At 43.4% G+C, this 121351-nt stretch overlaps 5 protein-coding genes across 7 annotated transcripts in view; all 5 read right to left on the reverse strand.

Annotated features, from left to right (window-relative positions):
• The window catches only part of STK40 (serine/threonine kinase 40), a 19736-nt gene extending 8097 nt beyond the window's left edge, over positions 1-11639 (reverse strand). The window contains exons 1-6 of the mRNA XM_032227445.1: positions 11566-11639; positions 7668-7781; positions 6962-7047; positions 2697-2840; positions 1944-2171; positions 1607-1659 (exon numbers count right to left, since the gene is read on the reverse strand). Of these exons, the coding sequence (XP_032083336.1) occupies positions 1607-1659; positions 1944-2171; positions 2697-2840; positions 6962-7047; positions 7668-7781; positions 11566-11569 (629 nt within the window). The 5' untranslated portion in view covers positions 11570-11639. The remainder of the gene's footprint in view (positions 1-1606; positions 1660-1943; positions 2172-2696; positions 2841-6961; positions 7048-7667; positions 7782-11565) is intronic.
• An 8066-nt stretch (positions 11640-19705) lies between these two features.
• On the reverse strand, positions 19706-21352 carry LSM10 (LSM10, U7 small nuclear RNA associated). The gene has a single exon (XM_032228027.1). The coding sequence runs from the start codon at positions 20464-20466 to the stop codon at positions 20089-20091; it is 378 nt and encodes a 125-aa protein (XP_032083918.1). The 5' UTR covers positions 20467-21352; the 3' UTR covers positions 19706-20088.
• A 2516-nt stretch (positions 21353-23868) lies between these two features.
• On the reverse strand, positions 23869-60974 carry OSCP1 (organic solute carrier partner 1). Of its 3 annotated transcripts, none has more exons than XM_032228134.1 (10): positions 60726-60974; positions 35301-35455; positions 31231-31398; positions 30274-30354; positions 29814-29917; positions 29339-29467; positions 29181-29250; positions 28605-28744; positions 28374-28437; positions 23869-24203 (listed from the first exon to the last, which is right to left on the reverse strand). In XM_032228134.1, the coding sequence occupies exons 1-10, from the start codon at positions 60835-60837 to the stop codon at positions 24087-24089; spliced, it is 1140 nt and encodes a 379-aa protein (XP_032084025.1). In that variant the 5' UTR covers positions 60838-60974; the 3' UTR covers positions 23869-24086. The 3 variants fall into 3 exon arrangements, 2 of the variants coding, with proteins under 2 accessions (XP_032084025.1, XP_032084024.1); XM_032228133.1 differs by lacking the exon at positions 60726-60974 and adding an exon at positions 38013-38151; XR_004256281.1 differs by lacking the exon at positions 60726-60974 and adding an exon at positions 38013-38152 and having other exon boundaries at positions 24177-24203; positions 28583-28744.
• Positions 60975-77386: 16412 nt separating this feature from the next.
• MRPS15 (mitochondrial ribosomal protein S15) lies at positions 77387-92447 on the reverse strand. Its single transcript, XM_032227801.1, has 8 exons — positions 92287-92447; positions 91475-91537; positions 90692-90767; positions 90361-90409; positions 88973-89057; positions 85130-85188; positions 78166-78357; positions 77387-77579 (listed from the first exon to the last, which is right to left on the reverse strand). The coding sequence occupies exons 1-8, from the start codon at positions 92381-92383 to the stop codon at positions 77469-77471; spliced, it is 732 nt and encodes a 243-aa protein (XP_032083692.1). The 5' UTR covers positions 92384-92447; the 3' UTR covers positions 77387-77468.
• Positions 92448-96595: 4148 nt separating this feature from the next.
• LOC116515666 (ras-related GTP-binding protein C) lies at positions 96596-117908 on the reverse strand. The gene is made up of 7 exons (XM_032227811.1): positions 117570-117908; positions 117265-117468; positions 116831-117030; positions 115899-116013; positions 115332-115474; positions 114563-114711; positions 96596-97865 (listed from the first exon to the last, which is right to left on the reverse strand). Exons 1-7 carry the CDS (start codon positions 117867-117869, stop codon positions 97717-97719), a joined length of 1260 nt encoding a protein of 419 aa, XP_032083702.1. The 5' UTR covers positions 117870-117908; the 3' UTR covers positions 96596-97716.
• Between the last annotated feature and the right edge of the window lie 3443 nt (positions 117909-121351).

The following is a 121351-nucleotide window of genomic DNA, read 5'->3' on the forward strand; positions in this document are numbered from 1 at the left end:
AGCTGCAGGATGAAAACCAAGAAAAGAGCCATAATTACTGCAGAGAACAGGGGACTCGTGGCAGCCAAACAATCAAATGCACCAAACCAAATTTCTGCAATCCAAGACTAGGTACGAATTCAGCCACAAAGAGCTTCCAAATTTCATGGGCTGCCAGAAAGGGGCCCTTTCCATGGAATTGTAGAGTTGGAAGAGATCTCCAGAGGCCAACCCAACCTTGTGCTCCCCCTCCCCACAGCAACAGAGGTTCACCCCCTCCTCCTCGCCTTTCAGCTGTCCCAAGACAGTGGCAGGGGTCCTTCCCCTCAAGCTAAACATGGCCGGTTGCTTTCATCATTCCTCAGAGCCTCGGTTTCCATTCCCTCCTTCCTTTTGGTACGCGTTCTCTGGAGATGCTGAACTTTGTCCATGTTGTTTTAGACTGTGGTGTCCAGAAGCAGACACGAAGTCCAGATTTCTCAGGATCCAGCCCTTATCCAGGTCAGCGCATAAAAGAAATTACAACTGAACTCAGAGGGAAGGAGCTGCCCTTCAGGCTCCCTGATCTCAAACTACTTGAAGCCATCAATTCTGCTCAGAATGTTCAAATCTACGAGGCCTAGTCAAAACCTCAGCAGCTCCTTGTTCCAAACAGCTTTCTCACAGACCACCCTGTAGCCCCTTGACCTGGAAACAGCCAAAATATGGGTCAAAAGGGTGAGGTTAGGAAAAGCTGTAGGTGGCAGAAGCCAAAGTAAGTTTGCCTGAGCTTCTCTTTCTGAATGAAGAGTATCCCTAGAGCAGAGAGCTTTTGAGCCCTGCTTCCCCACATAAGGGGTGAATTTCAGCCTCTAAGTAAGAGCTCCTTTTTCCTCCAAAGCCTTTCAGACGAAGCCCAAACCAAGCCGACTCGGCCTCCTTTCCAAGGCCAGAGAGCTGCAGGCATACAGGAATTCTCACAATCTGGCTGGAGGCTTCTGGATCAGTTCTTCCCGCCCAGAGTCTGGACAGGACTTTCCCCATGAGGGAAGGAGAGCAGGCCAGAGGGTTCCTGCCGAAGCCTTAAAACGCTGCTTTTGCTGCCAAGATACATGCCTCGGTCTGCCTGGGCCTAATGAAGAGATGAAGTGGGCAGCCTCTTGGATCTAGGCTCTCTGGAAGACAACTAGCCAGCCTGGTCTCCCTGGTGACTGGCAGAGTAGCTACACCAAGGGCCATCGTCCTCAAATGGTTGCTAATACTTGTTGTTAAGGGATACTTTTGTGCCATTCGCTTTAATGAAGGCAGTTTCCCTGGTCATGGCTGAAACAAACTTTCTGTCTGCTTCATCAAGGACGAGAGCCCCCACAGGGCCAGACTCCCAACTCCTGACTGACTCTTCCAGCGCTACCAACTGCCCCTGATGAAGCGTCGCCCATTCTTGGACCTTTGCCCAGCAGAGAACAAAAAGAGGGGCATGCAGGAGAGATGCCATCTGCCCTGGACATGACATAGCAGTTGGAACTTTTCAGGGGGTCTCTGCAGAAAACCTGCTACCCACTTCCCCAGCTGTGTGCAAAGGACAAGTAAAGACCCTCTGGGAACCCTCAACCATCCCCTGGCCGAGCAATTTGCAGAAGGAACACACCTTTTGTTTAGCACCATGTTCCCCAGTTTCAAGTCTCTGTGCACAATGTTCTTCTGCAAAAATAAAACAATCCTGCAATTAGAAGAACTGAGGTTATTCTGCCCAATGCAGAAGACCCAAACGAAGCCCCCGGTGGAATCCCCTGAGAAAAGTGCCCAGCTCACTTCCGACTTCTGTTCTTTTGCTCCTGCCAAGGCAGGTGACAAATGGCTCTCAGTAAAATTTAGGGTTGGTGCCCTGACCGCAACGTTCTTCTAGCCGTGCAGGATTCTGGGCTGGTGTGTACTCCGTAACACGGCTGCTCTCGTACTGTGGGATAAGTGCAGAAACATGGTACCTTGTGCAAGGCTTCCACCACCCGTACAACATCATAGAAGATGACAACGGTCTCTCGTTCACTGAGCCGCTTCTCTTTGATGACGTAGTGCTGGAGATTGATGAGATCAGCCGTCTTGTCACTGAAGTCATGGGCACAGAGGCAGTCCAACACTAAACAAATACGTTTCTTCATTTTTCGGACCATCCGACTGGACTCCAGATCTTCCACCAGCTCGCAGGTTCGGTCCTGCATAGACCAAGTCACAGGGACCAGAGTTAATTGTGCAGGGAGACGCCCATCCTACCCACTGATTAGACATAGGCCCGCTCTATGCTGCTTCTCCACGAGGGCTACAACTGCAGGTTTTGGACCTGTGCAAAATGATTGCTCTTTACAACCATTAATGAAATTCTCAGAGATTTGGGGAAGGACTGGGTGGGTGCAGAAATGGTTGGTCTTACCAGAAGCGTCACATTTTTCCCAGCAATCATGTCCCAGATTTGCCAAAGGTTCTCTGAGAACAGTCTCTCCCCTTGCTTAAGCAATTGTGAGTAAACTGGCACTTGCTTAAGCAATTGTGAGTAAACTTGATGGGCAGAGCCTAACAGACAGAGAAGCTGGACTGGGACTGTGAGCAGCACATGACATCAAAACCACAATGTCCCCAAAACCGATGAACATGGGCTGCGCTACTGGGAGGATCGAGAAAGCCTCTCGAGGCTCCACCAGGTCAGTGCTGAGAGGCCAGTAAGTAATGGGCTCAGCTCCTACCTGGAAAAGGCCATGATGATGGACCACCCCATCCTGATTGTGCAGGAGGGAGAGGAGGGAGAACTCGGTATGCAGCAGCATTTTGCCCTGACGTTCCTCTTGGGTTTCTGTGCCATGGTCCTTCTTGTCCTCCAAGGTGAGGATCTTTGGGAATAAGAGAAAGGAAGAGCAGCTCAAGACAGGACCTTTTTTGTAGGGAAACCAGAAAGCGCAAGTCTCAAGTGCAAGGTGAGCAAAATCACAGCAGGGCACAGATCACTTTGGAGCACAAAGTTGGCATCTTAAAGAAAGGAGGCCCTACTTTCCTTTTTGGTCTGGCTCAAGCCAAGGGGGTACATCTTTCCCCAATACTCCTCCTATGCCCTGTTGCTATGCCTGGGGCACGGACTTGGAGGTTAAAGAGCTCTAGGGCATGTAACAGTTTTCACATCTTAATCTTGTATCAGCCCCAGCCCCAGCCCCAGCAAGCAACTCAGTGAAGGTGTAAAAAAGGCCTCTCTCTACCTGAGCCCTCTGGAAAAGCATCAGCACGTCAAAGGGGCTGCTGTGGCTTTGGTAATGGGACAGCTGCAAAAGGCATCGCTCCTCGAAAGGGTTGAGTATCACTTGAGGAGAACCACCCAGGTTTTGATTGTGGTGTCCCCTACTGCACATTGACCTTCCACAGAAGATCAACCAGGTCTTGCCTACCACACTCTCTTCTTACCTAGTAGTATTCAGAGGACCCAGATGGTTGAGGGCCATAGGCTGACTGTACGCGGCTTAGAGAGGGCTATAAAGCACTATGAAGTGGTATGTAAGTCTAAGCGCTATTGTTATTTAGCAATAGCACTTAGGGTGCTCTGGGTGTTTATAGTGTCAAAGCATTATTTGCATATTTCCCCCAACAATTTGATCTTCATTTTCCTGACTACAGAAGGTTGGACTTCCAGTGGGCGGAGCCTGACAGGGGGTTGTTATTTTTAACAGCTCTGGAATCTTGGTGTCGTTAAACTATCTAAAAAGCAATCTATCAAGCTGTTTAGCAATTTATTTACCCTATCTTCGGGCTTAGAAGAGAGGGGTGAGAAGCTATGCATCAGAAGCTCTCCAACTAGCCCTTTCAGCCTAAACGCTGGGAGGAAGGGGGAGGGCACCGGCTGCAGCATGGCAGCTCTGAGCCAGGATTCATTCTGCCTTTTGTTGTAGAACGAAGGTTTTCGCTCATTCTCAGCACAAATGATTTATTGTGGTCTTCAAGCCGAGCTGAACCAATATTGGTGAACATCTAATTGTATGTATAAATCCTTAGCTCCATCTGCAAAGAATTCTTTCTGCTAATTACTTGTTGAAAGTTCTATGAAAAATGGCGCCGAGCTGTGTAGGAGGGGCGTGACTCAGACAGAATTTTTGCGAAGCCTAAAAGTGATGTATTACCAAGAAGTGATTTATTATCAAACCAAATAGCAATTACTGCATAATTGGACTGCTTGGACTTTTTAACTGACTAAAGAAGATTAAACTTGAGATGGCTTCTAAGCAAAAATTCCCCCCCTCCTCCCCCCGCATCGAAAAGTGCCGGAAATTACCAGCGCCTTCTGCTAAATTACAATCATTACTCCCTTCTACTTCTGCAGGGGACCCCCTGACAATGGAAATTCTGCAGAAGGAATTAATCGATGTGTTAAAAAATCATGCTGTTACGATGGAAGCAAAACTTAAGGAAGAATAGCTGCTTCTAACAAACAGATGTCTGAAGAACTTAGGACATGTAACCAAATGATTAGGGGGACTTTCTGATGGCTCTGAATTCGCTAGCTGGTTATGCATTTGGACTTGAAAAAAAGTTAGAAGATCTTAGTGACTCTAATACGAACTTAGTAATGAAGATGGAGGCGGTCCAGCAAAAGGTCAGCGATGCAGAAAATGAAATCATAATGCTACAGTATAGGCAAATGGAATTTGCTTTAAGGATAAGGGGCCTCCCTGAAAATACACAAGAGAACCTGAAACAGACTCTCTCCGAAGCCTTCGACCTGATGGCGGGAAGGTCAGGAGGGAATCTTGATTGGCAAATCGAAAAGGTTTACCGCGTTAATTCCGGGCTGGCAAAACAAAAACAATTACCAAGAGATATAGTGGTCTACTTCGCCACTAGAGATGTGAGAAACATGATATTGCAGGAATCCTACAAAAGTAAGCTTCAAATTCGGGGTCGGGAGGTGACTGTCTTGAAGGAGATACCACCTAAAATGCTGAGATCTAGGAAAGACTATGCCTTTTTAGTTGAAGAGCTTAAAAATCGCCAGATACAGTTTAGATGGGACGCACCAGCCGGCATCACGTTTAGCTACCTTGGAAAAAGACATCACCTCAATACAGTAGGGAAGGCACAAGATTTCTACACCAACGTACTGAAGGGTGGACAACCCCCTTCCTCTAGATCTAGACAAAGAGAACAAGAAGGATATGATGGAAAGCAAACAACTCAAGTATTAACAAGGGGGGATCAACTTGTTCTCTCAGAGGTACAAGAAGCTAAAGAACAAAGACAAGACCGTGTGGTTACTAGACGAATGGAACAGGAATTAAGAAAGCAACATACACAAGCCACCATTCAGGAGCATACAGGTGTTACATCAGAAGCAGTGGGAGGAGCTAGGCCAAAGGTTAAATTCCAAGATGTTCAGATGGCTCTTAAAAAGTTTCAGGGGGCTAATGATGGTAACTAAATCTCTAATATGGAATGTTAAGCGATTGGATCAATTTAACAGAGGATAGAATAATATTGAAGGGTATGATTTGGTATATGGTTGCTTATTTGCTATATAATAAAAAGGTGGATAAGAATTTTAAAAGTCATATTCTAAGGAATGCCTTACTGTGGGTTGGGAAAAAACACCAATATAAATTAAATGACATGGTAGACTTATAAAAAGGTTAAGGTATTCTGGACAAAAATATGATGGATTATGTAAAATGTTCTAAAAAAAAAAAAGGATAAAGTTTATCCCCCACCTATTTTTTGCTATGTATAATTACTGACTGTACAGCAGTAGAGATTAACTTGACTTTGCATTTGTTAACTGCAGCTAGATTGTTGGTGGCGCAATACTGGAAGAAGGAAGATTTGTCTACTATCCAAGAATGGACATTGAAAATCACAAACTTAGCAGAGATGGCTAAAATATTTGCATATCTCAAGGATAATTCAAACGAGAGATATAAACGAGACTGGGAAAAATGGATTGACTATATTCAAAATAAATATGGGTTTAGGAAATTTCAGATAGCTTATGATTAAGATCAGAAATGATACAAATTGTTTATAGTTAGCCTAGCAAGGAAGAGCTAAGCTCAATTCAAAGACGTTATTAACTCTCTACTTTCTCTTTAAGTATATTGTAAACTGTTTTTGTTAAAGATTTATACCTTGTATTGGTTCTGGGAAGTCAGGGTGGGGGAAGGTTGGGGGGTTGGGGGGAGGGTGGGAGGGAGTGGAGCTTACTAGGTTGGAGGGGGGGTGTTGGATGATTGTACATGTATACTGCTATTTTTTCTTTTTTATGTATATTGAAATGGAATTATAAATACCATCAACACAAAAGGGAGTTTGCTCAGAAGCTGAAACACACCAAGTGAATTAGAAGAAGAGTGGGAAGCAGAGGAGAGAAGAAAGATAGGAAGAGAGGGATAGGAGACAGGGTGAAGGGGGAAGATGAGGTGTATAAGGAGGAGTGGTAAGGGGAGAGAGGAGGAGAAAGGAAGGGGAAGTAGAGTAGAAAATGATGGAGGGAAGACAGGATGTAGAAAGGGGGAAGAGAGAGGAGGAAGAAAGTGTCAGATAAGGTATAAATATGGTGTATGGAGAGCAGAAGAGCCAATAACTGGGTTTTTCTTTTTTTTTTCCTTTGGTAGTTGATGGTAAGATGAATTGATGTAATTACTTAATAATACAACATGATATTGACTATGTAATAGTATACATGTGATTATATGCTATGAAAATGGAAAATAAAAACTTTCTATGTAAAAAAAAAAAAAGAGAAAAAAAAGAAGGCTGGAAGGCCGAGTCAACCTGAAGCCCCATTAGGATCTGCCCTCCTGGCTGTGGGCAGAATTTGTCTGCAATACTGCAGTTGAACCACTGCACCGCCAGGGCTCCTGTTCCTATTCACTGCATTCGATCCACCTTTAAAGATTCTGCAGTTGAGCAGATCTTTAGGTTTAAACACTTTTTCGTATCAGTTATTTTGGGGAAATGACTTGTGTAAATTGCTCCTTACCTTCAGCTGATAGAAGTCATCTGTCCCATCCTTTCTTGCCAAGCACTGCACAATGCTAGGCACTGGGGAGTTGCCCAAACGTGGGCCTGGGAACATAAAAATAGAACACCTGCCCCATTAGCCTCTCTGCCCAGCAAGATGTCTTTTCCCTTAAGCCACAGAGATGGCCAATAGGAAGCTGAAATGGTGATGGCTCAGCATAAGAGCAGGAGAATGTCATGGCCATCTGCTCTGGAACCAGAGCCAGAAGTGTCACACACAAACAAAAGTGTAAACCCTGTACTGTGTTGCCCTCTTTTCTGAGAAAGTGCAACTCAAGATGAATTTGGTAGTTTCAACATTTGTGGCCCACCTTTTCTTGATGAGCAAGTCACACTGGGGTACTAGGGACAATTATGCTGGCAGTGACCACAGCAGAAAGGGATTCAAAACCTTTATTCACAAATGCTGCAATTAGAGACAGGATGTGCTCCGATCCTCATCCCATCTGGTGATGAAAAGAGGCTGTGACACCTTTGAGGAGTTCTGCAGTGCTGCAGCCTGGCTGAATAGATTGTCTGTTTGTCGGGGACCAGGAATGTCATCCTGTTTGATGGAAGAACTCATCAGGCAAAGGAAGAGCCCTGCACACCTCATGATCTTACAGCACTGAATACGTGCAAGTCAGTGACAGTATCCCTGGGGGCAAGAATTCCTTCTTACTCACCAAGAATGAACGGCCCGGCTCTTTTTGTGTTACTGCTGGAAATCCCTGGGCAGAGGACCTTGGTGGATGTTTCCCCACCGCCTCTATCGGAGGTTCGTCGCTTCATCCTGAGTTCTGCAAAGGAAAGGCAGACGCTCCTTTAAGCCCAATTCGTTTTCTCAAAGGAGATTTCCTATCATAACTACCACACACAAGAAATTCATAGATCCGGACACCGTTTCTTGCTCATGGATGACCTTGGGGGAGGAGGGGGAGACCTGCTGCCTAGGAAGCAACCAGAGAGAGAAACTTAGGAAGGACCCACTGCATTAGGTCTCCCTCCCCTCCCTGCATTCCAAGGATGATTTCAGCAAAGGGACTGTGAACTACTTCAGTCCTCTGGCACCAGGGCTGCCCACCCATGGCAGAAGCACCAAGAGGAACAGGGTAAGTACAAGAGAGGTTCCTGCACTACTAAAGCCATTTAATGTGCGGAACTGATGAACTCCTCCTTTTGGGAGACTTCAGCTGGTCTCAGCAAACTTGAAACACCAGCTGCAACTGATGCTGCTACAGCCAATAGAAATTGAGACCACCAGCCCTAATGGCAAGGGGCTGAAGGAATCTCCCCAAAGGGTGTGGTACTTCAACAAAGAGGACCATGAGCTCATGGAAGATCCTGCCCGTCTCCCTACGAAAGATGACTGGGGAGAGTCAAGGAATGCTTTGGCTTTGAAAGAACACAGGGCAGCCACATATGCTAATCTGCCAGTCTGAGATCACTGGCGCACAAAAAGAATGTGTCCACCTGTTGCCTGTTGTGTATCTAAGGACTTCATTGAGGCAACAAAATGTACCAGGCAGAGCACAAAAACATCATCTGCAGAAAAGCGACAGAGAGGTCCACATATGCACAATGAACCCTACAATACAAAGATCACTATCCTAGGAATACTCAATTTAATACAGTTGTGTTTTTGAGGCCCAGCGAAACAGAAGAACTTGCAGGCAACAACGGCTCTGATCACTGCTCCAAAGTCACCAAGGAGAGGCCAGTCTGCCCCGATCCATAGTTGCCACTTTTCTCTTGGCTCTGTCCTGCAAAGGTCTCTTGCCAGAGTTAGGTTCCTGAAATGAAGGCCACTGAGCCAAGGGCTTTCATCAGATCCAGTACACAGTCTGGTCCAAATGGGTGTGTCAGCAATGCAAACCAATGGATGGACGTAAAGGCAAAGAACTTAAGTCACGATTGAGCCTTGGGGACGGCTTCCATGCAGTTTGTCACCATCTACTTCTCTGATTGTCAACGGCCCTGGAATTCCCAACCAGACGTGACCCTAAATAACCAGACCTGGTTCAGCTTTGCTTTTGGGATCAACCGAGACGAAGTTCTGACACGAGCAAAAGCAGATCTTGTGTAGTGAATAAGTCTCCTTGCCCAATTGAGTCTAAGTCATATGCACTCTGAAAGCTTTAAAGCAGGGCAGTCAAACTCCCATTCTGTGGGCCAGATGGGTCACGCACTGGCCACACCCAGGCCCGGTTTAGTGAAGGGTAAAGAAGTCCCGATAGATCACATGATGCCGCCATGATGACGTGTTTGACACCCCTGCTTTAAAGTAGGCTTTCCCTCCATTTGATTTTGACTTCATCCACACACATGGAATTTCAGCTAGATCAAATCTCCAAATTCTTTTTGGAGTTTTTTTTTAACATGTTAGTCTTAAGAGATTGGAAATTTCCTAGCAATCTGCTATCTAAATGTCAACCTTGCTTAATTTCTGAGCCCTGATTAGGTTAGCATGAACTAGAGTCAACTTATTTTTTTTACTTTTAATTGGTCAGAAAAGCAGTCCAGGTTGGGGGAGCCTTATCTTGTTAGATTTTAGCTTCAGCTTTGTGTCATGCTAACAGCAATGTTCCCAAGGACAAAAGAAAAACAGCCATATTTCATCAGGAAGTAGAACTCTGAATACACAATTATTACAATGTGCTGCCTTCCTGATGACAGCATGCCAGCTAGAGCCACACTGCTGACTAACCAACCCAACCCAACCCACATTTTGATCAAGTTTCACTCACAGGTTGGTGAAAATTCTGGATGGCCTTGGGATTAAAATATTCGCCAGAAAGAAAAGCAGAACTGTGCTGGTTCTCAAGAACTTTCACCATATTCTTATAAAAGTCCTTCTTAAACTAACATTGGCATCATTTTACACAATTGTATGTAGAAGATGAATTTATATTTGTATTTTGCCACGCGTCTGTACTGATCTGCTATCAGCTAAGAAGGAATAAAGGAATATATTTATCAAGCAATAAATCCTCATTGATTCAATGGGACAATTCTGAAAAATATACGAAAGTGCATACTAGGATGCAAGGCAAGAAATTCTGCTGAGCTATCAAATCCTTGAACAACAGACATAAGTTTGATTCCTATTTATCTACCTTGACACAATACAAATATGTTAAAATCTTCATGGGACAGTAGAAAATTTGCTCCTGTTCATTTTAATATTAAACAAGATGCAAAAGATCAGTTTTCTAAGCATGCAGCTCATTTATTAGGCCATTTCCAGGCAATCTTAGTTTAGAGCTGCTTGCTGGTGGATGGTATGTGAACTATGTGGTCTTGGTAAACTTAGCTCAAAGTTGCAAGATCGAATCTTGGTCAGTCACTGGGATGAGTTTTTGAACATACTTCATTCGTTTACTCAAAGTAACCGTAAGGGTTCCCTTTCAATCCCAATTGTGGGCAGGAAGACCAAGTGAGTAAAAGAAAGCTATGCAGCTTCAAAAGAGCAGCAGCCATTCTGTAACCCTAAAGTTCTAGCAACCTAGACCTAGGGAGAGAATTCCTAACCGTGAGAACAATTAACCTGCATTTCTTCAATTTTGGGAGAATCCAGACTGAAAGGAAGCCTTCTTTCTACCCAGATGTATGAAAGGCTTGCTCTCCAAGTCCTGGCTTGGCATGGAGGTCTCCTATCTTATAGGGAAGGGAGGGAGGAAGAAGATTGGCAACTTTCTTCTGATCAGCCCTGGGAAGCTTCAGGGATAGTATGATCTGCAGACACACACAGGAGGCTCCCCCCCCCTCGCAGGCTGTTGGGAAAGGGACAGACTACAGCTAACCCCCCCCCCGTCCCCCCTCGGTGGTCCCCAAAGCCTGCCTGCTTCCCCCCTCCCCGGCCTTCTCAATCCCCAGAAGGGCCGAAAGGAGGCCTAGCCTTCCTTCGGCTCCCTCTCCTTGCATCGCCCCCCACCCAGGCAGACTTCGGCTCTTCCCCCACAGCGTCTCTTTCGAAGCGGCCCGGGGGGCTCCTGCACGTGCAACGGACTCGCCCAACGCAGCCCGGGCCGACTTCGGCTGGCCTAGCACATCAGGAGTTCTCCCCGCGGCGCCCTGGGACGAGTCGACGGGCCCCGCATGGCTGCCGGCTCGCGTTTCCAAAAGCCGGGCAGCTCCACGCCGGACTTTTGGTTTCCCGAGCAGGCGGCGGAGGGTTGGCTAAGCGGGGCCCCGGGGCAGAGGCTGCACGAGCCGGCCCTTCGCTCGCCCTCCCGGGGCCTCCGAGGGGATCCGCGGCGGCTTCCCTTCTCAGCCTCCAGGGCTGTCCAGCCCCGCAGAGGGAGAGAAGTGGAGACCGCGCCGCCAAGCCGGCCCAAGGACCGCGGAGAGGAGCTGCCCCAAACCTCCGGGCTTCTTCGCCGCTTCCAGGAGCGGTCTCTCCGCGGCCCCTCCCGCAGAACCGCCGCTCGGCTCCTTTTCCGGGAGAGCGCCGGGCGCCTTAGACCCAGGGAAGAGTCCGGTGCGACGGAAGTGCCCGCCCCCCTCAGGCCTCCGCGGGGGGGGGAGGAAAACTGCCGAGGACGAGCCCCCTGCCCCGCCGGGCCCCCTGGCCGCGCCCCTCACCCATCACCGCCGCCTCCGGGCCCGGCCCCGCCGGCCCCGCTCGCCAGGCCGCCTCCCGTTCGGCCGCCCGCCTCGGCCCCTCACGGCGGACGTGACGCAAGGGGACGTCGCGACGCCGCCCCCGCCCCCGGATTGGCCGGGCGAGCAAGCGAGAGAGCACGTGGACGCCTCCCCCGCCCTCTTGCCGCGGGGGGTGGGGCCGCCTTCCCCGCCCTTCGCTTGTCACCGCGGGGCGGGGCGGGGCGAGCGAGGCGTCCTCCGGCAGTGCCCTGCGGAACTCCCCGTCACAAGCCCTGACGGGAAAAGAGGAAGGAGCGCCTCCTCGGCTCAAGACTGATCCTCGGTCCCAGCGGCGGAAACGGGCACGGCCGTCGCTTCCGGACTGTGGAGCGTTTTCGCCGGAGGGCCCGTCGGTGGCTTCACGGTGTGCAGAGTTTCACCCGCAAATTCCCCCGTTCTTCCTGTCCAGCGCAGCCTTCGGTGGAAAGGGCAGCCGCATCCGGACAGCGGATGATTTCTCCACTCCTGCCATCACCCTGGAGTTCTCCGGCTTGGCAGAGCAGCTTGGCCTCCAGACACAGGATATTTACCATATTTTTCAGAGTATAAGACGCACCTTTATCCCCAGAAAAGAGGGTGAAAATCTGGTGCATCTTATACTCCGAATGTAGCTTCACCCATCTACTCGCATTTTCGGGTGGTTCCATGCGGCGGGGATCCTCACTTTCACATGGAGCCTCATTCCCAGCAGCCCAGGGAATTGCATTCAAAGCCTTTTCAGCGAAAGCATTTTTGGGTGGCAGCACCATAATTCCCTCCCCATTCCACCAAAGGCCCATGCAGAGGCCAAAAAAGTGCATCGTCTTTGAGGTGGCAGGCGGTTCCAGCACGTGCCACCTGAAAATGCTTTCCTTCCCAGTTCCCTGGTGCACATCGCAGAGCCATGCGCCCTCCTCCCCCTGTACAGTCTCACCTTCTCCTGGCCAGCACCATCAGCCGAGGGAGGCAGGGAAAAAAGCCAGAGGGCAGTGCGGTTGGGCAAGGGTGTAGGAGTCGGGTGCGGACAGTGTTGGGGCATTCACAACTTCTGGAGGCAAGCCGTTCCACTGATTAATTGTTCTAACTGTCAGGAAATTTCTCCTCAGTTCTAAGTTGCTTCTCTCCTTGATTAGTTTCCACCCATTCCTTCTTGTTCTACCCTCAGGTGCCTTGGAAAATAGCTTGACTCCCTCTTCTTTGTGGCAACCCCTGAGATATTGGAACATTGCTATCATGTCTCCCCTGGTCCTTCTTTCTATTAAACTAGACATACCCAGTTCCTGCAACCGTTCTTCAACATCCTTATACATCCTTACGCGCTCCTAATTTGTGGTTCTTTAAGTCTCAGTAGTTTTCCATTGTAAATATATTCCATGTTCCCTCTCTATTTTTCCGTATCTTGGATTAGATTACCCTTAAATTGTCTATAAGTGACAAACTTCAGTGTTCAATGTTCATTACAATTCCCTTAATCTATTATATAAAATGACAAGAAGTAAACATCTCACTTTGAGCATCGTTTTAAAAGTTCTATATATATATCCATGTTTCATATATTTTAATCCATGTTTGGTTATCCTTTTGTTGTCATTTTCCGTCAATTGGCAACTCAATTATGTATAAAAGTGAAACACAAACCTCTGCTTTACAGCCTCCCCATATCAGTTTCATATTTATCTATATTCCATATATTTTTGTCTTTTTTCGTTATCTTTCCATTATTGCGTTCAACCATTTAGCAACTCCATTTTATTGTCATATTTAGGAATAAAACCCTTATTTTGCTTTATATTTTCCCATATCTAGGTGTCTGATTTTTCCCTAGTAAGTCTTTTGTCCCACTTATCTGTTCCTGTCTTTTCCCTTTTCTTTATTTTTATTTTAACACCTCCATTCCCATCAGTTTTCTCCCAGCCACCCTTACAAGTGTATTTTAAATTTCTTTTTGTTGGGGCATTGTCTTCTAGTTCAATTTTCCTTATACTACTAACAACCTTCAAAACCACTTTTGTCTGCTTTTTATTCCCTTTTGATGGGACACCTCCTCTTTTTACTGTTTTCCCTATACCGCTGCAAAGGCTGATGGAGCTTTTTGTCTGCTTTTTACTTCCCTCCGTTTCTCCCCCTTCATTGCCTTGTCCCCCTTCTTCTTTGAATTCTTCTTTAGATCTCTGCTTCCCTGGGTTCAGGATTCTATTTAGGCTTGATTTTAATGATTTATGCAGATTTTTTAAAATTTCACATAGTTCTTCTAATTCCCAGTTTTCCATGATGTCCAGTTCCAAAGTTATAGTTAATTATACAATTTTTGTTTCAGAGTTCTAATCCACCTTAAGTTTATTTACTTCAACTGCTATGGAGAGACGCAATGGGAGCCATCTTATTCCTTAATATCCAGTTCCAAGATTGCAGTTAATTATACAAGTCTTATTTCAAAATTTAGTTAATCCAAGTAATTTGAAACAGGAAGAGAAGCTGATGCCATCTTAATCTTTTGCAGAAGAGAGAGAAAAAAGAGAAGAAAAAAGAAACCTTCCTATTTCCCTGTTATTGAGTGCGATGTTTTATTCTTTCCTTTAATAACTGCTCAAAATAAATCACTTGTAGCAAGCTTGTAATCAGCCAAGAGTTTCTCTTGCCTCCTTCTAATTTATGGCAGTTGGTTAATGAAAACTTCCCACACGGTCAAGGTTAAGATTCCGTTATCAGTAAGAAGACTTTTTTTCTTGTTTATATTAGCTGGGAGGAATTCAAACAAAATAAATGTAAAACCCTTCTGTATCCAAAACCAAATTTAAAGTTTTTAATTACGTGGATTTGCCACCTCTTTGCTTTCTATCCTGTCTGAAAGCATTACAAACAATCAGTTTCTGTGGGGGCTGGTGTTACAATCCTCCACCTTCCTTTTTCCTTTTCTTTTGAAGAAATAAAGTCCCAATCTGACCATCAATATTATTTATGTTCTCAAAATTTCTTTGCCTTTTCCAGGTTTAATTTATAAATGTGGGTTAAATAAATTTCCTTGCCCAGCCTTTCATCTCTTCCATTCCCCTCCTGCCGCCCTGACTCCCACGAGGAATCTGTTGCTTCCCCCAGGGTCTGATGAGATGCTGCCCTTCTTTGCCCCCACCTCCAGTGTGGGTTCTGATTCAAAAGAATTTCTGAGATGGTTTATCAGACAGGGTTCATGTGAGACTCTTAAAATCCCACACCCCACACATCTGTCCAGCTGGAGAACTTCCTGTTGAGTCCCCTTGCCACAGTTGTTAAGTGAATCATTGCAGTTGATAAGTTAGTAACCCGGTTGTTAAGTGAACCTGGCTTCCCCACTGAGTTTGCTTGTCGTAGGTTGCAAAAGCTGATTGCATGACCTTGAGACACAACAATGGTCATAAGTATGAACCAGCTGCCAAGCCTCTAAATTCTGGTGACATGATCATCGGGATGCTACAAAGGTGAGTGTGAAAAATGGTCATGTCACTTTTTTCAGTGCCATTGTAAATTTGAATAGTCACTAAATGAACTGTTATAAGAAGTCAAGTACTACCTGTTTATTTCTACAGAAATACAGCAGAACAATGACAAATACCATTTTGAATGCATTTGGGTCAATATAAAAAGAAAAAAGAATGAGTGTCAAAATGACACTACAGGCCACTCACCCAACCAGAGGAAATAAACGTTTTGCTAGTCAACTAAGGCATGTAGGAAGAATACCACAATAGTAATAGGGGACTTTAACTACCCTAACTGGGAGACAAACTCTGCACCTAGTGGAAGATCAAACAGATTGTCAACTCTGAAGCGAACCTGGCTGAAGCCATCTTGCGCTGCCTCATAGTTGCCTTGAAACCTGAGAGGGGGAAGGGAGAGGGGAAGTAGGTAGCCAGGCTCCAGTCAAAACAAAATGCTTTCCTGTGGGAACCAAGGTCATTGAAACAGGTGGCTGTTGAAAGTGGAGAAGAGCCTGCCTTCCATCTTTATTGAACAATGTGACAGCTGGGAGGAGGGAGTTTGATTATTTAATTATGTGGAAACTGCAGAGCTGTTAGAATTGGTGTTCACCAGCTGTGCCGATATGATGTATCCAATAAACATATCCTTTGAGGATATACCTGCCTCGGAGTTATGTTTTTAATGGGTGCATTACTCGGAATGCTGACACAGATTCCTTACAAACATAGCAGACAACTTTTTCTCCCAAAAGATATTCATAGAGATAACTGAACATGTATTTCTCCAGTGCTCATATTAGATATATTTGTAGTAGCCTCAAATCATCATTACTGCATAAATATCCAGGACAGTTTGTTTTTACGTTTTTAAGCTTTTCTAATACATAATTTTATTTTTTGTATTTATGCTTTTTAATTCCTTATGTCACACCCTCTTTCTGCTGGTCTTTGACTATGATAAAGGTTTGATTTGATGGTTTACGGCTTAATACCATGGGTGAACCTTATTTGACTGCATTGCTTCCTGTTTATCAACCCTATACGCTCTTACACTCCAAATATTACTTCCATTAAATGAATATAGTATCTGTCCTTTTGACCTAGTTATTTCACATCAACTCTTAAAACACATTCATCATACCCAATTTCAGTCGTGGAAGGAATATGAAGTCTGACCCCTCTGAAGAAAAAATGCTCACCCAATTCCTCGTGCAATACATATGAATCAAATGTACTTGGTATGAGTAATAGGTGGGTGAGTCACGTCGACACAAGGTTACTGTTAGCGAATTTATTCACAGTAATTAACTCACAGACAAGACTTTGGCAGCAACCCAGACTCCCACAGATAAGAAATATACACAAGAGCTTCTCCAGCTTTAGTATAACGGTTGTGTCCTGCAAAAGGTCTCCTCCCAAAGACTCTTCTTATATACTCTCTTGGGAGGAACATAATCACAACCACCTGGGCCTGATTATCTTCTATGTCTCTTTAATTGCTGCCGACGCTTATCTGCCCGTCTTTGCCTGGCATCCGGGACCAACTCCCTTTGTTCCTCCCCACTGCTCCAGGGCCTGATGTCTTCACTACTGCTCCAGGGCCTGACGTCAGGGACAAACTCCCTTTGGCTTTCACCGCTGCTCCATGCTTCAGGCGCCTTCTGGTGGCCAACCAGCCTCTCTGGTCCCTGCTCAGAGTCTGAACCCTGCCCAAGGTCCTCCATATGCGACTCATAGGGTCCCTCGCTATCGGAGTCTGTTGGCAGCTCCAATGGCTCCTGCTGGGCCACAACAGGTGGGGGTATATTAATCCCTGTGAGATTAATTATCCAAGTAGGGAACACTCAGTCAATCTAAAGGAAATTTTACCTGACTGTCCTTTGGAGCTGAAGCTCAAATACTTTGGCCGGACCCTGATTTCCCAACATCAGGTATTCCAACAAGGGAATACCTGATATTGGGAAATATGGAAGGCAAAAGGTGATGGCAGAGGATGAGGTGGTTTAGATCAGGGGTAGTCAACCTTTTTATACCTACCACCCACTTTTTTATGTTAGTAGTAAAATTTTCTAACCGCCCACCGGTTCCACAGTAATGGTGATTTATAAAGTAGTGAAGTAACTTTACTTTATAAAATTTATAAAGCAGTTACAGCAAATCCCTACCGCTCACCATGAAAGCTAGTGGGTGGTAGAAACCAGGTTGACTACCACTGGTTTAAATGGTGTCATTGACACAATGGGCATGAATTTGGGCAGACTCTGTGAGACCGTGGAGGACGGGGGACTAGCGTCTGTGGTCCATGGGGCTGTGAAGAGTCAGACATAACTTAGCGACTGAACAACAAGGGAATACCATGAGTGAGGGAATGACTTGAAGGATGCCCCAAATAATGCTAGCTTTCACTCTAGGAAGGCCATAAAACTACAATTTTCATTCCAAGAATAATCTATATTTCCATGCCAGCAACTTACCATATTTTTCAGAGTATAAGACACACCTTTTTTCCTCAAAAGAGGCTGAAAATCTGGGTGCGTCATACACCGAATACAGCATTTTTTGCCTCCTGAAACCCCGCCCCTTCACCAAAATGGCCATGCATAGCCTTTAGGAGGCTTTCCTGGGGGCTGGGGAGGGCAGAAATGAGGAAGAAATGGGCCAGTTTTTGCCCCCCCAGCCCCCGGGAGCATCCTATAAGCTTCTTAATGCCCCCTTTTTTGACAAAAAACTGGCCTGTTTTCACCAAAATGGGCCATTTTTTGCTTGTTTTTGACCCCCACAGCCCCAGAAACACTACAAAAAGGGCTATTCATGCCCCTTTTCTTGAAAAAAATGGGCCTGTTTTCACGAAAAATGGGCCGTTTTGGGGAGGTTTGCAGAGTGCAAAACCTTTTTAAAAACTTGCCTCTTCAAAACCTTGAACTTATACTCTGAAAAATATGGTATATCTATTTGCATACCCACAATTCTGTAAACTTCCATTTCCTGATTAATCAATTCAGTAAAAATTTTCATATTTAAAGCTGATTTTGCAAAGCCATTTTCAGGCCCACATACATATCAATACCACCATCATAAAAATCTTAGCTTTTAAAAAATTAATGGAGATTTAGAGCCAGATCCCCTATTGGCTATGCTTTCAGTTGCTTAGCAATTATGAAAGGAACACATTATGCAGCAGCCTGCCTATACAATATACAATGCCAGACTTAGCTAAATATGACTACAGGAGTCAACTTAATTTTTAGATTAGGTGCAAGAAGAGGAAAAAAGGAATGGCTGAAGAAATGAAGGTATCTGGCATTTTGGGAGAAATGACCTTGCTATTGTTGAATTTGTGAAATTCAGAAGAGGAGAAATTTCTTCTAACTTGTATAATTGGAAAAGTGGATTTGATACATTATGAGAAAAGACAGGTTGGGTCCAATAGTATCCAGGAAGGATGAAAAATCTTACAAAACGAGACATTGAAGTAATCCATGTTTTTGCTCCCAAGAGGTTGCAGGGAGGCCTACTAGACCCAAAATGGGATGCGGGGGTGGGGGGATGCCGCCCATGCATGCGCAGGGTGCACGGGGGGGGGGGGAGTTGAACACACGTTGCATTATGGGTGCAGGTGTGTGCTGTTGCACACACGCTGTTGCACACACGTGCTGTTGTACATGCGAGCACTTTCGGCATGTGATGACAAAAAGGTTAGCCATCACTGGCACAGGGTTAGACTAGAACAAGGCTGTCAAACACATGCATCTGTTTGGGGACAGGTGCATAGATGTTCCATTTATATTTCTGCAAATGTAATGTTCTGGCTGGTGGGTGCTCAAATAGCAAAGAACAGGAAGATGGATCTAACTCTGCTCACTCCAGGAGTTTGATTCTGAGCGGCTTAAGGTTGATCCAGTCTTCCAGCCTTCTGAGGTCAGTAAAATGACAATCCAGATTGTTGGGGGCAATATGCTGATTCTGTAAACCGCTATGAAGCGGTATAGAAGTCTAAATGCTATTGCCATCAGCCAATGAGCACTCAGGATACGCACCTCTTCAAAATATGCAGCTGGGATTTGGGAGGTGTGCACAATGCAGCCATCTGCAACCTATGCTTAGCCATCAACCCCTTTGCAGTGTAGGTATGCAGGGGCACCTAGGCACTGTTGCAGGCAGTTCTAAACCAAGCAAGTTTCAATAACTCATAGTTTGCAAGCAAAATTTTCACCCCCGTATTTCCTCCAGCAACCTACTATGCTGTTTAGTTGACAAAATGTAACAAAGCGTAACTCAGGTTAACAAAATATAATAGTCTAACAAATTATGGCCTAATAGAATGGTATTCATATAACAATTACAGTCACCCACTACCATCCGTTTTTGCCAGGACTAGTGTGTTGCATAACCCAGCCTTCACATATTATGCAGGAACAAGGGCATGGTTTTGTTGACAGAGCCACATTATTTTTAGGCAGTTTTCCACAAGCCAGGAACCATAAAGGGGATTAGAAGTAATGTGAAGAACAACCAGCCTTGGAATCCAGGGCTGTTTCATTTTTGTGCGTCTGGGTTTTCCCCAGATAAAAGAGACATTTTGCTTACCATCCTTTACTTATTTTGTAAACTGAACAAATACAAAAAACTCCAGGAATTCCAACCTATTAGGTGCAAAATAAATTTTTATTTCTGACTAGATTACTGTAATCCAAAATCATCAACCATACGGAGCCGGGATCCCAAAGAGTACACCCTACTTCAACAGGCAGTCTGGATTTTAAAGCTTCAAAGTTTATCCTTGGGGAGGGGGAAGCAGTTCAGGGTGGAGACAAACTATGACGAGAAAAGCCCCTGAAAATAGGGTCCTTGGGGGTAGGCAGGGGTCTATATTCCGGCAAAGGAACGTCCTCATCCGATTCCTCTGTGAACCGCCGAGCGGGGGAAGCAGCCACGGCCTTCCCAAGCGAGCGACGGGTCTTACCGGACACATTTCTCCGGAAGCGAGCAGATTTCCAGCTCTAGCTTCACCGCGTGCCCGCCGGAACGGTCACTTGGCCGCTGGCTTCGGCCAAAGGAACTCGGTCCTGCCCTTGCCTCGGCCGCCGAAGGTGCGGACACGGTGGATGAGCTGCAGCTGCTGCTCGATGGTGGCCCGGATGTCCACCTCGTCGGGAATGTGGACGTAGCGGACGTTCCTGCCGGTGATGAAGAGGTCCTGCAGCCGGCAGGCGCGGCCGTGGCGGTCGGTGAAGGTGGCCTCGCCCAGGCGGACGTTCATGAAGGCGTCCACGTTGACAATGCGGCCCACGGCCACGCTCTCGTCACGCAGCTCCACGGTGGTGACGCGGCTGTGCAAGCCCTGCAAGAGCAGCACCAGGCTGTTCTCCGCGATTGTGCGCTCCTTCACCGAGTGGCTGATCTCCATGGCGGCCCGGAACGCGGCTCATCCGGAAGACCCCGGGGCCGCATCCAACGCTCCTCCGGCGGACGGCCGCGCCTACCTGCCCCGCTCGCCTCGGAAGGCAGACCCGCGACGGCCCGGCCGGCTTCGCCTCAGCGACGATAGAGAGTTTGGTCGCCCGCGCAGCGAGGCCCCGCCTCCAAAGCTGCCAATGCCATTGGCCGGCCAGAGCCCGCCCGCCCGTGTTGGAGCGATGCCATTAGCTCGCTGCGTGGAGCGAGCACCAATGGCTTCACCGGATGTTCCGCCCCGGAAGCGGAGTTTGCCGCCTCCGGCTCCCCCCCCCCTTCATCCTCCTCGCGGCAGCCTAGCTCAGCCGCTGGCGGCCGTTTCACCGCGAATGCGCCGACTGAACTATTCCTTCCGGGTCACGTGCAGGATGGATGAGGCAGGGCCGATCAGTGATTTCTGAAGTGGCTTCAGACGCAGCGAAATGCAGTTCGGGAGCGAGGAAAGGAAGGGACGGAGAACCAGATGCTCAGGGACGGATTAGGTGGCGCCTGGCTCAACTGCGAGAAGGATTTTGTCCTGATGCAGCCTTTCCCGGTTGGCGGCACTGTGTGTATGTGGAGGTTGTGCGAGGGAGGGGCGCGGGCACCCATCGCTCGCGCCGCCCGGTTCGGAATGGGCTGGGATTGGGGACCCCCGTCCTAATGGACAGCCACTTAAATGCGAGGCAGGGGTGGTTTTACCTGCCAAAAAGGCCAGCACGGTCCTAGGCTGCATGATGAGAGGAGGGATAGCTTCAAGATCATGAGAAATGTTAGCACAGGTACTCCTCGATTTATGACCACAAGTTGCTAAGATTGTTGTGTTTTGCCCCATTTTGCCATCTTTCTTGCCAGTTGTTAAGTGAATCATTGCAGTTGTTAAGTTTAATAACATGATTGTTAAGTTAATCTGGCTTCCCCATTGACTTTGCTTGTCAGAAGATCACAAAAGGGGATCAAATTACCCTGGGATACTGCAACTGTCATAAATACAAGTCAGCTGCTAAGCATCTGAATTTTGATCAAGGAGATGGTGCAGTGGTCATAAGTGTGAAAACAGGTCACTTTTTTCGGTGCTGTTATAACTTTGAAGTCATTAAATGTACTGTTGTGAGTTGAGGACTACCTGTACTGCTTTTTATACCACACTGGTAAGATCACACTTGGAATACAGGTAGTCCTCAAGTTGTGAATGTAATGGAACCTGCCCATTCCATTCGTAACCTGAGGATACCTGGGAGTGAATCTTATATCTTGAACGGAATCACTCCCTCCTTTAGCCCACACATTTGCTAATTGAACGTGAGGCTCATTAAGTGCACAAGGTATTTTAGGGTGAGGAAGGCCATGGGGACCTGCAGATGTCCTCCCCCACACCAGCCTGCCATGCAGGGCATGTCAGGGCATCACATATCGAGGCGAGGCCAGCCATCACGTGTTGAGGCAAGTGGCTAGAAGTGTTGAGGCAAGGCTGGGTGTGTCAGGGTGAGCAGCCAGGAGTGTTGAGGCAAGGCTGGGCAAGGAGAGCAGGTGGGCAAGGTGAAAAAAAGGAATGGCGGGAGGGGAGGGGCAAAGCGGGGCCGGGCATATGAGGCCAGGCCTGGCAAGGCAGGCAAATGTGCCATGCATGCCCAGAGGGAGCACCCAGCTGGGCCAGGATGAGGTACCAAGGGCCAGCCTAAGGACCTTGAGTTTGACTGCGACACCCCTCTGTATTGGATTGAAATGGACACTATTCAGCCGGTTTACTGAATCCGTGCAAACTGATTGAACCCCACCACTGGGAGAGAACAGAGGGGAGGAACAGAAATGGAAAGTTAACTCGGAAACCTTTGGGTGCAAACTTTCAGATCTGGCTTTGTTGTACTGTAACTACTTGGCTTTTAGTAAAAGTATTCCTTTCACACAAATGGAGTCAATGGTTTTTCTTTCCTAAGAACCCAAGTTGGGGCAGGTGTGACACTGTCACAAAAGAAAGGAAGTCACCTATTCTCCAAAACACTGGAGGGCAGGAGAAGCAGCAATGGATAGAAGCTCATCAAAGGGAAATTCAACTTGGAAATGAGAAATTTCTTGAAGTTAAAACTATTTACCAATGGAATGACTTCCCTCCTGAAGTTGTGAGTGTTCCATCACTGCAGGTTTTCAATAAGAGATTAGACAACCATTTGTCTGAAATGATATAGGGTCTCCTGCCTTGAGCAATGGGTTGGACTAGAAGACCTCCAACATCCCTTCCAACTCTTATTCTGTTATTTCTGCTCTGGCCCTTCTGTTGGCACCCAGAGCATTTATCCATTCATGCTGACTGAGCCGCAAGCAGTCTCCCTTGCACCCATATAAATGTAAACATGGAGGAAGGCTCTGCCTATCTTCTGGCCTACTTATGCAACAACCTTCCCCCCTCCCCCCAACTGTATTATGTATAGGGCGACATAGATGGAACTGGTTTTCAGAGGAGCAGTGCATATTGGTGTGCACAGCGGACAGCTTTGGGTGATGATTGCAGAAGCTGGCTTTTAGTCTTTTCTGTGACTCAGCAGCATTGCAAAACACAGGCAGAATCCATGGCCAGATAGATGGAGCTGATGCACAGCTGATCGGCTGGATCACCTTGGATCAAAGTAGGCAGCCCTACCTTACCCGTCGTCCTGGAGACCAAGATTGCCTGCATGGGATGTCTTAGGCCAGCATTAGGCCAGTAAGAGCCGCAGTGGTTAGAGTGCGATACTGCAGGCTAATTCTGCTGAACATTGGCTGCCAGCAGTTTGGCAGACTGAATCTCACCAGGCGCAGGACTCAGATTGTTGGGGGCAATATGTTGACTCTAAAGCGCTTAAGAGAAGCACTGTAAAATGGTATATAAGTCTAAGTGCTATTGCTATTACATGAAAACACCACTTACACCCTGGGACACTTAAAGCCATTTTTGAGTCCCTTTAGTAGTGAACTAATGATGTCCTTGGCAGAGTAACTTTGTACCCTGGCACGGTGGCCATTTTATGTGTTTTCTTCCCATCTTCTGAATTAGCATGAACGCTTATGTAAATTGTACTGAGCTTTACTGCACCTCACAAAGAGGGTAGGCAGCCAGGTTTTAAATGTGGGTCAATTTCAGGGCAACGAGTGGTGGATTCTCTGCCCTTTTTTCCCCTTCTACCCTCAGTTATCCACTGGCAAGAAAAGCAGCCACCAGTCACTCCTAAATTTGGAGTGGAGTTTGGGGGGAGGCTCAGATTTTGTTTTTTGTTGTGGGACCACAGATTATTTTTGGTACTGATGATCGTGTGAAACACAACCATAACTTCATTTGCCTGAAATGCCTTGGGTGTAACAGCTGAAAAAAATAAGGCTGTCCTAGAGTTTATTATGGGGCTCCAATATAATTTTAGTTTTGGTTTATTATATTATGTGAACTCTAACCAACTATATGATACCAAGATGAAATATACATCTAGGAGAGTCAAGTGTCCTAACAAAAAATGGATAACTTAAGAATCCATTCTGTTCTATCTGACTGACATCTTCTAACATCACGTTGGGTGTCCTAACATTCCTTTGCATTAAAGCTGTATGGCTCTTCAAAGCTGAGGGTTAGAGTTTATCCATCATCGCCAACAAGTCACATTCTTTGCTGTTTGTCTCATTGTGCTGTTCCGACATCTCAAATTCCCCCATGATACGATCTAGCTCCTCGTTCCGTTGCTGGTCCTGTTTCAATAAATGTTGCAAGTAAGTATTCATGTAAGAACAGAAGTGTAGACAAAATATAATATTACCCTAAGACAGTATGAATGGAAGTGTATGAATTCAAAACATCTCATTTGAACAAAACAGCTCTTTAAAAAATCAATCCACTCTTAAGAACCACAGTGGTGCAGTGGTTAGAGTACAGTACTGCAGACTACTTCTGCTGACTGCCGGCTGCCTGCAATTTGGCAGATCGAATCTCACAAGGGGTTGACTCAGCTTTTCGTCCTTCCGAGGACCGTAAAATGAGGACCCAGATTGTTGGGGGCAATGTGCTGACTCTTATAAACAGCTTAGCAAAGGCTGTAAAGCACTGAAGCAGTATATGTCTAAATGCTATTGCTAATGCTATTAAGCTGATACTTATATTCAGTCTTATTAATTTTCAGCCTTAATTTCCTTTAATTTCAAGCTGTTAATATTTATCTCTATTTTCAGCTGAGGATTTTCCTCTATTCACAATACCCTTCTATTTACAGTATTGGTGAAGAATAATGTAAGATTAGTGTATTTTGATAGTTTCAAGATGTTCTCTATAAAATATGGCCTAGAAGATTAATTAGATGCATTCACACTTGGCTGAATGATCATATCCAGAGAGCTCACTATTTTTGGCTAAAAACAACAGTTATATGATAATCTGTGAAATAAGCTGTAGAAAATCCTGCACTGAGCACTTAAGCTAACCTTTAAGAATTTTTCCAACTTTATACTATAACCGTGATGGTGAACCTATGGCACATGGAGCCATATTTGTCCGCATGGCAGCCCTCAGTTCTGGTGTGAATCAGCCAGCTGATTTTTGGCTGTTTTCACCCTCCCCAGGCTTCAGGAAAGCCTCCAGAACCTGGGGAGGGTGAAAATCCCCCCTCCCCCATGCAGGAGGGTCATGTGCATGTGGGGGGGGGGGTCACCTGCCTACACAGTTGCATGGGTACGTGTGCACACGGGCACAATTTTTAGAAAAAGGTTTACCATCACTGTACTATAACATTTCGTCTTTTCTTTTGTCAGCTAAATACAGTTTCTTTAGCCATTCCTCACAACATTTGTTTCCAGATTCCTTTAATCCTGGAAGCTTTTTCTAAATTCATGCTTGTTTCCTAAAGCCCAGAACAGAATCCAAGTCTCCCAAGTAAGATCTAAACTGTCAATGTTAGGGGATTATTATGACCTGGCTGCAACATTTGCGAATTCAGTTCAAGACCTTTTTAGCTGTTGCATCGCTCTGTTTGTTAATGTTGAATTAGCCAGAAACAGTTTGTCACATATCCATACATTCTGTGTAGGAGATTATCTGAATTATTATCACCTATCTTGATATAATTTACAAATCTGGTAAGCTTCCATTCCATCCCCTAGGCCACAAAAGAGCCATTTGGACCCGTTTCCCACAGAAAAAGAGAGAGAGAAATGAAAGAGAAAATGAGAAAGGGAAAAGAGAGGGAAACAAATCAGAGAGAGAAGGGGGAGAGAAAGGAAGAGAAAGGAAGGGAAAGAAAGGAAGGAAGGGAAAGAAAGAAAGAAAGAAAGAAAGAAACTTTCTCAGACCTATGACAAAAACAATGGCAAGCTAGATCTCTTGCCAAAAAAACTGCAGTTTGCCAGAAGGCACAAATTGAATCCAAGTCTGATTTTTTTAAGAAAGTAACAGAGATGGCAAAAAATGCATCTGAAAATAATATTATTTATCATTTTGGATAATGTATTATATTGTCAAACTCAACAGAAATCAAAATATATATGCTATAGCTGTTAGTACAAACTTGCCAGCTTCTATCAACTTAAAGTTCACTATGAAAAGGTTACAGAGAAGCAATTTCCCGCCATTAATAACTTTATTTTGGATTTGCTATTGTATTCAATGAGAAAGAAAGAAAAAGAAAGGAGGAACGGGAAGAAAGGTTAGGTTAGGTTTATTGGACTTATATGCCGCCCTTCTCCCAAAGGACTCAGGGTGGCGTACAACATAAAAACACATATTACAAAAGTTGAAAGATTAAATAGAATATCCAAAAAACCCTATAGACATTTACAAAGCGAAGGTTGGAGACCGGACAATAGTTGGCTAAAGAGGCTGGGTCCAGGGAAGGCTTCTTAAGGAGGGGCCTCACCACTGCCTCCTTCAAGGTGGGAAAGAACCCCTCTCTCAATGAAGCGTTGGTAATCACCTGGAGCCAGCCTCATGTCACCTCCCGGGAAGCCAAAACTAATCAAGAGGGACACGGGTCCAGCACACAAGTGGCAGCACTGAGTCTCCCCATAATCCTGTCCATGCCCTCGGGGGTCACAGGGTCAAACTCATCCCAGATACACTCCACAAGATTCATCCCCGTCGACTCGCCCGAATCTACCCAGTCAGAGTCCAAGCCTGTCCGAATCTGAGCAATTTTATCCTGCAGATACTGAGCAAATTCCTCAGCCCTACCCTGCAAGAGGTCTTCCCCAGTTCCTTGATTAAGTAAGGAGCAGGTCACCCTAAAGAGGGCAGCTGGGCAGTTATCTGAGGACGCAATAAGAGCGGAAAAATGTTGCCGTTTTGCCGCTTTATCGCCAGTAAGATTTAATATGAATTCTTATTGAAGGAAGGAAAGGAAGAAAGAAAGGAAGAAAGAAAAAGGAAAGGAAAGAAGAAGAGAGAGGGAGAGGAAAGAGAAAAACAGACATGAGAGGGGTGGGTGGAGGGAGAGAGAAAGACCCATTTCCCACAGAAAACACCGAGAGCCATGAAACCTGGGTAGGTGTGGCTGGGGGGGTGTCATGTGACTGGGTGGGAGTGATGCTGAGTTGACATGTGCACTCATATTTTCAGCGAACTGGTGGAATTATTTGAAACCCACCACTGATTATATCCACAGCAATCTCTTAGCCTAAGGGACTGGTCTTCTGCTACCTCCTTCCAGCACCTCAGGATGCAACTTGTCAGGAATGTGTTATGACATCACATAAATTCTTCTGTATTTACAGTATGTCAGACATCAGAATGTACATGTGGATGTGGATATTTTGGCATTGCTGTGGCTTGCTATGAATGCTGGTCAGTTCCTGAAGACTAAAGATTTGTTTAGGAAACAAGGTCAATCTTTTTCTATGTCAGGGGTGTCAAACTCAAGGCTTGCGGGCCGGATCCAGCCTGCAGGGTGCTTAGATCTGGCCTGTGGGGCCACCCAAGAAAGAGCAAAGGACTGGCCCACGGTGCCTCTGCCAGTGAAAATGGAGCTCAGGAGGGCCGCATGCATTCTTCCCGAGTTCCATTTTTGCTGGCAGAGGGCTGTAGGAGGCCATCGTAGCCGAAAACAGGGCCTCGATGAGTGACACTGAGCTGGCCAGGCCACCCCAGCTCCCCCAGGGTCAAACATAACCCTGATGCAGCCCTCAATGAAATCAAATTTGACACCCCTGCTCTATGTCTTTATCAATCTGGAGCTACACTTCCTACCCCCATTTCCTTGATTGTTTTAGGAGTCTTTACTTCCATTTCCTCTATGTCTTCTTTGTGCTTTTCCAATTCATCCATAATGGATTCTTAACACTTCTCATTTTCCTTTTCACAGAAATGGATTATTTGTGTGTGTGCTTTTAATATTTTGTTTTTCATGATCTATTCCAGACCTATTAATCTGATAGGATTTTGAGCCATGGTCTGCTACCTTCCTTTAATCTGCCTTATTATTAAAACAAGCTTCTGGAAGTCCTAGCTACATGACTGACCTCCCTCAGTTTTTCCTCTCCCACTTTTCTTAAAAGCCATGGAGAAGGTGGCTCCATGACTATGAGTTATAATGACTTATTTTGTTTGGAAACAATGTTATATTTCGTTGAATGTTGGTCACAGGAACAACCAATCAGGACTGGCTTTGGTCTGCATATGGGTCCATGGAAGCTTCTAACTATTTTGCACAGAAAATATTTGTTCAGACTAATCCGCAAATAACAGTAGAGTATTTCTTATGAATGTGTTCTGTCTAAAAATCATCTTGTTTTTGTATATTTATTAACTGGAACAAAAACATTAAGAGGGATATGTCACTTAAAAGCTTACATATGCAAATTGAAGTTGGTCCAGTTAAAAGAAAACCTGTGTTACTCATTTTTTTAAAGAAATAATAAGATGCAGCAACAAATGTCTACCTGGTCTGCATGGATATTGAGAACTTGATAGGATAACTCCTCTGGATGAGTCAGGGCAGCGTGTCTTAAGAGATCAGAATAAATACAATTGATTAATCTCCATGTATTGACTTTTTATCACTAACTCACATACTCAGGAGAATGACCCCTGATATTTCAAAGGCCAAGGGTAACTGGATATATGGAAGACCCACCACCATTGTTACTACCATTTAAAGCCAAGTATCATACTCTTCCTCCTCATCAGTGGTGAAAAGATTCAGATGAAAACCACCCTCTTTGACTAGGGGCTTCTTGATCTCCAAGCCACCCATCAGCCTGGCTAATAAATCCAGCTCTTCTTTAGCAAGAGGGTTGGGAGCAGTGTTCTCCTGCATTGACAACAAAATTTCTAAGAGTTATGGAAAGAAACACGTAAGTTACACAATCTGATCTAATGTGAAATGTTATTGGTGCTAATTATTGGTTTCCCAATTTCTCCTATCTGGAAACCAGTAGGCTTGAAATACCACTCTCCCCCCACCCCCCTTTCATTTAGTAAGTAGCCCTGGAGCAAAGCAGAATCCATTTTAACAGTAGTTGCAATGGATATAGTCAGATCCCAACAGAAGGAAAGAAACATGAAATCAAACTTTAAACAGTTCTGCAGAATACGCTGAACAAATAGCTTCTACACAGAGTGTCTGTTCCAGTGTAGTAACCCAGGGATTTAGGATATTAATCCTGAAACAAACAAATGAACAAAATGAAATGGGAAGCAAACAGATCCTTGTTCTGTGTTTCTGAGGGTAAATCAAAGACACTGACCTTAACACGAGATGCCAAGTTTTTGGTGGCCCCTGATACATCTGTCTCTACAGGCCGGCTGATGCTGTATCTAGAGATTAATTTAATTTAGGTACATAAGAGCCATAGAGGAAAGTTGCTGAAACTCCCAAACTGAAATGCTGCCTACCATGACTTACATGTTTGTTCCCAGTCTAATGACTCTGTCTCCATGAAGGTCAAAAGAGCCTTCCCGATACGGAAGAACATAATTTCCTCCACTGCTGAACTCGATCCTCTGAATTTCATCTTCTTTATTGTTATAAAGTCTGTAACATTGTAAAATGTAAATACCATTTCCTTTTTTCTTTAGATTTTTTTTTTTTAGATTTAAAGTTTATTTATATGCCGACCTTTTCCCTGGGGGGACTCAGGGCGGCTTACAACTTAAAAGGGGGGGGGAGACAAACTTTTAACATATAAGACATTCTTGTACAATAGATAGGAAAGTTTGGGGACTAAAAAATTCACTCATCAACCCAACCTTGTAAAGACCTGTTATCCCCAAAAGACACCTTGTAGTATGAAGCTGGGGATCCACATCCATTTGGACTGGTGATCAGCACCTGATCCAGTGAAGGAAAGTTTAGGAAAAAGGCAAGTCAAAGGATTCACCTGATGAGTCCAGGGATCTCTGTCCCCCAAGGAACTGAACTTGAGGTTGGCAGCACAAAATGGCCATTGGAATTCTGCACTTTATCTTTTAAGAGAATGGAAACCTATAAAGAAATACCAAGACTTGTCAATAAAGCTGTTTCACTTGGAAATCACCTATGGTAAACATTTTAGCAATAGCAATAGAATAATATAGACATATATACCACTTCATAGTGCTTTTACAGCCTTCTCTAAGCAGTTTAAAGAGTCAGCATATTGCCCCCAACAATCTGGGTCCTCATTTTACCCACCTCGGAAGGATGGAAGGCTGAGTCAACCTTGAGCCGGTGAGATTTGAACTGCCGAATTGCAGCTAGCAGTCAGCTGAAGTAGCCTGCAGTTCTGTACTCTAACCATTGTGCCACCTCGGCTCTTTTTACCATTATCACCCCATAGAAGTAATGTGTAACATGCCAACCCTGATATGTATATCCTGGAAAAAGATGAGCAGCGTTTGGCGGATGAGCTGAAGTTCCCCAGCAGAGAGCAAGACGTAGGTCTAGGGAAAAGAATCAGAAGCGACATCTGATGAGTTCTCAGTTCTTCTTGCCCATTTTCAAGCCAAGTATTTTATATGGCTGCATATCTGTCACCAGATTATTATCATATTTATTTTGGTGATAGGTTGTAGGATCCCACTTTTAAGCCAAATCTCTCCGTTCCAATGATCAGATGAAAATCTAGATGCAGGTGCATCATGCTTATACGGTTTAGAATTAATTTCATAATTCAGTGGTGGGTTCCAGAGCGCGCACATGGATCATACTGTCCAGCGATGCCTCCGCAATGCTCCAGCTGTTCGCAGAGCGTCACGTAGGCACTGTACGCGCCATGCGCGGAAGCACTGATGACTTTAAAGGACAGGTAAGGAGCTCGGACGGGTGGGTGGGCCCTCCGGGCAGGCTCCAGTACCCCTGTACCAGGGTGTACTGCCTGCAACCACCACTATCACAATCCATTTAAAAGATATGATGGACCTGTTTGATCTTTCACTGATGGTGTATCACTGAACCATCACTGTTCATTCTATGCCCTGGCTCTCATACAATATATTTAACTACAGTATAGTTAACTAAAATATAGTAATTTATTTAATTTTCCGAGACTTTTGGATGGGCATGAGAGACTAAAGCATAAACAAACTGTATCATATAGGTATGCATAATGGGCAAGGTTAAAACTGTAGATGGTTACTTAGGAATTTTAGGATGTCATGAATGCAGCTCATCTGCAGTTCACTTGTTCCTTCCATTAATTTTATTCCCAGAAAGCTAAATCTACTGTTGATAAAGCTATAATTCTTTCTATAATTTACTTTGCCTTTTATTCTTTTATACTTTTTCTGTACAAAAGATAGAAGGTACAGCATTCATACATCAATGAACTTGCGCATGGTAACATCAATTTGGTTCAGAATTTTGTGTGATTCATAGACAAAATCCTTAATTGCATCCAGATGGTTGAAAGTGATGAGCAGAAGGTCCTTGGGTCGAGGGCAGAGGAGAACTTGGTACTTGAAAGCCATAGTCATTAGATCATAAAGCTACAGAAGAACCAAGAGATATCAGTTAATCATAGAGGCCAGATCAGCGTGGCAGCATTTATAAAGTTACTTATGTTTTGCTAGAACACAATAACTGACTTAGCATCTCATTTTAATACAGCTAGCAGGATTTTACTTGAAGAATATCAATGATCCTGGTTAGCTTTCAGTGCAATGTTTGTTAAAATGCAGGAAATACATTCATGCCCAGGACCTACCAACAATATATTGCACATTATTTACTTAAATGTACATGGTGATGGTTAGAATTAAAAATATTAAGATATACAGATAGTCCTTGACTTACAACAGTTCATTTAGTGACTATTCAAAATTACGACGACATTGAAAAAAGTGACATGACCATTTTACATATGAGCGTTGCAGCATTCCCATGCTCACATGATCAAAATTTGGATACTTGGCAACTGGCATGAATTTATGACAGCTGCAGTGCAGTGGTGGGTTCTGTGTGGTATGGCCTGGTACGAGCCGTACTGGAATGATGTTTTGGTGGGGCCACCCACCCGCGTTCCTTATCTCTTTTTGAGGGAAATGGGCCAACTGCAAATGTGAGCACAGCGTACTGCGCCTGCGCAACCTTGCTGAGAAGCTGGGGCATCACAGGGTGATGGCGTGTGCAGCGTGCATGGCCGAGGTGGACGTCCAGCCCTGTCGCAGCGTACTGGTTGCGACAGGATCTGGAACCCACCACTGCTGCAGTGTCCCAGGATCCTGCGATCACCTTTTGAGACCTTCTGACAAGCAAAATCAATGGGGAAGCCAGATTCGCTTAACAACCATGTTACCACAAGTGGGATTCAACCGTCTCTCACCGGTTCTCCTGAACCATTAGTTAATTGCTTATGCAGTTTGGAGAACCGTATAAAAGTAAAGTGCAAGAGAGGGTTTTTTTCCCCTCCCCCTTCAGTTAATAACTCCACTTAACCGTTGCAGCTGGAATGCAGCCCATACACACTGAATCAGGTCAATTAACAACAGAAACTGAAAGGGTTAGGGCAAGGAAACCCATCAATCACCCATCTAAGGATGGGATTAACCCCTTCCCTTCAGGAAGGACAAGATTACAAACATTTTGATTATAAAGAGTATTAAGTAACACTTCTGTGATGAGCTGATACTCCCTGGAGTTTCCCAAGACCTTTTATAGCTGCTGCAGTGTTGGCTACTTCTTGTTTCTTCCTGGGGGAAAAGATACAGGAGGGGACAAGGATGCAGCTTGATCATACAGGGCGTGAATTTAGTGCATGTGTCGTCCAACCAGCTGTATTGCTTCTGCTGTGAAGCACCCAATTTAGAACATAGAGAACATAGAATAATAGTTAATGGCTTTAGTTAAGGGTTAATGGCTTTTGCCAGCACACCCAGGCTTTCAATTAGCTTGAGCAGCTGCTCTTAGTTTCCCTTTCAGCTGCTGCATTTGCTTTGGGTTGACTTTTTTAAAAAAGGGGAATGGCTGTTTTAAGTTTTCTGCATTGTTTTAGTGGTGCCAGCACTGTTCTTTTGGGGTGTACTTCCCTCACTCTTTTTGAAAGCCTCTAGTCATGGAGCACCCACAACTTCTTTTTTTTTTTTTAATATAATTTTTATTAAACATTATTACCTTTAAAAAACAGAAAAAAACAATACAGCGACATAAATACAACAACATAAGCAAGACAAATCATACATAAAACATACAGATACAAATGCCATTTTAGACATACAACCCCCCCTCCCCCTCCCACGGTGACAGTCATTCACAGCCCAGTTTTTCTTTCTTTCCTCATTATTAGATCTCTAAGCCACATCTTCTCATTGCAAGATTCAGGGATCTATTACAGTACCTATGTTAACTTTCCCCATTTTAAGTCCCTGCTGTTCTCCTAGTCGCCCACATATACCATAGGTTCCAGCTAAGATAATGTTCTGTTTCTCCTTTGTCCCTCAGCCAACCCGTCATTCTGTCCATTTCTGCACATTCGTAGATCTTTTTAATTAATGCATCTTCTGGCGGTATAGTGGTGGATTTCCAAAATTGTGCATAGGTTATTCTTGCGGCCACAATTATATGCAGGCTCAAATGCCATATTGAACTGCTTATGTTATCTGGTTTGATGCTTAGTAACAGGTTCTCAGGTCTCCATTCAATGTTTGCCCCGGTAACCTCTTTTAACCATTTTTTAATCCTTTTCCAATATTTCGTGGCCTCAGTACAGGACCACCAAATATGGTAGAATGTGCCATCCTTTCTTCCACATTTCCAACACAATGGAGATAACCCAGGAAACATCTTAGCTAACCTCGTTGGGGGGAAGTGCCACCTATAAACCACAACTTCTGAAGACAAGCTATTCCATTCGTTGATTGATCTCACCCTTAGGAAATTTCTCCTTAGTCCTAGGTTGCTTCTCTCTTTGGTTAGTTTCCATCCATTGTTTCTTGATGTGCTTTCGGTGATTTGGAAAATAGACTGACTCCCTCATTTTTGTAGGAGTCCCTCAAATTTCCTGACAGAACAATTAATCAATGGAACAATGTTCCTCCAGAAGTTGTAAATGCTTCAACACTGGAAGTTTTTAAGAAGAGATTGGACAATCATTTGTCTAAAGTGGTGTAGCGAGGTTTCCTGCCTAAGCAGAGGGTTGGACTAGAAGACCTCCAAGGTCCTTTCCAACTCTGTTATTCTATTCTATTCTATTCTATTCTATTCTATTCTATTCTATTCTATTCTATTCTATTCTAAATATTGGAACAGTGCTGTTTTATTGTGCTTTTTTATTGTGAGTTGGACTAAGGAGAAATTTCCTAAAGGTGAGACCAATCAAGTTGTCATGCCCACTCAGTCACGCGACCCATTTCCCACAGAAAACACAGGGAGCCACAAAACCAGATTAGGTGTGGCTGGGTTTTTTTTCATGTGACTGGGTGGGAGTGATATTGAGTTGGCCACACCCACCCACTCACATGGCCACCAAGCCACGCCCACAGAGCTGATAGTAAAAAAATTGAATCCTACCACTTCATGTTACTAATTAAACAACTGCAGCGATTCACTTAATTGTAAAAAAAAATTGTAAGAAGGGCAAAATTCATTTAACAACTCTTGCTTTGCAATAGAAATTTGGGGCTCAATTGTAGTCGTAAGTCAAGGACTTCCTGTAATAAACAGTGAAAAAGAACAGTATGAAATTAATTGAAAGCCCTCAGCTGATAAAGCAAATGATTTGAAATATCTCAGCAGCAAACTTACTAGACATTATCACACCTTCATTCAGATATGTATCTAAACATAAATCTTAAATGTATATGTATACTTTATATAATATAAAGTAAATAGGTAAGTATTCACTTACCACATAGTTTCTTGAAAAAGATTATAAATAGTTCATTGAAGAATACACATGTAAATGCATTAATTCAGATGCTTTCCCTAGCAATGAAAATCTTGGTAGCTATTTTGCTCAAAAAGAGTATTGAAGAAAAGTGATACGAATGGAAATCAGCAAATGAGAACTGAACATACAAATGAGTGAAGCTGAAGCTGAGCGTTCAGATTGCCATTTTGGAAGGCTGATGAGGACAAGCTATGGGATGGACAAGTCCAGGGAGGACGTGTTTCAAGGGCTAAGCTCACTTGTTGGTTAAGAAAGCAGAAAAAGACAGGTAGACATTTCATAAGACTACATGACACCATATTTTGTCCTTAGCTATAAAGTCAGTAGCATTGATGTGATTAAATACATGCACTGAAAATCAGTATTTCAGATCATTTCTCCCCTTCCATGTGCATCTATGTTTCAAGTTGTGTGAACTTAACAATGGCTTTTTTTGATTTAAAAAAAAAGGGTTACCCAGATTCATAAGAAGACATCTAGAGAAAAAGAAAGGTTTGACCTTACCTTATCCATACTGGGGGCATTTAGTCTCATGATGGAGGCATGAACCAACCGCTCAAAAACTGCCCTTAGGGCTTTCCTGGAATAGAGTTCCTGTGGCTTAAACAGCTCATCCATAAAATTTTTATTGAAGATGCCCCCAATGATGTCATTCATCACTGAAAAGATAAAATAATAATAATTGTTAGAAATCAATTGTTTTAGTTTCCTCAGGAAAAAGCAGGTGTTTTGCAATTTAGAAGACTTGCTGGCAAGGCTGCTTTTTCACTTGAGCTTCCTTGCCCCCAGAATATCCCTCCTTTGAACAAGAGGCATGCAGAAGATTATTTCCTGATTTCTTGCTGGGGATTTCACTAGACTGATAGCAATGCAAGAATTGGAAAACATTTTCTTATATTTGGAAAGGAGATGGTCAAAACTGCTTCACCATTGTTCCTACAGCAGGTAATTCCTTCTTTCAACAAGGAATTGAAAGGAAATGTTTGCAAAATCCAAGAGGCATATTTTTTACCTTCAGCAGTTATAATTTGCAACATTAGTTTTTGCATTTCCATACTGCTTCAGTTCTGCTTCTTGCAGTTGTGACAAAAACATTTTAAATATGATGTAATTTATTATGAAAAATTATTATATCTCAATTTTAAGATTCTGCAATTAGTTGGGCTAATCTCCTCAGTCATTAAAGATCCCTTTTTCTTATGAAAGTCACATTTTAGGCATAGTAGTTTAATTATCAATATTTGGATGCCCTACTTGCCAGGAGAAATATTCACAGTGGCATTCAGTAGTATTACTTAAACATATGTTTTTTTGTTTGTTTGTATCCTGTCCATCTCATAGTTTGAGGCAACTCTGGATGGAGTTGTTTTTCCTGCCCCATGAGATCCATAATCTGGATCTCCTGGCTTTGAAGAACTCTCTACTCCATGAATTACCAGGCGTTAATGACCTTCAACACTGAAGTTACTGACTTTCTAACTGTGATTGTGTATGGGAGGGTCAGATATCAAACAGGTTGGAAATTATCAGCACTGCATCATCAGGTCTAAAATCAGATTCAAATTTATTACAGAAGAGTTGGTGGTCCTTGAAGTTGATGAAGACACTGTTAAGTATTATCCAATATTGTCATTTTCCCTTTCCATGGTGGAGGGAGACAAAAATTGAATTTCTTCAGTTCTCCGCACAACTGTCAAATCAATTGTGACCCCACAACACACTTAACTAGACCTGTTGCAAATGTATTGGCTGCCTTTGCACAGCTTACTCTTAAACTGAGGTGTGGGGTTTTTTTAGAGATTCATATGAATATACTTTAACCTAGCTGACATGATTGAGTGAATTATGCAAAACCAGAAAATGGATTAAGGGCATTGTATTCACAACAATGCCTTTTCTATCTGTCATTTTTATTTTTTCCCTATATTCAGCCTAGCATCCAATTGATGTTGCTAATCATAGAATCTACAGAAACAGATATGCAGCACAATTCCCTCTGGACAAACTTTGAAACATAAAATATCTATACAAAAGCCTTCATCACTATTGTTTGTGTGTTGACGAGACTCCAAATTAGAAAACCTGTTAGCCATTCAGTACTGACCCAGTGGAAGAGCCTTTTGCATTGTGCTACCTCCACCACACAAGCCATATTCAGAGGGTAGGGGGTAGGTGCTTAATGCCTCATTTTTAACTGGGCATTCCTGAATTGTTTCAGGACCTGTAGCAGAAGCTTGCTGCAATTTGCACTTGGAGTGCCCTGAGACTGAACCCCCCAAGAAAACGATTACAAGACAGGAAAGCTACACAGCCACTGCATTGTACATTTACCATTTGGAGCAGTTCTTTTTATAAACCTGTTGCTCAAATCTATGCACATTAAGCATTTTTTTCTTAAATAAATGATTATCCCCTAATTTACCTGCAAGACTATGGTACAGCATAGGTAAGCGGATCAAAGGTAGCACACAGGTAATAATTGTGGTTGTCACTAGTGCCCACTACAAATTGCAATGATGTCAAATACTACCATTATATACATGAGTTCCAAACATCTGATGCCATATCCCAGGCAAGCAGGCAGGCATTTCCATGATAATGCCACACATGTGCTGTTATTTACTCCCCACAGACACTCATTGTTACAGTCTGCTTTGCATCCCTATATGTTAAATTGATTACACAAACAAAAATTTTATGACAGTATGAACAAATGCAATAGTCATACTGAATGGTACTGAAAAGATCTTCAAACAATAAATTTTGGAATAGAGCAGATTTCCCCATCTTGGTGTCTTTTCAGATGCCTTAGAGTGGAAATTTCATCATCCCCAACCTTGCCCATGATCTCTGATGATGATGGAAAGTGAACCTATACATCTGGAGGGCACAAATTTGTGAAGATTAGATTAGAAGTAGCAAATTAAGGTAGTTATCTGCAAGAATGGTTGCCCTGGTTACTAAGCAGCGGTTCTACAGCAGAAGCAACTGATAGTAGTAGGGGAAACAAACTGGACCAAAATGGTTTGCATTCTGCATATGAACAATTAGACATTATTCATGCAATCCATAGGGTTTCATAGCATTTTAGAGTTGGAAGGCTCCCTTGACGCCTTTACACAGGGCTACATTTGAAAACAACATGGAGGCTAAAACTGGTACATAATGCAGTGACTGCATCATGCCCGCATGCCAGACTTGCTACTGCACACTCACAGAATAAAAGGAGTTGGAAAAGAGTCTGGAGATCATGTAGTCTAGGGGTCAGCAAACTGCGGCTCTGGAGTCGCATGTGGCTCTTTCCTCCCTCTGCTGTGGCTCCGTCACCTGTTGGCGCCATAATTTTGAGAGGCGTTTCCGGTGGAGGGGGGGGAAGAGAAGCACAGTGCGCCAGGAGAAGACTCTATGGCAAGGGGAGGGTTTTCCAGTTGTCTCTACAATTGATAGGACTTTCGGTTATGACAGGTAGAGTAAAAAGTACACTGCACTAGGAGGAGATTCTTTAGTGGGGGAACTGAACTTCTGGTCAGCTCCAGAATTGAACAGGGGGCTTCTGGTTAGGACCTTTGTGGCTCCCAGTGTTTTCTTTTCTGTGGGAAATGGGTCCAAATGGGTCTTTGAGTGTTTAGGTTTGCCAACCCTGATGTAGTCCAACTCTTGCAAGAGCCCATAACATCAACATGTCTGATCAATGACCATTCAGTCTGTGTAAATGCCTTTAGCAAAGGAGAGCCTACTGTTCTCTAAGGCAGTGTTTCTTAAACATTTACACACAGAGAGAGAGACGCATTCCTTGTCACTACCACTTACCAATTTTCATTTGATAGGATATTAATACTGATATTTTTCAACATAGGCTGGCAAATAAATTCGATTATGTGGACCCAAGAGGGGTACTAGAACCACATTTTAAGAAACACTGCTAATAGGAGTCTTGTTCCATTGTTGAACAGCTCTTACCAATACATTTTTTCTGATATCTATTCAAAATTGATTTCCTTGCTATTTAAACTTGTTTCTTGTACTGTTTTCTGAAATAGTTCTGAATAATTCTGCCCTGCCTTCTTACATGATAGCCTTTCAGATACTCGAAGACATATCCCAACCTCCAAACATTCCTTGCAACATTTTCCTTGCATTCTTACTATATTGATTGCATTCCCATGGACAAACTCTAGTTTATCAATGTCCTTCCTAAAACACAACATACAGGGATGGATACAATATTCTAGATGCAGTGTGGCCAATGCAAACAGCTTAAATTTATCTTGTTGATCGGAGTCATTCTTCAAGTTGTCACACCCTCCTGATTTCTGGTATTATCCTCTAAAACAGTGGTTCTCAACCTTCCTAATGCCGCAACCCTTTAATACAGTTCCTCATGTTCTGGTGACCCCCAACCATAAATTTTTTTTCATTGCTACTCTATAACTGCAGTACTTCTGCTACTGTTATGAATCGTAATGTAGATATTGATATTGGAAGACTGCTATCATATCACCCTTAAATCCTTCTTTTCATTCAACCAAACATACCCAGTTCCTGCAACTGTTCTTCATGTTTGAGCTTCCAGTCCCCTAATCCTCTTGGTTGCTCTTCTTTGCACTATTTCTAGACTAGTCTCCACATCTTTTTTATAGAGGCAGCCAACATCTTGTCTGCTCCTAAATTTTGGGTCTGAAAATAATCTCGTCCTGGAGGCTGGACAACCTCGGCTGCTATATACACACATACACAGAGACCAGAGGTGGGTTCCTACCAGTTCGCACCTATTTGGTAGAGCCGGTTTGTCAAATCTATCGAACCGGTTAGAAGAGGTTCCACCAGTGGACCCGGAAAGCAGGCCACACCTACAGAAGAGGTTCCAAAATTTTTTGAAACCCACCACTGACAGAGACACACAGTGGCTTTATTCCCACAGCCTCCTTAACTAAGTTGCCTGCAGCTGCATTCACAAACTTGCTTATCCTGCCTGGATGGATCTTCAACCTGGTTTGGGGTTGTTTGCAGGAATGCTCTTAACCTTGGTGGTGGTGGTAAGCTTAACCTTAATTTATTAGGCAAACATCATACATTGTTTATTTTTAATTTTTTAAAAAAAAAATATTTTCTCTTTCAAGTTAATTCACAAATATACACTCTTATAATTACCATTAATTATATCATCATTATTAAGCATTTATCGTTATTTTCTTACAAATATATAGAACACAGTTTGGGTTACTTTCTTGCCACCCCATTTTATTTTGCAACAACCTAAGATGTTGGAATCCATTCCGGGTGTTTGTGTGCAGGGCAGTTTCTGCTGTCTGAAATACACATACACAGGGATGCAAAAACATCGCACCAGAAACATCTTTCCGGCCTAACGGTCAGGACTCACTATGCAGCCTCATGTAACAAGAACTATGTGAGCCAGTTACTCCCACACCTGCCCCTTCTCCCCCCTATGCTGTGTTGTAACTTTCTATTCCCCCTTTCCCCCTCCCAATGCCATGCAGCTTGTAACTTTCTATTCCCCCTTTGCCCACCCTTTGCCATGGTGTGATTTTCTATTGGTTTATTTGTACAATGCTGTGATTTTTCATTAGTTTACTTGTACCATGTGTGATTATATATGCCTTTTGATACGCTCCTTTTTGATGACGATGTAACTAACGTTTCTAATAAAAGAGCCCTTCGAAGTTCTTTCGAAGCTTAGCTCATCCCAAGGAATTCTGTCTGGTGTTTTCCTTTTGATTAGGCAAGGACACATGAGCAGCCCTCCAGTGTGGCAACAATGCCGCAACTGGTGACCCCGACGTGATCTCGCTGGCCGAGCTCGTCGCCTCATCCGTCTCACTTGGCACCCCCGTGCTTACCGGCGAAGGAACGCCCCTTGCATACCAGGACTGGCCGTCGCAGACGGAGCATCCTCCCAGAATCGTGAGTTATGGGGGCAGAATTCTCTAAGCCCCAGGTTGCACATCTTTTTGAACTTAGAGAATTGACCAAGTCCTCAATATTAATCTTAAAAAACAATGGGGACGTTCTCCCCATCCCTTCGAAAAAAGATCTTACTAACCTTCTCAGGTATATTTATCAAAATTGTCCCACATATCCTGAGAAGGGCTCAATTCGAACAGCCATTTGGGTAAAATTAGGAAAGTATTTCCATGACCCTCCAAGGGCACCACCGAAAATACTTTCCACTTGAATCTTAATGGTCGAATTGAAATTTGGTCGATATAAAATCTTGCTGGTGGCCATATACGCACCGAATGACAACCAAAGTACCTTCTTTAGAAGGTTGCATTTAAAAATGGCAGAGTTAGGCTATGATCATATTTGTGTGGTGGGTGACTATAACGCGGTGGCAGATAGGACAATGGATTACAACCCAGGAAACATCCAAAAGGGGGAGAAATTAAGAGAAAGGAGGAGAGTTCTCCCCAAAACCTTTGAAGACATGAGGGAGGAATATGAATTAAAGGATGTATGGCATGAACTCCACCCACAGAAACAACAATTTACTTTCTTTTCACATAGACACCAATCCTGTTCTAGGATCGACATGGCCTGGTTGACACCAGAAATTGGGGACTTGATTAAGGAAGCAGCAATTGAGGTCAACACCTGGGCCGATCACAATCCACTCTTATTGGTGTGGAAGGGAGTAAGGCAGGGGAGGAAGAGAAGGTGGATGATGAATACAGAGATAGTGAAAGAACAAGAATTTCAGCAAATGTTTAAAAGGGAAATGAGGTTTTTTTTTTAAGAAAATAGGAAAGGAGTAACCCCACAAATACTTTGGGATACGGCCAAGGCTTACATGAGAGGCCTAGCTATTAAACATACAATAGGTACCCACAGGAAAAAATTAGAAGAGAGGGCAAAATGGGTAACTAAACTGGAGGTGGTAGAAAAAGCCTTGCAACAGAACCCACTAGACGATAGGAAAAAAGAAGAAATGGCTAGAATTAAGCATGGGATCTCTCTTTTAGACCAGGAGGATGTCACTCGAAAACTTAGGGGGATTAAGCAAAACTTTTTTGAGCATGCTAACAAACCGGGTCGCTGGCTCTCTTATAGACTTCGAAAAGAAAGAGAGAGCAGACGTATAACTCAACTGTAGAATAGTAAAGGGGAATTAGTAGAAACCAAGGGGGAGAAACAGGAAATTATCCAAGGCTTTTTTCAGCAACTATATAGTAGGGAAGAAGTTTCTGAGGTCCAAATTAAGGAATTTTTAGATAATGCAAATCTACCCAAGATCTCAAATGAAACAAAAGGGGTACTGAACCAAAAGATAACATTAGAGGAACTAGAAAAGGCAGTTAAAAAAATGGGAAACAACAAAACCCCTGGCATGGATGGTTTGCCAGTTGAAATCTATAAATCTTTTTTGGAAATTTTAGGAGAAGAGATGATAGCAATATTTAATGCTGTCTTGACGGATTCTATTGCACCGAAATCATGGACCGAGGCTTATATAACCCTTTTGCCTAAAGTTGGAGCTGACCGTACCCAAATTAAAAACTATAGGCCCATTTCACTTTTGAATGTGGATTATAAAATCTTTGCAGCTATATTGGCAGATAGACTCAAATTTTTCCTTAACAAATTTATACACCCTGATCAGAACGGCTTCCTGCCGTCAAGGCATTTGAAAGACAATGTCAGAATTATTTTGGATGCCTTAGAATATTATGAAGCTCGGCCAGATAAACAAGTGGCCTTTATGTTTCTTGACGCACAAAAGGCTTTTGATTGGGGAGAAGAAGGCGGGGCTTAGCAGTGAGAAGATGGAGTTTCAGGCTACTCCTGAAATTCCTCTATACCGAAGGATTTTTGGACGGGTTCTTTGAACTCTAGCTGTCCCGGAGACGACAGTGAAGGTGAGGAGAGACCCAGGACCTCAGAGACACCCGCAAGTCTCTGGGGGGGCGGTATTAACTCCTCGTGCCAATTCCTTTCTGGATTAGCTGCGTGCTAACTGAAACTGCAGGTTGCCCCTAAGAATGGTAGAAGTGATGTCATCTGGTAAGCTGATTTTATTATCCAAGAGAGACTGTTCGCGTTAAAAACCTAAGCTAACCTAAACCAAAGAATAGGAAAATTTAGCGGCGAATTGGCTTTTTTTAATGGATTTATGGCTGGTGGTTACTTTACTTCTTAAATGCTTCAAGAAACTCCTTGACATCCTCCCCCCCCTGACTCTCCCTAAGTGGATCGTAAAATTTATTTTCTACTAATTAGCCCGTCACGATTCGACATTTTAATTACTTTATTACTTGGCTCTGTTTACGATCAGATAAGATTGCACAGCCTGCAAGAGAATAAGAAAAGTGCTTTGAAGTCTGTGGAAAAAAAAAAAAAGAGCTTGCAATTTTTAACTGCGACACATCATGGCGTCTCAAAATACCTCTAAGATTTCATTTCAGATTCTTTTTTCCGCATGTAGAGGGCTTTTTGACTCTTATCAAAGGCTGGAAAGAAAATTGGATCATCTGATTTTAAAATATGAAGTAAAAACTGAGATCGTTGAATGTTTAAATGTTCCTGAAATACAAATGGAAAATGTGAGAAATGATGTCTGGTCTATCTCAGAGGAAGAAAGGAGGGGGGAAGCTATAAAGAAGACTCATTTAAAGAGACAGAGTGCAGGGGGAATGGAAAATCCACCCTTGAGAATCAAAGTTAATTTGGAAAATTTTACAAGCCCAGGACAACATTATTATTTCATCACTGACATTCAGAGTCCAAAAGTGCAAAAATATCTTTGTCTGGATTTGCTTATGAAAACATTTGGTAAATTTATCCAACGCGTGGCAATTGGTTTGAGAAGATTTTGCTATTGGAGAGACACTGGCTGACAGATGGACACTGGAGAGATGGACACTGGAGAGATGGACACAGATGGACACTGGAGAGACACTGGCTGACAGATGGAAGAACGTAATTTAAAATTAGCTAAATCTGATTACCAAGTGTAATAGATATAGCTGAATAATGACTGATATGGATAGTAATATATATAATTTGGAACTGGCTGATAGATTGAAGAATACAATTGAAAACTAGCTAAACCTAATTGCTTTTTTTTTGTAACAGATATAGTTGAATAATAATTGATATTGATAGTAATGTATGTAATGTGGAGTTGATATGATAACTAACAATTGGATATGAGAAAACATCTTTAGATTATACATAAAGAGTATTAACTACAATAATTATCACTATTAAAAAAACTAAATAAAATACATACAACCAAATGTTAATCAATACTGGGAAAATGTTATGATATATGATATAATTAAATATTATGGATGTCCAGCTAAAATAGGACATGAGGATTTGATGATAATAGAGGATTCTACAAATAAGTAAATGAACTGTCAGCATGTGTTATGGATTAATTCTTTAGCATAGCTAAGGATGAAGGATGTTTAAATAACCATAGGTAATTAAAACTGGAGGTATAATGATGTTGATATGGTAAATATCCGAGTTAAGATATTTGAATTAATATGAGCTAATGGAAGAGAAGCACCAAAGCATGTTGTAACCAGTTGATATACTTTTTTTTTCATAATAGACACCTGTGTTTTGTTTTGTTTTCCTGTCTTGTCTCTTGTCGTTTTTGTCTTTTTTTTGTATTATTTTTATTTTTTATTTTTTATTTTAATTTTTATTTTTTATTTGCCCTTTTTTTTTTTTGATTTTTTCTTTTCCCACCGGTGTGGGCAGGTATTGTTCAAGATTATTACTTTTATTAATATTTCTAAATAATAATTACAGTTAAATGAAAATGGATATATAATAATGCTTGAGTTAATATGAGTTATGTTGGTTGACTGTGGAGGAGATGTACCAAAACTTATCTGTAATTGATTGATACATTTTCTACAGATGTAAAGAAAGATGCTGTACCTGTTTTAAATTAAAATTAAAAAACATTTATTTAAAAAAAAAAGGCTTTTGATCGGGTAAATTGGAATTTTATGTTGTCACAACTAGAAAACATAAAGTTTGGAGAAAGCTTTTTAAATGCAATTCGGGCAATTTATGTACGACAAACCGCGACAATATTGGTAAACGGAGAAGAGGCGGGTGACATTGTGATTGGTAAAGGCACAAGACAAGGATGCCCGCTATCCCCCCTACTGTTTATCCTCACATTAGAACCCCTTCTTAGAATAGTGAGAAGCGATACACAAATTAAAGGGTTACGAGCTAAAGCTCAGGAATTCAAGGTCCAGGCTTTCGCCGATGACCTTGTCTTTATCCTGGAGGATCCTATGGCGTCTGGGATACAACTTTTACGTAAAATAGAGGAGTACGGTAGGATAGCGGGGCTACGTATAAACAAAGAGAAGACAAAACTGTTAATTAAAAATATGACTCTGAACCAGAAAAGGGAAGTACAAAGCCTGTTAGGGATCAACATGGCCCACAAAGTACAATATTTGGGAATTTGGCTGACGGAAAGATGTTCCTCTATCAAGGTAGATAACTATATGAAATTGCTACAACAGGTATCCAAAGATATGACTAATTGGAGTAGCAAACAATTGTCTCTGATGGGCAGGATTGCGACAGTCAAGACATATGTATTACCAAAATTTTTGTTTTTGTTTCAAACGGCACCAACGAAATTGGACAATTTTTTTTTTAAATCCTTGGAGACAATAGTGACACAGTTTATATGGCAAGGCAAGAAAGCACGAATCAAAGCCCAAACTTTGCAAAAACGTAGAGAACTGGGAGGCTTCGGAGTACCCAACTGGGAAGCATACTATAACGCAGCAATCATGACATGGGTGAAAGATTGGGTGATGTTGAATAGAAGGCGCCTATTGGCTATAGAGGGACATGACCTCCCCCAGGGATGGCATGCCTCCCTCTGGCAAGAAAGAGACACCCCCCATAGGTACTTCATGGGACATTATATTCGGAAGATTTTGATGGGGGTCTGGGAAAAAATGAGGAAAAAATATTATCTTAGGGTTCCGTGTTGGTTGGCACCATTAGAGGCCTTAACGCATCCGAGTTTATTTAATTGGACAAGAAACATAACATATAAAGATATCATGACAGAAGAGGGCAACATGAAAACAAAGATGGAATTAGAGCAACAGGGCAGGAATTTGGAATGGTGGGAATATTTACAGGTTAGAAACAGGTTTAAAAGTGATAAGGCACGTTTCGGGATCTACCCAAACCCTCAGGGGCTAGATAAGATCTTGTTTGGTGGAGACAAGAAAATGTTATCGAAGATCTACCAATTTTTGACCTGCCAAGATACTAATGAAGAGATGGACAAAAGCCTTCTAATAGTATGGGAGAGAAACCTAGGTTATGAAATTGAAATGGGCAAATGGTGGGATCTATGGAGCAAGACCATTAAACTTACAACATCTACTGCATTCAAAGAAAACATATACAAGATGGTTTATAGGTGGCACTTCCCCCCAACGAGGTTAGCTAAGATGTTTCCTGGGTTATCTCCATTGTGTTGGAAATGTGGAAGAAAGGATGGCACATTCTACCATATTTGGTGGTCCTGTACTGAGGCCACGAAATATTGGAAAAGGATTAAAAAATGGTTAAAAGAGGTTACCGGGGCAAACATTGAATGGAGACCTGAGAACCTGTTACTAAGCATCAAACCAGATAACATAAGCAGTTCAATATGGCATTTGAGCCTGCATATAATTGTGGCCGCAAGAATAACCTATGCATAATTTTGGAAATCCACCACTATACCGCCGGAAGATGCTATAATTAAAAAGATCTACGAATGTGCAGAAATGGACAGAATGACGGGTTGGCTGAGGGACAAAGGAGAAACAGAACATTATCTTAGCTGGAACCTATGGTATATGTGGGCGACTAGGAGAACAGAGGGACTTAAAATGGGGAAAGTTAACATAGGTACCGTAATAGATCCCTGAATCTTGCAATGAGAAGATGTGGCTTAGAGACCTAATAATGAGGAAAGAAAGAAAAACTGGGCTGTGAATGACTGTCACTGTGGGGGGGGAGGGGGGGTTGTATGTTTAAAACGGCATTTGTATCTGTATGTTTTACTTTATATTGTTATGTATGATTTGTCTTGCTTATGTCGTTGTATTTTTGTCGCTGTATTTTTCTTCCTGTTTTTTAAAGGTAATAATGTTTAATAAAAATTATATTAAAAAAAAGAAAAAAAGAAAGAAAATACTTTCCACTTGGTGGATCGTCATGGAATGTTTAAAAGTTCATGAAAAAGCCATGATGGGGGGACCACCACCCCCGCCATATTTGGAAACCTCTTCACTAAATTCACCCTCTGAATCCAAGGCTTCCTCCTCCCTTGTGTGCATGCCTCTGTCACCCTCAGCCCCTGAAGCTCCTCAGCATTCAGAAACGCCACTGGCTTCTTCTGTGACACCCTTTCGTGAGGGTGCCATAGCTGCAGCTGTAAGGGAAGGTTTTCAACAAGGGGACATCTCTTTAGAGGACGCTTCTGCCTGTTTTCCAATTGAAATGATTCCGGACCCAAATAATCCGGGCCAAAATATTCCAAATTATGTCCCCATCCCTTACAAGGTTATCAGGGACCTTAAGTCTGCTGTCTCCTCGTATGGGATCACCTCTCCGTATGCACAAGGGTTGTTTGAAACCACAGCTAATACTTACACTATGACTTTAGAAGACTGGAAACTGTTGTGTGGTATGCTGATGACCCCTTCCCAATATTCTATTTGGTGATCTCAATATGCTCATGAAATTCAAAAAGCCATTCACAGGGGTTTACCTGCTCTTGTGACCCGATGCCCATTTGTATGGCACAGGTGCCTTTCTCACGCCTCAACAGCAGGTTACCTCTCCGGCGGCTGCTTTTACCATAATTTCTCAAGCAGCCGTGGCAGCCCTGAAAAAGGTGGATGAGGTGTCATCCGCCCCCCTAAAATCTTTTTCTAAAATTATACAGGGCCCAAATCAGGCATACTCTGACTTTGTTGATGACCTGCAAAAGGTGTTGACACATCAAATTGAAAATGTTGATGCTCAAAATGAATTGCTCATGAAATTGGCTTATGAACATGCTAATTCGGATTGTCAAAAGGTTTTGCACCCTCTTGTGAGCAAACCTGATGCCACCATTGCCGACTACCTGAAGGCTTGTCGGGTGGTTGGCACTAACACCTATAACATGGAAACCTTGGCCATGGCCATTTAGGGAGCTTCCCGAAATAATCCAAAATCAGGCAACTGTTTTAATTGTGGGAAGCCTGGCCATTTTCGCTCTCAGTGCCGTGCACCTGGGGGTGGGGCCGCTGCCGCAGGCTCTCGCCCACCGAAGCCAAAAACTGTCTGTCCTCGTTGCAAAAGGGGACTTCATTGGGCAAATCAATGTCACACAAACCCCATGCCTAAACCTGACTCACAGTCGGGAAACTAATCCTGGGGCATTCAGCCAGCCCCACACAAAAGGCTGATTTTTATTTTCCTTCTTATTTCAATCTCTTGGCAAGTGAATCTATAGATGCCCCAATGCCTGGCTCTTCTTATTTTCTTCCGGTGATCCCGGCTACCTCTCTTCCATTACCCCCTACGATGCCTCTCTTGGTCTTTCCTCATCGTGATTTCATGTCTCAAGGAGTTCTTGCTACTCCCTTTCTTACTGACTCTTCTGATTTCTCTTCTGTTGCTTTGATTTTTATTCCTAATGTCCCAATGCATGTTCCCGAGGGATCCCTGGTGTCCACGGCCATTCCGGTACCCCTCGAGACAGACCCAAATGATTACCATGACAGCCATGAAGCCATGGCTATAGAAAAAACAATGAAACATGCCCGCCCCTCAGCTAAATTTCAAATTAAGGGCCACTCCTTTCTTGGTATTTTAGATACCGGAGCAGACGTTTCGGTCATCCGTGAGGAGGAGTGGCCACCTGATTGGCCTACTGAAGCGTCTCCCGCAGTCTGCGGTGTAGGCGGCGTCCAAACGGCAAAAATCAGTAAGCATTGGCTATCAGTTGTTTCTACTGATTCTTCTGTAGTAGCCCATATCAAACCTGTCATTTTGCCCCTTCATATTAATTTGTGGGGCCGTGATCTTATGCATCAATTTAATGCCAAACTAATCTTGCAGTAACTGCTCTCTATTTTGTTTGTCATGTCTTCTTCTGCCTTGCTTTCTGATCCTTTGCGACTAACTTTAAAAACTGAAACCCCTGTCTGGGTCGAACAGTGGCCATTAACTCAGGAAAAGCTCAAGGCTTTAACAGAACTAGTGCAGGAACAATTACAAAAAGGACACATTGAGCCATCCCTGAGCCCGTATAACACCCCAGTGTTTGTTATAAAAAAGAAATCTGGTAAATGGCGTTTTTTGCATGATTTGCGGGCTGTTAATAAAATTCTCCAACCCATGGGAGCGCTGCAGTGCGGCGTCCCCAATCCAAATTTGATTCCCCAAGAATGCGATCTCATGATCATTGATTTAAAAGATGCCTTTTTTTCTATACCACTCCATGAAAATGATCGCAAACTGTTTGCATTTACTGTTCCGGAATTTAACAATTCCAAACCTGCTTCTTGCTTTCAATGGACAGTCCTGCCTCAGGGAATGCTCAATAGCCCCACCATGTGTCAATATTTTGTAGATAAAACTTTGCAGCCGTATCGGACGGCACACCCTCACTTTTTAATTTACCACTATATGGATGATATCTTAGTAGCGGCATGTGGGCCCCCAGATATGGTTTTAGCAACATTACCTTTTCTGACTAACCTTCTCCATAAAAATGGCCTGTACATAGCTCCAGAAAAGATTCAAACAGCACAACCTTTTTCGTACCTGGGTCATAAGCTTTTGGCTTCTCATGCTGCACCTGCAATGCCAAAATTGGACTTGCCACACACTCCCACATTAGTACAGTTACAGCAATATTTGGGCTCCATTAACTGACAAATAAATAAATAAATAAACTGGGCACGCCCATATATGGGGCTCACAACCCCTCAACTGGCTCCTTTGTTTTCTGCATTAACAATGGGCAAAAACCCTGCAGATGTTATTAAATTAGATGAAACACATCAGCAAGTTTTAAAAGAGGTAAATGAGGCCCTTGCTCAAATTTGGGTGGATCGTCTTCAGGACAACACCCCCTTAGCTTTCATTATATGTAACACGCTTGGGCTCCCAACAGGAGCCGTGGTGCAAAAAACTTCAAAATTATTAATTATTGAATGGGTACACTTGTCTCACACCCCAAAATCCACTATTTCTCAGAAACCTACCCTTTTTGCAGCTCTAATTACAAAAGCCCATGTCAGAACAAAGTTATTGGCCGGAATTGAACCTTCCACGATTTTTGTCCCTTGTTCTTTATCAACTTGGGAGACTTTACTTGCTAACTCGGAAAACCTTCAATTCTCACTTGCTGACTGGCCAGGTGAGATTTCTTGCCATGCACCTCCCGACCCTAGATTGGCTCTTTTGAAAACTGTTCCCTTGCAATGGTACACTCCATATTCCCCTCTCCCGCTTCCTCATGCCATGACTATTTTTGCTGACGGAAGCAAGACATATGGTGCTTGTGCCTGGCAGCAGAATGGTCGGTGGTGCAAAAAATTACCACCACTCCCCGCAGACTTCCGCTCAGCGTGCGGAGCTTGCTGCCTCTATTTTGGCTTTTTCTACTTTTCCAAATAAACCCTTTAACTTGATTTTGGATAGCCTCTTTGTAACTCAGATTGTGAAATCAATCTATGAGGCCTATCTTTCTCCCTCATTGGAACCACAATTACTCTCGCTCTTTTTATCTTTGCAAAAGTTAATTTCTGCCCGCACCCATTTTTTCCATGTCTCCCATATCCGAAGCCATCAGCCCTTCCCTGGGCCTCTCCAGGAAGGCAACGATGTGGCTGACGCTGCAGCAGTGGCTGCTGCCAACTCCTCTTCTCTTTTAACCTTGACAGCTCCCACTCCATGGGAGAGTCATTCCTATTTTCATCAAAACAAGAAAGCGTTCATGAAACAATTTGGCATTACTGCAAATGAGGCCTCTGCCATTGTTCAACAATGCCCCACCTGTAGCCGGCAAGCGCATTCCCTCCCTATGGGAGTTAATCCCAGAGGGACAGAATGTTGCCAAATTTGGCAAATGGATGTGACTCAATATCCATCCTTTGCTCCTTGGAAGTATCTACATGTAATTATAGATACATTCTCTGGCTTCTTGTTTGCTACCCCACAAAGGGGCGAAGCCACAAAACATGTTATCAACCACTGCATTCGAACCTTTGCATCGCTGGGACGCCCAAAAGAGATAAAAACAGACAATGGGCCTGCTTATACCAGTGCAGCCTTTGCTGCTTTTTGTAACCAATGGGACATTGTGCATAAATTCGGCATTCTATATAACAGCCAAGGACAGGCTATGGTTGAGCGCGCTAATCAGACTCTTAAGCATTCCCTTGATCGCTACATTGAAACAAAGGGGAAAGCGCCCCCTAGCCTCCCAGCTTTGCAAAACATTCTTAATCTTTGTCTCTATACATTAAACTTTTTAAATCTCACCGGTCAGCCGCCTTCCTCAGCAGCAACTCGTCATTTCGCAGCTCCACCTTCTGCTGACACCCCCCGTCCACCTGTCTACTATCGCTGCTTGCCTGACCTGACGTGGCGAGGACCTGCTGACCTGATTACCTGGGGAAGGGGCTACGCTGCAATCCAACTAAAAGACAAGGTTCTTTGGATTCCAGGACGGCACGTAAGATCATATTTGCCCAAACCACCGACACAACCACCTACACAAACACAGAAGCCGCCTGACCATGACCAACCAGCAGGAACCACAGCTTGAGGCTGTCTCTGTCTCTGACCTGGAGAACAGGGCAGAGCACCCTCCACCCTACACTCCCCCGACTGGCTGCCCCGTGTTTCGCCGCAGGTCACTCTACTTTCGAACATGGAGGAAGTTTCCAAGCCTGTGGACTGCAGAGCGTTTTCATATCACATGGTTATCTTTGCTTTATTGATGGTCATTTTGTTTTTGCTTATCTGGGTTGGGGAATGTCAGGCAGTTCCTGCTGGGGCAAAGGATGCCTCCACCCCACATCATCGGCCCAAATGGATTGGCATGTAAATGAGTTTCATCTTCTTATACATAACCTTACCCGTATTAACAATCTGTCTGATTGCTGGGTTTGTACGCACGGCCCTTCCTCTAACATGCAGGGCTGGCCCATTCTAGTCTCTGGAACTTTAAACCTCACAGGCTGGAATGTTACTGTGCTATATTCCACAAAAAGTAATCGTGCACATACTATCTACGATTCTGCCCAGTATATTTTGACACATCGGGTTTTACCCCCTCTTGCCCCCATCTGCATTATATGGTGGAATGTTTTGCATGAAGGTTATGAAGCAGTAACTATTGGTGGTATCACCAAACAAATCCCTTTGAACCGCTTTTCTGTTGGGGATTATCCCCACTGCAATGCTACTTTCAAAATTACGGAAACTGGCTACGATTGTTCGCACTTATCATTACCTGAGCATTTTAAGTGTAGAAAAGAAGATAGTATAATCATAGACTTATTCTCTAACAGGAGAGGGATGGTTGCCTTTAACAGAATACAGGAACAAATCTGGGGCCATCATGGGTATTATTTGTATGGGATACCACCTGGCCTGTACTGGCTTTGTGGTCATTGGGCTGGGAAGGTGTTGCCCCCTGTATGGAATGGTACTTGCACTATTGGAACTCTGGCACCTGCCGGAATCTCAGCACATCCCATGTCTCAACCCGATAGTGCCTGGGAGAAACAATTTGGGTGGGCCAGACAAAAGAAAGCAATCGATCCAGCTTTAGGTTATGATCCTGACAATACCAATCTGACAGAGGGTGAAAGATTATTGCTATAGCCCTACCACTCTTGGGTGTCGCATGAAACGTTAAACAATTGCGTATTTTATCTGCTCAAATGGAAATCCTAGCTAACACCACGATACAAGCCCTGCAGGCCGAAGTTGACTCTTTAGCTGGAATTTTAACTCAACATAGATTAGCTCTGGATTACTTATTAAGCAAGGAAGGAGGCCTATGTGTTTGGTTGAATGCTACCTGTTGTCATTATTTGAACCAGTCTGGAGAAATTGAAACCAGTGTGGAAAAATTACATGATATTGTTCAAGCAGTTAGACAAACATATAAGGCCTCGGACTCCTGGTGGGATTGGCTGACCTCTTGGCTACCTAATTTTAGCTGGTTGGGAAATACTGTCAAGACCATTATAACCCTTGTTGCTCTGCTGATTTTGTTGTGTTGCTGTATTCAATGTGTACCCTCTTTATTAACTATGTGTAAGAATATACTCTCTAGCTTGGCTCCACAGAAGAATATTCACATTGTCAACCACATGGAGTTACATGAACAGTCAACCCCTTTCATGGGGAAAGATCCCTTCCGCATGCCTAGCGACAAAGAGGGAGACGCTGCCTTTTAAAACAAAAATAGAGATGATGTTGGAATCCATTCCGGGTGTTTGTGTGCAGGGCAGTTTCTGCTGTCTGAAACCCACATACACAGGGATGCAAAAACATCGCACCAGAAACATCTTTCCGGCCTAACTGTCAGGACTCACTATGCAGCCTCATGTAACAAGAACTATGTGAGCCAGTTAATCACCACACCTGCCCCTTCTCCTCCCTATGCTGTGTTGTAACTTTCTATTCCCCCTTTCCCCCTCCCAATGCCATGCAGCTTGTAACTTTCTATTCCCCCTTTGCCCACCCTTTGCCATGGTGTGATTTTCTATTGGTTTATTTTTAGAATGCTGTGATTTTTCATTAGTTTACTTGTACCATGTGTGATTATATATGCCTTTTGATACGCTCCTTTTTGATGACGATGTAACTAACTTTTCTAATAAAAGAGCCCTTCGAAGTTCTTTCGAAGCTTAGCTCATCCCAAGGAATTCTGTCTGGTGTTTTCCTTTTGATTAGGCAAGGACACATGAGCAGCCCTCCAGTGTGGCAACAACGCCGCAACAAGAACCGGAGATGCACAGACCGGAGAGGCTCGAACAGGGCCCCCGTCAAAGCCCTGAGCAACAGGGGAAGATCCCATGTGGGGAACCTGTGGACGGGGGGACGCCTGAGATTAGCCGCCCCCTTCAGAAAATGCTTGATCAGGGGAACATGGGAGGGGGAAGAAGACCCCACTCCCCCCAGGACCGAAGACAAAGCTGCCACCTGGCAGCGCAAAGTATTCTGTGAAAGCCCGTTGTCAAGGCCCTTCTGCAGGAAGTCCAAGACGTTGGGAATAGTGGCCCTATCGGGAGAAATGCCAAGAGGAGAACACCACCGGAAAAAGGCCGCCCAGGTGGAATTGTAAACGCGGGTCGTCGATGGACACCGAGACGCCTCGATGGTACGAATGACCCTGGAGGACAGGTTAGCCCCCCTCAGCAGCTGCCGTTCAAGAGCCAGGCAATCAGATGGAGCCACTGGGGCTCCAGGTGAAGCAGGGCCCCCTGCCGCAAGATCACCTCCTCCCGTGGAATCCTCCACGGAGGGGCCACCGACAGCTGGACTAGGTCCACGAACCAAGGCCTCCTGGGCCAATACGGGGCCACCACTATGACCTGGGCCTTCTCCGCTACTACCTTCCTCATGGTCCCCGGAACAAGGGGAATGGGAGGGAAGGCATAAAGAAGGCCCCTCCACCGAGGACTGAAAGTGACGCAGATCCAGGGCGGGCCACCTTCAGCTTCAGCCAATTTATGTGGTGGCGGAGATCTGAGGCCGTCCACCTGCCCTGAGCCATCCGAGAACCCATCCGCGCACCACCCCGACACGTAGTCTATGACCGTCCCCAGGTGGAGAATACGCGTGGAGGGGGAAAGATGGCTTTTGCCAAAGTTCACCGAAAAGCCCAGGCTCTGAAGGCTCCGAATGGTGAGCCGAAGGTCCGAGATGGCCTGAGGAAGAGACCCCGCTTGAACCAAGACATCGTCCAAATAACATTGGAGCCACACTGGGATGGAACACAGATGAGCCGCCACGGCCGCCAGAACCTTCATGAAAGTCCGGGGAGCCGAGGCCAGCCCGAAAGAAAGAGCCCTGTACTGGTAATGGCGGGTTCCGTGCGAAAACCTCAGGAACCTGCGGTGAGCGGGCAGAATAGGTATGTGACGATAGGCCTCCGTGGACCTACTCCCAGGAGCCAAGAAATTGGAGTGGCGAGCCCATTGGTTGGTCAAGACCACCAGAAACAGGGGAGGAGCCGGAATCTCCTCCTTGTTCATGGCCGTGGCAGAAAACATGGCCATGTCAGGATCCCTAGGAGGGGGCACCAAAGGATCCCCCGTCCCCACCTTGGTGGTCTGCCGTGTCTTGTCCAAGAGGATTTTGAACATGGCTGGAACAAAGAGGCCCGCAGAAGAGGGCTCATCAGGGAGACCCACATTTTCATCATCCGAGAAGCCCATGTCCTGGAGGTTCTCCACCCCCAAGAACGAAGCTTTGCTAACCATGGAAGGAGAGGAAGCACGATACTGGGCCCTGCCTAGCTCCCCATGCCTGGAAGAAAGGGAGCACTTGTCCCGCTGGGCAATGCCCCGTGAAATGGCTGCAGAAATAAGCCTTTTAAGACCTTCAGGGAGGTTATCCAAATCCTCTACATCCCCATAAGCAGAACTAGGCCCTGAGGAGCCAACCTGCGAGAGGTGCAGGGGCCCCTAGACGTGCCCTCCAAAGGATCACCTGAAGGAGAGGGGGAACCCCTCCTTCTGGAATAGGCCTGAGGCCTGTTGGGGGAGCTCGAGGAAGAAGAAGGGCTAAACCCCCTAGGGGAAGACCGGCTAGAAATAGGCCCGAGAGGAGACCTGGACCTGTCTCGGGATGAGGGCCTGGCTGACTTGATCTGCCTCTCTGCCCTGGCAAACATCTTCTCAATCGCCCTATGCCGCCTGGCCTCCTCCCTGGTGGAGGACCTAGATGGGCGCTGGGTAGCCAAGGATCCGGGGGGGGAACCCCCTGCCCTACCTCCAGCTCCAGGGCTTCATCACCCCTGATCGGGCCCACCAACCTGACCCTGGGGGATCTCCGCTCCCTCGTCCATAGTTACTCATGTGTCCGACGAGGGAAGCAGAAACATGGGCCTCTGTAGGCCCTGCCGGGACCAGGACCTAAAGGCCTGTGGGGGAACTAGGCCAAGCTCTCCTTGCCAGGCCTCACCCTCGTTGCAGGCCGAAGCAGAGGTCCTGCGCACATGGCGGCAGCCAAAATGGCCGCCGGAGCTCCGTGCGAGCGTGAGAGGCCTCCAATAAACACAAGCGGCTCAGCTGGACTTCCAGGGGCCGGGGCCGCACCAAACACAGTCGGGGAGAGCCACGTGGCACCCAGGCACGCTCTCCTCACCCCCGCTTATCCCCTTCAATAGCCAGAGAAAATTCAGCGGAGCGGCAGCCACCCAGAGCGATCGGCGGCTCCGCAGGCAGCTTGTGCGCTCCACGTGGCGCCGAAACTGCTGCTGCCGCCGTTCCCTTAAAGTAAAGCTGCTCCTTTTGTAGCTGAAATCAGGAGCTGGCACCCCCGCAATCCTGGGGATAGGGCTGAGGCTCCGGGCCCGCGGGGGGGAGGCTAAAACACCCCACAGGGCCCTCCCCAACCGCCCGAGGCAGAGAACTGTCCCTTGGGGCCACAGCTGCACAATTTAGAATGTAGGAAAACTTTTAAAGTGCCCAATTAAGCCAAATAGAAAGCCAGCTCGAACAAAATTAAATCCTACCTATGGAATATTCTCAAACAGTACTTAGACCAAGAAAGACTGAGAGAAACTGGGCCAGGATTGGCAGGCACCAGTATTTAAATCCTTGCTCTCAGTCTTTGGACCAATCAGGCTTTGAGAATACCCACAGGTGACCCCTCCCTCCCTTCCTCTGGAAAACAAATCCAGACAATCACATTGTCTGATTTGGAAATAATTTTTTTGCAAATTATGGTGGAAAATAAGTATTTGGTCAATATCAAAAGTTCATCTCAATAGTTTGTTATATATTCTTTGTTGGCAATGGCAGAGGTCAAACGTTTTCTATAAGTCTTCACAAGGTTGGCACACACTGTTGCTGGTATGTTGTCCCATTCCTCCATGCAGATCTCCTCTAGAGCAGTGGTGTTTTGGGGCTGTCGCTGGGCAACATGGACTTTCAACTCCCTCCAAAGGTTTTCTATGGGGTTGAGATCTGGAGACTGGCTAGGCCACTCTAGGACCTTGAAATGCTTCTTATGAAGCCACTCCTTCGTTGCTCGGGCGGTGTGTTTGGGATCATTGTCCTGCTGAAAGACCCAGCCACATTTCATCTTCAATGCCCTTGCTGATGAAAGGAGGTTTGCACTCAAAATCTCACGATACATGGCCCCATTCATTCTTTCCTGTACACGGATCAGTCGTCCTGGTCCCTTTGCAGAGAAACAGCCCCAAAGCATGATGTTGCCACCCCCGTGCTTCACAGTAGATATGGTGTTCTTTGGATGAACTCAGCATTCTCTCTCCTCCAAACACGACGAGTTGTGTTTCTACCAAACAGCTCCACTTTGGTTTCATCTGACCATGTGACATTCTTCCAATCCTCTTCTGCTCTCTAGCAAACTTCAGATGGGCCCGGACATCTACTGGTTTAAGCAGGAGGACACGTCTGGCACTGCAGGATCTGAGTCCCTGGTGGCGTAATGTGTTACTGATGGTAGCCTTTGTTATGTTGGTCCCAGCTCTCTGCAAGTCATTTACTAGGTCCCCCCGTGTGGTTCTGGGATTTTTGCTCACTGTTCTTGTGATCATTTTGACCCCATGGGATGAGATCTTGCGTGGAGCCCCAGATCGAGAGATTATCAGTGGTCTTGTATGTGTTCCATTTTCTAATTATTGCTCCCACAGTTGATTTCTTCACACCAAGCTGCTTACCCATTGCAGATTCAATCTTCCCAGCCTGGTGCAGGTCTACAATTTTGTTTTTGGTGTCCTTCAACAGCTCTTTGGTCTTCACCATAGTGGAGTTTGGAGTGTGACTGTTTGAGATTGTGGACAGGTGTCTTTCATACTGCTAACAAGTTCAAACAGCTAATGAGTGGAGGACAGAGAAGCGTCTTAAAGAAGAAGTTACAGGTCTGTGAGAGCCAGAAATCTTGCTTGTTTGTAGGTGACCAAATACTTATTTTCCACCATAATTTGCAAAAAAATTCTTTCCAAATCAGACAATGTGATTGTCTGGATTTGTTTTCTCATTTTGTCTCTCATAGTTGAGGTCTACCTATGATGTCAATTACAGGGCTCTCTCATCTTTTTAAGTGGGAGAACTTGCACAATTGGTGGCTGACAAAATACTTTTTTGCCCCACTGCAGAACAAAACAAGCAGATCTTGGAATTCCAAATGTTATCTTAATTCTGTCAGTTTATAGTCAAATCACAGCAGGGAATTTTATTGGCAAAATTTTTTTGATTCAATTTAACATTGATCAAGTATTGTCAAATAATGTGTAGACATTTATAAAGCATTATCTTGAGTGCAAGACATCTATAGCTAGTAGAATGCTTATTGCCAAAAAGTATATTACTACTATGAGAATAGGCAATATTTTTAAAATGGTTATTAATTTAAAATATATTTTCACTTCTGGAATTTTCTTTCCTTTTCCTGGGTCATGAATGCATATTATCACCATCCAAATTTATCCTTGAAAAATGTGTCCCAATGAGTTCCCTGGCTACATGAAGATTTGAACTCAACCTCACAAATCTCAGCTGGTGTTTCCCCTATACTGGCTTTTCCAGGCACGTTTGACTCTAACTGACACCATCTCCAGACTTTATTGCAAGGACTTGCACTTTATGCTAACTTCCACACTTAAGAAGACTGCTAGATGCATGCTTTTTCTTCCTATTGCTTTTGCAGCCTATTATGAAAGGTAGCCACTTTTGTAGTTATGCTTATTTGGACCCATAATTCTTCCTAAGAGCAAGCATCCCTTCGCTTCATCCCTTGCTGGAACTGTAATAATTAATGCTAGGAAATAATTTCCAAAGGGACAGGAGCTATCTACTGTGGGAAACAGAAACAAAATTTCATAGGATGTCAATAACTGAAATACAGAATATAGTATACCTGTTCCTGGATAATCTGCATTATCAGGCATGAATAGATTAAAAAGCGAAGCCAGAAACAGCACAATGAATATTTTTAGGATGTTTTACAATAGGTCAAATAATGACAATATTTAACCTGGATTAACCAATTGGCCTGTTCAACAATGATTCCAATAGTTTTTCTATTTTATTTATTTGATTTCTATAGCTGTCCATCTCAACACGTTTTTGAGCCCAATAAGTTGATGGATTCACCTTATAACACATAAAACAGACCATACACTTCCACAACTTGAACACAACATTTATTTGTAATTGAGTAACTGCTCTGAAGAGATTTTCTGGCAGCAACCTTCAACATACTGCATATACATAGTTTGGAATCTCAGGGCAGGTCTAAAAATGTTACAGTACCTCGTCTCCTGTCCACATCAGTCCATTCATCTATACGAAGCATAAAACAGAAAAAATGGTGGGTCAAGTACTAAGAACACACCGAGAACAACGCGGAAAAGAAAAGAATTGAAGAAGGATGTACATTTTTTTTAGTTTTCCACTTAATAAGATGTTGCACAGCAGAAGATAGCTATTGAGTAGTATTTAAAGTGGCAGTGATATAGGTGTTATGAAATGGGATTGTATCACTTTTCAAGCCCATTTCACACTCTGGAAAAGAATGACATTTTCCCAGCATTAAAAATTCTTGAAAATGACGCAACAGTTCAGCAGCAGCTCAACTTTTATCGTGTCCAGCTACAAACAAACAAAAATATTCACAGGGAACCAAGCTAGGCTGAGCCATCCTCAGATCCACATGGATGGGCTATTGTTTTAGAGTGATTGCATGTTTCTCAACAAGAAGAATCTGCAGAACCGGATTGTTTGATTTCACTCGAAGAGGTCGAAAAATGAAGCACAACCTGGTCAAACAACCAAACAAATATTACTATTTTGTTATTTTTCAGTCTCTCCATTTCTCATAAGAGTTTTGTTTTCAGAACACGTAGAGGTAAATAAACAAGGCTAAACTAAATTTGGGTGTTTTTGGATCCAGAGGTCCTGAACGATTGGAAACTAATAAAAGAGAGAAGAAACCTGGAATTAAGAAGAAACGTCCTAACAGTGAGGACAATTAACCAGTGGAACAGCTCGCCTCCAGAAATTGTGGGTGCTTCAGCAGTGGGTTTTTTTAAAGAAGAGACTGGACAGTCTCTTTTCTGATATTGTATAGGTCCTCCTGCTTGAGCAGGAGGCTGGACTAGAAGACTTCCAAGGTCCCTTCCAGCTTTATTCTATTCTACATTTAAACCCGGTGTGTGTGTGTGAAGGTCTTCCTACTAGCCACCGTCATTCGCATGTGAGCTGATTTATTCTCATCTTGGTGTTTGGTTTCTCTAGTTCACTTTCACACCCACGGCTCCATTTCTGATACACACAGAGAGTAATAATACCTCTTAAAGTGAACCCCAGCTGTTCTTGCCTGAGAGCAGAAGGGGCCCTTCTCCAAAAGCCTAGGAGGCAAGACGCTCCTCGGGCTCGGGAGGAGCCTGCAGGGGACAGAGAAGCTCCTCGGTCTCCCTGCTTTCCCCCCTTGGGCCCGATTCCAACCGGGTCCAGGGACAAAGGTCGACCACAGCGCTAAGAGGTTTCATCATCAAGAACAAATATGGCCTAATCCAACTTTCACTGCGCACTTTATTACTATGGCAAACAAATCAAGATCGGATGGGCACCAGCAAAGGCGCTGCGGGGGAGGCGACGGGGCCTGCACTCTCGGGGCCCCTCCCAGCGGCCCCCTGACCTTGGCGCGCCTTGTCTCCCGGGATGCTCTGCGCGCGCAGCCGCTGGTCCACGATGTACAGCATCTCCCCGCCCAGGTTCAGGACGAGCAGCGGCAGCGTCCGCAGCGACATGGCGGGCAGGCAGAAAGAAGCCCCTGCCAGCGTCCAGAGGCGGCGAGAGGGGCGTCGCGTCGTCGCCAAGGCAACCGGAGGCGGCTTCCGGTCGAAGGAGGCCGGATTTCCATACGCGCGTGCTCCTCCGGGCTGGCCTGAGGGACAAAGGGGGAGGGGAGGAGTTAACGAAGGCCAATCGGCGAAGAAGAGGGTGGGACGACATCCTCCCGCGCGGAATGAGGGCGGCCCCGGAGCTGCGGAGGTGAACGCTGTGCATTTCCCCTCGCGGCCTCTAGAGGGCTGTCTCGCAAGGCCCGTTCATTTCAGACGCACACACGCCGCTCAGCGGCCTGTGACTCTGACTTCTGTGCACGGACTGCTTCACTTTTTGTATTGGAGATAGTCGTTGAGTAACAGCCATTCGCTTAGTGACCATTCGAAGTTACAACAGCACGAGAAAAAGTGGCATGATCGTTTTTCACACTTAAGACCGTTGCAGCGGTCACGTGATCCAATTTTGGCGGCTGGGCAGCTGACTCCTATTTGAAAGAATAACAGAATCCAGATAGTTCTCAATTTATCACCACAATTGTGCCCAACATTTATACACCTAAGTAAGAAATTTGTTAAGTGAGTTTTGACCCATTTTACCACTTTTATTGCTGCATTTGTTAATCACTGCAATTGATAAATTAGTAACATAGTTGTTAAGTGAATCTGGTTTCTCCATTGACTTTGCTTGTCAGAAGGTCGTAAAAGGGGATCACATGATCCCAGGACACTGTAACAGTCATAAATGTGAGTCAGTTGTCAAGCATCTGAATGTAAATCACATGACCATAGAGATGCTGAAAGGGTCATAATTATGAAAAATGGTCATAACTCATTTTTTCAATACCACCCTAAATTCAAACGGTCATTAAGTGAACCATTATAAGTCGAGGACTATCTAACAGAGTTGGAAGGGACCTTGGTGGCGTTCTAGTTCCAGTCCCTTGCTAAAAGCAGGAAACCCTTTAACATTCCAGACATGGTTGTCCAATCTCTTGTGTTGGAGCACCAACAACTTCTAGAAGCAAGTTGTTCCACTGGTTTATTGTTCTGACTGGTCTGTCAGGAAGTTTATCCTTATTTCTAGGTTGCTTTTCTCCTTCATTAGTTTCCATCCATTGCTCCTTGTCCTGCCTTCAGGTGCTTTGGAGAATAGCTTGACTCCCTTCTTTTTGGCAGCCCCTGAGATATTGGAATACTGCTATCATGTCTCCCCTGGTCCTTCTTTTCATCAAACTATAAGTAAAGGTTCCCCTCACACATATGTGCTAGTTGTTCCCAACTCTAGGGGGCAGTGCTCATCTCCGTTTCAAAGCCGAAGAGCCAGCGCTGGCCAAAGATGTCTCCGTGGCCATGTGGCCGGCATGACTAAATAGCAAAGGCGCATGGAACACTGTTACTTTCCCACCAAAGGTGGTTCCTATTTTTCTACTTGTATTTTTTACGTGCTTTTGTTTGTTTGTAATGTTTATTAACATTTGTAGGCCGCCCTTTTCCCTGAGGGGACTCAGGGCGGCTCACATAAAATCAGGGAGGGGAAGTACAAACAGTGACATAGACACATATAATAAAAGTAATAAGCAACATACATTCATCATTCGGGAGGGGCAACTATCCTTGTCCCCAGGCCTGACGGGCTAGCCAGTTCTTAAGGGCTGTGCGGAAGGCCTGGACGGTGGTGAGGGTACGAATCTCCACGGGGAGTTCGTTCCAAAGGGTCGGGGCTACTACTGAGAAGGCCCTCCTCCTTGTAGTTGCCAGCCGGCACTGGCTGGCCGATGGAATACGGAGGCGGCCCAATCTGTGAGATCTAATTGGAACTGTGAGATCTAATTTGAACTGCTAGGTTGGCAGAAGCTGGGACAAGTCACGAGAACTCACTCTGTTACGTGGTGCTAGGGCTGTGATAGTGAACCTATGGCACACGTGCCACAGGTGGCACGCAGGGCACTGTCCTGTTAGCTCCAGCGTGCATGCGTGTGCTGGCCAGCTAACTTCAGCCTTCTTTTGGGGCTTTTTTTTGCCCTGAATGCTCAAAAAACGTCCCTAGAAGCAAACTGGCAGTCCGTTCCTGAAGTCTGGGGGGGGGTAGGCTGTTTTCATTCTCCCCAGGCTCCTAGAAAGCCTCTGGAGCCTGGGGAGGGCAACGAAAGTGCACCAAAAGTAGGTGAGAGGGAATGCTGGTTGTGCATGCATGCGCGCAGGGGGTGAAGCATGCCCATGCGAGCTGGGTCGCACACATAGCATTACAGGTGTGGCATGCCTGCACATGATCCCCCTGCACTCCTGCATGCGAGCCAAAAAATGTTTGCCATCACTGTGCTAGGGATTCGAACTGCTGACCTTTCTGATCGACAAGCTCAGCATATTAGCCACTGAGCCACCATGTCCCTTCATTAAACTAGACATACCCAGTTCCTGCAACCGTTCTTCATATGTTTTAGCCTCCAGTCCCCTAATCCTCTTTGTTGCTCTTCTCTGCATCTTTTCAGAGTCTCAACATCTATTTTATGCGATCAAAACGAGATACAATATTCCAAGTGTGGTCTTGCCAAGGCATTATAAAGTGGTATTATCAATTCACCTGATCTTGATTCTGTCCCTCTATTAATGCAGCAATGTAGAGTTATAAAGGTGACAACCAGCACCTTCAATTGGACCCGGAAGCAAATTGGCAGCTAATGCAGCTTCTGCAGGAGAAATAACACATGACCATACCTGGACTGGCACTCCAGCAATCTGGACCAATTAGAGCCTCTGGACACACTTTAAGGGCAGTCCCATGTAGAATGCATTACGGTAGTCAAGATGGGAGGTAACTAGAATGTTAAATTAAAGCTGTTCCCATTAAACATTCCTCCTTAAACTTGAAATTCTGATGAATTCTAGGAAATCAAGATTTTGGAGTCCCAATCTGGAGATGTCTTGGTTGGGGAAGACTGCACTAACCCCTTGCAATAAAAGCAAATACAATTTTATGTCAACACAATTATTTCTCCTTTTTCAATATACCACGCTACTTACTGATTGTCTGACAGGTTTACTAATTGATGCCATGCAAATATTAATGGTGTCTGTCCTACTTTAATAAAAATCTGTGATCCAAATATCCTGCTGGTGTTCCTGCTTGCAGCCATGCCTTTTGGGGGGATTCTTCCTCATAAGTACAGAGTTGTTTGTGTAGGATCTACCAGGATTGTGAGGGACAGGTGGTTCACAAAAAAAAATGGTACCAAAACTTATTCCTGGGAAAAAAAACACAGGAGAAGCGAAGTTGTAGGTAGCAGGAAAGCTGGAAGGAGAGGAGCCCTGGAAGAAGACAGCCACCTTTCCCACCTTCTGACAAGCCAACTCAACAGAGAAGCCAGGTTCACTTTCTAAACATGTTACTAACTTAACTGCAGTGATTCATTTAACAGCTGTGGCAAAAAAGGTCATAAAATGGGATATAACTCACTTGGCAACTGTCTCGCTTAGCAACAGAAATTTTGGGCTCAATTGTGGTCATAAATCAAGGACTACCTGTATGTTTGAGGAAGAACTCCACTTTCCTGGTTACCTTCAGGAAAGGTAGCTTGAGCCTGCCTTCTCCCTTCTGCAGAGCCAGTTTCCCAGCTGAAAGCATTGTTGGAGTGGATGGTCCCCCATGCCTGAAAGTGACCCCCCATTTCATGATGGCACCTTCTGATCCTGACCCACCTTTATGTCCTCCTTTGCTCTTTAAGATTGAGAGCGAGCGTGCACTTCCGGAGCCATTCAGCAAATCTCACACCAGCCATAGAGGCACATGGACAGCACATCCCTCAAAACAGTGCCCTGCAATGTTTAAGCCAAGGAGAGTCAGGTTTGCACGCTTGGGCCTTGTACCCTTGCACTCCTGAAGCTGTGTGTCAGCCTGATGCTGCCTATACAGTTTTTGTAGGAGATGAGACAAGAAACCACTTCTCAGCCCCTTAGCAATGACAGATGGATGATGAAAAATGTCAGGTGTGTTTATTAACATCTCTATTCTTCTCGTCTATCCCAAAAAGTTGGAGAGGCAGTTTGTTCTCACAGATATCTAAAGCTCATGGTGATCTCTTCACAGGCAGGCTGAGGATTTGAACTAGATTGGCAAAGATGCCTGATCTGTGCAGATGGCTGGGTAATATTGGGCTTTAGAGTTTGGTGGCCGTGGTTTAGACAGCAGTTTTCCTGATGTTTGGTCAGAAATGGCTGGCACCTTTAGAGGCCAAGGTGGGCTGCTATGCTATGCAGACCACAGGCATCTGAGCCCATTTATACACACTACCAACTACACATAAAAAATTTAGCGACTAAAGTTACTGTTGAAAGATCCAGCATAAATTTAGTCCTGTTTCCCCTACAATGCCCTGCTTAGAATACTTGAAGAAGAATCACAGATAGTCCATTACTACTTTTTACAGTTGGAGATAGAAGAAGAACTTTGGGAAGGCTTGATTAAATACCTTCCCACATTTCACATATTTCAGCAGTAACAGTAATTTTCACTTAAAATTAGGATGATAGAATTACACAACATAGTAAGATGTGATGTTAGGAAACAGCACTTTTAAGGAATTAGTTATTACTTCTCCCCTATGTGTGCTAGAACAGAAAGAAAAGGCATTTAATCCCCACTATCTTGGAACAGTGCAAAATACAATACAATACAATACAATACAATACAATACAATACAATACAATACAATACAATAGCAGAGTTGGAAGGGACCATGGAGGTCTTCTAGTCCAACCCCCTGCCTAGGCAGGAAACCCTATACCGTTTCAGACAAATGGCTATCCAACATCTTCTTAAAAACTTCCAGTGTTGGGGCATGCACAACTTCTGGAGGCAAGTTGTTCCACTGATTAATTGTTCTATCTATCAGGAAATTTCTCCTCAGTTCTAAGTTGTTTCTCTCCTTGATTAGTTTCCACCCATTGCTTCTTGTTCTACTCTCAGGTGCCTTGGAAAATAGTTTGACTCCCTCTTCTTTGTGGCAACCCCTGAGATATTGGAACACTACTATCATGTCTCCCCTAGTCCTTCTTTCTATTAAATTAGACATACCCAGTTCCTGCAACCGTTCTTCATATGTTTTAGTCTCTAGCCCTAGTCATCTTTGTTGCTCTTCTCTGCACTCTTTCTAGAGTCTCCACATCTTTTTTACATCATGGCGACCAAAACTGAATGCAGTATTCCAAGTGGCCTAACCAAGGCCTTATAAAGTAGTATTAACACTTCACATGCTCTTATTCTATCACTCTGTTTATGCAGCCTAGAACTATGTTGGCTTTTTTGGCCACTGCTGCACACAGCTGGCTCATATTTAAATGGTTGTCCACTAGGACTTCAAGATCCCTTTCACAGTTACTACTGTTGAGCAAGGTACCACCTATACTGTACTGTGCATTTCATTTTTGTTGCCTAAATGTAGAACCTTACTCTCTTCACCATTGAATTTCATTTTATTAGATCGTGCCCAATGTTCAAGTTTGTCAAGATCCTTCTGTATCTTTAGCCTATCTTCTGGAGTGTTGGCTATTCCTGTCAGCTTGGTGTCATTTGCAAATTTGATGAGTTCCCCATTTATTCCCTCATCCAAATCATTGATGAAGATGTTGAAGAGTACTGGGCCCAAAACAGAGCCTTGGGTACTCCATTGCATACTTCCCTCCATGAAGATGCAGTTCCATTGAGCACTACACGTTGAGTGCGGTTGGTCAGCCAGTTACAAATCCATCTGGTGGTGATGCTGTCTAACCCACATTCTTCTACTTTATCTAGTAGTAGGTTATGGTCTACCTTATCAAATGCCTTACTGAAGTCCAAGTAAACTATATCAATGGCATTCCTCTGGTCCACTAATTTTGTCACATTATCAAAGAATGCAATAAGATTTGACTGGCATGATCTGTTTTTGACAAACCCATGTTGGCTTTTGGCTATTATTGATGAAAGAAATGTCCTTCTGGGTTTTCAATATTTCCTAGGATATTTCATTTTTCTGTGAGAGGACTGGATGATAACTTCCCACATTACTTTGTTTGCTTCTAGGTGTTTGCTAATTCATTGCTTGATTATCTTTTCCAGAATCTTTCCTGGTATTGAGGTCAGGCTGATAGGTCTGTAGTTTCCTGGATTTGTTTTTTCCCCCCTTTTTTGAAGATGGGAACCACATCAGCTCTTTTCCAGTCCTCTGGTAGTTCCCCGGTGCTCCAGGATCTCTGAAAGATATAGTTCAGTGGTTCTGAGATCTTGTAGCTTGTAGCTTCAACTACAGCCTTTGAAAAAAATGGTCACCGGTGTCATAATGTTTTTTTGTTTTGCCAGCTGTGCCTATATTCTAAGACATACGGTAGACTGCCTCTTCTCTGTGAGCCTACTACCCATGTCCTTTTGTCTTTTCTTTCTCTTTCTGTTTGCTTGCCACGAGGAGGCTAGGAACTTTACCAGAATGTAGTTATTAGCCAGTAAGTTTGTTGGTTATTTATTTTATAATAAAAATATGTTTCTTAGAATATACCTCGGGTTTATTTTACTTAATCATAGAGTATACTCCAAGGAAAAACCACGATTCACCTCTCATCAAACACAGGGCTGAATTTACAACCCTCACAACCGGGTGCTGGATTAGTGCTACAAATGCATTAATTAAAGAAAAGCTAAATATTGGATTTCTCTTTTGTTCTTTGCAATAGATCTTGGAACTGTTTAGTAAAATGAGCATTACAAAAGGGCAAGTAGCAATAGAAAAGCTAAGTACCACTTAGATGTGAAGCTGCAGTATTTGCTTATTTACCATATCATGACTCTAGTAGGGCACAATATTCATAATGCCAAGGCTGTATGGATTGACTGTGGGGATACGACAAAGCATGCACAACGGTATCCTTTATTAAAAATGCAGTGATCTGTAGTGTTACAAATTTGAGATAAATTATTTGTGCTTTCTTTTGCAATGGAAACAACTTAATTCCAGGATTCAAGCAAACTGCAGTTTGTGCTCAGTTTTGATAGCAGAGGTATTTTGTAATTTATTTCACTGACAATTTGCCTCATACAATTCTGAAACCTCAATAACTGTTGTGCCAACAAGACTGGCTGAACTCACCCGCTGCACTAAAACTGCAAGTTTGTAATTACAAATATGGTTGAAAGGAGGTGGAGAAACATCGCAATACAAGGAATACCATAATTGTAATATAAAATAATAAAGGCAGGACAATAAATAAATAAATTCACCCTCTCCTTTTTCATTTTGTGTCCACCAGAGGCATTTTGGCAGTTCCATAGATGAAAGGGGCAATCAAGAAAAACGACTACTCTGCAGCAAAGTGCTTGGTGTAAGAACAAGGGCTGCAATGAATTTTGACTTAAAATATAAATTTCATCTCTCCCACCCCCCAGCATCTGCTGTTCTACTTCTCAGAGGAAGATCATTTAAGTGAAATCTTAGCACATTATCGAGATACCATAGGAGAGCCGCATATGTGTTCAGAGTGCAGTCATGCCACCAGGCACCATTCCCAAGGAACAATGTTCTCCATATTTGCGTGCCACGTAGCAGCTCAGAATCACCGGGCAGCAAATTCCAACACAACCTGCCAAGCAATATAAACACGCACATGCAAGCAAAGATCCATAGAAGTAGGTAGAAAAATGCTGTCCTCCATAGTCCAGACTTGTAATCCTTGCCACTACGTCCTCACTTAGCCAATCCTTTGTGGGTACAAAAATGACTGGTGACTGTGTTCTGTGACAAACCATTATTACCAGTGATCCTGCTAGCTGAAAAGCAGACATTTTCTAAGTGTTCCCAGACTTAAGGAGTGGAGGGTGTCATATCCTGCTTCTTTTTTCTCCCTCAGACAAAAAGAAAATCACAAGCAATATAAATGGTACTGGATTAGATGATGGTAAAATTGGGGGGCAGTTTTTTCATCCTTTTTACATACCTTTCTGGCTTAGAAACAGAGGTGACCACTGAGCCGGAAACGCCTAGCATGCATGTGCGAGGGGAACCTTTACCTTCCATACCTCTATGTAGCTTGGGGGGGGGGAGTAAAAGCTCCAGCACGAGCCCAACAACTCGGAAGAATAAAACTTTGATCCTGATGACCGACTCAGATTGGATCTTATAACATTATCCTGGGACACATATATTTGCCTTCATTCCCAAAATACTTTTAAGACAAGGTGGTTAACTTTCATCATAATAAAGTTGCCAATTAATCCCCTTCAAACATCTCTGAAAACATTCAGCTGTCCAAAACAAGAAAGAGAATTCAGCTGGTGTCTGGACATTTAAAATTAAAATATTGTTTAAAGTTTGCTACTGGTTGAAAAATTTACGCAATGTCTAGCAAAGTCCTGACTTCAAAAGCCAGATTCCTACACAATTTCTTCTATTTCCAAGAAACTTTAAAGAGAATCCTTCTATAGCTGCAGTTGTTGAGATAATGACAGCCCGACCTCAGTCACGAATGAAGACAAAAAGAATGACGGTCAGAAGCACCCTCTTCTTTGAGAGCAAATCCCATTCCTTAACTAGCCCTGATGAGATTACCTAGTGTGGGTAATGAATCATCTGCATAGAAACAACCAAACTCAGAAAACACAAAGGATTCCTCCCACCTCCTTCTCCATAGATACCCTCCAATTAGAAGTTTTGCTTCCTTAACTATCTTGGCCATATTGGCTGAGCAGGATGGGTTTTATTATCAACCTATGTTGAAAGCACCAGTTTGGGAAGTTCACTGAAACTGGAATTAACCAAGAAATCCAGTCTTATTTCAGGAAGAACTAGTTCACAAAGGGTCGCATTCCTCCGTTCTCAGCTGGCTACTCTCCACATGTATTAGAGGCAGAGATCAACTTACACATGGGACAATCCAAACAGCAGTCATACTTCCCACTGGCCCAGCTGCCTTCTGAGGACTGGGTTACTGGGGAGACAGGCGGCTGGCAAATCACTAACTGGGACATTAGCAAATGTTGGGCTCCTGGGCAGCACAAAATTGCTTCCAAAGAGACGTTGGGAGTCTTTTGCAACTGGGCAAAGCTCTTCTTTTTGGTATCCTGCAGGTTGAGTGAAATGCCAGAGGAAGCAGCAAAAAGTGGGTGGAATAATGCAAAGTCTTGTGAAACAAAGACTCCATCTAAACAGATGGAGCAAATAAAAACTGTCCTAGAGCAGCTTTTGCCAGCTTTTGCCTGGTATTTAGTTAGAATATTAGATCACCAGCAGTGCTTCAGCTTGCAGGGAAATGAGGGGCTGCGGTGTTAAGGATGTCATCCATCCCACTTGTTTAATTAGCAAATAAAGACTGGTTCATTTCTTTTTCCAAGAGTATACTTAACTGAGAACAAAGCAGTTACAGTTTAGAGCAGGCAGCATCTGTTGGCTGGTGCAAAAATGATGCAATTAACATTCCCTTTTTCCCCTGGCCATCCCCCATTATCAGTCAATGTCCAATTAAAAGTTCTCTGGTTGTTCTGGAAAACAGACTCTGTGTTGACGTCTTCCCCATCCCCACATTCCTTTTGTTGACTTTGGTGATCCTTGGAGTCAGGACCAGCTGTGCTTCAAACCAAAACCTTCCCTAAGCACCCACCTTTCAATCCCCCCCCCCCCATTGCTGATGTCAAGCTGGCAAAGGATGCAATGCGAAGCAAGCAGCAGAATTACAGCTACGAGAAAGAGAGAGTAGATGCTGCTGCTTCAGATTGTAAAACCAAAACTCTGGTGAGGATTGCAAAAAGGTGCTATCCTGGAGACCACTTATGGTCCTGGGTCCTAGGCTGCTCTTCCCAGATAACATTACATATTGTGCAGCAGGGCATAAGTGTCTGCCATAACACTGAAGGTAGGAAGGTTGTTGTAGGGGCATGAATTGCATTCCCAGCTCTCTTTCTACATCCCAGGAACCTGCCATCTTATTTCCCTCCCACAATCTGATGTCATTCAAGATGTGTTCAAAACCACAGCACATCTTGAATGGTTGCAGGAATTGGGTATGTCTAGTTTAATAGAAAGAACTAGGGGAGACATGAGAGCAGTGTTCCAATATCTCAGGGGCTGCCCCAAAGAAGAGGGAGTCAAGCTATTTTCCAAAGCACCTGAGGGTAGAACAAGAAGCAATGGGTGGAAACTAATCAAGGAGAGAAGCAACTTAGAACTGAGGAGAAATTTCCTGACAGAACAATTAATCAGCAGAACAGCTTGCCTCCAGAAGTTGTAAGTGCTCCAACACTGGAAGACGCTGGATAACCACTTGTCTGAAGTGGTAGAGGGGTTTCCTGCCAGTACAGGGCATTGAACTAGAAGATCTCCAAAGTCTTTCCAACTCTGTTATTCTGATGGCACAAAGGAGGGGAAGTTGAAAAACTTAACAAGGTAAATATTTGGCTTGAGCATTTCCAGGTTTTTTTTTTCTTAATCTCACATTGCCATTTATTGAAAACAAAAAGCAAGGTTTGTGAAATAAAACCCCTGAGACATGTAATAGGCCCTTTGCAAAAAAAGGGGGGGTTAGTTCTGCTCCTATTTCTTTTGCATTTGGCCAAGTCTTTCAGTATTTTTATATGGGCTACTCAGGAAAAAAAATAAGCTGAACAGGTATAACTCCCAAGTTCTGCCGAAACAATTGAATATTTTTTGCTCGTAAATTGAGGGTCTCCACTTCAATTTTTTAAAAATAAACCAAGGCTCTCTGGGAAGATGCAAACAAGCCCCACTTTGCACTGATCTCAAGAACAAGGGTGCCACTGGACTGAGTCCTGCAGGAAGAGAACTGTGAATAATGCTTTTGGTTAAATCCAATTTGGTGGATCTCCTTCCTCAGACTCTTGAGAATGGCAAAACAATCCCTACTAATATTTAGGTAACTGGAATAATAACTAATATCTAAAACAAGAGTCTCCGAAAGCGGTAATTTTAAGACTTGTGGACTTCAACTCCCAGAATCCAACCTAGCTGGGGAATTCTGAAAGTTGAAGTTTACAAATCTTAAAATTGACAAGTTTGGAGATTCCTGATCTAACATTCTTACTACACCTCAAACATGTAGATGAACTTAAAAAAAAAAGATATGTGCTGTCAGCCTATTTTTCTGCTTGCTTTCGGCTGCCATTGAAATGGGGAGGGGGCATTGTACATGGGTGGGGAAGTGTCAGCACAGGAGTGACTGTATAAAGGGAGGTGTTCTCACCATCTACTGCGCATGCTGCAGAGGAAGGATTTGCCACCCAGACCAACTGTTTGGCATACCAGCCTGATGATGCTTTTTGAAGATGTCTCCCACATGACACCTGTGGGGTGTACTGATTGGACTATGGACTAAGGTTACCAGGGGGAGGGGGTTGGGTCACATATTGATATTTATGATTACACATGCTTTTGCCTCAGACTCCCTTTGCTTAGCTACTATCTACTCATGACCAGTAAAAGTACTCTTAATTCTGCAAAATGGAGTTGAGTGGTTTCTTTCTTGGTTACTGAGTGAAGCAGCCCTGACATTAAGCAAGGTCTCAGACATGCGCTCATCCCGGAGCTGATAACTTCCGAGGGGAGTGCACCCAATTCCTACACACACACACACACACACACACACACACACACACACACACACGGAACATGTCCCAGCAAGGCAGCGACCAGGGGGAGAATGAGGAGAGCCTCATGAAACAAATTGCAGAGGCTTGGAAAAAGAAACATTCCAATCATGACCCTGGAAAAGAAACGGATCTCCATGGAACAGAGGAGAGGTCTGTAGAAAAATTGCTCTGCTTGAGGGAAGCCGGGGGGACTGAAGGTGGAACTGATCAACATGATTTAGCCGTGACCTCACTGACAACAGCCAAAAACATTCCAAGAGGAGGAGCCCCCCCCCTGCAGACGGCAGAAACCTCCCCCAGAGTGTGAAAACTGGGGGTCAATCAAAGGATTTATAGCTCTCCCTCAGGCAGCTGTGGAATTCCATACAATAGTTTGGAGACGTATTTTTTATTGAAGAAGCCAAGGTAAGAAAAATTACTGTGGCTTTGGGAAGTAAGGCAGCTGTTGGGATTGAGGCCCCGCAGGATGCTGACCCCCCCCCTACCGAGAGACTATAAAAGATTTATGGCTACTCTGAGTAAATACTTTGATGATTCGCTCACAGTGGGACAAACAAAAGCCAACATTGAATCCCTTAACAAGGGACACAAGAACTGTGTAAACAGGGGCACCCCCCCCCAAATTGGGAAGTGATTTAGTCCATGACAATTATAATGAAGATAGTGGGAGAGGGAAGGCTACCCCCCCCCAATCCCCCCAAGGAGCTCCAAATGAAAGGGAAAGTGGCTCTGCAAGCAAACCCAGATTTTTCATCCCCAAACTGAGCCCAAGGCCCTCTATTAGGGGGAAGAGGAGGCCAGAGAAACCACTTGGGAGGAAGAGGGAGACCGCCATGAAGGCATTGGAGGCTCGTCCCCAAATCCACCCTGCCCCAGGGGAAGAGGAATTGGAGGAAAGTGAAACTGATGACAATCGTCTAGTAAGCTCCCGATCGGGGCCCATGACTATCCCAGTGAAACTTAAAGTGCCCTCTACTGGAGCGCAAGAAAATATGCTGGCTCTTTTAGATTCGGGTTGAACACGTTGCATCGTTAACCCCGAAGTAGTAGAAAAATTGGGCCTAAGACTAAAAACCTTGAAGGTCCCTATTGCTTTTTGCCAGTTGGACGGCTCAATAGCTGGAGGGAATCCGGCCCATTTTGTGACTGAGCCAATAGACATGTGGATGGGAACTCACCAAGAGTCAATACGTTTTATTGTGGCCCCAGGAATGGATCGGCCTCTTATATTAGGCTTACCCTGGTTGTGTAAATGAAATCCACACATCAATTGGAGGAAAGGGTGGATATGAATCCGATCTGCTACACCCTCTGAAGGAGAGGGGGAGGCTCCCAAGCGAAGTAAAGGAGAGGGGGAGGTTCCCAAACAGTGTAACGTTGACCCCAAACTAGCAGCCAAGGGGCAAGAAAAAATTGAAGGGGAGGAGAAAATCCCAAAAGAATATTGGGACCTCAAAGATGTTTTCAGTGAAAAGTCATCTAATAAATTACCCTCACACTGTGCCACTGATTGCAGCATTGATATCCTTCCCGGAGTAAAACTTCCGAAACCTCAGATTTATTCAATGACCCCTTGTGATATGGATGAGTTAAGAAACTTTATTGACAAAAATTTGAAGAGAGGTTTCATTGAGCCTGCTAGGCTCCGGGTGGCTGCCCCTGTTATGTTCAGAGAAAAGAAAGATGGCTCCTTTCGCTTGGTGGTGAATTATAAAAATCTGAATGCTATCTCTATTCAGAATCTCTACCCGTTGCCGTTAATGAAGGACATGCTAGCCCAGTTGGGTAAAGGAAGAATTTTCATGAAATTAGACCTGCGGGAGGCTTATTACAGAGTCAGAATTAAGGAGGGTGAAGAGTGGAAAACTGCATTCAACTGCCCTCTTGGTTGTTTTCAAATCCGGATACTGCCATTTGGCCTACAGGGGGCGCCAGCTGTTTTCATGCAATTAATTAATGACGTTTTGCATGACCACCTCTATAAAGGCGTGATGGTCTATTTTGATGACATCCTTATTTACATGGAAACATGTGAAGAACACGTGAAACTGGTCTGCTCAGTGCTTAAAAAACTCCGGGCATCAGAGCTGAATGCAAAATTGTCTAAGTGTGAATTTCAAGAGAAAATTGACTACCTTGGGTATCGCATCTCCCATGATGGCATCGAGAAGGACCCAGGAAAGATCCAAGCTGTCCCTGAATGGGCACCCCCCCCGCACCCGCAAACAGTTGCAAAGTTTTTGGGGATTTGCGAATTTTTATTGTCAATTTATTCCCTCGTTTGCCAGCATCGCCCTCCCTATTATGAACCTCCTGAAATCAAAAGGGGAGGCTAAACCTAGACCAGGAAAGCCCTTAAATTGGACTATGGAGTGTCAAGCCACATTTGAAAAATTTAAACGACTATTTGCAGCAGAACCTATTTTGAAACACCCAGACATGGATTAGCCATTTGTGGTTCAGGCGGAGGCAAGTGACGTTGCAGTGGGGGCAGTATTACTACAAGCAAATGCTGATGGAAAGCTACAACCTTGTGCTTACACCTCTCGAAAGATGACTGAGACAGAGAGACGATGGGCTATATGGGAAAAGGAGGATTTTGCAGTCAGGTGGGCTTTAATGACCTGGCAACATTTCTTGGAGGGAGCAAAACATCCTTTTGAGGTGTGGACTGACCATAAGAATTTGGAGGCGTTAAAAATTCCCCGAAAATTATCCCCCAAACAGATGAGATGGGCACAACATTTTAACAGGTTCAATTTCACTTTAAAGTATATCCCGGGGGGGGGGGGGGGCGGGGAGAGAACTTTATGGCAGATGCTCTATCTAGACTCCCTCAATACAACAGCTCAAAGCTTAGCGTGGTTCACCCAGTCATCCCAGCGAAGAATCTCGTTGCTCCGGTGGTCACCAAAAGCCAGAACAGCTCTAATTTTGAGGTCACAAAGGACTTCGTCTCCAAACTCAAGGAAAACCTTGAGTCCGATGAGTGGTTTAAACAGCATTCCAATGAGTGTACCATGAAAGACGGTCTACCTTGGATAGGGGCTAAATTGTATGTTCCTGCTGTCCTTAGAACTTTGGTTCTACAATGGGCCCGATTCATGCATGGCAGGCCATTTTGGATTTGTGAAAACTCTGCATCTCATTAAAAGGCAATTTGGGTGGCCGTCATTGAAGAAGGACATTGAGTCCTATGTGGCCAGTTGCCCCACATGTGCTGCTGCGAAGCACCCACCAGGGAAATCCCAGGGCCTGCTCCAAAGCGTAGCCCGTCCGGAGGCACCGTGGAAGGAAATATTTATGGAATTCATTGTGGAATTACCAGAAAGTCAAGGAAATACTGTGATTTGGGTCATTACGGACTTATTTTCCAAGCAGGTTCATTTTGTTCCCTGCTCCAAAATTCCGTCGGCTAAATACTTGGCTAAATTGTTTATTACACATATATATCGCCTGCATGGTGTACCAGACCACATTATCTCCAATAGGGGGGTCCAATTCACCTCCTTATTTTGGAAGGAGTTTTTGAAATTGGCTCCACCCAGAGGCTAAGCTCTGTCCACCATCCACAAACTAACGGAGCTTGTGAAAGGAGTAATTCTGTTTTGGAACAGTACCTCCGATGTTTCATTAATTATCAGCAAGATAATTGAGTTGAGTTGTTACCTCATGCTGAAGTGGCCTACAACAATTTGGTGCACAGCAGCACGGGTTTTACACCGTTTAAAGTAGTGTTTGGCCATGATTTTGTACCTATTCCGGAGGTGCCACAAGAAAAGCCGCAAGTCCTGTCCCTTTCAGAATGGAGTGACCAACTCCGCAAAATCTGGCCTTTGGCATACAAGGCATTGGATGCTGCTCATCAAGCACACAAGAAACAGGCTGACAAGAAGAGGACTAAGCAAAGGGAATACAAGGTTGGAGATCGAGTGTTTTTGTCTACCAAATTTCTCCAAACCACCCAGAAGTCTAAGAAACTGGGTCCTAAGTAGGTCGGTGCGTTTCCAATTGTAAAGATTATTAACCCTGTATCAGTGCGACTGGAACTGCCAAAATACCTTAAACGTGTTTACCCAGTGTTTGTCAACCTTTTGAAGCTGGAACACACTTCCTCTCTGCGAGTTCCTCTGCCTACACCACCTGCCCCTCTTCTCATTGAGGGAGAGCAACATTTTGAGGTTAAGATTTTGCACTCTCGAAGCATAGAAATCTAATTCAGTATCTCATATCCTGGAAACATTTTCCCCCCTCTCATGCTGAATGGGTCCCACATGAGGGCTCCTCAACTTTTGCGGAAATTCTACTCTACCTACCCCGACAAGCCATGACCTGAATTGACGTGGACACTTTCACCTTTCTTTCTTGTTTTCTGTTGTTTCTGTGTCTGTTTTTTTTTCTACAGGGATGATTTCCTTTCCTGACGGAGGGCCGGATGTCAGCCTGTTTTGCTACTTGCTTTCGGCTGCCATTGAAACGGAGAGGAGGGGGCCATTGTACGTGGGTGGGGAAGTGTCAGCACAGGAGTGACTGTATAAAGGGAGGTGTTCTCACATCTACTGCGTATGCTGTAGATGAAGGATTTGCCGCCCAGACCAACTGTTCGGCATACCAGCCTGATGATGCTTTTTGAAGATGTCTCCCACATGACACCTGTGGGGTGTATTAATTGGACTATGGACTAAGGTTACCAGGGGGAAGGGGTTGGGTCACATATTGATATTTATGATTACGCACGCTTTTGCCTCAAACCTCGCTTTGCTTAGCTACTATCTACTCATGACCAGTAAAAGTACTCTTAATTCTGCAAAATGGAGTTGAGTGGTTTCTTTCTTGGTTACTGAGTGAAGCAGCCCTGACATGCGCATATTTGCACATAGACAGATGCAGATGAAAAGTTGGTGTTCAGTGTTTTATTATAAGATTTGTTCCTCAGTTTGAGATTCTCCTCCCATCAACAGAAGTTATGTCCAGCTCAGCCTGGGGTACCCTCCTTTGGCTGAGCCGGCTCCTTTATTCCTTCATCTTGCTTTTCCATCTGCTTCAATCTTTCCAGAGCTCTTAGCTTTTGCTTCTCTTTGTAGACCTGAATATTAATGGGAAGGAGATAATTAATTGGGGATTTAGCTGCCCAAATGTCCTTTCAGCCTGGAGAAATAAGCAGCTTCTGCTTCCACTGCCACCATACACGGAAGGTCTCCATTCCTATGTCTGCAACTGCTACAATAAGACAGTAAGGACCAAGCTATAATGTAGTCTGCCCCATTTTATCTGAATGTGAAACATAAAGCTAACTAAGAATGCTCAAAGGAATAAGCTCTGGCTCAATCATGCTATTTTCTGCAAAGATTAAGGCAGGGCAAGCTGCCCTCCACCCACAAGTTGCTCGCTGCTGCTGCTGAGGATGAACTGCTTTGCTTAGCCATGCCATTTAGGCTTTCCTACTCTTACATGCTGTCTTTACCCACCCACTCTAAAACTGGAGACATAAATGCTGTTCACCCATTGGACAGGATCCTTGTCAAATATGGCCTTCCAAGCCTCTTTCCTTGTCTGAAGCCTATGCAGAAGAGCAGAACATGCCCATCCGAAGCCAATTCTCTACGCTATAGAAGCTGCCGTTGCCTAAGGTGTTTCTGTAGGTCACCTTGGGCCAGCCATTCTTAACCTACCATGGCTCGAAATTCCTTCTTGACAGCTGCGCGCCGTGTGATTTTCCGCCGGTATTGTGGAGGCGGCGAGTACTCAATTTCCAGCTGCTTGCATGTGTTCTCAAAGGTATCATAGCGGCTATTACGCAGGTATTTCAGCAACACGGTCCGCCGGTCAGTGGCTATCATCATATGGGTAAGGTTAACCTTGTCCTAGAAAGTTGTAGTCTCTTCAGTGAATTATCCATGGATCCAAGTGTTTTAATTTTTCAACTTTCTGGTTATTAATTTACTGACAAATTGCAAGTTTATTGAAACACAGCAATAATTTGCTAGATAGAAAAATATTGTGTTGGGAAATAAGGAACATTATTTATTACACTGTGATCTGAGAACAGTATTAAAAATAAACTTTTGTACTTCTCAGAATTGGATCTAAAGTATGTATCATCTAGTTCAGAGGTGTCAAACCCAATTGCACTGTGGGCGTATTGCAATGTTTTTTACCTTTGCAAAGCCAGGGTGGGCGTGGCCTGCAAGGGCCATATCCAGCTCAAGAGCCACCAGTTTGACAGGCCTGGTCTAGTTTATGGGATACAGGCAATAGGATACTGGCTTGTAATGAGGTCATTGGATTAGAAATCCTGCCATAATATGCCAGAACTGACCAGGAGTTAGCAGGGAACACTGTTACTAGGTGACATAGTAACAATTCAGGCTGGTAACCTGAACTCCACCTTCTCTATCTTAATGTAAAGCTTTATGGTAGTGGTAGTCAATATTAATATATCTATTTGTTGACCTTGGTATTGGAAAACTGAAATTTTGAATGCTGGAGGAGTGCACGCAAAGAGCATGAATAATCAAATGAAATGACCAAGAGAAAAATAGCTATGATGTATCTTTGTGAAATGATGAAAGTGTGAAGATGTAATAGAGTTGAATGAAGATGGTCTACTCTTATTAAATTATTGGATGTTTAAAAAAGCAACAATACAAGAATGATAAAAAGTTCTCAATGTGATAGTAATTAGTTTTTGGTAGCATCAAGAATGAATTTTAATTGAAATATCTGATCATGCAATGGTAACTATGGATATGGAAATAGATTGTGATTATAAACAGGCAAGTAGATGGGAGAATGGATTTGAGAATTTTTAAAAATGAAGAGGTTTTAGAAAAAATGGAAGGAATTAAAAGTAATATGGCTTATAAATGAAGAGGGAGGTATTTGAATTTGAATTTGTGTTTATTTGTATGCCGCCCTTTTCCCTGGGGGGACTCAGGGCGGCTCACAATCAAAAGGAAGGGGGGAAACAGACTTTTACATATAGACAGTACATAATTAAAACGCAACATTCATACCATTCGGGCGGGTCACAATCTTTAGCCCCAGGCCTGACGGGATAGCCAGATTCTAAGGGCTGTGCGGAAGGTCTGGAGGGTGGTGAGGGTACGAAGCTCCACCGGGAGATCGTTCCATTGGGTCGGGGCTACCACCGAGAAGACTCTCCTCCGCGTGGTGGCCAGTTGGCATTGGCCAGCGGATGGAACTCGGAGGAGGCCTAAATGGTGAGATCTAATGGGTCGTGTGGAGGTGATCGGCAGTAGGCGGTCTCTCAAGTACCCAGATCCACTACCATGAAGGGCTTTATAGGTGGCAAGTAGCACCTTGAAGCGTATCCGGAGATCGACAGGTAGCCAGCGCAGCTCGCGGAGGATAGGTGTTACGTGGGTGAAGCGAGATACACCCACAATCGCTCGCGCGGCTGCATTCTGGACTAGCTGAAGTCGCCGAATACTCCTCAAGGGCAGCCCCATGTAGAGCACATTGCAGTACTCCAGCCTAGAGGTCACAAGGGCACGAGTGACTGTTGTGAGAGCCTCCCGGTTCAGGTAGGGGCGCAACTGGTGCACCAGGCGAACCTGGGCAAATGCCCCCCTGGTCACAGCTGACAAATGGTGTTCGAAAGTCAGCTGTGGGTCCAGGAGGACTCCCAAGTTGCGGACCCTGTCTGAGGGGTATAATATTTGACCGCCCAGCCTGAGAGATGGAATATTTGCCAAATTGGCGGGAGGGAAACACAACAGCCACTCGGTCTTATCCGGGTTGAGCACAAGTTTGTTAGCCCTCATCCAGTCCCTAACGGCTTCAAGTCCCTGGTTCATCACGTCCACCGCCATTGAGTTGGCACGGGGCGGACAGATACAGCTGGGTATCGTCCGCATATTGGTGGTATTTTATCCCGTGCCGCCGTATGATCTCGCCCAGCGGTTTCATGTAGATGTTGAAAAGTAGGGGAGACAGGACCGAACCCTGCGGCACCCCATATGTTAGGGGCCTAGGGTTCGATCTCTGCCCCCCAACTAACACCGACTGCGACCTGTCCAAGAGGTAAGAGGAGAACCACTGTAGAACAGTGCCTCCCACCCCCACTTCTCGCAGTCGTCGCAGAAGGATACCATGGTCGATGGTATCGAAAGCCGCTGAGAGGTCAAGTAGAACCAGGATGGAGGCATGGCCTCCATCCCTGGCTCTCCAGAGGTCATCGGTCAATGCGACCAAAGCGGTTTCTGTGCTGTAGCCAGGTCTGAAGCCGAACTGGAATGGGTCAAGATAGGTAGTATTATTATAGGTATAATATGGGATGCAATGAAAGCAGTAATGCGAGGTTTAACGATAAAATACTCTTACAAAAAAACAAAAAGAGAAATATATAAAGGAGGAGGAAATTGTGAACTAGAGAATAAATATATAGAAAATAGAGCGAATAGGATTATGTTACAACTATCAGCTAAAAGAAAAGAGTTGCAAAATATTGAGAAAGAACAGATTCAAAGAAATCTAATTTCTTAAATAGGGAATTTTATGAAAACAGTAATAAAAATTCTAGAATGCTGACTAGAGCCACACAAGCTAAAAAGGCAAAAATAAAGAACAACAAGGGGGAAAGATGTAATACGATGAGAGAAAAATTGTTGTTATTTCATAAGTTCTTTGAAAAGCTATATAAGGGAAATGACATAAATGTGAATGAAAGTCAGGCATATATGGAAATAAAATTAAATTGTAAAATTCAAGAAAATGATAAAGAAATAATGGAATCACAAATAGAAGAAAAGGAAATAGTGGAAGTTATTAATAAATTGAAAAAAGGTAAGACACCAGGGTTAAATGGATTAGGTATAGAATATTATAAAAATTTCAAAGGGCTATTGATGCCGAAGATGAAGATAATGTTTAATAAAATAATAGAAGGGGAAAATGTTCCATGTTCCTGGAAGCAATCCTTGATAATACTGATAGCAAAACCAGGTAAAGATTATACAAACCCAGGATCATATAGACCAATATCACTTATTAATCAGGATGCTAAGATTTTTACAGCAATATTGAATATATTTATAGAGAATTATATTAAAAATGACCAGTGTAAATTTATAAGAGGCTGACAAATCTAAGATACAGTAAGAAGGGTATTAAACATAGGTTATTATATAAAGAATCAAAAATTAAAGACGGGTGGGATAGGATACAATTCTTTATTGGCCAAGTGTGATTGGACACACAAGGAATTTGTCTTTGGTGCATAGGCTCTCAGTGTACATAAAATAAGCAATCAGTGTATCAGCATTAGATATATTTAAGGCCTTTGATTGTGTGGAATGGCCTACATTGAAGATATTAATTGAAAAGTTAGGTGTTGGGGGAGAAATTTAGGCAAGTGATAAATCAACTATATTCAAAGAATAAGGAGTATAGCCATAAATGATGGTGTTAGACCTTAAGATAGGGAACGAGACAGTGCTGCCCTTTATCCCCAGTTTTATTTGCATTATTGATGGAGGTTTTGGCAAATGCAATTAGAGAAGATTCATTGATTGAAGGAATTGGAGTACAGAAGAAAATTAAAATACATTTATTTGCAGATGGTACATTATTAACATTTCAAAATCCTGTAGTTATTTAGAGCAGTGTTTTTCAACATTTTTTGTGCAAAGGCACACTTTTTTCATGAAAAAAATCACGAGGCACACCACCATTAGAAAATGTTAAAAAAAATTAACTCTGTGCCTATATTGACTATATATAAAGTGTTTTTCCCACGGCATACCTTACACTATGTCACGGCACACTACTGTGCCGCGGCAGTGGTTGAAAAACACTGATTTAGAGGATATAGTTACACCTGAATGAATTTGGGAAATGTAGTGGATTACAAATAAACTGGAAAAAATCAGAAATAATATAATACAACTAAATAACATTTTAGCAGATATTAAATTAAATTGGTTGAATTTAATGCAATTAGAGAAATGGATAAAAGTGGAAGAAAGATTCAAGGAGAAAAATAGACAGCTAACAAAATTTTAAATGATTATAAAATAATGTGAGATGAATGAAGAATATATAGGGAAAGGAAGAAATGGGAAAATGTATAGAATATTAACTGAATTAGAAGGCAAAAGGTTTGAAATTAATTTGGGAATCAGATTTGGGAGAAATAAATGATGATGATTGGAAAAATATTTGGAATAGAAGAGTATATAAGAATGTCAGTTAGAGTTAAGGAAAATGGTTATAAAGTGATATGGAGGAGGTACCTAACACCACGTGAAATTAAACAGAAATTAAACAAATATTTGTTGGAGGTGCAAGAAAGAGGTTGGAATATATAAACATATGTGGTGGGATTGCGGTAGTGCACAAAAATATGGGATATGGTGTTTACAGAAATTAGAGCACTTTTGAATGTAAATTTAGGTATGTCACTGAGGATTACATTACTGTTGCTGGTGGAAAAACGGGATATAAATGAAACAAAAAAAGGAATTGATTGTAAACTTGACAATGGCAACTAGATTAGTGATGGCTAAATATTGGGGACGAAATTGGGATATTCAAAGAAATGAGTAGTATAATGAAATTTGGAGTATGACCACAAATGATAAATTAACAACAGAAATTGAATTTAAAAAGGGAATGATCAAAGCAAATAATTATAATGAAATATGGGGGGATTTTATAGAATTAGTGTTGGTGGAAGGCAAAGGAAATAAACCCACTCAAGAATATATGTTTTGGAGGGGATGAGCAAAATTGGAATATATTGTATATCTTTTAGTTGTTATAGATGAAGAAATATAGGGGTTAAAAAAAGCTCTCAGGGGGGGTATGGGTGCACTATAATATTTGTTTTTTCCCCTTTTTCTTTTCTCTTTCTTTCTTTGTATTTAATATGTTTGCATTATTTATATTTTTAAAAAGTTAAACAAAAATAAAAAAATAAAAAAAGAATGAATTTTGGGGAAAATTGGATATGGAAAGGAAAAAAACCAAAAGAAGTTGGAATGAGAGAAGAATAAATGTAGGAGAAAAAAGTCTGAATCCTGAATAATATTAGAAAACAGATTACTATTGCAACATGATGAATGGAAAGAGGATAGAGACGCTGCTTGAAAACAAGTGAAAAAAGTATCTCACAGAATTCCATGGTTGCATTAACAGAATCTATGAAGAATTATGCTTAGTTAAATGACAAAATGAAATGAAAATAAGACTACAAATGAGGCCAATTATAAAAAATTGAAAGTGAATGAAAAAGATGGCACGATGTGCATGGAGAAAAAAGACAGCTGCTAAGAAAGTGCTCCAAGAGAATAAAGAATGACATCAGAAGAAGTTAAGGGGGAAAAAAGTAATTTTGATGGAATTAAAAAAAATGTTTGGGACAAAACAAGGGAATACCAGTACAGTGAACAGAATTAAATAATAAAAGGGATAAATTGATTTATGAATGTTGCAGAACAGCAGTCATTCACCCTTATGACCAACGGCAGAGACACCCCAACATTCCCCCTGCCTATCTCTCCCCGCCTCCCCAGGGAACTAACAGGCACTGGGCCTGTGGAGACTCCCTCACTTTGCAAAGGTCTCAATGACCAATGGCGCGGTCTCCAGCCATTGTTTGCCTGCTCCCCGAGCGCCAACAGCAGAGCAGTGAGAGCAGAGACAGAGCAGGATGAACGGGCTCTGCTCAGCTTGGCTGACTCACCGAGGCTGCCTGTGCAGGAGACCCAATCCACCTTTGGAGTGCCAGGCAGCCTCGGTGAGCCTGAAGGAGCCCAAGATCACCTCCCTGAAGGCTTCCAAAAAGCTTCCGTACCAAAAGCTTTTGCTCTGGAAAATGGAAGCCTGCAGAGGTGCAATATTGCGTCCTTGAAGGCTTCCGTTCTCCAGCTTGGTCATACACAGTAGAGAATGAATGAAGATTGAATTGCAAAATGAGTATGTGAATGGGTTGTGAGAAAAGGAAGACTGAAAGTAAGACATGGTTGGATGCAGTTTGTGAAATCCTCAAAACAGATGTCTATGGAGATTCTCAATCATCCAGGTCATGGTTGTTCCAAAGGTGCTTTTTTTCAAAAGGCAACTAGACTTACTTGTTTTTTTCCTTGAAGATGTTTCGTTTCACATCCAAGATACTTCAATTAGAACTGAAAAAGTGAAACATCTTCAAGGAAAAATGAAGGTCCAGTTGCCTTTTGAAAAAAGCACCTTTGGGTCCTCAAAAAAGAAAAGCTCAGAATTTTAATGATGAAAGAACAATGTACAAAATGATAGGTGGACACGATGGCAGCAAGGATAGTTTGCAAGGTGAGAACAAAGCGGTGAGATATCGCCATTGGTTTTACTTCCCCCCCTTCTGTCATGCCTCCAGCTCTCTTCCCTTAAGGCACATCATCTAACTCCGTAAGAAAAGAATACTGTGAAGGGTATGCATCTGTGCTGAATTTTGCAATGTTCACTTGAAGAATGAAGCGCTTTGCATCTGAAGATACTTGTATTCAATAAGGACTGCCAAAAATCCAATTCTCTGTCATCCATTTGTTTGCAGTGCTTTTTAACAAAATCTGCTGACTTAGAAGACACGGTTTATAGAGGTTACATAACAAGCAGCTTAAACGCTTTGATGACTCATACCTTGGGGTGCATCTGCAGATGTTCTTTGAGGGTGCGGATCATGGCTGTCAAGTAGGCAACTAGAACATTAAGAAAAGAAGTTAGAAAAGCTCCCGTTATGTTTTCTTCTCCTATTTTAGAGAGTACACATGAACATTAGCAGCCAGACAACTTTTAAGAGGTGGAATTTCTTCTTGGTTACACATGGGCATAGAATTCCCGGTTGTTTCTGTGTTCTGCTGAAAGAAGGCAGAGTGAGTCTGGAGAGAAAGGTGGGAAAATAGGAAGTAGGACCATTTCAGCAGCATAATCAGCTCTACTGGGCATCTCAATTATTTCTAGTCCAACCAATCATAAGCACTATATTCTTTAAGAACTTTTTGTCCTCTTCCTTCTCGAATTCCTTTTCCTTTTATGTTACATTTTTTAATACAAAAAGTACGTAGATAGGTATCTGTATGATTACGATTGATCCTATTTTGTAAAATTATATTTTACATCCCTTTTAACAACATCTGTGCAAGATGATGCACACAATGCTCCCACTTCCTATTTGCCATGGAACAATAACCCTGTGAGGTGGATTGGGCTGGGAGAGTGCAGTTGTCCCAAAGTCACCCAGTTTTGTGCCTAAAGAAAGCTTGTGATCTCCTGGCCCCCTTAATCAATATTCTAAACTGTCTTATATAAGTTTTCAGGAAATTGTTTTGGCTGAAGTTTACAACCAAACTTCATAGGCATAATGTGAGGTTTATCTAAACAGGCATAAATTGGTGGCTGCCACACCCACAGAGGGTAAATCTCCTCCATCTCCTTTGACTTATCCTTTCAAAGATCTGTGAACCAGGCACCACTTTTCTCAGAAAGGAACAGAGCAATTTATTTGCTCCTGGGTAAATGGTGAAATTATTGTTGAATATAATTCAGATTTGCTTGAGGAGGGGGAAGAAGCATTCATTTTGGATGTCATGCCAAATTCCTACCAAGCTGGCACACAAGGCCCTGAGTCTGACACACAGGGACCCTAAAGCGGAGCCTCCTTATAGCCGCCTGCCCAAAAGGCAAATGTCAAAGAAAGTTTTCTCAAGGCAACAACTTGGATAGCAATTCTATGCGATGTTATCATTTGTGCAGCAGGATTCAGTTGAAGTTTGACTGTACTCTGGAGTTATTGCCTCAGTGGGATCTTGAAACCTGCATGAAGCTGCAGGAAATGAACTCACTCTTTCACCGCCACCCAGGCCACCCCACTGCTCCAGTGGCTGCCCAGCCTCTTCCCCCCCTCCCGCCCTCAAGCAGAATTTGTCTTGCTTTAACTTAAAATCTGTTATTTAATGAATATGCTATTTCTTTATTGAATTTATGGAGGAAAAAAATGGAAGTCCAAGGAAGAACTTCCACCCGAGAAAGCATCTCAGACAAGACTCTCCTTAGTTCCCATGAAGATTGGGAGGGGGCACATTTAGACTCGCAAGATTGTGTTACTTCACAATAAAAGTAGTATAAGCATCCACAACTTTGGTTTTCTATGCTGGTCTAGCTCAAAGAGCTGAGAGCATATGATGGCATTCCCCGCTCCCCCTTTAACAGTATTTTCTTTCATCTGCCTTCATAAGATTAAGTTTCTACCCCCTAGCATTCTTCTTCTGGAAGGTTTTTTAAAATATATATATATATGTGCCCAGAATGGTGCCGACTACTCAAGGTGAGGTCTGAATGAGTGCAATTAAAGCAGAACACCATGGAACTCTTCTTTCTTGTGTTCTGGAAATTATACTTTTATTGATGCTACTTAAACTGTTTTTGCTTATTTATGGCCACAAAACTGACTCATGTAGGTTACAGTCACCTGCACTTGCAGGGTATTTTTTCCCATGTAGTTACTGCTAGGCCCACTTTCTCCCATCCTCTTCCAATGCATCTCAGTTCTATTTCCTGCAAGAGTTTGCAGTTGTCTGTTTGAATGCAAACATACATTCTAATCCTGTTTCTCTAAAAATATCAACACTGTTTGTTTCAGATTTGTTTCCATTTGAGTGCACTAGTTATTGAATCCAATTCTGAATTGGATTGCAAATGTAATAAGCATCATCATCCATTGGATTAATAAAGAGCAAGGACAAGACCAAACTCTGCAGCTCTCTACTTTGTCTCCAGGAACAGCAGATGAACCCCAAGTACAATTTTCAAGTCCAACTTCTAGCCACTTCATGCCAACACTGTAGGATGCGAGAGGCATGGGGCAGCTCTGCACTCTCCTTCTATAACCGCCAGGCAACCTCAAGACCCATTTGTAAGTTCCTACTTGATTAACCTGAATGTCAAAAATGATATTTTGTCAAACATGTTTTTTTAATCAAGAGCATTTCTACCACCAAGGTATGTTAATGAAAAACTGATATATCAGCTTGACAATGTTTGTCACACTTTTGTTTCATTTGTGATCTCAGAATGCATATATGACACAAATTTCCCCCCACAATAATCCTGTGTGGGAGGTTTGGCTGAAGGAGAATGGCCACCCATTGTCACCCATGAGCTTCCGTGATTGGGGTGGATCAATCCAACACTTTTAACCTACCACACCATATTTGTATGTGTGATTTAATTATTTTTTAAAAAATAACCTTACTCCAACAGACTGATAGCTTATCCATACTGACTTCTGGCAACTAGCATGTTTTTTTACGTGTGCATCTAATGTAAGCCCCCCCCCAATAAGCCCTACTTAAGGTGGCGTAGCCAGCCACCTGCCCATTCCATCTCATTGTTTGTGGTGCTGTGCCCGTGGGGGTGAGGGGCTGCCCCATGGGCCCCGCACTGGCTTCTCCCAGTGCCCCTGCAGCCAGGCTATCCATGCTCTGACACCTGCCTCGCAGCAGCAGCACCAGCAAATATATGCAGCATAAACTGTGGCCGCCGGCCCACGTCTTCTTTCTCATGGCTGCTATGGAGCAGGAAGCTGAGCGGTGCATCAGTGCCGCAGCTGCCAGTCTGCGGGAGCCCTGAGTTAAGCCAGTGTGGGGCGCGTGGGGCTGCTCCATCAACCCCTGCCTTGCCTCATGGCTGCGGCACCAGTGTGTTGCTCAGTCTCCTGCTCCATTGTGGCTGCAATCAAGCAGAAGAAGTGGGCCAGTGGTCATGTAGGGTCTTGATGGGGTTGTTGGAGCCACTGCCATGAGGCAAGGCAGATGTCAGGGCTTTGGTGACCTGGCTACAGGAGCCCTGAGGCAAGCCAATACAGGGCACGTGTAGCAGCTCCACCCCTCTGCCTCACAATGGCGGCACTGGCGTGCCACACAGCCTCCTGCCGCACTGCAAGCAAAAACAATTTGGTGCCATGTACATAGGGGGTGGGGGGGAATAACCCCCTCCCCAATAAGTCCTAATGCTTATTTTGGGCCCCAAAAGAAAATAATACTTGGGAAAATATTTTTGGGAAAACACGGGTAACTTTGTGATTTTATTCTAATCACCTACATTCTAAACTTAGAGGTCATTAAAACATATACATTCTCATTAGTCCTACAAAGCAACTGAATTCAATTATACTGACAGAAGTATAGACCATGAGATTGGGAAAATAGAAAGAAGACACATAAATTCTTTTACATGAAAAGGAATGAGTCAACTTCCAGATGTTTCCAACAATACTTCACATCTCATCCTTCTACAAACACAGCTACTGTATTGGTGATTTTTTCCTTCTGTTTGACCAGTCTCCAAGAACAGTAAGAAATTGAAAATCAAAACTCTCCAGATGTCCATTAGGCCCTTCCAAAAACACAATGAGGTGATGCCCACAGTCTCCCTGGCAACCATAGAGCTAAGAGGGAGGAGGGATAGCTTCCACTTTCTTCCCACCTTGAACCTCTGCAGATCCACAATCATTTGGGTTCCTGCGGACTTTGGCTGCTAGCTGCTCCTTCTTCATTTTCACTTTTTCCTTCTACAGGCACAAGCAAACATTGGGGAATGGAAATCAATAGATAAAAAGTATAGTTTGTTGTACATTTCACAGTTTCTCAACAAGTATAGTATGGTAGTACTGCTCCATCTAGGGCTTCAGATGAAAATCCTGAGGTAAAGAGCCTCAAAGTTACTTGCTTACTGTAGAACAGTGTTTTTCAACCACTGTGCCGCGGCACACTAGTGTGCCGTGACATAGTGTAAGGTGTGCCGTGGGAGAATTACTTTATATATAGTCAATATAGGCACAGAGTTAAAATTTTTTAACATTTTCTAATGGTGGTGTGCCTCGTGATTTTTTTCATGAAAAAAGTGTGCCTTTGCACAAAAAAGGTTGAAAAACACTGTAGAAGAAAGTGGGAATTTTGCTGTCATGTAGGGACTGTTCACACTTAATCACATCTGTTGCAACTGAGATTTGTAAAGCATGCTAAGATTCTTTTCATTCAAATTTTTTTATTACAACTGTTGTGGCTTGATATTATTGTACTAACCAAGTTTATGATTAAGAAGAATTATACAAACTCAGAAATGGGTTGATTTGGTCACCTGATTAAGTATGTTCTGCACACACAGTCATGAAGGACAATGAAGGTTCACAAATATCATGGCTGTTGGTATACTGTACAGGCAGTCCTTAGGTTACAACAGCAGTTGGGACCAGGAATTCTGTTGCTAAGTAATGCAGTTGTAAAGTGTGCCACGTAATCACATCATTTAACAATAGCAATTCCAGTAATCATGGCTGTTATCATGAGGTCTGCAATTGTAGATTGTTGATTGTAGATTAAATGGACCTACAGTATGTAAAATCTGGCATTAAACTGTAGTATTAACATAGGATATTGCTTGTTTTGTATGCAGATCAGGCACTTACTTGAGGCCACATAATTGTAATCCAGTTCAATGCAGTCCTCCTGCAACACTCTGCCGGTCGAAAAGTGCAGAGGCTCAGCACAGCCTGTTTTCAGCTGGCAGAGTGCTGCAGGAGGCCAAAAATGGGCTGCGGAAGGGCCGCATACGCCCCCCTGCAGTCTGTTTTAGCCAGCAGAGGCACTGCAGGCAGTCCTTTGATATTTTGAGGCCGGCCCTGTGGGCCAGATTTAAGCACCCTGCAGGCTGCATCCCTTGAGTTTGATGCCCTTGCTCTAAAACAATAAAAAAGAGTTTTGGTAGCTCCTGTGATGTTTGTTCCCTGACGTAAGGTGATCTGAAGAATTATTTGGTAGTAGTATTTGCTCCTAAATCCCAAACTTTCTATAAAAGGAAAACAAAAAACTAACCTGGCTTGCCATTTCCAGAGACAGCATTCTTCTGACAACATCATCCACCCTGCAGGAAAGCACAGAGTCTCCCTGGATTTATTTATTTTTAAAAAATCTCCTGAGGGGCTTAGCATTTGCCATTGGCCTCAAATGGTTTTAGAATGTAGCAAAGGAAATGCTGAAAGGGCCATCTTTTCCAGAGAATATTAACAGAGCATATATGAAGGGTGGGCATTTTGTAAGATTGTATCTTGGGAGCTTTTTTTCTTCCAACTGTAAAATAAGGTAGGTGACAGAATTGTCACTAAAAGGTACACACTCATTTCCCACCAATCCCTGCAAATCTTACTTGTCTACAGCTGAGACATTGGCATAATCTCTCCTCAACATTGTATCAGGCAGATCATCTAGATGGCTGGGGGTAGCTGAAAAGAAAGAAAGAATTCTTCTCGATATACATTTTTGTTCAGCAATTATTTTTTCAATAACGGGCAGTATCTGTACAAGATACCTGTAGATGCTCCCAAAATGGATTTTCAAGGTCCTTCTCAATTTTCTGCTGGTAAGGAGAAAGAAGGAAGTGGAAGAAAATTGCTAACTAAGATCAGTTGCTCAGAAGTCAGAAGTAAATCCAGCTCTCCATTTTTTTGAGCCAATGTGTCTATTGATATGAAAAGGAAGGGAGGTATCACAGTTTACTCCTATCACCTTTAATTTTAGCAATAGCAATATAGCAATAGCAGTAGACTTATATACCGCTTCATAGGCCTTTCAGGCCTCTCTAAGCGGTTTACAGAGAGTCAGCATATTGCCCCCAACAATCTGGGTCCTCATTTTACCCACCTCAGAAGGATGGAAGGCTGAGTCAACCCTGAGCCGGTGAGATTTGAACCACTGACCTGCTGATCTAGCAGTAGCCTGCAGTGCTGCATTTAACCACTGCGCCACCTTGGCTCATTTTCCCATTTCAATGGATCAGGTCTTGGGATTATGGACAAATGTTCAAATCCACAAAATAAAACATCCTCAGCAACCTGACTCCAAACCAACCATTGCTTATTTAATTTATGGTCTGCCTTTCCACCCATAGAAGGCATAATGAGAACAAAGCTGAACAATTTAAAATACTTACGTTCTTTTTTTTTCCGGACAGGCCTGGCATATTCTCTGACTATTTGGAGAAAAGGGCTCTTCCCTGAAAAGACAAAAAATGCAAAACCAGTTCAAAACAACACACTGGGCAATGCAGTAACATCTTCTTGCTGGAAGTCATGTAGTGACAAAAAATAACTTGACTCCCCTTTAATGTTTGGGGACATTAAGCAGCCTGTCCGCCTAAAACAAGCACTATATGGAGAGCGAAGAACCAGCTGGTTTTTTTTCTTGCCTGCCGTTCAAGAACAAGGAGAGGAAGAAAAAAGGCTAACAAGCCAGGTGACTGCTTGTTTTTAACCTCAGGACGGTGTTTTCGAGACATCTTTATACGCATGATCGTGGTTGATTCAACAAAAGAGCTGGGTTCCCGGACACACAAAACTGAAACAGGGCAGGAGAATTTATACCGTGTACGGCTAGATGTTATTCGGTTCCTGCCCTCTATTAACCCAGCCTACAGAGAGGCGCCCAGGGAAGAGAACCCAGTGCAAAGCCTTCTTCCTCCCGCCCTCTGCGAATCAGGTGCGGGCGACGCCACGAACCTCCCTCCGGCCCAACCAGGCCGCGATCCTCCACGCCAGAAATGGGGCCAATCGAGAAGAAGCTCCAGGCGGGCAGCTCCATCGTAGCCAAGGCCGAATGGACCCCTCCATCCCCGCATTCTGCACTCGTGCAGGCACAGCAACATGGGTGCTGTAGTCCGACAGATGAGGGGGAAGGGTGTAGAGGCAGGGCAGAGAGAGGGGTGTTGCCCCACGTCGGTCTGGCCGCCCGCTAACCCTTCCTCACCCGGCCTTTGAAGCGTGTCCTCCGCCGGTCCCGCGACGAGCTTGGGGCGGCTTCCCCCGGTGAGCGCAAAAGCGCCGCGCAGCACCAGCCGCAGCATCGCCACCGCTCACGGGCAGGGCGCCGCCATCTTGCGCATCAGAGGGCGCGCCGAGAGGACTGAGTGCGGCGCGTAGGGAGGGGCCGGCAGAGTCGCGCATGCGCCGTGGCTCAGCGGAAGGGGGTGGGAAGATGGCGGCGTTTGATTTTGATCTGTTGAGTTGTTGCCGGAGAGCAAGTGAAATCAATTGAAAGAGACCTTGTAGGTCATCTAGTCCAACCCCCGCCCACGCAGGAGACCCTACACCATATCTGACAGATGGCAGTCCAGTCTTTCCTTGAAAGCTTCCAGTGGTGAATCCAGTTCCACCCTCGCACCGTACATGGCATCATTTAATGATCTGAATTGAGAATTGTACCCTGCTGTATGTGTGCCTTTTCAGAGAGGCTGAGAGTTAACATATTGTAGACAATCCCAAAAGTTGTTTCTTTTTAGTTTGAAAAGTGAGTTGGCATATGGCATTCAGTGGCAGCAGGTTTCTGAGATGCAGTTTTGCAGTTCCCTGAGGAAGGGAAATGACCAGACAATACCAGTCATTGTCCTTGACATTTTGTGATTCTTTGCTTAAAAGTCCTTCTGTCCTGTTTTATTCAGGGATGCTAAAGAAAATGGAGATTGACAAAGCAGTTGGTTTTGTCAAAAGTTGCAATGCAAATGTTCAGTGATGTTAACAGACGGGCGAATTGTGACTCTTTTGGTGCCTTCATTGCAAAACGCTTGAAGAGCATAAATCAGGAAAGCAGACATAATCACAGACACGGTGGTGACAAAAGAATGGCTGCTATATCATAATGCCCGAGTGTGAGAGAGACTACTGGCCTTCAAGCTGCCTTTCTAAAGTTGGCAGGTGCTGCTGCTGTCCCCAGTGTCAAAGCCATTAATGGTACTGTTCACAAGAACAGTAGGAGGGCTGTGTTATTTCATGTAGAGGGTCTTGAAGGCAGCATCAAAAATTTTCTGATGGCTTTTGCAAGCTTGGCTGGTCTAATAGCAAGCTTGGCTTAGTTTATCCGGTAAGCCAAAGGGGGCACCTCTAAGTCGAGCCAGCTTGGACTTCTCTGTTCCTGCTGCAAATAGAAAATTGGGCTAAAAAGACTGAAACCCCACACAGCATGTGTTCTTGCTGTGTGGGGGTTCAGTCCTTTTAGCTCAATTTGGCTAATCCTGGATGGCCTTGGACTTTCTGGGTGGTTAGAGAACTGAACAGTAACAAAGGATTAGACATCCTGCATCCCACAACTAGAAGTCAGGAATAGGGATGGCCTGGAGCAAATAAAATGTGTATTAGGTAACTTTGGAAGCATTAGCCAAATCTTAGGAACAGGGACAGCTATAAACCAACAGAACAATTGTTACATCCTTATTAAAACCAATCCAGAGGAGCCATTTGTATACAGGCCAATGCCAGCGATGTACTAGTGGGGGCAGTTCTATTCCAAAGGAATGCCAAAGAGGAATTACAACTCTGTGTTTACATGTCTCGCAGGTTGTCCTGACACTGAAAGAGTTTGGGTAATCTGAGAGAAGGCGCCTTACACAGTCCGATGGGCTCTCCCAACATGGAGACAGTTCCTGGAAGTTAGCAAGATCCCCTTCGAGGTCTGGATGGACCATAAGAACCTAGAAGCGCTGAAAGCCCCCCTCCCTCCCAAAGCTGTCTCCTAAGCAGGTCCAGTGGGCCCAGTACTTCAACCGGTTTAACTTCACTCTCCGGTATCTGCCAGGGAGGAAAAACATCCTTGCAGATGCACTCTCCCACATGCCGCAGCACAATAGCGCCCGAGAGGGAATGGTGACGTCCATCATACAATTAAAGCAGCCTGCAGCACTTGCTCTCACCCAACAAGCAATGTCTGGCCGGAGCCAACCCAAGACTTGGGGCAACCCTTAAAGATGCCCTAGTAAGAGATGAGTAGTTCCAGCAGCACCAAGATGACCTATCTGTGAGGGAGGGGCTGTTGTGGAAAGGCACAAAAATGTATGTCCCAGCTAGCCAGCAGACCTGGATTGTACAGAAGAGTCACGATGCCAGGGCATCAGGACATTTAGGGCTCATAAAGGCCGTGCAAGAGATGAGACAATTCTGGTGGGCAAAAATGAAAAAGGACAGAGGCTTATATGGCCAGCCGTGTACGCTTCAATAAAATGAATGCCTGGTTACTGCAGCTGGTAGCCAACCCGATGAACCCCTGGGAGGAGATCTCCATTGACTTTAGAGCACAGGATAGACTACGGCATTCACTTTAATGGGCAGCTGTCAATCCAATCTATGGCTCTGGAGTGTCCCACTCCACAGACGCATCGAATTGGAAAAAGGAGCACATATTCATCTTTCCCCTGGTGGATCCTGAAAGCACAGGGTTTTATGGCTTCCCCAGGCCAGGGGAAAGATGAATATGTGCCCCTTTTTCTAATTTGACGTCTCTGGAGCGGGACACAGGCTGGGTGAAAAGCAGTTCTGCATTCACTATAAAGAGCCTCTTCAGAAGCCAAACATAGGCCTTGGATTGACTCTGATTTGGTGTTGATGTTAAATACCGACAGTACATCAATTTATACAAATTCATAATCACTTTTTTATAACTACAATATAATTCAATGTTAATTTCCCACAAATCATTTTCATACTCTTGTCAAGTTTTATCCTCATTTTTCTTCCAATGCATCAATGAAATTATCAACAGGTTAAGGATATGATTATATATCCAATGAGTTAGTTACTAGAGTACCACCAATTTATCAGTGAATATACATATATAATACTATGAAAAAAGTACAAATGAAGCCTTAATGCAAGATATACCTTGTAGCTCCCATCCATCTGTTCTTATATATGAGATTGCTAAACAGGACACCTTTATGTTGGTCTGTATTTATTCATACTCTATTGAGAAACCATCAATACTTTTTTTCCTGGAAGCTGGTAATCTTTTAAAATCGGGGCGACTGGATGGAGCTGAGCATTTACTGGCCAGATGCCCCTCCTGACACCTCATGGAGTTCACAGCAGATATTATTTCTTTGCATCCTAAAAGAGAAGCATCTGCCGGTTTCAGCCTTCTGAATGGGAGAACTCCTTCACAAGGCTAACCCGCTGCTCTTTTTTCCAGATATCTGATCACCATCAGACTTGAATATTGTCAAAGAAATTATGGGGTCATCTCAAATATGGATTGCATGCAAGATCTAACAGTAATAATACTGAACTAAAAGAATTCTATGAAGAAGAGGAAGAAAAAATATCCAAAAGGATAGTTTCTCAGCTAAGTAAGGTGTTTGAAAGCTGCAGTTTCCACTGATGGGGCTATTCCAAAGTACTCGTGTTATCCTTAAAATAATACCAGGGCTTATTTTCTTTTCAGTCCCCAAATAAGCACTGGGTCTTATTTTTGGATGTCTTACCCGCTTACCTTAGGGTCACCGCAGCCATGCCCCCCATGCTGACACCTGTCACACTGCTGCCCAACTTCTGCAGCCACTTGCAGAAATGCTGCGCGGCTTGCTGTGCTGCGGCCGCCACTCAGACACCGTGAGGCTCGTCGCACCAGTGCTGCTGGTCATGGGAGGCTGTGTGGCATGTTGTGCTGTTGCGTGTGAGTGGCAGTACTGGCACGATGAGCCTTGTGGCGTTCGGCCATGAGTGGCAGCACCGGCGCAATGCGCCAGGTGGCATCTGGCTGTGAGCAACTGCAGAAGTCAGCGCCACGACAGCTGTTGAGGCCTGGTAAGCAGGTATAGGATGTGTGGGGCAGCTCCATCCCCCCCCCACCCTAGCTTTTTACTCGTGCCTCAACCCACCTCGCACAACCAGATGGTGGGTAGGGCTTTTTTTGGGGTAGGTCTTATATTAGGTGCAAGTGTGACCGTCGGGCTAGGGCTTTTTTTCAGGGTAGGTCATATTTTCAGGGAAACACGGTAATATCTGAGAGTTTCCCAAGAGAATTACATTACTGTTTTTCCATAAATAGATGGTTGGTTCTGCTTACAAGTTGAAAGGAATCAAGATTAAGCAGAATTTCTGCAAGGTATTAATTAAGACCGGCAACCACCACTAATAACAACAGCTGTTGGCTCCTTGGTTAGGACTTGAACTGTTACATTTTTACCAATTCGAGACTGTGAATCCAATTAAGGATGTGTGTAACTTTAAAACTTCCCACTGGGCACTAAAGCCTGCATTTCCTTGTATTTAATTCAGAGGAGAAACACTTGTCGAGATAAAGATCTTTTATTAATGTAGCCTGGGAACATATCCGTTCCAGACAGGACCTTCTGGCAGAATGCAACCACCTGTGAAGAGTGTTAAAGCATGTTAAACCTTCAACAAACTCACACTGACATTTTGAGTTAAAGAGCAGAATCTGAGGCTCGGGAAGTGCTGTCATCATTAAGAGAATGGCATTTATCTGCCCAAACACAGATGAGCGACAGGAAGATTCACAGAAAACATTTCAACAGATGGAAAGTATTCCTATTGAAGGAAGTTTCACATGTTGTTAAAAATGAGCAAAATTGTTTGCAACTTCTAGCAACCGAAACCTGTAATTGTTCCATTCTTGTCAAAGCCGTACATATTTTTTTTTAAAATAAAATGACTCTCTATGTGATCATGCAGCCTCAAGAATGAAATACGGAATTCTAGCCATATTAGCCATGGCAGGATGAAATGGAATTATTTGTGAAGAGTGTAAACGTTTCTCCTGCTCAGTTGTGCCACACTCAAGGGGTGGTGCTAATCTCCGTTTCCTAGTTGAGGGAGCCAGCGCTGCCAAAAGAGGCTTCAGAAAAATAGTGTAAAAGAATCAGTAAAAAAAACAGTGCAAGAATAAATGCAGGAACTGATACCGAGTGACCAAAAGCTTGACAATTCAAGACATGACATTTCAAACAGTTCTGAGGACAGTTAGATCTAGAAAAGCAGATAAGCTTTCATTCCATGGGTTTGCAGAGGAGAGGTCACAGGATATATTACTTTTTTCAGGCATTACCACAAAACTGTGCGATAACTCAGGTGGAATGTGTTGAGTGTGTACTCAAATAAGTTATGAACCACGCTTGAATTTCAGGGCCTCTGGAGCACATCGCCTGCTGCTGAATCCTGAAACAAACAAGGAAGTTCCCCCTGGAGGAGAGGCTGCCTGGCTAATTACAACAAAAGGCACCACCCTGCATCTTGGCTTTCCCTTCGTCACTCCTGGTATGAGCTGTGACAAGAAGTCCCCAAGGCAGACTTCACTTGCTTCAAACAAAACGGAGGCTGCCCGTCCTCCGTGCTGCTGCTCCTGCCCTGATCCAGACCCAGAGTAGGCAAGCAAGCCCCAGGCCGTCCTGACTCAGTCCTCCTTCGGGGTGCCGTTATGAGTCAGTGCTTTCAAATTGGGAATGTTTGCTTGGTGGCCACAGGGGCGGTGAGAGGAAATGCCCACTTCAAAGACCTCATGGATGGCCTTCCGGAAGCAGTGGAAATTATAGTCTATTAGGCCTGCGAAGAAAAGGGATGGGGAGGAGAGGGAAGAGAGGCATAAGTTGGGAAGATTTCAGAAAACGAGAGGAGTAACGTGGAAGCTTTGGAGACTGAGATGCGGTGGATTCGAACTGCCCTCTCCTGAGCTCAAAAGGTATCATCTGGGATGGTAAAAATTAGTGTCCTCTTGCTGGGAAGCAGCTCATGCCAATCCTCCTTACAAAGAGACCTGCTTGAAAGCGAAAAGTGATCTCGGCCACCTGTTGTGATGCTGCATTCAAGCAGGCGCTCTCTTCCCAATGGACAGTTGCAAAAAAAAATCCTCAATATATCAATTTCCTTGGATTTAGGACTGAAGCTATGATTCTCTACTAAGAGAGACTGCCACTCGGTGTTGAATATTTTCATAGCAATAGCACTTAGACTTATATACTGGTCCCTAGTGCTTCACAGCACTTTTTGAGCCCTCTCTTTATACGGGATAAATCAATTAGAATAATTCCAGAATGCTGAACACAGCAAATTCTCCAGGGAAAATGTTTGAAAGTTGAGTTGGGCAAAGAAAACCAGGCTTATTAGCAGATATCCGAGGCATTTCCAAAGACAACAGAAAGATGAACTTTAAAAAAGACTCTTCAGAGATTTCTTATAGAAAAATGTGAAAAAGGCAAATAATTACATCCAAGAGAACTGCATTTCAAAGAATGTATGGTAAGCAAGCTTTTCTAGTGGCTTCCCTACCTCTTCTTTTCCTGGCTTACCAAAAATGTTCTATCAACTGTGGGGCACCTGTGTTTCCCCGAAAATATGACAGGGTCTTATTTTCTTTTTACCTACAAAATATGGCTTGAGCTTTATTAAGGGGGGAGGGTTTATTCTTTTGGGGTTGCCGGGCAGCGAGTGGGCTCCCAAAGAGCTGGGCACAGCCTCATGGGCTAATGGCTGTGTTGCGCTGTCACAGCAGCGCAACACAACAGCCATGAAGCGACCACGCTCCTGAGCAGCCACCCGGAAAACCCTACCCGAGTCTTTCGGCAGTGACCACTCTGGGCGCACGCTCTATGGTTGTGGGCTTCCAACCTGAGTCTTTCAGCAGTGGCTGCTCTGGGCGCACGCTCTATGGTTGTGGGCCAGCGTACAACCATAGAGCATGTGCCCAGAGCGGTCACTGCCGAAAGACTTGGCTGGAAGCCGCGGAAAAAGCCAGGCTGGGATGGCGGCGGAGGTGCCCTGGCTCCGTAATGAGAGCTGGGCCATGCATCGTGTGGCTGGGAGGTGGGTGAGCGAGAGCTCACGCAATCCTCTCTCCAGCCATGCAGAGAGCCCTTCACTGGCATTTGGAAGGTGCCAAGCTGCAGGAGCCGGGCGGCGGCGAACAGGCGCTCACGTGGCTTGGCGATACCTCTAGGTCAGTGAAAGTGCTGTGCCAGGCTGCAAAGGGGGTTTGCCCGGTGGCTGCTCGGGAGCGTGGTCGCTTCATGGCTGTTGTGTTGCGCTGTCACCCATGAAGCTGTGCCCGGCTCTTTGGGAGCCCACTCGCAAGAGAGCAGCCGCTCGGCAACCCGCCTCTTCAGCTGGGCACAGCGCTGCTCACCAACCTTGCGGTTGTAATGGCTCCTCTCCTAACTTGAGAAAGTAAAGACTCTTGAAACGGATTATTTCAAAAGGAACCTTTAGTCAAGCAGGATGGAAACTATTAGAAGCAAAGCAGCATCTGAAAACCTTTAGGCCATGCAAATGGGATTAAGCTGATAATGACCCCTCCCCTTTGTCCGAATGCAGATTCTGACCAATACACAAGTGTGAAGATGCTTCCTTAACTCTTCTGCCCTGGGAGTCAATAAAGCACGCGTTCCCATGGCTATCTCTAGTTAGACATCAAAGTTATATATCCCACGTGGCTACTATAAACATCCCTCCAGAGATGTTGGGACCTTCAGTCTCCCGGTGACAGGAAAACAGTTGTAAAGTTGTAAAACTCAGTTGTTTTAGATGTAGCTAATTATTTAACTCCGAGGCTCCCCTCCTCCCAATTGAATGGCAGTATCACTTTTAGGTATCTGACAGCAGTATCCCGAAGGCGCCAAGCAACGTGATCACTTTGGCCTCCCCCCCCCGGTTCCTGCGGCTTGGCACCTTTGGGATACTGCTAGGTTGGTGAGCGGCGCTCTGCCTGGCCAGAAGTGGGGGACTGTCCAGGGGACTTATATGTGGGGTGGGGCTTATATTTTTGCCCACCAGAAAAATGTGGCATGGCTGTATTATGAGGACATGTCGTAATTTCAGGGAAACATGGTACTCAACAGAAAATCTCCAAAAAGGGGTGGGAAGAGCCAAGGTTGCGACGATATGGTCGTGCGGTCTTGATGCTCTGAGACCGCAGCCAATACTTTTGCTGCTGGGTGGTCCAAACGGACCTAAACCGTCCCGAAGAGATGGTGAACAGGAATACATCTTGCTGATTTCGGAGATATCGCAAAATCCCTGAAAGAAGCAAGAGAAGTTCTTCAAGCTGGCGGTAAAAAATCCAGCCAAGGCTGAGAAAGTCGGGGAGGCTCCAAAACGGAAGGCTACGGAAAGAGAAAGATGCCCCAGCATCTCCAGAATTTCTCAACACACCCAAGAGGCCAACAAGTGCACTGTGCCTACATCGCCAAAGTCAGGCAATGCACACTAGTGGCCAACAAGTACACTGCGCCTACATCGCCAAAGTCTTGCAATACACCCTAGAGGCCAACAAGTGTACTGTGCCTACATCACCAAAGTCTTGCAACGCACCCTAGTGGCCAACAAGTACACTGCGCCTACATCTTCAAAGTATTGCAACGTACCCTAGTGGCCGACAAGTGAACTGCGGCTACATCTTCAAAGTCTTGCAACGCACGCTAGTGGCCAAAAAGGGAATTGAACTCAAAGAATTCATAACACGTTCAAGAAATTTTATGAGCTAGTCCTAGTCATATAATCTTTCTAGCAATGGCAGAAGGTTCAGACATGCCAATCCCCATTCCTGAATTCACCATAGACTCAGAATTGGATGTCCAACTATCAGAAAAGGAAGAAACACGTCAGATAGCCTATGACCTAAGACAGCATAGAAAGCTGTTGTGGCCCAGCAGGATCTGGTTGATCTGCTGATGGACTTGGATAGCGAGGAACCATATGAGTCTGTCCTGGGCGATGAGGACGACCCTGGGCATGGTTCGGACTCAGAGTAGGGACCAGAGAGGCTGGTTGGCCCACAGGAGGCGCCTGAGGCATGGAGCAATGGGGAGGATCAAAGGCAGTTTGTCCCTGATGCTAGATTGAGAAGGGCTGAGAAATGGAAGAAGCAACTCCGTAGGCAGACTCACAGAAGATGATTAAGCACGGGTGGTTGTTGATTGGCCCCTCCCGAGAGAGATTATAGGTGAGGCATTGGGAGGGGACATTTGCAGGAAACAATCGTTCGAATTAGTAGTTAAGAAAATCTATCCGTGTATTCTAGCCGTGTGTTTGTTTGGACTATCTGCGTTGCTGCGTTTGAACTATCTGTGTTGCTGTAGAGCTACTCTATTGAACGTGAGCTGCCTGAACTCTCAGCCGAAGGATTCGTTATCTCAGTAATTGAACAGTGGCAAACAGCCAAGCCTGTGTTCTGGTTTATTCACAGGCCAGGGGGTTAGAACAGAAAGCCTACGCACATTAAGGGGTCAAACCGCTTGGAGGAATGAGACGAGGTTTATCGAAAGCATGAGAGTCGCTGGAAGGAGTTGCAGCGTCTCTGTGACCAACCCAAAGAAGATCTAACTCCTAGACGCCTCCGGTCATTGGAAGAGGACATGAATGACATCTTCTCGCAATAGACAATTTATGAAGACCGCCTCAATGACATCCAGCTACAACTAAACGATGATGAAGAACTTCAGAAGGAGATGTTGCACCTTCAGAACTTAAACAGAGAACATAACAAGAAGTTTCAACGCAGGAAAGACGTTATGAAAACCTATCTGAAGAGGGAGACTGCACCGGACAAGAAGGCCGACTTCAAAGTATCACATTGTTCGTATACAACATTTCAGCAGTCATACACAACCTCCTTCTACGTCTCCAGAAAAGCCTCATCTTTCCGACCATAGGCAACTCGCAATGTCTCGCAACAATCTTCCCACTACAGCCAAAGGCCATGGATATCCACAGCTGCAGAAGCCAAAGCTCAGGCAGGGAGGGCAGCTGTGAAAGCCAAAGCTCAAGCTGCGAAAGCCAAATTTCAGCGCAAGTGGGAAGCGAAAAAAAGGCTGATATGGGCCAAAGTTCTGCAGGCCGAGGCTGACAGAGCCTCCTTCATCTCCAGTCTTAGGAAGTTAGAAGTGGGAAACCCAGACAAACCCAGACCCAGCCCGTCAAAGCCTACGTAAACAGCCAACACGTGGTACAACAGGAACAAGGAGGGGAATCTCAAGTGTCGGAACTCGACCCCTCCCTTAAAATTGGAGAGCCTACCCTGACAAACCAAGAAACACGAGGTGACCAGGGTAGTCCATCGGCAACAGTGAAGGATCTTCACAGGCAAGCACACAAGCAGGCGTGGTTCACAGCCTCAATGTGGAGGTGAAGAAACCCTTGGCAGACCTTCAAAGCGACTCGAGCACAGACAGAAAGATGCCTGAAAAAGAAGATGTGCCAAGGTACAGCACATCAGCCAGTTCAGCACTCGACAGCTTCATCAACATCCAAAGTAAAGAAACACACTTCATGACATTGACGTGCACCAGGTCCCAGTGCACGGCGGGGAGGAAAGTGGATAGACTCTGCATAGAAGTGTTAGATGAGAATGCACAGTTCCCACTGCCGCCATTACTAGAATGGAACAACCCACCAGATGATCGCAGTCAGATTACGACACCAGAGGTAGCAAGCACCACACCTCTCCTGAAGTACATGAGTAATCACTCTCCTGCTCTAGATCCCAAAGCTGAAATCCTGCTCTTGCCAGGAGCAGACACCTCCAACGCTTTCACCCCTCAAGAAGTGGTCAAAGGTCCAAAGGGATCCCCATTCGCCCTCAAAACAGAACTTGGAAGGGGCATATTTGGGATGGTATGTATCGATCAACCACAGGTCCCAACCCAGGCGAATGTCTTTGCAAACGCCGCTCAGTAATGGGAGAACATCCTCGACACTCAAACCAGTTTTAGGAGCAACAGTGTTCCAGACCAGCAAAGAAGACAACGACTTGACCTTGTCGATAGAGAACAAAGAATTTCTGAGGCTCATGGTCAAGGAATTCCAACAAGAGGCCACCAAGAATTGGATGGCCCCAATACCCTTTCACGTACCAAAACAACGGTTTCCAAATAACCATGAGAAATCTTTCTCTCGCCTCTTCAATCTGAGACAAATCATGAACAAGCAGCCTGAAATGAAAGCTCATTTTGTGGAGTTCCTAGACCAGATGGTCCAGAACTGACATGCAGAACTTGCTCCACCTCCGAGAATTGATGAGGAATGCTGGCATCTGCCATCCTTTAGAAAGTGCCAGCCACAAGAGCCAGGCCAGATTCGGAGGAGGAGCCAACGTCGCAACATTACATTGTGCGGATTCAACTGTCTGAATCCGCCGATGACACTTTTGCTCCTGGACGGTCTGGCAGGACCTAAACTGTCCCAAAGGGACGGTGACTGGAAAGACAAGACCTTGCTGGTCGCAGGGACATCGCAAAGTCCCTGATAAACCCAAGGGAAGCGCTTCCAACCAGCAGCAAACAGGCAGCCCACCCGGCTGACATAGTTGGAGACTCCAGGAAGACGCTCCAGGAAGAGAGAAGTGAAAGTGTTTCCACCTGGTGAGGTTTTTTTTTCTTTTCTTTTAGAAGATTGCCCCAAGAAACTCTTTTCTTAAGCTTAATTAGTCCATTAAGCAAGAACAAAGCGGGGTATTTAATCTCTATTGGACTGCCTTAGAAAGTTTTTTGCTCTTGTAACGATCTTTTGAGAATTGAGTGATTACAAAGCTTCCATTTTTTCCGCTTGAGGGAAGGGATCTTTTTCTCTCTATTTCCCTTTACTACTTCAACTTTTTTGGCTTAAATTAAAACTCTTTATACTTTAATAAATTTCATCTTCTACTTGTTACAATATTATATTAAAGATACTTAAGGAAAGAGGTTTTAAATTAGTCAGATCTGCCACTTGGAAGCCCAAGTCTGAAGCTTTTTTTCCTTTGCTGTTGTAACAATGTTTCCTTTGTTCACTCTTATCTGACTATACTGACTGTGCAACAGAAGGATTTGGAATGTCTCTTTAAAACCTGATAAAGACCCAAGGTCACAAGTAGTGGTGTGTGGAAAATATTTTGGCAAGAATTGGAAAAGGAAAGAAAAACTTTAGAACCCTTCTTCTTTGAAAACCATAAAAGAACATTTGTCTAAGATTTAAAATAAAAATAGATATATTCTTCAAAATCTGTGACAGGCTAGAGTGGCAGATAGTACCAAATTCTTCCTCCTGCATTTTCTTTATATTTTTCCTTACTCTAAAAAATGGAGCAATACTCAGATGAGGAAAACTTGTTAATTCAAAACATTTTGGCTGGACTTCAAAACGTCTCAGAAGGACTTGAGAGATTTGACAAGAAATGGGACAGACTATGAGGTATCACAAAAAAAGATGATGGGGTTACAGCCCCAGAAATTAAAGAAGTGAATGAAATTACAGAAAACAAAGATAAGAACTCAGATGAACTTATAAATGGAGTAAACGTGAGTGAAGGTGGAAAGAAGGGAAGCTGGGAAAGTGACTTTGATAATTTGGTATTCCACCCCAAACTCCAAGATGTAGGAGAAAAAGAAAGGGCGAAAAAGATGGAGTTAATAAGACAAATCTATTCAGAAAGAAACCTGACAACCAAAGTTAAGCTTACATCAATAACAACTCAAGGGCAACAAAACTACATGAGAGATCGTTTAAGCTTTAAAGTGTGGAGAGAAGTCTTAAACCCTGGAAAGGTTCTGGACAGAGAATTGACACAACAACTGGCGAGTGATGAAAGACCATTTTGTTACTGGAAAGATAATGGTAAATAATGCCAATTGATGGAAAAAAGCTAGTTAATTTTTGATGATTATTAAGTAGAGATTTTAGTACCTTATAGACTGTTTTAGATTAGCATTGAATGCTTATCCATTAACATAAATTTACTATGATACTAATAGAGAAATAATAAGCCTAGTTAGGATAAATAACCAGGCCATAGAAATGCTAATGTAAATTCTGGGTGATTGTCAAGTAGAAATGTTAATATCTCTTAGATTGTCTTAGGTGTCCAATCTTCATTTTCTTAGCACGTAATTAACTAATTTGGGATTGAGGGAAAAGTCCTATAAATCTTATTAATAAATCATTGTTTAAAGACGGTTATAAAGTTATAATACTGTGTGGGTTTGGAGATGAGAGGTGAAATAATCAGTAAATAACCTTTAGTTAACTACAATAATAACAATGAAATGTTAAAGGACAATATTCAATTATACATACAGGTGTGTTACGGGGAGGGGGGGGATGCTTAGATATCTTACTTAACCAAAGTAATTTTAGAACATGTCATAAAGGTGCAATGGTATTGGAGATCTATTGAAATGGCAAATGAACGCCAGTAGGTGGTTGTGTCTTCTAATATAAATGATTGTAGATAAAACCATGTTTAAACAATGGTAACCAAATGAGGATTATAGTGCAGGGATAGTAAAATACATAACTTTTCTTTCTTGACTTAAAATGTACAACATGATTTGAATGAAGTATATGTAAGGACTGTGGAAGAAACACATATATTTGTAACCAATCGATACGCTTTCAACAAGAAACAATAAAAATAATTCTCAAAAAAAAAAAAAAAAAAAGAGCCAGGACAGATTTGAGCAGTTTTCGATGCCAGCATGCAATCCCAATGCCTCTCTCTGAACGAAGTGCTTCTCACAGGGCCTGACCTCACCAACGATCTGCTCAGCATGCTCAATCACTTCAGAAAGGAAGCCATAGCCATCCTGGAAAACGTCCAGCAGATGTTCTACTTATTCCTTGTCAGAGAAAACCATCAAAGCTACCTATGTTTCATGTGGTCCAGCGACAAACAGCACAACCAACGGAAGCAAGAATGGCAAATGTAGCATGCCTCCCTGAGTTGTCTCCAAAGTGATCCCGTCCAGCACAAGCACATCCCCATCTTGCCTATCACCACAACGAAGGCGATAGCAGCCGTAGGACACATCAAGGGAGAACGACATTAACACCGGTCTCATCATGGGAATGGTGAAAATAGCATCACAACTACCCATCAACCAGTCCTAAGAACCAACTCGCTTCAAACACCTCTCCAGACGGGGGAGGAGGAGCCAACGTCCCTACGGTCTCGATGTTCGGGGGGGGGACATGTGGTTTCGATGTTCTGGCCATTGGGGGGGTTACATCGGACTTAAACCGTCCCAAAGAGACTGTGAATAGGAAGACCACCTCTTGCTGATATCAGGGACAACGCAAGTCTCTGATTGATACAAGAGAAGGACTTCAAGCTGGCGACAAAAGGCAGCCTAGGCTGATGAAGTGGGGACGACTAAAGAACGGAAGAAAACGGAAAGAGAAAGTGTGATCATCTCGTGGATTCTTTCTGTTTTGAAAAAAAAAATGCCCAAAGAGCTTCTTTTATATGCTAAATTAAATCCTTAAGCAGAAGTTGCGGAATTGATCTTCAATGGATTGTTTTGGTTAGTGTGCTTTTTTTTGTAACTACACTTTGTGGATTGAAGTGCTCCTTGCAATTTTTCTCTCTCTCTCTCCCTTCTTCTTAAAGTGAACGGACCGGTTTTTCTTCTTCGGCTCTTTCCTGCTTTATTTTTCAACTTAAGGATCAAAATCTCCCTCTCTACTCTAACAAAAATTGTCTATTATTTGCTATTAAACTCCATTTAAGAACTTTGTCCCTCTTAAATCTGAGATATGAGAGTGAAGGAAAATAATTGAATTCTGCTACTCGTAGGCTAGAAGCTAGAAGGTTTTTTTTGAAACTACACATTTGTTCCTGCTTCTCCTTTGATTTCACTGTCTTTGTACTTCAAAGCTCCGTAACGAAAAGTAATAAGAGCCAAGGGCACAAAGTGTTTACCACAGCTGTCCTTTGAGAGCCTTATCGGCACTGGGAGAGCGGGGGAAAAACGAAGGACAGAGAATGGAAGTAGTGATCTTCCTCCTATATTTGGGCATACCAGGGGTTGTGACTTTAAATATATACCTTTCACCCTGGCTTGGCTGATAAGGAGTGGAGCTCTGTAGCTCAGTGGTTAACATATCTACCTAAGAGGCAATACAGCACAGGTTCGATTCCCAGTAAGGGTATGGCTAGCTGATGAGAGCTAAATAGCTTGAAATAGATCTATACTAGTCTCCCTTTATTTATTTATCAGCACAAATATAACAAATGTAACAAAAAGGCAACAGTAAAAAATATTGGGTTTCTGTCTGGATGGTCTCTTGTGACGAGCCGAAGGACATAGAATGGAAGTAGTGATCTTCCTCCCATATTTGGGCATACCAGGGGTTGTGACTTTAAATAAATAAATAAATAAATAAATAAATAAATAAATAAATAAATGTATTTATGTATGTATGTATGTCTGTCTGTCTGTCTTTGGGTATTTGGGTTTTCTCCCACGTAAAATTGGAAGTGTCTTGGCGACGTTTCGACGAAGTCTCATTCGTCATCTTCAGACTGGTTTACTCGGCTTCGTGCTTCCAGGAGCAATGTGAGATCGCATCGAGAAAACCCAAATAACCAAAGACTTACATACAAACTCCCGCGAAAACCTCAGAAACTATATGTATGTATGTTATGTATGTATGTATGTATGTATGTATATATATATATACATACATACAAACATATGCATATACATATGCATATGCATATATATATACATATATATATATAAGATTTTTACAACCCCCGGTATGCCAAATATGGAAGATCACTACTTCCATTCTCTGTCCTTCGGCTCGTCACAAGAGACCACCCAGGCAGAAACCCAATATTTTTACTGTTGCCTTTTTGTTACATTTTGTTGTATTTGTGCTGATATTGCCCTTTATTTATTTATCAGCACAAATTATATATATATATATATATATATATATATATATATATATATATATATATATATATATATATATATATATATATATATATACGTATACACACACACTTAAAGTCACAACCCCTGGTATGCCCAAGTATGGGAGGAAGGTCACACTTCCACTCTCTGTCATTAGGCTCGTCACAAGAGACCATCCAGACAGAAACCCAATATTTTTTACTGTTGCCTTTTTTGTTACATTTGTTATATTTATGCTGATAAATAAATAAAGGGAGACTAGTATAGATCTATTTCAAGCTATTTAGCTCTCATCAGCTAGCCATACCCAAGTTTTTGGGAATGCCTGGGAGGCAATAGAGCACAGGTTCGATTCCCAAAAACTTGGGTATGGCTAGCTGATGAGAGCTAAATAGCTTGAAATAGATCTATACTAGTCTCCCTTTATTTATTTATCAGCATAAATATAACATATATATATATATATATATATATATATATATATATATATATATATATATATATATATATATATATATATATATATATATATATATATATATATATATATATTTAGTGAGTGTCACAACCCCTGGTATGCCCCAATTATGGGAGGAAGCTAAATGCTTCCATTCTCTGTCCATCGGCTCGTCACAAGAGACCATCCAGACAGAAAGCTCAATATTTTTACTGTTGCCTTTTTACATTTGTGTTGTATTTGTGCTGATGTTGCCCTTTATTTATTTATCAGCACAAATACAACATATCTATATCTATATCTATATATCATCTATATCTATATCTATATCTATATCTATATCTATATCTATCATCTATCTATCTATCTATCTATCTATCTATCTATCTATCTATCTATATGTCTTGAAAGCTAGAGTGACAGTAATTTAGTAATTTACAATTTGGAAACATGGATCAATTTTCAGAAGAGGAAACTTTAATTTTGCAAAATTTTTGGGACCAATTCAAATGTTATTGGAGGTAATTTGGAGAGTTGACAAAGAAGATAGAGTTTATATCAGAAAAAAATGAGGGAGATGGAGCTCCAAACACTGAAGAGAAGAATGAACCCAAAGATAAGAAAACTAATGATTTGATTTTTGAAATGAAAGTGGTTGAAAGCGAAGAAAAGGGAGTATGGAGAGGGGAATTCGATGGTCCGGAGCTCTACCCCAAATTTCAAGGCACAAAAGAAGAAAAAAGAGGGGAGAAGTGGAGCTAGCTGCCAGCACCAATGGCTGCTTGAACGGAGAGCTCTGTGAAGAGCAGCTGGATCTGGCGTCCGGAGGGGTTTCTGGAAATATTTTTGTAAACCGAAGGTTTCCTGTAGGGAAGACTGAACAGAAGGTTGGTTTGGCACAACCATAGGATGGCAGTTCATGGTCTGCGCTTGAAATTCCCTTCATAACCCCGGGCGTGGAAGAGGGCGATCTGTAAAGGCCGTCCCAGAGTGCTGACAGCAGTTCAAAGTAAGTGAGGATTTATTACAGAGAAGCTGCTGGAGTTGCGAGTGGATTAACAGTTCCTGATCTTGGTGGAAGGTATTTTTATTCCAAAACAGTTCAAGAGTTTAAGGGCTCAAGAAGGAGTGGGGTGGTTGTTGTTTTTTTCACACACACACACACACCCCTTTATAGCGGCGAGAGGAATACGCTGAGTGAAGGCTGAAGACTATTTTTTCTTTTTCTCTGAACTGTCTGAGGAGCTGAATCTAAACTTAATTAGTTAACACAACAAAGGCCAGCTGTAAATAACTCTGAATACATAGATGCCTTTAGGGGGAAATGAGTTAACTACTGAAGGTTTGAAGAAGATATAAAAGCTGATTCATGGCAGTATATCTTGCTACATCTGTTTCTTGTTAGCCTGTATCTGGTTAGCTTGTGGAAGAGTGACATCTATTGGCGAAATCTGGACCACCCCCAAGAAAACAGAAGTTTTTGGTGACGTGATACCCCTTGGATAACAAGAGAGCTGATTTTTGGAGAATTCTGATGTTAATCTTTGGACATTACTAAAAGAAACAACCAAAGAGAGAAAGAAGATTTACCGGACCAAGGGGACCCAGAACATTTTCATATAATTACTTAACTCAGGAGGGTCACATAAAAGGTTGAACTTAAAGAATTGGAATTAATGTTATAATACTACTATCAAAGTGTTATTGTTATTGCCATTGGTATTGTTATTGCTATAAGTTTATTAATTCCACCAACTTTTGATATTATTGGCATTAGTATTGATTAATTAAGGAGATGGTTTGATTACAATTTAATCAATAACTATAAGCAATTCATTATTCTTAGGTTAATAGAATAGATTAATAGAAATATAGGAATATTTTAAGTGGTGTGTGTGTGTGTGTGTGTGTGTGTGTGTAGTGATAAATTGATAAGTGAACTTCAAAAGAAACCACAAAATAGAAGTATAAAAGGAAGTATGGAACAAAATGTCTTTGAGAATGCAAATAAACCGGAGCGGTGGCTATCCTATAGGCTAAGGAAGCAAAAGCAAGAGAATTGGATCAATAAATTACAAGATGGAAAAGGCTAGATCTGCTATCAACTAGAGGGGGAAAAAAGGATTACCCAAGCTGAACAACTATATAGAGAAAATCGACACTATACAAAGGAAGGAATACTACAATATCTGGAAAAGTCAGATCTGCCAAAGATACCAGAGGAAATAAAGGATATGCTCAATGAAGAGATTAAAACATCAGAGATAATTGAAGCCATACAAAGACAAAAGTGGAAAATCCGATTAGAACAAAAAGTAAAAAAATTAAGGGCAGATGCTAGTAACTTAAAGAACATGCATGAGCAACGGCTTAAAAACAGCAAAATCATAGATCAGCTAATCAGAAGATATAGATTGGATACAAGAAACATCAATGAAGATGTAGATTGTAAAACAGCAGATAACAGCAACAGCTAGAAAAATTGAAAGATATGAGGCACGAATCACCCAATATAAACAAAATCAGAAATTTCGATCAGACCAACGGCGTTTTTATCAAAGTCTTAATGTGAATGGTGACACCAAAAGTGAAAAACCAGAAAAGCAGGCCACAGTTGAATTCTGGAAAGAATTGTGGGAAAATGCAAAGGACTACAACAAGGAAACAAAGTGGATACATGACTTTGAGAAAAGCATTGGCAACAAACAAATGCAAGTATTAGAAATAACAACTCAGATGTTCAAAAATCGAGTAAAAAAAGTAAAGAATTGGACATCACCTGGAAATGACCAATTACATGGTTTCTGGCTCAAATATCTGACCAGTTTACATGCAATATTGGTCAGGCAACTGAATGAAATTTTATAAAATGGTCAAATTGATGAACGGTTGACAACTAGAAAAACATACTTGATTCAGAAGGATGCAACTAAAGGAATAATATCAGACCAATAAAATGCTTGCCAACAACTTTCAAATTACTCACAGGCATTATTGCAGATAACATTATGGATTATTTGGAAACAAACAACATCTTGCCAGTAGAACAAAAAGGCAACAAAAGAAGGAGCAGGGGCACAAAAGATCAGCTCCTAATTGATAAAATGATATTAGAAAATTGTAAGAACAGAAAAATGAACTTGAATATGGTCTGGATCCATAAAAAGGAGCAAAATCATTACATGTGAGGGAATTGAAATGCCCAATGGCCAACTAATTAAATGCAACGAAAATGAAGCCTACAAATACTTAGGCATTCTGCAGTTGGATAACATCAAACATGGAGAAGTAAAAACTATTGTCAGGAGAAAGTACACCAACAGAGTTAGGAAAATTTTGAAATCTAAATTGAATGGTGGAAATACAATCAAGGCCATAAATACCTGGGCAATACCAGTTATAAGATAACAGCTGGTATATTTAACTGGACACAAGCTGATTTGGACATTTTGGACTGAAAAACCAGGAAACTAATGACAATGCACTATAGTTTACATCCACGCGGTGACACTGATAGACTATACCTGCCCCGAAAATCAGGGGGCAGAGGATTATTACAAGTGAAGCAAATAGTTGAAGAAGAAAAACATGCACTGGCTGATTATTTAAAAGAAAGTCAAGAACATCTATTAATCAAAGTAAAGAACAAAAATCTACTGAAGGCCCAACAGACGAAACAAGAATACAGAAAAGATGTGATAAAATCAAGAATGGAGAGTTGGCAGAACAAAGCATTGCATGGTCAATTTCTGGAAAAAATAAAAGATAAAGTGGACAGTGAAAAAACATGGTTAACAACAGGTATATTAAAGAAAGAAACAGAGTCACTAATCCTGGCTGCGCAAGAACAAGCTATCCATACAAATGCCATTAAGGCCAAAACTGAAAAATCCTCTGATGATGCCAAATGCAGACTCTGCAAAGAAGTTGATGAAACTGTTGATCACATACTCAGCTGCTGTAAAAAAATCGCGCAGATTGATTATAAATTGCGGCACAATTCAGTAGCACAAATGATCCATTGGAATTTGTGCAAAAATTATAATATTAAAACAGCAACAAACTGGTAGGAACATCAGCCTGAAAAAGTCACTGAAAATCAGATGGTCAAGATCTTGTGGGATTTCCGTATACAAAATACTGGCGCATAATACACCAGACATCACACTGGTTGAGAAAAATAAGGTCACAATTATAGACATCGCAATACCAGGTGATAGCAAGGTCGCCGAGAAGGAACATGAAAAAATCGCAAAATACCAGGACTTAAAAATCGAAATTCAACGACTATGGCACAAACCAGCAGTGGTAATTCCAGTGGTAATTGGCACACTGGGTGCTATTCCAAAAGCACTGGAATTACATTTCAAACAGTTAAAAATTGACAAAATCACCATCAGTCAAATGCGAAAAGCCGCACTGCTTGGATCTGCACACATATTACGAAAATACGTTACGACGTCCTAGGCCCTTGGGTGAGGCCCGACTAGTAACCAATGCCAAATCTGACGAAACAACTGGCCGCTGTGATACAATTGTATAACAACAACAACAACAATAATAATAATAAAAATACGTTAGATACAATTAAAGTTTTGATTATTAGGGGGGAAATGCTATGATACAGGATATAGTCAAATAAAAGAGGGATAAGAATAACAATGCATATATAGATATGGGTATAACAAAAGGAAACTGGATCTAAACTTTAAACAGTGATTTGGAAAGGAGGATTAAAAAACTTTGTTATTAAATATTATGGATGTTTAGCTACAACAGGACATAAGGATTTAGTGTTAGTGGAGGATTTTAGAAATAGTAATTGAAAGGCCAGTATGTAGTTATGTATTTAACTTTGGTATATTTTATGATGAAGGATGTTTAAACAATTATAGTCAAATGAAAATGAAGATATAATGATGGTGACATGTGTAAATATTTGAGATAAAATACTTAAGTTAATATGAACTATGTTTGTTGACTGTGGAAGAGATGCACAAAAGTTTCTTTTGTAATCAACTGATATACTTTCTATAGCATGTAAAGAAGGATGATCTATTTGTTTTAAATTAAAAATTAAAAATATTTTATTAAAAAAAAGTCTCCAAAAAGGTTATCAAATAATTCTCTTTAAAAAGCATTTTGGAAAACAGAGAGAATTCTGTGCAAATATTTGAAAAAGTACATTAGTCTTCTAACAGACAGACTAAAAGGGGACAGATTCAGATTATATCAATCCAAGCAATTTTCAAACAGTTCCAATTGCCATAATTCAAGGACTACCTATGCTATCTGGCATTTAATGTCATTTTAGGATAATGTCCTTTTTCTGTGATTGTCATTTGTACAATGGTTCAAACACTTATTTTAGAAAATTTATCTGGCCACCTGCTCCTTCTCGGTGACTCTGAGTGGCTGACGTGTGTGTGTGTGTGTATGTCCGTGCGCACGTGTGTATTGTAATTTATCCTGTGGCTCCTTAGCTAATGTATTACAGCAGCGGTCTTTAACCTTTCTGGCACCAGGGACCAATTTCGGAAGAAAAATTGTCTTCCATGGACTAGGTGGGGATGGTTTCACGTGGAACCTAGATCCTGTCCATGCACAGATAAAGCTTTGCTCTCTCACCCACCTCTTGTATGGCCCAGTTCCTAACAGGTCGTGGACCAACACCAGTCCACGGCCCAGGAGTTGGGGATTCCTGAGTTAGAGAAATCACCCTCCCTCCCATGCTAGGATAATTATCTCATTGCCTGTTCGGGCAATGTTTAATGCAGTTTTAAAGCAATTTCTCATGATAGTTTTGTGGAACTAATAGATGAAACGGAAGGACATTACGAGAACTGAAACATTTCTACTGTTGCTCCCTATATGATACTTGGAACACTTGTAGTATATTCCAACTTTCACCTCACTAGGACACAGCCAGCTCAGACTAAATATTTCAGATGAAACTGCCCTGAGTTTGAAGCAGAGCGTATTTTCTATTTTAGAAAAAATAACAAAATCATGATTATTGTTTTTAATGGTGATATTTGTGCTGCTGTCTATGACTGTAATAAAGATTGATTGATTGACAGAACAAAATTATGAGGCGCACAAGCCCATTTGCTCACCTTTGCGTTCAAAGCTTTCTTCTCTGAGGATACACACCAAGGCTAGAAATTTTGTCACTTCTTTTAAATATAAAACAGTTGTGTTATTGAGTTTAATAATTGCCATAGATTCCTCGTCATATGCACTACCGCTGCCATCTTCTTTTAGCCTAGAATAGGTTGAAGGAGAAAGACTGTTCAGCATACCTGAGTTTTAGACTGAGCACTTAAACTTGATACAACTCAGATGCCTCATTTATATTTGAGCAACTGAACAGAAATTTACAACAAATTTACCACTTTTACAATTTATGACAACTTCAGAAATGTACATTTGCTTTTTAGCTTGATTAATCTACAAATGTTTTAATATCCTTACATTTATATAAATATAAGTTTATATTAATATAAAAGTCAGCTTACCATAATACCATATTTACCAATTACCATAATTGTTATGTTATTTATTCATTAAATTTATATGCTGCCCATCTTATTCACAAGGTAACTCTGGGCAGCAGTTACATTTTGACAGAAATACCTGTACTGTGATCATGACGTGAGACATACCAGGTTTCATAAGGACGCTTGCTCAGGATTCTAGACCAAATCAGTTTGTTGACAAAATTATGCCAACAATAAGCAAGGCGGCATAGCATCGCCCATTTTATAAACTAAATGCTTCACAATTTTAAGATTATCCTGCATTTCTCAAAATATCCCTGAACAGTAAACAAGTCACTGGCTTCTTTCACGATTGTTGTTCTATACTTCTAGAGCATTTACTTACCCATATATGCAAGAAACATCAATGACGACGTCAATCATGTCGCAACATAGCTCATAGGACTGCATGTCAACAGGGGAACTGTCTGTTGCAATATAGATCTTGCTGACAACATCAAAAAGAAAAGCTTTCTCAATCCCAGAGTTCTTCAGAAAATGAAAAGACAGGTTTAAATTAAGATTGCATCTCACAAATGCCCACATCTGTCCCAAGATCCATTTGCTTTTATTTATTTTGCAATTCTTGATTGTATATACTTAGGAGGTAAAAATAACCACAATACAAAGGAATTATTGAACCCACCACATATTTTAATAATTCTACTAGCGTGCAATCCAAATCTTTGATATATAAAGATTACTAATTTAAAATGTCTAATATAAACCAAATAATCTGTTAAAACTCACCCAGATTAAGCAGTCTCCAACCCACCTCTGCTTTGGAGGCAAAAGTTCTTTCCAAGATCTCTTGGTGTCAATTTCACTATCTCCTAAATGAAAACCACTCACCTAATAACTTTCACCACATTAGTCACCCTTTCAAAATGTGGAGTAATTAACTGCTACTTACTGATATAAAGATATTCAGCAAGTTTTCCAAAGTGGGCAGCTGTGGAATGAGTTTCTGCACCACCTTACTGAAGGCCTCAAATATTGAGTGATCATAGATGCTGGTCAAATAAAAGCTAAAAAAAAAAAGAACTCTATAATTAGTTACCGGAATGGTTTCAAATGTTACCTGCTGTTTTGGCCAAGCTAATACCACCACTGATATCATCCCCCAACTGGAATCTGTTGAAATTCATTTCTTTGTGTGATTCACAATTAACTAACTAACACAGTTATGATTTACTGAAACAACCAGGATCTGCATGGCACATTAAACCCTAATCTAAATACATTGGTTAGTGCTTGTCTCTTAAAAATTAGGCACTGGAAAAAAAGATTAAGAAATCTACACTAACATTTTCATTGCAATTAACCAATTAATAAACTGCTTGGTATGTAAATAAATGACCTGTTTAGAAATACTATATTTATACCAAATCAAGAAACGGACTAACAGGTGAGAGGGGAGAGAACTTTGTTCAGCATGAACCAAATTTTGGTTTTCAGAAATTCAAGAAAATGATACAGTCAGAAAAATATCAGATGAGAAAAAAGGAGACTTGTGAATTGTGACAGCAGTTGAAATTCAGAAAAAATATATTCTGGGCTTTGGCTATTCCCTTCCCCACCCAAAAAGTAGTGCTGAATCGTTAAACAAGCTTTCAGACCTTGTTAAGGCAGCAAAATGCAGCATTTTGTTGTTGGGGCACTCGGCAGTGGCATTTTCTGACCAGGGGAAAATGGCAACCACTTCTGGAATCGTGCCATGGGTACAATCAAAACAGTATTTCTTTATTGAAAGAAGCCTCCCTGCTATTCACATGTTCTGATCCCAACTTGTAATTAGTAACAGCCATTCAAAAGCATTTAAGAAACTACAGAAATTTCACTTGCCTAAGATGTAGTTTTTCTAAGCCAGCATCGGCAAGATCATCATTGGCTCTTTGATGGATGTCCCTTTGAGTTTCAATTTTATGGTCATCCGATAAGCCATCAACTTTATGAATAAAGACTTCAAAGTTCATGTCTGGATTGATTTTGTAGGCTTTGGAAACCGTAATATGGAGTCTGGTTAATGCTTCCATGTAGTCGTCCTGTAAAAGAAATGGAATATATCTGTTTTTTGCAAGATTGCTCTGAGTGTTTTTTGCAGCTCTTGGATCTTTTCAGGAATCCCAAGAACAGCTTTGACTGGGGACCATTTCTAGGCCCTTTGGAGCCCAAGAAATTGAGAGAAAAGCAGAGGAAACAATAACAAGTTAATTACCGCAAACCGTGTTTAGTTTATACTGAGCTCAGCCTTACTCTTTGTCGTCCCCCCCTCCCACCTGCGCGTCAATGACGTAAATGAGAGCTCCGGTGCCTCGGAAGATCATCTCGTAGTCAAAGGTGGGATCGAAGAAATCCATCTGGCCAGGAAAGTCCCAGATCTGGAAGTTGACGAAGGAGCTGTTGGAGACGTCGTCCTTGTAGATTTTGTTGGTGCTCTCCAGAAAGAGCGTCTCGTTGGGGGACATTTTGTGGAAGACCACCTGCCGGGCACAAACCACAGGCTGCTCAGGCCGGGCCTCTTCCCCCCCCCCCCCCGCAGCCTCGCCAGCCCCCGCAGAGCCCGGCCTTCGCCCAAGGACACCTTCTGGATCGAGGACTTCCCGCTCCGCCGCAGCCCCATCAGCAGGATACGGGGCTGGTTGGAGGAGTCGCCCCCGCCGGCCCCCAGCCCGCCTCCGGGCCCCGCCAGGCCGATCCCGCCGCCGCCGCCTCCCGCTAGTTCGGCCCCGTCGTCCTCGCCCGCCTCGGCCTCGTCAGCTCCGTAGCCGAAGTCTTTGGGGAAAGCATCGGCCGCGGCCAAGCTGCCCACGGGCAAAGCTGCGCCGGACAGCTGCGCCGGCTCCTCGGCGGCGTCCGCGGCCCCGAACGGCATGGCGGCCATGACGAGCCCGGCTCGAGGCGGACGCCCAGCCGATTGGCCGACGCCGGCGCGGCGGTCACGTGACCCCTCCCCCATGGTCACGCCTCCTTTCCGCCGTGCTGCTTCCTGGTCCGGGCCGCCGCGTGCGCCCCCTCCGACCGGGCGTTCGCAAGGCAGGTAAGCGGCAGCCAGCGCAGCCGAGGCCCCTGCAGACCTCGGGCACTTCGCGATCGGCGCTCCCCGAGAGCCCGCAACCCGAGAACGAGGCCGAAGACGGGAAAGGGAAGAGGCAGCGCTGTGACTGGATTCGAGTCCTAGTCAGCCTCGACCTGTAGGGAGGGCACAATCTGGCTCAATCTAATGGAAAGAGTGGAAGTCGAGCGGCAGGTCTTCTATCCAGAACTAGAAGGGGGGACGGAAGAGAAAGAGGCGCCGGAGGGGATGTTGAAAGGCTGTTGAAATGGTGAAATTCTGTGCCTCAAAAGGTGAATTTACAGTTCCGGGGATGGAAAAGGTCCCAAATTTAATTGCACAATTTAAACTTGAACCTTGTTAATAAGATGAGGCTGCTAGGCTAAATTTTAGGGGAGATAAACCCGAAGAAGTAAGCATAATTACAAAGCAGGTTCCCATATTATGGCAAGAGATACATTAAGTACATAACCCGGAGGCAAAACCTGGATTGACCATTACTTGAGCTACAAAGCTATTTAATCCTTACCAGTTTCTTAATAATTTCCAGAATAAGATCTTTCAGAGCTGTGCATGAGAATGCATTTATTTTCTGGATTGGTTCCAGAGACAAAGGATGTAAAAAAAAATCATTTTATTTCAGGTAGATTATATCAGTCCCTGGAAGCTCTATAAAATGTGTCACCTTTTCCCATTTTCCCCCTTGCTTCTGTTATCAGATCACCTTCAGTAGATTAGAACTCTGATGATGTTATCTAGTTAGAGCAGTGTTTTTCAACCTTTTTTGTGCAAAGGCACACTTTTTTCATGAAAAAAATCACGAGGCACACCACCATTAGAAAATGTTAAAAAAATTTAACTCTGTGCCTATATTGACTATATATAAAGTAATTCTCCCACGGCACACCTTACACTATGTCACGGCACACTAGTGTGCCGCGGCACAGTGGTTGAAAAACACTGAGTTAGAGTAACAAAATATTTTAAGAAACAAGGAAGCTCAGAGCACCCGGGACCCCTCAATTCTCAAGTTCTATCCAGGTTTGCAGGGGAGAAGGTACTCAAGGAAGGACGTGGAGTCCCAAAGGTGCTTTTTCAAAAGGCAACTGGAAATGAGTGCAGCGAAGAACAAAAAAGAGGGTTAGGGGACTGGAGGCTAAAACCTATGAAGAATGGTTGCTGGAATTGGGTATCTCCAGTTTAATGAAAAGAAGAACTGGAGTGACATCAGGTGTGGTATTCACTTACCTTCCTTACCGGTTCGCAAATATGAGCACATGCACCAACTCCGCACATGCCCACAGCCTTCTGCACATGCACTTTTGGCGAAAAAGGGGCCCAAATGGGATGCTGTAGAGCCGGGGCAAGTGGGCGGAACCACCCGGTCCGAACAGGTAGAATACCACCTCTGAGTGACATGATAGCAATGTTCTGATATCTCAGTGGCTGCCACAAAGAAGAGGTAGTCAAAACTATTCTCCAAAGCACCTGAAGGCAGGATAAGAAGCAATGGGTGGAAACGAATCAAGGAGAGAAGCAACTTAGAACTAAGGAGAAATTTTCTGGCAGTGAGAACAATTAATCAGTGGAACAACTTGCCTCCAGAAGTTGTGAATGCTCCAACACTGGAAGTTGTTAAGATGTTGGATAGTTTAGTTTGTCTCAAGTGGTGTAGGGTTTCCTGCCTAAGCAGGGGGTTAGGCTTGAAGACCTCCAAGGTCCCTTCCAACTCTGCTATTCTATTCTATTTTCTGAGACAGCAAAATGGGCGAGGTCAGACAGTTATCTTTTGTTCCGATGCACCAGTTGTGATGTGGGCTGTCTGCCATTCCCCAATTAAAGAGTGTGGCCTTAGTTCTGACATGGACTTGAATAAGTACTCTGATACAACATGAACCTCTTTCTCAGAATCTTCCAGTACGTCCCCAAAATTCCTACTCCCTGCTACTGGAAAAAAACCCAGTCAATTTGGGATTTCCAAGCCTCATCCTACAACCCTCCATAGAAAAGGTGCTCTTTTTTTGCTTTACATCAGTAGAAAAAGGAAGGAAAAACCCGTAGCTAGAAGAAGACAGTAAGATGTTGGGAAGAGGATAAAGATCCTCAATATCTGGTTTAGTTTGCTCTTTTCTTCCCGAAAGGGAACAATGTTCAAATGCAAAACAATTAACAAAAGATGAAGGGAGGGGGAGATGGCAGTCCAAACTGTGTGCTGATGGTAGGATGTTTGTCTTCAGAACCAGATCAAACATATTCAAGAAATTTGGAAAACTTGTGCTTATCATCTTGGAGCAACTTTTTGTGATTTTTTGAGGAATCATGGTGGATGGTTAAGGTGCAAAAAGCTACAAAAAGGAGGACCCAAGTTAGTTTTGTTTTATACTGGGGCAACTATTGGAACAGATTATTAAGCAAATTATTACTTGTTAGCATTTAGAAAATAACTCGTTCCTGAGCAGGAGCAAGCATAGCGTTTGGTATTAATCATGCAAAACCAACTTGATCTCTTTTGATAGAGTGACCAGTTTAGTTATTGAACCTAGTAGGCACAGCAATGCTTCCAGGTTTGCTACTCCCACTTCAAAGCTGGTTGAAGAATTGTATCTAGCAAATGATCATCAATGGCTCTACCACTGCAATGGTGCAGTGGTTGGAATGCAGTACTGCAGGCTACTTTTGCAGTTCAAACCACACCAGACTCAAGGTTGACTCAGCCTTCCATCATGAGGTCAGTAAAATAAGGACCCAGATTATTGGGGGCAAAATGCTCTGTAAACTGTTTAGAGAGGACTATAAAGCACTGTAAGCAGCACATGTCTAAGTGCTGTTGATATTGCTACCTATTCATGGTATCTGACTTTCTGAAGAGGTTTCCAAACTTGACAACTTGAATACTTGTGGACTTCAACTCCCAGAATTCCCCAGCCAGCATGGCTGCTTAACATCTTAAAGTTTAAAGTCAAATTTGGAGACCCCCTGGTACATCCTGTCAATTAAAGGGTGAGATAGGAGTGATTCAGCATTCTTTCATTTTTGGCCTAGTGTTTTTAAAATCTCATGTTCAAAATGTTTTTACCTGCTGTGGACATACCATTTCCAGATACCCTCGTTGGGATTAGCTTATTATATATACATTTGCCAAGGTAACTATCAACTAAGAATCAACAAGCCTAACACATTTGGGAGATAAAAGTTTGAGACAGGGGTCAGAAACATCATCCATTGGTGCACAAATTTATTACAAGGTAGTCCTTGACATAGAAACATTCATTTAGTGACCATTAAAAGTCACAACAGTACTGAAAAAAGCA

The sequence above is a fragment of the Thamnophis elegans genome, chromosome 12 (assembly GCF_009769535.1).
Source record: "Thamnophis elegans isolate rThaEle1 chromosome 12, rThaEle1.pri, whole genome shotgun sequence".
NCBI lineage: Eukaryota > Metazoa > Chordata > Lepidosauria > Squamata > Colubridae > Thamnophis > Thamnophis elegans.

Excerpts from the sequence above, each read along its gene's own strand:
- MRPS15 (XM_032227801.1), bottom strand. The coding sequence starts at position 92,383 with ATGCTGCGGCTGGTGCTGCGCGGCGCTTTTGCGCTCACCGGGGGAAGC. Across the intron at positions 89,058-90,360 it reads CTCTGGAAATGGCAAGCCAG|AAGGAAAAAGTGAAAATGAA; the intron begins GTTAGTTTTTTG and ends TTGTGCCTGTAG. Across the intron at positions 78,358-85,129 it reads ATCTGCAGATGCACCCCAAG|GACAAGGTTAACCTTACCCA; the intron begins GTATGAGTCATC and ends ACAACTTTCTAG.
- LOC116515666 (XM_032227811.1), bottom strand. The coding sequence starts at position 117,869 with ATGGCCGCCATGCCGTTCGGGGCCGCGGACGCCGCCGAGGAGCCGGCG. Across the intron at positions 117,469-117,569 it reads GGAAGTCCTCGATCCAGAAG|GTGGTCTTCCACAAAATGTC; the intron begins GTGTCCTTGGGC and ends TGTGCCCGGCAG. Across the intron at positions 116,014-116,830 it reads TTAGAAAAACTACATCTTAG|CTTTTATTTGACCAGCATCT; the intron begins GCAAGTGAAATT and ends TTTTTTTTTTAG.
- OSCP1 (XM_032228133.1), bottom strand. The coding sequence starts at position 38,136 with ATGGCGCCAACAGGTGACGGAGCCACAGCAGAGGGAGGAAAGAGCCAC. Across the intron at positions 30,355-31,230 it reads CCATGCGCAAGTTCATTGAT|ACCTACGTCTTGCTCTCTGC; the intron begins GTATGAATGCTG and ends TCTTTTCCCTAG. Across the intron at positions 29,251-29,338 it reads ATTAGACTGGGAACAAACAT|ATACAGCATCAGCCGGCCTG; the intron begins GTAAGTCATGGT and ends ATTAATCTCTAG.
- LSM10 (XM_032228027.1), bottom strand. The coding sequence starts at position 20,466 with ATGGAGATCAGCCACTCGGTGAAGGAGCGCACAATCGCGGAGAACAGC.